The 111,947-nt window shown below is 39.3% G+C and overlaps 2 protein-coding genes across 8 annotated transcripts; one reads left to right on the forward strand and one right to left on the reverse strand.

Moving 5' to 3' along the window:
• Positions 1-35,795: 35,795 nt before the first annotated feature.
• NFYB (nuclear transcription factor Y subunit beta) lies at positions 35,796-60,251 on the forward strand. 7 transcript variants are annotated; one of them, XM_031940785.1, is made up of 8 exons: positions 35,796-35,925; positions 43,534-43,653; positions 46,432-46,525; positions 47,727-47,857; positions 51,783-51,980; positions 56,218-56,299; positions 58,757-58,836; positions 58,993-60,251. In XM_031940785.1, exons 2-8 carry the CDS (start codon positions 43,627-43,629, stop codon positions 59,023-59,025), a joined length of 645 nt encoding a protein of 214 aa, XP_031796645.1. In that variant the 5' UTR covers positions 35,796-35,925; positions 43,534-43,626; the 3' UTR covers positions 59,026-60,251. The 7 variants fall into 7 exon arrangements, with proteins under 7 accessions (XP_031796645.1, XP_031796650.1, XP_031796648.1 ...); XM_031940788.1 differs by lacking the exon at positions 35,796-35,925 and adding an exon at positions 36,371-36,475; XM_031940787.1 differs by lacking the exon at positions 35,796-35,925 and adding an exon at positions 36,583-37,045.
• A 15,446-nt stretch (positions 60,252-75,697) lies between these two features.
• Positions 75,698-105,895, reverse strand: HCFC2 (host cell factor C2). The gene is made up of 16 exons (XM_031940981.1): positions 105,631-105,895; positions 103,170-103,318; positions 102,053-102,213; positions 99,098-99,306; positions 96,121-96,205; positions 93,251-93,354; positions 92,968-93,156; positions 91,023-91,184; positions 90,517-90,569; positions 89,293-89,506; positions 83,317-83,517; positions 82,539-82,612; positions 81,060-81,197; positions 78,408-78,593; positions 77,536-77,821; positions 75,698-76,693 (listed from the first exon to the last, which is right to left on the reverse strand). Exons 1-16 carry the CDS (start codon positions 105,791-105,793, stop codon positions 76,668-76,670), a joined length of 2,400 nt encoding a protein of 799 aa, XP_031796841.1. The 5' UTR covers positions 105,794-105,895; the 3' UTR covers positions 75,698-76,667.
• Positions 105,896-111,947: the final 6,052 nt, after the last annotated feature.

The raw sequence follows: 111,947 nt of genomic DNA on the forward strand, positions 1-111,947 counted from the left end.
TCCCGACAGAATCCTGGCTCTGTCAATCTTCTAAACTGACTGATTCCACTGATTCAGCTCCTTTTTATGCTCTTTTAGAGGTGTGAACTCAAAGATTGACACCTCTTTGGAGAATGGGATTATGGGAGGTATAACTTGTGAATCTCCAGGACTTGTGAACTCTAATGTGTAAACTCTAAGCATTGTTTCTATCAACTCTAGTGAGTTAACACTAGGATTCTAACAACTTCCTTCCTCCCCAAGCAATCTGAAATAGGTTAAATATGTGCAATTCTTTAAAACCTATTTCCATATTTCTCACCTTGTGCAAGAAAAATCAGACCAAAAGGGAAAAATCCATGAGAAAGAACAAACAAACAAATAAAAAAGGTGAAAATACTAGGCTTTATCCATATTCAGTCTCCATAGTTCTCTCTCTGGATGCAGATAGCATTTTCCAAAACCATACCAATCAGTCATTTTAATAACTAGGCCAGGTCATTACCGCTCCAAAAAGGCTGAAAGAGAGATTCCATAGGAATCAACACTGGGGCTCAGAACTTTTTCAGTCTGCTAAAAGAGTGGGGATTGTCTGTCTTTGCCCAACTTGCTTCCCAAACACCCAAAACAGGATAAGCTCTTTGGAACTTCCCTTTCTCCCTTACATTTCTCCTTAGTATTCAATACCATTTTTGTTTCTTTCTTTCTTTCCATATCTCTCTCTTCTCCTCTTCCCTTTCTCTTTTTTCTTCCTCCCCCTCTCTCTCTGTCTCCTTTTGTCTATCTGTCTGTGTATCTCTCCTCTCTCTGCCTCTCCTTTTCTGTCTCTCTCTGTCTCTGTCTCTCTCCTTGTCTCTCTCTGTCTCTCCTTTTCTGTCTCTCTGTTTCTGTCTCTCTCTGTCTCTCTCCTTGTCTCTCTCTGTCTCTCCTTTTCTGTCTCCCTGTCTCTGTCTCTTTCTCTCTCTGCCAGACTCAGGTCTTCCCAATTACAAGTCCACTGTTCAATCTTCTGTAACACATAACTATTCAACAACTTCTGTAACAGCAAAAGGTGACAATAATTATTAAATGCAATCTGTTGCATACAATTGGTTGCTAGGTGACACAATGGATAGAGCACTGGGCTTGCAGGATGACTTGTCACTGTGAGTTTAAATTTGGTCTCAGTTCTTACTAGTTCTATGAGACTGGGCAAGTCACTTAATCCTGTCTCCCTCAGTCTCCTTGTCTGTAAAATGAGCTGGATAAGGGAACTGAAAATCAGTCCAGTTTCTTTGCCAAGAAAATCCCAAATGGGATCATGAAGATTCAGACACGACTGAAATAACTGAAAATTGTTTGATGATAATGACAATTATGTCATTTGAGCATCACAAAAGTCCTATGAAGTAATTATGATAGATATCCTTATCATTCCTGTTTTATAAATGAGGAGCCTAAGGCACAGAAAGGAGGACATAATGGGAATGTTCTCTTTCACAAGATCTTTGGGGTGCTAAAAGGGAGGATGGTTTAGTGGATAGAGAGCTAGCCTTGATTTCAGGACAATCTGGGTTTAAGTCCCACTTCTAACACTATTAACTGTGCTACAAGGCAATTAACTTCTCTTGGTTCTCTAGACAATTCTCTCTCTTTTTAAAATTTAGATTCTTTTTTATGTTAAATCCAATATATAATATATATGATCAACTATGATAGACTTATTCTTCTCAGCAATTCCAATAGATTTGTGATGGGAAATGCCATCTACAATCAGAGAAAGAACGATGCAAACTGAATACAGATCAAAGCATATTATTTTCACTTTTTTGTTTCTTTATTTGTTCTTTCTTGTGATTTTTCCCCTTTGTTCTGATTCTTCTTTCACAACGTGACTAATATGGAAATATGTTTTAAATGATTGTACACATATAACCTATATCCGATTGCTTTTTGTTTTGGGGAAGAGGAAGGGAAAAGAAGGAGGAATAAAAATCTAGAATTCACAATCTTACAAAAATGAATGTTGATATCTATCTTTATATGTAATTGGAAAAAATACTACTCAATGGAGAAAGTAAATAAATGAATAAAAATAAGCTGGGCTCTAGGCAGCTCTCTTAAGACTATTCGGTGAAGAGAGGGTGTGGTCCTCATCAGAAGGAGTTTCCCTATTCTGTTGTCTTCAGATAGAGTCCCTAATATAATCCTCATTGAATGTCTACTATAGATATGGCACTTCACTAGATCTTGAGGATTCGATAGGGTGTTGATCTCCATCCTAGAAGGATTTAGCTGAGTGTGAAGAAACCTGGATCAGACAAGTGGTTATGAACAACTTATTTAACTTCTCTGAGACTCAGGCACTTCATCCATCAAAACTACTTCATAGATCTATTATAAAGAACCAATTAGTACATCAACTGAGAGATGCCTGGACAAAATTTTAACATCCTAAAATAGAATTGTTCTGTAAGAAACGATGAAGAGCAATCTGAAAAGGTTTTATAAACTGATACAGAATGAAATAAGCAGGACCAGGAGAACAATTTTCTCGTTGACCATCATGACAATGCAAAGGAAAACAACTGTGAAATATTTCTCTGCCAGACAGGGGATGGTAGATGCTTTAAATTATGTTCATTATTCATTTTGGGAGTGGGGAAAATATGAACCACAGGGTCTCATTGGGAGTCCTGAAGGGACTGTGAGAATCCAGGAGAAGAGAAAGAGATTGCATTGTAAAGTCTAGCTTGGTTTTTGTTGTTGTTGTTCCTGAGAAGAGATTATGGCTCACTCTGAGAACCTTGTATATTTTCTGAGTTTTTTTTTTTTTAAATTATCTCCTCCTTTTGAGAGATTTTCCTCTTCTTTGGCATGAAATAAAGACTGTCTGAAAGAGAGAGAGAGAGAGAGAGAGAGAGAGAGAGAGAGAGAGACAGAGACAGAGACAGAGAGAGAGAGAGAAGACAAAGGACTTCAGAATTCTGAATGATGCAGTGTGCCCATCTCCACTCTGCATCTGTGGCCCAGTATTATTAAGACCAGGTTAAGTCTGGGAGGATAGGGACTAGACCTATGAATTCACAGGAAAAGGGAATTAATTCCCAGAAGACAGAAAACTCCCTCTTCTAATACAGATCTTGCATCTTCTCTTCAACTTAAGTCTTAGAAAGTTGTCTAAGCCCCTAAAAGATTTATTGTTTTGCCCAGGGTCATACAGACAAAAAATGTGAGAAGTCAGACTTGACTTCTCTCCTTACAATGCTAACTCTTTATCTATCAGGCCATGTTCATTTTGAGAGGCAACATCTGTGAGTAGTCACTTGGCCCAGAACCGTGAGTGTTGAGGGATGAGAGATACTCTAACAGCAATGGGGGGTCCCAGTCTGCAAGCGAGGTTTTTGGCAAAAATGGGTTTATTTCACTGAGAAACTATTTCTCTCAGTAGGTCACTTCCTGGTTAGGAGGATAGTTGGGTACAGAGTCTTATTTTTTATTTAGCCTTCTATGGTTCGGGGCTGGGGAGCAATTAGGGACTAATTTCCAAATCAATAAGAAATGGTGATTGTTTCTCAGACCAAAGCGATTGCCAGATCAATTGGAGATGGGAGTTTCCTGTGGGAACCTGGTAGGAGGTTGAAAGGAAGAAGTGCAAATTCATTTTATGGAATCTTGCAAGTCCCAGATTATACATCACTGGGAATAGTGAGTCACACACTGATCACAAGCACCAAGGTTTATTTATTTAAATGGTCTTGGATTACCCAAAGTGCTAGGCAAGGAAGAGAATTTGCAAACAGTATCATTAACTCTCACTTTTTCACTCTCTACAACTACTTTTCTTCACTTCATTGCTCTAGGCTCATTTAATTAATTTATGCAAATTAGCAGGTGTTCTTTATTGAAGGGCCCCAGAGAAAGTGAAGATAAGATCAGAGATCTAGCAGAATTAGAGGTCATGAGCTCAATTCCTAATTTTAATGAGAAGAAAATTGATTCTTGCAAAAATGTAAGGTCACAGAGCTAGGTAATACAATAGATAGAGTGCTATTCCCTAAATCAAGAAGTCTTGAGTTCAAACACTTATTAGTTGTGTGATCCTAAGCAAGTCACTTAATTTCTGTCTGCCTCAGTTTCCTCAAATGTAAAAAGGGCACACACTGTGCTATATTATTATTTCTTTTTGGTTTTTTAGAGAGAAGTTTTTGCCACTTACCTGCTATGATCCTCTGAATTAAGTTTAATTACCAGGACTTTACTCCCTTGATAGAAGACTCATTCTGGTAGCAAGGATGGAATCCCATTAAAACATTTTCTAAAAGTCAAATCAAATCAACAAGCATTTATTAAGCACCTACTATGTGCTAGGCATTGTATACTAGAGATACAAAGGCAAAAAAATTTTCTGCTCTCAAATTAGTTAGAATTTAATGATGGAGAAAATATTCCAAGAACTGTCTATAAACAACATATATGGGGGAGCCTGATATGGCTGATTTAGGGGATACTGAAGTAGTCAGTGTTATCTAGCCTTTTTCAGGGGAATTCTCATGCAGAAGTCTATTGCTGTTGTGATTTAATCATTTTCAAGCATGCCCAGCTTTTTGTGACCCCATTTGGAATTTTCTTGATAAACATACTTGAATGGTTTGTCATTTCTTCTCCATCTCATTTTACAAATGAGGAAACTGAGGTAAAAAGGATTAAGTGACTTGCCCAGGAGTACACAAGTAGTAAGTTTCTGAGATCAGATTTGAACTCAGGAAGGTGAGTTTTCCTGACTCCAAGCTCACTATTTTATTCACCAAGCCATCATATATCATTCTAGAAAGCATTAAATAAGACAGAGAGCTTGCATCCTTTGCTCTTTTAAACCAAAACATTTGACAAACATAAGATGATTGAAAACTTCATTTTCTCCTGCAATTTATTTCTGCCATGATATCTTGCTCATAAAAGGTACTTAAAATGTATTTGGATTCAATTTGACTGATCCATCCCATAATTCTAAGTCTAATTAGATAGCATTTGTGAATTTCTGGGGTGAATAACAAAAACCATCAATAGCTGGCCAACCTTCTGTTGATGTACTTTTACCTAATCTGATCCTGTGGTCTGATCTAATACTTAGTACCTTTCCTGACTGGTAGGACCTACTAGAGCTTGTATTCTGATGGAATAACAATTAAGAACCCAGGGTCACTTCCACAACAAAGAGACATAAAAGGCGGCTTTGTATAGCCAGTAATATCTGCCACTTTTCAAGATTTAAATTTTATTAAAGGAATCAACAACCTGAACAACAATGCCCTGGTAAAGAATAATTTCTATTGATGAGCTGAGCCAGGTATCTCATCACTGATACTTGGTAGAATTTTTAGGTATGTTGGGAATTCACTTTTTATATAGATTTTACAATAAATAATATTTAATATACATTTATTATTTGCCTGTTCACAAGAACAAAATCCAGTATTAGAAAAGATTATGTTAGCTAAGGGGAAAAGCAAGATATACACAAATACAGCCATATATGTGTGTGATGCAAATTGCTTCATCTTTGAGAGCTTGAAGGGATTTTTGTCTTTTTAATACTTTTTCTTGGTTTTCTTAAGATTGGATCAGACAGAAGATTTCCCTGGCAGTTTTTGGAGCAAAAACTCTCACAAAACAGATTGCTACCAACTTTGCAATTTAAAGTGTCACCTGTGGCACCAAGAAGCAATTAGTAAAAAATTGAGGGGTTAAGTTAATTGCTCACAGTCACACTGCCACCTCTGGGTGGGTCTGGAACCCATATCTTTATGGACAAATCTGTTTCTATTATGTCACACTATTCAAATGGCTTCCCATTTTAGATAAATTCTTCAATAGTAAATTTAGGTCATATGAGCATAAGCATCAAGATAAGCTGCAGGGAGATGGAATCAGAAAGACCTGGATTCAAATTCTACCAATAAAGCAGCTAGGTAGTGCGATGGATAGTGTCAAACATGGAGTCAGGAGGACCTGAGTTCAAATCCAGCCTCAGACATTTTATTAGTTGTGTCACCCGGGATAAGTCATTTGTTTACCTCAGTTTCCTTATCCATAAAATGGAAATAAGAAAAGCATCTATCTCCCAGGTTGTGGTGAAAATCAAATGCGATCATTGAAAAGCACTTGGTACAGTGCCTGAAAGATTGCTGTTGTTCAGTCATGTCTGCCTCTCCTTGATTCCATTTGGGGTTTTCTTGGCAAAGTTAGTGGAGTGATTGGCCATTTCCTTCTTCAGCCCATTTTACAGATGAGGAAACTGAGGCAAACAGGATTAAGTGATTTGCCCAGGATAACACAGCTAGTTAAGTGTCTGATGCTGGATTTCAACTCAGATGAAGGATATGAGTCTTCTTGCTCTATGCATTATGATGCCCCCAGTTGCCCAGAGTAAATACTATATAAAATATTGACTATTATCATTGTTCCTTTGACATTTTCTAGCCATGTGATCCTGGGTAAATCAATCAACCACCTTTTGGGTCATCATACCTATGCTTGAAGACCACCAGAGAGAGAAGGGGAACTCACCACTCTGACATAGATCCATTTTCAAATAGAAGATCATGGATGTGGAGGTTACAGAGATCTCAGAAGACATTTGGTCCAACCCCTTCATGTTATAAATGAGAGAATTGTGGCCTAGAGAGGTTGACAAAAGTCTGAGGCAGGTTTTGAACCCAGGTCTCTGGGCAGCTAATTATTACAGTGAATTGACCACTGGGCTTGAAATCAAGAAGATTCATCTTCATGAGTTCAAATCTGGCCTCAGACACTTAATAGCTTGTGATCTTGGGCAAGTTACTTAATCTCAGTTTTCTCTCCTATAAAATGCACTAGGGAAGGAAATGGCAAACCACTTCAATATCTCTGCCAAGAAAACCCCAAATGGGATCAAGAAGAATTGGACATGACTGAGCAGCAACAGTTCCCTGACTCCAAATACAGTAATCTATTCACCATGCTGACAGCTCTATTTTGTTTAACTTTAAAATGCTTTAGTGGAGCTTTCCCCCTCCCTTTTTAATATCAGTCTCTTCCAATTGACTCCCCTTGCCATTCCCTCTCCCTATACCAAAATAAGTCAGAAAGTTCCAGTAACTAAGATGTCTTTTTTTTTTTTTTTAATTTTATTGGGGCAGCGAGGTGGCACAGTAGATAGAGCACCACCCCTGAAGTCAGGAGGATCTGAGTTCAAATCTGGCCTCAGACACTTAGCACATCCTAGTTGTGGGACCCTGGGCAAGTCACTTAACCCCAATTGCATCAGCAAAAAAAATAATAATAATAATAACACTTTTTGTTTTCAAAACACATGTATGGATAATTTTCAACATTCACCCTTGCAAAAAAAACCTTGTGTTCCAAATTTTTTCCCTCTCTTCCCTTCATCCCCTCCTCTAGATGGCAAGTCATCCAATATATGTTAAACATATGCAATTCTTCTATATATATTTCCACAATTATTGTGTTGCACAAAAGATATAAGATGCCTTTTCTTACATGAAGCCTCTGCAGCCTCCACCCATTGATCCTAGTTCCATCTTCTGGCACAGAATAAAACAAGTATAAACCCTCTTCTAGATGACAGTCCTTCACATACTTGAAGTTAATTTTCACATTCATCCTTAAATCCTCTCTTTTCCTGAACTTTTCCTTTAGTATTTTATTGAAGCTTACTTTTATAACATTGTCATTCCCCAAAACCATTCTTCACTGGCAAAATGACACTTGTCTGATCTTATCTGAGACAATGTGCCTTATTTGACATCTGTAGTCTACCATCTCCCAGCCAGAAGAGAAAAGTAAATTTCATCAAGTCATCTGGAGTCAAAATTGGTCAACACATTGATCTGAGAAGCTACTGGATGGAAGGGACTGTTTCAATGCTGTATACTCACCCCTTATTAGCCTAGAATGATGATTGGCCCACAGTAAATGCTTAATGAAATTTTTTGATTGATGAATGTCTCTTCAGTGTTGTTTGCCTATACTATATTATGGTCACTGCATCTGTTGTTTTCTTGATCATGTTTTTTTTACCACCCAATTGGCAAACCCTGATCCTTCTCTTCCCAAATTGCCGTCAAATTTTACCCCTCTTCACTTTCCCTTGGGGCTCTGCTAATCCCTATGCAATCCTTCAATAATGAGCCCTAATTTCAAATGATGACATTATTTTAAAATGACTCATTGCAGCTACTTTATATGTCTTTATAGTGAAGAAATATTTATTAGCCCTCAATCTAATAAAAAAATTATTAACCCTTGTTCTCTGTTAATCACAGGCTTCCTTTCTTTTGAATCCTGAATGTAATTCAAATCTGTTACTGTGAATGAGAGAAAAAGACACTCTTCTGTCTTTCCCTTTCCTCTTTAAGAAGGAGCCTTTCTAAAGTATTGGGTCTGGCAGCATCACAAAAATAATCATCAGGTTGTTTCTGCAAAATCATTAATCAGTTCTGTATATTTAATCACCTATGCAGGCAACAAGGAGACATTTTAAAAGATTGCTTTGTTAATATTTCGACAATCTTTAATGAGCTTATTAATTGTGCATCTCTGTGGAGAAGGTGAAATTTCCATTTTTTGCCAAGAATTTCCTGAGCATTTATAATATCTATATGTGAGGAGCTCAAAATCTTGATTTTTTAAAAAAATTTCATCATTTGTGGGTTTGCATCTTGGCTCAGACACATTATCCTTAGTTTCTTGCCTTATAAAATTAAGAGGTTAGATTTATAATTTCTAAGATGTTCTTCAAGTCCAAGTCCTGTGATCCAGGATCCGTCTCTATATTTTTTCTCTCTGGTCTTACTCCCCCCCAAATTCAACTCATCTTGGCATGTTGAGTCTCCAGAAAAGCAACAATTTGCTGGTATTTTTTTCATTAATAATCAACCAATAGGTAATAGATTAGGGCACTAGATGACACAGCAGCAAGAGTGCCATGCCTGAAGTGAGGAGGATTCATCTTCATGAGTTCAAATCCGGACTCAGACATGTAGTAGCTATGTAATCCTGGACATGCACTTCACCCTGTTTGCCTCAGTTTCTTCATCTGTAAAACGAGTTGGGGAAGAAAACAAACTGCTCCAGATTCCTAAAGGCTTTATGCAAAATAAATTGCTGGAATCTATGGGAGGAAAATTCATTGTCTTTGACAATCTGGACCCTGATGTCTCAGAATGACTGCAAATAGCAATAGTTTCTGTTCTGGCTCCCTCCCAGACTGATTTAAAAAAATAATAATAATAAACTAGGTAAAAGAGGCCATTCTTTGCCTAATTTCTTATCTAGCTTTAATCACTGAATATGTGTTGCCTCAGTTAAGCTGAGAGCTGGGAAAGATCTTAATTTAAAAAGATCAAAGTCTCTCACTGCATCCAGAGCCCTCTCCAGTCATCCTTATCACCAAACCCAGGTGGCTCTGCAGGAAAAACAATTCAATTCATACTTTTAAGTCATAGCATCACCTCTCTGATGACATGGTCCTTTTTCAGAAGGAAGGGCAAACAACTCAAAGCCACATACTCTTTCCCAAGGTATGTAATGGTTCATTTATACCCGAATGACCTTTAGTTACTTTTGATTATCTCTGGTTTTGCTCCTTTTGACATCTGCCTTCGCTAAAGTCTAACTGGAGCACATCTTTTCACAGATAATAAAATCATAAAATTTAGATTCAGAGTTAGAAGGAAACAAATTCACACCTTGCATTTTATAGATAAGAAAACTGAGGCCCATTTTGGGAAGTGATTTACCAAGGTCACAGAGATAGTAAATGGAATTATAAAGCAAATCATTTGATTCCAAATATAGTACTCTTTCCAAACCACTTTACAATTTTATGAAGTATGTGGGGATATTAGTAGGCTTCATTAAGTAAACAAAACAGAATTCCATTATAAAATGCTTCCCAGTCACTTGTTATATCTTGTGCAGTAATGGGGTACAATGAACAGAACAATGGACTTTTGTTCAAGATTTCTATCCCATTTTCAGAAACTCAAGCTAGCAATAGTCAGAGCCTTCAGACCAATAGCCTTCAGCATTACAAAGTAACCTCAATCTAAGCAAAGAATTTCAATGTGTCTAACTCTTTTTTTGGAATTTAGCCTACCAGTCAATGGGGTGATAATAAAATCTTTGCCTCTAGATTTGAAAGAGAAAAAAAAAAAAAAAGAACTTCAGAGGGTTTTAATAAGAGGGAAACCTGAACAAATTCTTTAGTGAAGTTCTCTCTCTAGTCATTTAGATTCCTTCAGTTATGGAACCACAAATCAGAATAAAAACTCAAGTTATTATGTCAAGGGGGGAAGAAGAGGGAATAAGCATTTATATAGTACCTATGGGCTGGTTAATCAACATTTATTAATTGCCTACTATGTACCAGACACTATGTTAAGCACTGGGGATAAAAAAAGAAGCAAAAGATAATCATTGACTAGGGAACTCACAATTTAAAGAAATAGACAAGCAAACATATGTTTAAATAAGCTATATACAGGAAAAATAGGAAATAATTAAAAGAGGGATAATTGTTTTTCATTACCATTAGACTCTTTACCACCCCCATTTGGGGTTTTCTTGGCAAAGATACTGGAAGGATTTGCCATTTTCTTCTCTAGACAGCATGGTGGATGCCATTTCAAATTGTTGCAGGAGTGTAAGGATCCTGAGTTCAAGAGTGGAAAAGCACTAGATTTAAGAAGAGTTAGAGCAGGCTTTCTGAGAATTATGGGATTTCAAGTGCGATTTCAAGGAAGCCAGGGAAACAAGCAAGTGAAGACTAGAAGGGAGAACGTTATGGTTTGGGGGGAGGACCAGAGAAAATGCCTAGAGCAGAGAGGTGGAATGGCTTGTTCAAGAAATAAATAGAAGGCAAGTGTCTCTAGACTGAAGACTATTTGTCAGGTGTTAAGAAGACCGAAAAGGTAGGATGAGAACTACGTAAATGGGTTTTGAAGGCTAGAGGATTTTGTATTTGATCCTGAAGGCCATAATGAGTCATTGGAGTTCATTAAGTGGAGAAGGGTGGCCTGAGCTTTAGGAAAATTAATGTGGTGACTGAAGAGAGAGTGGGAATCCTAATGGGGGAAAGATTTGAGGCAGGCAGACCCATCAACAGCTCTTACAATAGTCCAGCTGTGAGGGAATGGATTAGACCAGAGCAGGGACAATGTCAGAGGAGAGAAGGGAGAATAGCATATTATGAAGATTATGGTTATGGAGGGAGTGAGAGAGAGAGAAACCTGAGATATAAGCCTGAGTGACTGGAATTCAGATTTTCAGATCTGCTCTATCCAGCTGCCTTGGGGTAGAAGTAGGAGAAAGGGGAAGTAGGGAATCCTTAGAACCAGATGTAAGAAAGAAACAACTTCTGGAAATGGAAAAGGAAACTCATGAGTGAAAGTAGACTACGTTAAAAAAAAAAAAAAAAGGAAAAAACCCCACAGATGTTAAAAGCAAATCACATAAGTGGTATGGACTAATAATGATCAGGATTTCTGAATGGCTGTAATGTTACCAACAGCCTATAACATGTTTAGCACAATCCATGGCACATAGTAGGTATTTAATAAGTATTTGCTTATTGACTTGACTAGATTTAACTGTTAATGCTCAATTGCTTAACTGACAGCTGCTATATTTGCTCAGGAGTAGCATGAAATTTTATCTACAGAATTCTTATCTTATGGTTGTTCAATCTGTTCATCATCCATAATTCCTGAATAACCTTTGTCTTCCTTCATAGCAGCTAGGTGATGCAGTGGATAGAGCACAGTATGTGGAATCAAAAGGACCTGAATTCAAATTCAGCCTCAGACATTTACTAGCAGTGTGACTCAGGGCAAGTCACTCAACCCTGTTTGTTTCAGTTTCCTCATCTGTTAAAAATGTGCTGGAATGATAAATATGGAAATATGTTTAGAAGAATTGTACATTTTTAACCTATATGGGGCTACTTGCTATCTAGGGAAGGGGAATGGGAGGAAGGGGAAAAGAAAAACTTGAAGCATAAAGTTTTGCAGGGCTAAATGCTGAAAACTATCTTTGCATGTATTTTGAAAATAAAAAGGCATTATTTTATTTTTTTCCATTTGAATCTCTTTTTTTTTTTAATTTTAAAGCTTTTTATTTAAAAAACATATCCATAGATAATTTTTCAACATTGACCCTTACAAAATCTTGTGTTCCAAATTTTCCCCTCCTTCCCCATACCCCCTCTCCAGATGGCAATAATCTAATATATGTTAAACATGTTAAAATATATGTTAACAGCTACGCCCAGAGAAAGAACTCTGGGAGATGACTAAAAACCATTACATTGAATTCCCAATCCCTATATTTATGCCCACCTGCATTTTTGATTTCCTTCACAAGCTAATTGTACAATATTTCAGAGTCTGATTCTTTTTGTACAGAAAAATAACGTTTTGGTCATGTATACTTATTGTGTATCTATATTTTAATGTATTTAACATCTACTGGTCATCCTGCCATTTAGGGGAGGGGTGGGGGGTAAGAGGTGAAAAATTGGAACAAGAGGTTTGGCAATTGTTAATGCTGTAAAGTTACCCATGCATATAACCTGTAAATAAAAGGCTATTAAATAAAAATACATATATATGTTAAATCCATATAATAATCTTGCTGCACAAGAGAAGTCAGATCAAAAAGAAAAAAATGAGAAAGAAAACAAAATGCAAGCAAACAACAAAAAGTGAAAATTCTATGTTGTGATCCATGCTCATTTCCCACAGTCCTCTCTCTGAGTGTAGTTAAAAGTCATTATTTTTAAAAAAATATATTTTTTTAATGTGCAAGAGAAGAAAATGGCAACCCATTCTAGTATCTTTACCTAGAAAACCCAAAATAGGATCATAAAGCGTTGGACATAACCAAACACAACAACTCTGCCTAACTAGTGTTTGACTATGAAAATCCCAACCCGTAAGAAAGGCAGAGAAAGTACACTAGGGTAATACTAAATGACAGTTTGTAAACTCATCAAAGAATATCTTCTATCTTTCCTTGTATCCCCAGTGCTTAGCACATAGTAGGTGCTTGATAACTATTGACTCAAAGCTCCAGCAGATGGTAGCAGATTGCAGCAGAAATAGTTAAGTCAGAGATCAACTTTCCAGGTGAGAATATCAAGGAGGCAGATAATGGTCTCACCCAAAAAACATGGATAATTCTAGCACATAAAGAATGCTAAAATACTCAGGTCATAGTATCATAGGACCACATACATAAAGTTGGAAGGGACCTTAGAAATCATCCAGTCTAATTAATTCACTTTACAGATGAGGAAACTAAGGCCCAGAGAAATTAAGAAATTTATCCTAGACCATCTAAAGAATAATTGGCAGAAATAGGATTTAAACTCAAATACCGAAACTAAATTCGGGCCTTTTCCCCCATTGCACAAAAATATTTCCCTGTGTACATGCCCTCTATGGATATGTCCTGGCCACATGAATTGATGGAATGTGCTCCTTCATACATATTATCTATGGGTATGTCTACACAAATGTTTCCTGTTTATATGTATTCTCTATATATGTGCTCTCTCTACTGAGTAATGTGGTAACCTGTGAGTAGATAGTCCATTTGGACATGGGTGGATCACTTCCTATCACTGAATTTGGTATGCTATTTAATTAAATGACTTTTAAAATGTGCCCTCCATCAGTAAAATAAAGTACTGGCTAATTTGATTTTAAAAAAGAAAACAGAAAACCAAATTACCAGTCTCAAAAATGAAAAGGGTAAATTCACCATCAATGAAAAAGAAATTAATGCAATTACTAGGAACAATTTTGCCCAATTATAGGCCAATAAATTTAACAATCTAAGTTAAATGGATGAATAGTTACAAAAATATAAATTGCCTAGATTAACAGAAGGGAAAATAGAATACTTAAATAACCCTATGTTAGAAAAAGAAATTAACTAAGGCATAAATGAGATCCCTAAGGAAAAAATCCCTAGCACTAGATGGATTCACAAGTGAATTCTACTAAATATTTAGAGAATAATTAATTCTAATACCATGTAAATTATATGGGGAAATAGGCCAAAAAAGGAGTCTTAGCAAATTTCTTTTATGATATAAATATGGTACTTATACCTAAAACAGGAAAAACAAAAACCAAAAGAAAACTATAGACTAATTTCCCTAATGAATGGGATTTATACAAGGAATGCTGTACTGATTCAATTATCAGGAAATTATCAATGATACAAAACCAATAAAAATCATACAATTATCTCAACATATAGAAAAAGCTTTTGACAAAATACAATACTCATTCCTATTAAAATGACTAGAAATCATAGTGATAAATGGAGCTTTCCTTAAAATGATAAATTGTATCTATCTAAAACCTCAGTAAGTATTATCTGTAAAAAGGATAAGCTAGAAGTTTTCCCATTAAGGTAAGGGGTAAAGCCGAAATGCCCCATATCATCACTATTATTCAATATTCTATTAGAAAAAGCATTAAGAGAGGAGATTTCTGGGAAGATGGCAGAGTAGCTTGGTAAATTTAAAGCTCTCTAGATTTCCCCACAAATAGAATAAATTTGTGCCTCAGGGCAAACATAGACTGGTGAAAAATCAAAACTTGGGATAGAACAGGGGTCCTCCAGATACCAGCCAAGATCAGAAGACCGGGACTGGGGATTAATTCATGTGAAGTGCAAACATCTCCAGGAAACATCAAGTGGGGATCCCTCAGGCTAGGAGTGTATGGCTGGAGCCTCAACAGGAACCACAGAGACTTTCACTTCCTGCTACTGTTTGTGAAGTTGAAGTTTGAGTCCAGAAAGAGTGAGGGAACCTGGCTGATTGGGAACTCCAGGCCCAGCTGTGCTGCTGAGAGAGGCCCCAGGCGAGAAGGACTCAGCACTGAGTGAGTGTAGAACCAGTGAGGCAAGAATTCTACTGGCTTCAGGCACTACTGTAGGTGGGAGGAACTCCTGGTTTGGGATTCTAGGTCAGAGTTGAAAGCTGAAGGGAAAGCACTATTCCCTCATCCCATGATTGAAGATGCTTACACTAATACCTCTCTCTCTCTCTTTTTAATCATTAGCACTTTTATTTTTATTTTTTTATAACTTTTTATTGACAGAGCCCATGCCTGGGTAATTTTTCTTACAACATTATCCCTTGCACTCACTTCTGTTCTGACTTTTCCCCTCCCTCCCTTCACCCCCTCCCCCAGATGGCAAGCAGTCCTATACATGTTAAATATGTCCCAGTATATCCTAGATACAGTATATGTGTGCAGAACCGAACAGTTCTCTTGTTGCACAGGGAGAACTGGATTTAGAAGGTAAAAATAACCCGGGAAGAAAAACGAAAATGCAAACAGTTTACAACTAATATCTCTTATTAAAGAAAACAAACAAACAAAACAGCAAAGAAGAAAGAACCTCACCATTGAAACCAACCATAGGAATAGGGAAGAGCAGGGTTCATTTTCTTTTCTTTTTTTTTTTTTTTTTTTTGAGATATTTATTTATTTATTTATTTTTTAATAGCCTTTTATTTACAGGATATATACATGGGTAACTTTACAGCATTAACAATTGTCAAACCTCTTGTTCCAATTTTTCACCTCTTACCCCCCCACCCCCTCCCCTAGATGGCAGGATGACCAGTAGATGTTAAATATATTAAAATATAAATTAGATACACAATAAGTATACATGACCAAAACGTTATTTTGCTGTACAAAAAGAATCAGACTCTGAAATATTGTACAATTAGCTTGTGAAGGAAATCAAAAATGCAGGTGTGCATAAATATAGGGATTGGGAATTCAATGTAATGGTTTTTAGTCATCTCCCAGAGTTCTTTTTCTGGGTATAGCTAGTTCAGTTCATTACTGCTCCATTAGAAATGATTTGGTTGATCTCGTTGCTGAGGATGGCCAGGTCCATCAGAACTGGTCATCATATAGTATTGTTGTTGAAGTATATAATGATCTCCTGGTCCTGCTCATTTCACTCAGCATCAGTTCGTGTAAGTCTCTCCAGGCCTTTCTGAAATCATCCTGTTGGTCATTTCTTACAGAACAGTAATATTCCATAATTTTCATATACCACAATTTATTCAGCCATTCTCCAACTGATGGACATCCATTCAGTTTCCAGTTTCTAGCCACTACAAAAAGGGCTGCCACAAACATTCGTGCACATACAGGTCCCTTTCCCTTCTTTATAATCTCTTTGGGATATAATCCCAGTAGTAACACTGCTGGATCAAAGGGTATGCACAGTTTGATAACTTTTTGAGCATAGTTCCAAACTACTCTCCAAAATGGTTGGATTCGTTCACAACTCCACCAACAATGCATCAATGTCCCAGTTTTCCCACATCCCCTCCAACAATCATCATTATTTTTTCCTGTCATCTTAGCCAATCTGACAGGTGTGTAGTGGTATCTTAGAGTTGTCTTAATTTGCATTTCTCTGATTAATAATGACTTGGAGCATCTTTTCATATGACTAGAAATAGTTTCAATTTCTTCATCTGAGAATTGTCTGTTCATATCCTTTGACCATTTTTCAATTGGAGAATGGCTTGATTTTTTATAAATTAGAGTTAATTCTCTATATATTTTGGAAATGAGGCCTTTATCAGAACCTTTGACTGTAAAAATATTTTCCCAGTTTATTGCTTCCCTTCTAATCTTGTCTGCATTAGTTTTGTTTGTACAAAAACTTTTCAGTTTGGTATAATCGAAATTTTCTATTTTGTGATCAGTAATGATCTCTAGTTCTGCTTTGGTCATAAAGACCTTCCCCTTCCACAGGTCTGAGAGGTAAACTATCCTATGTTCCTCTAATTTATTAATAATTTCATTCTTTATGCCTAGGTCATGAACCCATTTTGACCTTATCTTGGTGTACGGCGTTAAGTATGGATCAATGCCTAGTTTCTGCCATATTAGTTTCCAATTTTCCCAGCAATTTTTATCAAACAGTAAGTTCTTATCCCAAAAGCTGGGATCTTTGGGTTTGTCAAAGACTAGGTTGCTATATTTGTTGACTGTTTTATCCCTTGAACCTAATCTATTCCACTGATCAACTAATCTATTCCTTAGCCAATACCAAATAGTTTTGGTAACTGCTGCTCTATAATATAATTTTAGATCTGGTACAGCTAAGCCACCATCATTTGATTTTTTTTTCATTAATTCCCTTGAAATTCTTGACCTTTTGTTTTTCCATATGAACTTTGTTGTTATTTTTTCTAGGTCATTAAAATAGTTTTTTGGGAGTCTGATTGGTATAGCGCTAAATAAATAGATTAGTTTAGGTAATATTGTCATCTTTATTATATTTGCTCGCCCTATCCAAGAGCATTTAATATTTTTCCAATTGGTTAGATCAGACTTAATTTGTGTGAAAAGTGGTCTGTAATTTTGCTCATAAAGTTTCTGATTTTCCCTTGGCAGATAGATTCCTAAATATTTTATATTATCAGTAGTTACTTTAAATGGAATTTCTCTTTGTAACTCTGACTGTTGGATTTTGTTAGTGATATATAAGAATGCTGATGACTTATGTGGGTTTATTTTATAACCAGCAACTTTGCTAAAGTTGTGGATTATTTCTAATAACTTTTTAGCAGAATCTCTGGGGTTCTCTAAGTATACCATCATGTCATCGGCAAAGAGTGATAATTTGGCTTCCTCATTGCCTATTCTTATTCCTTTAATCTTTTTCTCAGCTCTTATTGCTATAGCTAGCGTTTCTAATACAATATTAAATAGTAACGGTGATAGTGGGCAACCTTGTTTCACTCCAGATCTTATTGGGAATGGTTGCAGTTTGTCTCCATTACATATGATGCTTACTGATGGTTTTAAATAGATGCTGCTGATTATTTTAAGGAAAAGTCCATTTATTCCTATACTCTCAAGTGTTTTTAATAGGAATGGGATGTTGGATTTTATCAAATGCTTTTTCTGCATCTATTGAGATGATCATATGGTTTTTGTTAATTTGGTTATTAACATGGCCAATTATATTGATAGTTTTCCTAATATTGAACCAGGCAGGGTTCATTTTCAGAGGACACTTTAGTTTAAAAAAAAAAAAAGCTTCTAGGGGCAGCTAGGTGGCGAAGTGGATAGAGCACCAGCCCTGAAGTCAGGAAGACCTGAATTTAAATCTAGCCTTAGACACTTAACACATCCTAGCTGTGTGACCCTAAGCAAGTCACTTAACCCCAATTGCCTCAGGGAAAAAAAAACAAAAAACAAACAAAAAAAGTAATGTGAAGTGGTTCCCTGCTCAGACAGAATTTACAGAATAACTCAAACAATAATTTAAAAATCAAATGAGTTGAGGAAAAACTAAAAAGAAAAAGAAAAACTATCCAAGAAAAACAAGATTATGAAAAAAAAGTTAACTAACTAGAAAAGGAGGTACAGAGTCTCAAAGATGAAAATAATTCTTTGAAAAAAAAAAGAAAAATATAACTCTTTAAATTAGAATTGGGCAAGGGGTAGTCAGCAAAGCTATGAGACACCAAGAAATAAAACAGATTATAAAAAATGAGAAAATAGAATAGTGTGAAATGTAAGAAAAACGACAAATCTGGAGAACAGATCAAGAATAGAAAATATAAGAATAATTGGACTGACAGAAAGTTGTGACCAAAACCAGAATCTTGACACGATATTGCAGGAAATAATCCAAGAAAATTGCCCTAGAGTGACAGAACATGACAGAAAAGGCAAAACAGAAAAAAAAAAAAAAATCCATTGATTACCACTTCAGAGAGATCCCTTGTGGAAAAAACAAAAGAATACTACTGCCAAATTTCAAAAACCTCAGATCAAAGAGAAAATTTAGCAAGAAACAAGAAAAAAACAATTTAAATATACTGGAGCTACAATTAGAATTGTATAAGACTTAATCAGCAGCTACAATAAAAGACCACAGGTCCTGGAATCATATCTACTGACAATCAAAAGAGCTAGGCCTGGGACCAGAAACATCACATCCAGCAAAATTATTTATAATTTTGAATAAGAAAAAAATGGATATTCAATGAACTTACAGATTTTCAGTACTTTCTATCAACCAAATCTGGACTCAACAGAAAATGTAACATATAGGAGCATACATGAAAGATCAATTTTAAGGAATTTAACATGGACAAACTGTTTAAACATGGACAAATTATTTGTTTTTTTGTTAATATACTATAAGTATATGTTATATGTTTAAGATTCACATCAACAATAAGATAATTCAAAAGAAAGAAATAGCAATAAGAGAAGAAAAACAAATTGAAGGAAATATGATACACAATAGGGAAACAAAACTATTGCTCTTTGTAGATATGATTTTAGATTTAGAGAATCCTAGAAAGTCAATTAAAAACTAGTTGAAATAACTTAAAACTTCAGCAAAGTTGCAGGATATGAAATAAACATAAATAAATAAATATAAAAAATAAATAAACATAAAAAAATAAAATAAATGTAAATAAACATAAATCATCAGCATTTCTACATATTACCAACAAAATCCAGCAGGAAGAGATTAAAAAAAGACATTTTATTTAAAATAATTGTAGATAATATAAAATTTTTGGTAGTCTACCTGATAGGACAAACCCAGGAACTACATGAACAAAGTTATAAAACAGTTTTCATACAAATAAAATCAGGTCTATGTAATTGGAGAAATATTAATTTCTCATGTGCAGGCCAAACAAACGTGATAAAAATGACCATTCTGCCTCAATTATTTTACTTATTCAGTGCCATGCCAGTTAAACTACCAAAAATTTATTCTATAGAATTAGAAAAAAATAACAAAATTTATCTGGAAGAACAAAAGGTTAAGAATATCAAGGAAATCAATTGGGGTTGGAGAGGAAATTTAAATCTCAAACTGTGTTACAAAGCAGTAATTATCAAAACAGTCTGGTGCTGGCTAAGATACAGAGTAGTAGATCAGTGGAATAAATTAGATATACAAGACATAGTAGTTAACGACATAGTAACTTAGTATTTGGCAAACCCAAAGTTCCAAATTTTTAGGACAAGAACTCAGTATTTGACAAAAACTGCTAGAAAAATTGAAAATCCGTTTGACAGAAATTAGGTAGAAACAAACATATCAAGATATGGTCAAAATGGGGATATGATTTGGATATAAAAAGTAATAGCATAAGTAATTTAGGGAAGTATGGAATATTTTACCTTTAAGATCTTTAGATCAGTGTAGAAAGAATTTATGACAAAAGAAGAGATAGGGAGCATTATGGGATGTAAAATGGATAATTCTGATTACATTAAATTGTCAAGTTTTTGCACAAACAAAATCAATGCAGTCAAAATTAAAAGAAAAGTTGAAAACTGTGAAAAAAAATTTTTACAGCAAGTTTCTCCAATAAAGGCCCCATTTCACAAATATGTGAAGATTTGAGAATCAGTCATTCCCCAATTGACAAATGGTCAAAGGAATGAACAATTTTCAGATGAAGAAATCAAAGACAACTTTAATCATATGGAAAAAATGTCCTAAATCACTATTGATTAAAGAAAAGCACGTTAAAACACCTCTCAGGGTGTCTTATACCTATTAGATTGTCCAATATGACAGAAAAGGAAAATGCCAAATATTGGAGGGGATCGGGGAAAACTAAGACATTAAGGCCCTAGTGGAGAAGTTGGGAACTGATTCAACCATTCTAGAGAGCAATTTGGAACTATACCTAAGGAATATAAAATTGTGCATACTCTTTGATCCAGCAATACTACTGAGGTTATGGGGTACGGTCAGACACTCCCCATACCAGGCCACCAATTGTTAAGAGTATGGGCAGTGACACCTCCCAAAGTATAATGGGATTATAGGCCCTGTTGTCATGAGTTGTCTCAGATTTAGACATCCTCCAAATCAAGGAGCAAAGATATTATTATTCTGCTGGGGCTAAATTCCCAGAGAAATTAGCTGACTAAACCCAAAAGGAGTTAGCTATAACCAGGAGAAAGACACTAAAGGGAAGTATTGGGACTAGCCCTAAAAGGAGTTAGTGAAAATCTACAATATGATCTTTTATAGAGGAAATATAACCTAGTGGGTTTGACATCATAACTTGGCTTTCTGATTGAATACATTCGAGATAGGAGTTACTCAAGACTCTCACTTGGAGTAGGACTGTAATTAAAAGCCCACTTGAACAAAAGGCCTGCTTAAGAACAAAAGGCCCATTAAAGGCTGAGATGATCCTAACAGTGTTCTTCCCTGTTTGCCTCAGGGTGTAGCTAGGCTTCCAAATTGTATATTAATTCAGAATATCCAACCTTTGTAGTTATCTAGGACCTTATCAATACTACTCCTAAGTCTGTATCCCAAAGAGACTTTAAAAAAAAAAAAAAAAAAAAAAAAAAAAAAAACGGAAACGGTCATTCATATATGTATAAAAATAATTATAGCAGCTCTTTTTTGTGGTGGCAAAGAATTGGACATTGAGGGGATGACCATCAATTGGGGAATGGCTGAACAAGTTGTAGTAAATGACAGAATACTATTGCACTAAAGAAATAAGCAAAATGATTTCAGAAAAACCTGAGGAGATGCCTATGAACTAAGATAAAATAAAATAAGCAGAATCAGGAGAACATTTTACCCAGTAACAGCAATATTGTAGAACGATCCACTTTGAATGGCTTAACTACATTTGGTAATGTAATAATCTAGACAATTTTGAAGGATTTATGATTTTTTAAAAATGCTATTCAAGAGAAAGAACTTTTAGAACCTGGATAGAGACTGAAGGATATATATATTTTAACCTTTGTTAATTTGGGGGGGGGGGGCGTGTTTATCTGTTTTCTTTAACAACATGGTTAATATGAAAATGCTTGCCTTCTTAATGACAGTGGCAGGGAGAAAGGGAGAGAACTTGAATTCAAAAATTTTCAAAAATGAATGTTAAAATTATTTTTACATGTAATTGGAAAAAATAAAATATAAAAATTTTAAAAAATAAAATAAAATGTCCTTCCAAACCGGCCACTAAGGATCAAGCTTGTCCAGTTATAATCCACTTACTTAGCTCTACACTCCCCAGGAATATGCAGCCTAATTTTAAACCTCTGGGTCCCATTATCTCCTTTCTCCACCTTCCCTCCACCTCTTATTCTGAGAACTCTAATCAAATCATCAAGAACAAAGCCACTGGAGAAAAAGTATTAATGGGTCGCCTTATTGTACTACTTACTATCTTTATGACTTTTCAGATCACTACTGACTTTCCTTGTTTTTAGAGCCAGCTGGTAAAGCAGCGTGGAGTCAGGAAGATTTGAATTCAAATGTCACTTTAGACACTTAGTACTTTTATGATTCTGGGTAACTCAATTACCATTGTTTGTTTCAGTTTCCTTAACTGTAAAATGAGGATAATAATAGAATCTGCCCTCTAGGTATTTTTACCTTTCTTGTTTGTTTTTCTTTCTCACATTTTCCCCCCTTTTGTTCTGATTTTTCTTGCACAACATGACAAATATGGAAACATGTCTAAAAGGATTGCACATATTTAACCTATATCAAATTATTTGCTGTCCTGGGGAGGCGAGAGGTAAGGGAGGAAGGGAGAAAAATTTAGAACACAAAGTCTTTTTTTTTTTTTTGAGGGACAGAAATCTTTTTATTTTTTATTTTTATTTATTTATTTATTTAATAGCCTTTTATTTACAGGTTATATGCATGGGTAACTTTACAGCATTAACAATTGCCAAACCTCTTGTTCCAATTTTTCACCTCTTACCCCCCACCCTCCCCCAGATGGCAGGATGACCAGTAGATGTTAAATATATTAAAATATAAATTAGATACACAATAAGTATACATGACCAAACCGTTATTTTGCTGTACAAAAAGAATCAGACTCTGAAATATTGTACAATTAGCTTGTGAAGGAAATCAAAAATGCAGGTGGGCAAAAATATAGGGATTGGGAATTCAATGTAATGGTTTTTAGTCATCTCCCAGAGTTCTTTCTCTGGGCGTAGCTGGTTCAGTTCATTACTGCTCCATTGGAAATGATTTGGTTGTAGAATACAAAGTCTTACAAAAATGAATATTGAAACTATATTTATATGTATTTGGAAAAATAAAATATTGAGAAAAAAATTGTAAGCTCCTTGAGTCAGGGCCTGTCCCTGTCCCCCTTTTTTGTATCCATAGCACTTAGCACAATGTGTGGCATATAATACTTCCTTAATAAATTATTTTAATTTATTCATTTTGATGGACTGGTAAAAGAAAATTCATGAGAAAGGACATACATTGATCTATAAGTATTTATTAAGTGTCTATTATTTTTTAGGCATTGTACTAGACATTGGACTTTCTTGCTTCAAGGGATGAAGGGTTTTTCTCTGATGAGGAAACTCATAACCAGGGCAAATCAGCACCTTCTCTGAAACCTAGAGTAGTTTTTGGTTTTTTTTTTTTTTTTTAATAGCTTTTTATATACAAAACATATGCATGGGTAATTTTTCAACATTGACTCTTGCAAAAACTTCTGTCTCAACTTTTCCCCTTCTTCCCTCCAACCCCTCCCCTAGATGGCAGGTAGTCCCATACATGTTAAAAACAATATATGTATACATATTTATAGTTATCTTGTTGCACAAGAAAGATTGGATTTAGAAAGAAGGTAAAAATAATCTAAGAAAAAACAAAAATACAAGCAAACAATAACAGAGTGGAAATGTTATGTTGTGGTCCATACTCATTTCCCAGTGTTCTTTCTCTGGGTATAGATGGTTCTGTTCATTACAGATCACTTGGAACTGATTTGGTTCCTGTCATTGTTGAAGATGGCCACTTCCATCAGATTACATCTTCATACAGTATCGTTGTTGAAGTATATAATAATCTCCTGGTTCTGCTCATTTCACTCAGCATCAGTTCATGTAAGTCTCTTCAGGCCTCTCTGTGTTCATCCTGCTGGTCATTTCTTATAAAACAATAATTTTCTATAACATTCATACACCACAATTTATTCAGCCATTCTCCAATGGATGGGCATCCACTCAGTTTCCAGTTTCTGGCCACTACAAACAAGGCTGCCACAAACATTTTGGCACATACAAATCCCTTTCCCTTCTTTAATATTTCTCTGGGATATAAGCCCAGTAGTAACACTGCTGGGTCAAAGGGTATGCCCAATTTGATAACTTCTTGAGCATAGTTCCAAACTGCTCTCCAGAATGGTTGGATCCATTCACAATTCCACCAACAATGCATCAGTGTCCCAGTTTTCCCACATCCCCTCCAACATTCATTATTATCTTTTCCTGTCATCTTAGGCAATCTGATAGGTCTGTCTGTAGTGGTATCTCAGAGTTGTCTTAATTTGCATTTCTCTGATCAACAATGATTTGGAGCACCTTTTCTTTTCTTTTTTTTTTTTTTTTTTTAAATTATAATAACTTTTTATTGACAGAATCCATGCCAGGGTAATTTTTTTTACAACATTATCCCTTGCACTCACTTCTGTTCCGATTTTTCCCTCCCACTCTCCACCCCCTCCCCTAGATGGCAAGCAATCCTATACATGTTAAGTAAATTACAGTATATCCTAGAAACAATATATGTGTGCAGATCCAAACAGTTTTCTTGTTGCACAGGGAGAATTGGATTCAGAAGTTAAAAATAACCCGGGAAGAAAAACAAAAATGGAAACAGGTTAGATTCATTTCCCAGTGTTTTTTCTTTGGGTGTAGCTGCTTCTGTCCATCATTGATCAATTGAAACTGAGTTAGGTCTCTTTTTCAAAGAAATCCACTTCCATCAGATTACATCTTCATACAGTATCATTGTTGAAGTGTATAATGATCTCCTGGTTCTGCTCATTTCACTCAGCATCAGTTCATGTAAGTCTCTCCAATCCTCTCTGTATTCATCCTGCTGGTCATTTCTTACAGAAAAATAATATTCCAGAACATTCATATACCACAATTCACCCAACCATTCTCCAATTGATGGGCATTCAAGGGCTGCCACAAACATTTTGGCACATCCAGGTCTCTTTCCCTTCTTCAGAATTTCTTTGGGATATAAGCCCAGTGGTAGCACTGCTGGATCAAAGGGTATGCACAGATTGCTTTCCAGAATGGTTGGATTTGTTCACAACTCCACCAACAATGCATCAGTGTCCCAGTTTTCCCACATCCCCTCCAACATTCATCATTATTTTTTCCTGTCATCTTAGCCATTCTGACAGGTGTGTAGTGGTATCTCAGAGTTGTCTTGATTTGCATGTCTCTGATCCATAGTGATTTGGAACACTCTTTCATATGAGTGGAAATAGTTTCAATTTCATCATCTGAAAATTGTCTGTTCATATCCTTTGACCATTTATCAATTGGAGAATGGTTTGATTTCTTATAAATTGAGTCAATTCTTTATATATTTGAGGCCTTTATCAGAATCTTTAACTGTAAAAATGTTTTCCCAGTTTGTTGCTTCCCTTCTAAACTTGTTTGTATTAGTTTTGTTTGTACAAAGGCTTTAAAATTTTATATAACCAAAATTTTCTCTTTTGTGAGAAAATTTCTGAAAAATCTTTTCTTTTCTTTTGTATAATATATAATGGTTCTCTCTGGGAGCAGGTTTCTTGGGGAGGTTTTCTGGAGGCAGCCTTAGTTTTAGTTCAGAGTAATAATCACTTCAAATGCAGCCAGCTGATTAAAATCCAAACGTTTATTTTCTCCTTCCAAGTCTTATCTCTTTCCTGGGGCCCGGTTAGCTTTCTTAGAAGCCTCTCTCCCTCTTTGGTTCCAAGAGCTCTTGCAGCTTGTCTTTTAGCTCTTCCAGCTTCTGCCTCTAGCTCAACTCTGACTCGTGGCTTCTCAATCTCCAACTGATGCTCCCCTCTCAATCTTTTCAACTGACTGACTGACTGACTGACTGAACCTCTAAGAGTTTCTTATATATGATCTCTTAAAGGTGTGAACTCAAAGGTTGACTCCTCCTCTGAGAGAGTGGGATAGTGGGTTTCTGACTTGTGAATCTCCCGAACTTGTGAACTCCAATGTGTAAGCTAATTGTGAACTCTTAAAGGTGTGAGCTCTAATGTGTGAATTCTTAAAGGGGCAAACCCAAGCACACAAGCATTGCTTCCATCAATTCCACTGAGTTATCACCTTGTTTCAAGTTCTGACCTATAACATTTCCTTGTATGATCAGATCAATCATACTGAACCATGCTAAATTAGATAATTATTGTCCCTATCAATTCTAATGACTTAACACTTTGTAAGGATTCCAACAAATAATGATCTCTAGTTCTTCTTTGGTCACAAATTCATTCCTCCTCCACAGGTCTGAGAGATAAACTATCCTATGTTCCTCTAATTTATTTATAATCTTGTTCTTTATGCCTAAATCATGGACCTATTTTGATTTTATCTTGGTGTACGGTGTTAAGTGTGGCTCAATGCCTAGTTTCTGCCATACTAATTTCCAATTTTCCCAGCAGTTTTTTCCAAATAATGAATTCTTATCCCAAAAGCTGGGGTCTGAAACCTAGTCTTAAAGAATTGTTTGGGGCATCAGAAAGCTAAATGATTTGTCTGGAGTCACTCAAGCCAAGATGAGCCCAGATTAACTTGAGCTGAGGTCTTCCTCAATTCAGAATCAACTTTCTATGAATTATATAACTACTGCTTATGTCTCAAGGAACACACATTCTATGACTTGGAAGCACTGCTTTTGCATGCCTCAAGTTTGGGGCAGCTTTCTGGGGCTTACATATGAGAGTTACAGAGAAATGGCTGATTGGACAAGATTACCTTTAAAGTTCTTCCCACTCTGATCTTCTGTTTCAAGGGTCTTGCCTGATTTCACCTCCAATATCTTACTCTTCCTGGTTAAACTATCTTTCTTTTCCTGGTTTTTAAATCTCCAGGTGTGCATCTATGACTCAATGATCCTGTGATCTCTCTAAGCCTCAGTTTCTTCATCTGTAAAATAAAATAGACTGGGTGATCTTTAGAGTTCCTTCTATCTGTATCCCAGTGATCTTATGAGCAGCAGTTGGATGGGGTGGCTAAAAATACAGGATTTGGAGCCAGGAAGATTTTGTTCAGTTGTTTTTCAACCCTGTCCAACTCTTTTGTGACCCCATTTGGTGTTTTCTTGGCAAAGATACTGGAGGGGTTTGCCATTTCCTTCTTGTAAGAAACAAAATCTTTCCCAAGAACTCTACTGATTCACTTATGAATCTAGGAAAAGATTTTATTTTATCTTCTTGCAAGAGCAGGTATCTAGTAGGCATGCCCTTGAAGAATAAAAGCACAGCCTTTCATTCCCTATTCTAAAATGAAAGTCCCTCCAATTTTCCCTATTGTATGATTACCACAGAGATTACAGTTTATCCAAAGTGAGTCTCCACCCCCAATTATACCTCTCCTTGGCATGCATTTTATTTGGACATAGTTCAGCCCTCCCCTAATTCCCACAGCCTGGGTACCACAAAGGTTATACATTTTATTAGGAGCACCTAATTTCCCTAAGTGAGTTCGAGTCCCCACCCTGATTACATCTCATAACCGGTTTCTTATTCTAATTTATGCCTTCCCTTCATAAGTTTTGTTTCCTTTGTTACACTTCAACCTAATCTTTAAATTCTCTTTCTTAAGTTTCACTTTCATTTTTCTGATTTGATGCATTTCTCTAAGTTTCGTAACTCTGTGGAAACTAACCCCTCATCCAATTCTCACATTTTCCAGGTCATTTTCCAGGTGAAGAAATTGAGGCACACAGGGTGAAGTAACTCGCCTAAGGTAACCACAGCCAGGACATATTGGAGCTTGGATTTGAACACAGTTCTTTCTGCTTCTAGGCCTGGCACACTATCCACTGTGCCACTTAGATATCCGTAGTCGGGATAATACTATATTTTAATCTTCTTTCAAATTTTTTTTAGTTATGTATGTAACTATGGGCAAAACACCTATAAGGGTGATAAAAGTATAAATAATAATAATAATAATAATAATAATAATAATAATACCAACTTCATATTTAAAAATTATAAGATTTTGGCCCCAAGAAGAGATATAAGAAGAAACTCTCTCTTGCTTCTTTGCATCGGTGTAGAGAACAGGTTCACAGGTGTAGAACATTAAATAAAATGTCATTAGGTATGGCTCTCTAGAAAGAGAAGAGGATGGAAACTAGGGGAAAGTCCTTCAGTGCTGAAGAAGGCCATGTCATGAAGGAAGTGATACCATGACATGCAAGTAAACTGAATTTAAGTGAAGGAGGGTCATACAAGATCACCAGCCTCACTTTTTCCTCCAAAACCATCTGAATCCAGTGGTCAGATAAAGGTCAGAAAGACTAGAGAAGGTCCTAGATGGAGTGGGAAACCTTGGCTTTTTTAAGCTAAAGTCTTTAACAGGTCTTTGTTGGACTGAGACAACGTCCAATCAGGGATTAACCTAGGTATGAACTGAGTCAAAGATTGGAGCCAATCCCAAACCCAATCAAAAACCCAGGAAAAAAAACAACCAATCTGGGAGAAGACCCTCAGGGTTTCTGGCCCAAACAGAAACAATTGCTATTTACATTCACTCTGAGCCAATCAGGGCCTAAACAATGACCAACTGGGGCTTGGCCTGGGATCTACTGTTGGCCAATCAATGAGGACCAGATTGATTTGGGATTAAGGCGTGGACTTTAAGTAAGAAATCTAATTGGTAAAACCCAAAATATCTTGGGAGGTTCCAGCATTTAAAAAAAAAAAAAATTACATTCATTTGGGCAGAGTACTTGAATACTCTATGTGGAGAGAGGGAGGCAAGGAAGGAAGGAAGGAAGGAATCTCCAAAGGAAGGCATGAGCATTAAGTGGGATGCAAAAGGCTCCTTGTAGAAAATGGGACATGAGCAGAGACTTGGAGGAGATCAGGAAAGCCTGGAGGCAGAGATGAAAAAATGTGATATTCCTTGCCATCAAAAAGATGAGAAATCAGGAGTTGGAGCATCCTATTCATGGAACAATAAGATCAGTACTTCTACACTATAGAGTTGGGGAACAGATGGAAAAGAAAAAAAAAGTATGACATAAGAGAACTAGAAAGATAGAAAAGGGTCAGATTGAGGACTTTCAAAGGCAAACAGACAAAGGTAAATGATTAACAACCACTAACATACTTTTAAGTTTAATCATCATTATTAACATCACTTAAGTCTAGACAATCAACAAAACAATCCATAAAACCATGATTTGTAACATTTGCCTCTTTTCCAAAGAAGAAATGCTCATGTTGAAAAAATAACAACCAGCTAAAATCCCTAGAACTGGCTGCAGCACATCCCTACAAACAGGAGGTGTTATATTTGATTTTGGAAATAATAGGGAGCCACTGGAGTTTATAGTGGAGGAGGGGTGACATGGTGAGCCCTGCTCATTAGGAAAATCACTTGGCAGCTGAGGGGAAGATAGTCTGGAGTAAGAAATTTGAAACAGAGAGAGCAACAAAAAGACTAATGTTTTTAACCAGGCCTGGGGTCAGGGCAGTGTCAGGGGAAAGAACGGGATGGACACGTGAGGGATGCTGGGAAGGTATAATCGATAGATTGGATATTGGAGGGAAAGGAGTTGGAAAGAATGAGGAATAGGCTGCCAGTCCAGGTGATTGAGATGGTAGTACCCTTGACAAAAATATGAAAGTTCAAAAAAGGGGAGAGTTTGGATGAGAGTGATTTAAGATGTTTGTGGGACATTTGATTCAAGACCTCCTCTACGCAATTAGAGATGTAAGACCAAAAGTAAGGAGAGAAGTTAGGGCTGGACAAATAGATCCAAGAATCATCTACTTTTTAAACTGTGGGTAGAGAGCCCATGGGGTCTTATAACTGAATGTGGAGGTCATGAAATTATTTATTATCAGTAACTGTTTGATTTGTATACCTATCTTATATACTTATATTCACAGGGTTGAGTAAAACTTTCTCAGATGAAAAGTTTAAGAAGCCCTGATTACATAATAATGATACTTGAATCCAGGGAAGGGCGATGAAATCACCAAAAGGGACAACAGAAGGGGATCCAGGATAGAGCCTTGGGAGAGAGCTATAGTTATGTGGCTTGACCTGGGTGAAGATGCAGCAATGACACAGAGGAGGAGGTCAAGTACATAGTAGGAGTTTCAAGGAAGAGAACTGCTGGGAAAAGAAAAAGAAAGAAAAAAACATAGAAGGAAGAGGGAAGTATCAAGAAAGGGGAGACCATGAGGTCAAAGGCTGCCAAAAGGTCAAGAAGATTTGGCAAATAATAAAGGAAGACAAGAATACTCAGAAGAACCAAGTTGCATCAATTGATACAGTGCATTTGCAACATATTAGAGATAGAATAAAATTATTTATTTCATAGTATTTCATGGATGGCAGAAATTATTGTAAATTATAGTAATGTTATTTTTAAAGTTATTTTAAAATACTTGTGCTGATAATCTGATTCTAGTGTTTTAAGAGATCATTGGTAACAATGTAGCTGGAGTAACTGATACTATAATAATGCTTATTGACTGTTTGCTATTGAGAGGAAATAAAATAAAAGCACAGTGATGGATCAAGGAAGCAAGCAAGCATTTTTCATTGTTCTTAGTATACTGTACTAATTGCCAGGGTTAAAAAGACAAAACAAAAACAAGAACCCAGTTCCTGTCCTTAAAGAGCTTATATTCTCTAAGGTTGGAAGAACATGAAATGTACACAATTAGGCATCTGGGGCACCTAGAAAAGAGATCCAATGTAACTTTGGATGGAAAGGTTGGGAAAAATCAGGAAAGGTCTTCAGAAGGAGGTAATCTTAGAGCTGAGTTTTTAAAAGAAAGTTGTAAAGAGCATAAAAGTCATTTCATGCTTGTTGAATTAAATTAAAATATTTATGAAGAGAACCTCCCCTCCACTCTAATAGTAGCTATGATTTTCACCAGTTGGTGAACAAGTGAACAGGGCAGCAAAGAACCAAGACTTAAATAATGGCGGAGTGTGAAGGTTTTCTGGAGCCTGGCTAGCTCTGTCAGTAGAGCATAGGACTCTTAATCTCAGGGTCGTGGCGTTGGGCGCCAAAATGTGAAGGTTTTCTGGAGGCAGCCTTAGTTTCAGTTACAATCAATAATTACTCCAAAATGCAGCCAGCTGATAAAAGTTCAGATCTTTTATTGCTTCCTCCAAAATAGCCAGGTTAGCTCAGGCCTATCTCTCTGCCTGGCTCCAAGAGATCTTGCAGCTTTGTCCTTTATCGCCTCCAGCTCAACTCCAACTCGTGGCTTCTCAATCTCCAACTGAGGCAAGTAGGCTTCTATATTTCCCAGAGTGCTCTGTCTCCGACCCCAGTCGAAGTTCCCCAGAAACTAGCTCGAGTGGCTCGCTGGAACTGTATTTATGCTACTTCTCTGAGAGTGGTATTGTGTGATATCTCCCAGCATGCTCTCTGAAATCTCCCAAACATGTGAACTCCATTGAGTATTTAGATACTTATGAGCTCTCTAAAGGTGTGAACACAAGCATTGTTTCCATCAGTTGTACTTAGTACCTAGTTTCAAGTTCTGGCCCAAAATATCTTCTTCTAAGATCAAATCAATCATATTGAACCATGCTAAATTAGATAATTGTTTCTATCAACTCTAATGGCTTAACACTTTGTAAAGATTCCAACAGCGGAGAGATCGGTATCCCGTAGTTCACTCCTAGTATTTGAAAATCTAGCTGTCAAATGGCCTCATGCAAGAAAAAAAAAAAGTCAGGAAATGAAAAGGCTGATCAAGGTTCCAAAAATAAAGTCAAAGGAAGTTTTTTTGATTTCAACTAGAGGAAAAATCTGGCCCAAAACCATTGTGTCCAGATGATCAGGATGTCCAGAGACATCCTGGACACTAAATGGGGACCTTCTTCTTTTCCTCATCTCTTCTTTATTTTATAATAAATTCTGTAAGATTTAAATGGATGGTGGTCAATGAAAAAATTTCCTCCATAGTATAAAGGAGTATAAGAAATCAGTATGCAAATTAAATATTTACTGATAATAAATCAAAATTTCATGTTCTTCACACAGTTACACAACATTACATGGGGTAGGCAATCCACAGTTTAGGAAGCTTTGATCTAAACTGAATTCCTCTTTTTATTGATATGGAAACTGAGGCTCTCAGATGAAGTGACCTATTTAAATTCACACAGGTAGTATGTGTCTGAGAATGAACTTGGAATTAGGTCCTCCACCTCAAAAGCCAATAAATATTTTCTCCACTTATAATTTTGTCTCCTAGTTGCTTAATATATGGTTGTAGAATAAAATTGAACAGAAATTAATCTGTGGGGATAAAGGTAGAATGGGAGGGGGAGTGTCTATTCTTGAATCAGTGGGGGAAGTGTGTCTATACTTAAGAGTTTCTCTGATGAGGAGGGGATAAGTTCACATTGAGGTTTGCAAAGTTCATCCTTATGGTAGCTCTGGAAGGGAAGTACTATTATTATTCCCATTTTACAGATGACAAAACAAAGGCACAATTAATTATCATCCTTTGTGGGTTACCACACAGCTAATAAAGTGTTAAACTTAAGAATTCAGCTTGAATCCTCCCAGCATTCCACAGCACTAAGTCCTTTCCACTCTGCCATGCTCTCAGCTAAGAACCTGGCTTCATTGGTCACCAAAAAAAAAATCAAAGCCACTCAAGGAGAGCTTCTTCTTTTCCCTCTTCTTCCTTTAATCATTTTGATATCTTCCATAAGTATCTTTTCTTTTGGCCCTGTCTCACATGAAGAGTTGGCCAAGGCAAACCTCTCTACATGCACAAGTGATCTCATTCTGTCCTCTCCTCCCTTTCTGTCATTCTCATTTTCTCATATCTTCAATTTCTCCCTTTTTGATGGGTTACTTCCCCACTGTCTACAAAGACATCTGTGTCTCCCTCATCCCTCCAAAACCTTCAATTCATCTATCTTTCCTTACCAGTTATGATCGATCTCTCTCTCTCTCTCTCCTTTCTTTTCTCTTATTTTCTTCTTAAATCTTTACAATCTGGCTTCTGAACCACACTGTTTAATCTTTCCAAAGTTACCAAATGAATCCCCAATTCTACTGGCCTTTTCTGAATCATTAGCTTTCTTTCTGCAGCCTTTGACACAGCTGACAGATTTCTTCTCTCTAGATTTTCCTGATATTGCTCTCTTGAACCAGAGGTTCTCATAGACATCTTAAACTTTTTTTTTGTTGTTGCTGAGGCAATTGGAATTAAGTGACTTGCCCAAAGTCACACAGCTAGGCAATGTTAAGTGTTTGAGGTCATATTTGTCCTCCTGACTTCAGGGCTGGTGCACTATCCACTGCACTACCTAGCTACCCCTGACATCTTAAACTTAACATATCCAAAATTGAGCTCATTATCTTCCCACTTTTCCTTTTGTCTCTATTACTGCTGAAGGTTCTATCTTCCCTGTCACCAAGGCCAGAAACCTAACTGGCATCCTCAACTCCTCGCTAGCATCTCCCCATAATAAATTAGCTCAAGTCCTGTTGATTTCACCTTTGTAACATCTCACAAATATACCCTTCTTCTCTCCTCTGACACTGTCACTCCCCTGGTGCAATCCTGGTCAACTCAGTCAGTAATTCAGGTACCACTGGCTTCCCAGACCCAGACATTCCCATTTCCCAACTGGGCATTTCTTTCCTTACTCATCTCTACTTATGGGTCTCCTTGGCTTCCCTCAAGTTGAAGCTAAAGTCCTACCTTCTACAGGAAGCCTTTCCTTATGCCCCTATTTAGTGACAGCGCTCTGTTAATTATCTTCAATTTATCTTTCATGCCCATATCTTGTTTGTACAATTGTTTACATATCATCTCCTCCATAAAACTCTGAGCTTCTGCAGAACACCATCTGGTTTTTGCTTTCTTTGTATCCCCAGTGCCTGGTACATAATAGATGCTTAATAAATATTTATTGACCGACAGATTAGTTGCTGGAGTTACTGAGACAAAGACAAAATCATTCCTTCCCTCATGGAGCTACCATTTCAAGGGAGGGAGAAGGTGTTTACATTTAGATTTACACAAGACTCATATAGGCTGCTGGGAGTGGAAGCAGAAAAATTTGGGCCTGGAAGCAACCAGACTCACCTTCATGAGTTCAAATCTGGCCTGAGACACTAACTAGCTGTGTGATCCCAGTCAAGTCATTTACCTTTCTTTGCCTGAGTTTCTTTATCTTTAAAAGGAGCTAAAGAAAGAAAAGGCAAAGCATTCCAGTATCTTTGCCGAGAAAATCCCAAATGCAGTCATAGAAGAGTCGTACACAACTGAACAAGAAGATGAATACTGGATTAAGGATAGTTAGGATCCTGCAGTGGCAAGTCCAATCCATTCAGAAGCAAGTGTGCAGGAGCGGAAAGGATGCCAAATGTGTAGTCACAGCAAAACGGCTTCACCTTTCTTCTCTAGTCCTTACTAGTGGATAAATCAGTTCTAGTCTCTACCCTCAACTGTAATAATAACTGACTCTGAAGCTTATGGAAAAAATTAACATTTTATTTGAGTCAACCTTCCAACAATAAGCCCATTTTGTAAAAATAACAACAATCAACAGACCCGAAGTCTCTTCTATGTGGTGGGCACTGAGAAAGGCTAATGGCTAGTGCAGCGACTTCGATAAATAAGTGTAAAATATAGTCCACATGTGGACGGAGAGCTATCCTTAGTCTGGCGCAAGATAGTCTCAGGTCCTGTAACAGGAGGTTACAGGTCACAGATTGCTTTGCAGAACGCATCTATCGGCTTATCCATACTCCCTAAACCGGTAGTTGCCTCAGAAATAAATGCCGAACAAGGGGGCCTCATGCAGGAAGTGGCCTGTTAGGGTGGGCTTTGGAGAAAGATTACAAGAAGCGGGCAGGAGCAGGACGGGGGATGCGGCTTGCACAACGCCTGGCAGGCGAGAGGCGGAGGTGCCCAGCACAAAGCATTCGTTACGTTTTAAAATGCAGTCTCCGCAGTCTTTCCCGGGGGGCTGGACGGGAGGAGAGAGGATGTGTAGGAGAGCCCGGGTTCAGACACTTACTAGTTGCGCGCGCTCGGACAAGTCGCTGTTTAGGGGGCACGCGCAGCAGGTGCCCCCAGACTTGTAGGGACAGCGCTCAGCCCGGCGCAGCGCGTGCGGGAGGCGCCGGGGGATGCTGGAGCCAGGGCTCTCATTACGGGGTAGCCGGGCGCCGCTCTAGTGAGCGAGCCCCGGCTTACGCCCGCACAGGCCGGGGCCCCCGCGGCGCCCGGCCTCCCGAGCTGCGTCCGGACCCCGGGCCCCGGCGGTTCCGGAGGGAGGGAGGCCGGGGCCCGCACAGGCCCCCGGGGACGCGGCCCCCTCTCCCGGGGACGCGGCCCCCCTTCCCGGGGACGCGGGCCCCCCCCCCTCCCGGGAACGCGACCCCCTCCCGGGAACGCGACCCTCCCGGGGACGCGGCCCCTCGGAGGATAAAGGGAGAAGAAGGGGCTCCGCCCGCCGCTGACGGGCTGGGGCTTTCGGCGTCCATCCCTCGCGCGCCGGCAGCCTGGCCTGGGCTGACTCGGGCTCAGGCGCGGCGCGCGCAGCCCGGGCCGGCGGGGGCGGGCTTGCGGCGGGGCCCGCGCGCGCCTCGTGGCCCGCGCCCGCGCGCGCGGAGGGCGGGTGACCGGGCCCCGGGAAGAGCGCGGGCGCGGCGCGGCGGAGGCGGCGGCGGCGGCGGCGGCGGCGCGGCGGCGGCGGGAGGGGAGGCCGGGCCCTGGAAGCGGGCCCGCGCTGGGACTGGTTCCTTCGCAGCCATTTTCCGTCCAACCAAACAGCCGATTGGAGACGGGAGCCAACCAGGGCTGCAGCGGAGGTTGGTGCCTGCCTTTCGGCCAATGATCGCGGCTCGAGCCACCCGCCGCCGCTCGAATGAGCTGTCCGCCCGCCGCGGGCCCCTCACAGCCCGGGGCCGCCCTTGTGCCGGCCGCCCATGGACGAGGCCCGGCGGCGGGGCCTGACGGCCGCGGCGGGGCCTGGCGCGGCCTGGGGAGGGGCGCGGGCCGCCGGGGAGAGGGCGCCCTCCCCGCCCAACGGGGCGCCGACCCCCCGCGGCGCGTCCCCCGCCACGCTGGCCCCGAGCCCGCGGGGGGAGGGGGCCCGGCCCCCGCTTTGTCTCCGCGGGGTTAAAGGGAAGAGCGCGGGGGCGGGCGCCCTCCTCTCCTGGGGGCTCGGGGTGAGCGGGGCCCCGAGGCCCCCCCGGTGGCTCAGCGGGGGGAGGGGGCGCCCCGGACTCTCGGTCCTCCGGAGGTAGGGGCCCCTCCCCCTGGATCCCCGGGGGACGTGGGAGCGGGGCCCCGGGCGGGGAGCCCCCGCGCAGCTTGCTTGCATTTGTGTTTCCAGCCCTGGCGCGGTGCCGGCGCATAGTAAGAGCTTGAGCGGCGCTTGCTCCCTGGGGGTCGCGGGCGTTGTAACTTCCTTCCCCTCCCGCCGAGGTTGGGGTAGGTCGGAGCACTGGGGTGGGGGAGAGACCCTCCCTCCCTCTCTGACCCCTCGTGCGGCGCCCACCGTTTGCACGCTTTGTCAGCTTTCGGGGGTGTTGGGATAAGTTTCCGGGTGTCGGGCTCAGGGTGCTCACCCCCAGGATGGGGGCCCTGGGCCCCGCCCCCAAATCTCACTAGCTCTGAGACTTTAGACGGGGGGAGAATGACATAATTGGTTGCTCTGTAACCCGGCGGGTTTCGTGCTGCCCTGGTTGTGGCGGTCCGAGGGGGGCTGCCCCAGCCTCTGCAGGAGGAAGGGGGGCCGCTCCCCCAGGATGGGGGGCGCGGGCTCTGGCTGCCCCGCCGCCTCCTGCTCGGAATCCCTCCTCCCCCCGGCTCAGCGGTTTGTTTCGGTGAGAGTTTGTAACCCGAGTCTGGAAATTGGTCTGCTTCGGTGTGACGGGTCTCCTTTGTGATCGGTGCGCTCCCGTTTAGGCCTCCCGCCCCGCTGCGGTGAGCCAGGGTCCAGGCGCCTCTGAGGAGAAGCTGGGGGGGGTAGAGGGAGTCCTTTCGGAGGAGGGGGCAGGGCCGGAGCTGCCTCTCTGCCTCCCACGACACCCCGATTATGTGCAAAGGACCCTCGTGCTTTGGGGTGGTCATGGAGGGCAGCTGGGGCCAGGGATGGGAGCCGGCTGGGAAAGACCGGAGGCAGGAGCTGGGGTTTGCAGAGAAGGAGCCGAGGCCAGAAAGTCTTCCTCGGCGGAGGTGCTTGTGATTAGAACTTGGATCTGGGGCAGCTAGGGGCCGCAGGAGCAGCCGAGACAGGTAGCACTTCCCGGCTGTGTGACCCTGGGCGAGTCACTTAAGCCCAGCTGCCTCAGGGAATGAAAAGCACTTGGATTTCTCCAAACCCTGTGCTCCTGGCATTGGAGAGCCTTGGCTCCAGAGCGGGAGCAGGATCTTCTCCCCAGACCTAGAACGCTAGATTGAGGCCTTGGATAGAGAGGAGCAGGAAATTAAAGCTTTCCTCTCCTTTTCCTAAGCCTCTAAGATGAATAGGAGTTTGGGAGAGAGGGGTTAAAAGGCTGAGCCCATTGGTTGGTGGTCTGTGCAATCAGGAGACTGTTTCCCTCTCTTCCTCCACATCTCTCCCCATCTTCTTTCAGTTACTTTGCTTTAGCTCTTACTCCCGATTGTCCAGCCCTCCAGGGGCTGGTCTGTATTTGGGCCTGGCAGGGGTTTCCTCCACCACACCTAAAATCCTTCCCCAGAACAGAATATGAGGGTATTCCATTTGTGGCCTTAAATATATTTGTGCAGTTAATTCTACATTAGTTGGACCCCATCTCTTTCTCCTCCCCCTTTTGGTATGGAGGAGAAATTTGGGATGTGGGTCCCTTGTCAACCTTCCCAAACTGTAAGGGTGACTTTGGCAAAGCAGACTTTTAATTGAGACACTCTGGGTGAGAGAAGCAGCATTTCTTAATATCTACAAAGGATATTTTCAAATAAAATGTTGTTGGGGGGAAAAAAATCTTGCTGGGAAAATGTTGAGTAGTATCTGATCCTTTAAAACAAAAATGGGGGTGGGGGAAGGCAGACCCAGAAGTCTCGTAGACAATAAGGATATTCCCAGAAATTTTCAAAATGTATATTAAATAGCGCTCAAAGTCTAGCCCAGTGACAGTGTGGTTTGATCAGCATTCTAATGTGGAAAGTAACAATCAGGCAGGAATCATGAGCTAGATTGTTACCTCTGCTTGGTGCTGAAACTTTGATCAGCTTGCTGTGAGAGGCACTTATGCCTTCCCTGTAGCCCCTGTACCTTAATTTAAGGATTATCTTGTTGCAAAATCCTGGTTGTTAGTGCCAAGCAAGGAAGACTGCTGGGCTAGTGCTTTTCTTAGATAAAAATTTGCATTTCTTCAGACATTAAACAGATGTGTGAATTCCTTTAAGCCTTTATATAGAACTCATAGCTTCCTTTTTTAAAAAGAACAAACTATAGTTGCACAAAAATATACATTGATTTTGTGTTCTTTTAAAAAACGAGGCCTGCTGCATGAGGCAGGAGAACTTGGTTTGGCCTTTTTTCTTCAAGTGTAGTGAGAAAGATTTCTGATGGTCATGTAAACCAACTCCACCCCTTCCTCCTTTTATAGTGGAGGAAATAGGTCCAGAAGAAGTAAGGTGACTTGCCCAAGATCACTAGTTAGCAAGTGGAACCAGCATAATTTGAACCCAAGTCTTGTGATTTTTAGATTTAAAATCCTTTCCATGAGTTTTTGAAGGTCTTTGTTCTGGGAAAGTTTTGGTAAGCAGATGAAACAGCATTGTGTTCTGGCTGGGGAAATTGGGATGGGGGGGGGATAAGGAGGACCTTGTTTCCTAGTTAGTCAATTAAGAATGAAAAGGGCATTATTCCATAAGCAATTAGGAAATTACCTTTGCATATGTAGCACATTTCAAAATGCAGCACATTGCTATTTAGCCCTTTTTTTTTTTTTGTTAAGAGAAAAAAATTGTTTCATTTTTGCTTCTTTGACAAATGCATACTAAAATAATGAAAGTCCTAAGAACTCCATATTCCAGTAAGAGAGGTTGGTTGGAGCTTTGTGTATTGGAGAGAGGGGACTTTGAAGTGGGAGTGAAAAATGGAGAAGATCCAGTTCTAACTAATCTTTCTGCTATTTGTTCTAAGACCAAGGAGCTGGTTAGTTAGATCACTTCTGTCATAGGACAGTAAAGTGTTACTTTTAAATCATAAGCTGAATTTCCTTTTCTAGTATTTTGTTTTAATTTTTGAGCAATATAAACATCTATAAGATTTAATAAAACTTCAAATCTTCATGTTCTGAGGTTTAAAATTTTTTTCCTTTTTAAGTTTTCTTGCACTCTCACCTGAAGGGGATTAAAAAAAAATTTCCAGACCTTCTGAATGATGAGGAATTGGTGTCTTCAGTGTTATTTGTAAACAGCTGAGGTCTAACTAGATTCTTAGAGATGGGAAGGGTCTTAGAGAAAGTTACACAACCCACCTCATTTTTCAGTGAGGAAAATGTAATAGGGTCTACCCTGTCCCTTGCCTCCCAGGCTGGCCTTCTTTCTGCTATTCCAGGTTCCCCTGTGATTTTGTGTCATCGCTGTTTCTGGCGGCTTTTGCCTCTGGTGGACACAAGACGAAAATCCAGGGGTTTGTTGGAACAGTTTTAGGGGTGTCATTTTTTCTAAAAGTGTCTTTATTCAGCAAATGTTTGAGTACTGATTTGGGCATTGATACCATTCTAGATATGCGGAGAAGTTGAGGAAGAACAGAAAGCAAAAATGAAGAGCTGTCCCTACCTTAGCATGGTTTCGTGCTTTTTGTTATTAAGAGATGCTGGAGAAACTTTGGTTTATATTTGGCTCAAAGCCCAACTGTTCTTGACAAGCTCACCATTTGGGGGCTCCTGTAGTTGTTTATGAAGATAAGATTAGTTTTAAAAGATTTTTTATTGTTCATGGAAATATCCATACAAGTATTTAATAACTAGCTGGGACCTCAGAGATGCAGCAGACAGGACAGAAAGATCTGGATTCCAATCCCTACTTCCACACATTGTCATCTCCCTGACTCCCTCATCTAGTACAAAGCTTAAATCACCTCTTTGGCTTATTGTGAGACAGTAAGCCTTAAAAATACTATGTAACTGAACTAATGAGGGTGGTTGGAGTCACATTGTTTTGAAAAAGTACTTGTTGAATGGCTTTTAGCTACCTATCACCAGTCTGGGCATGTGACATAATTCCTATGCTGGGAGAAGGAATTCCATCTAAGATCATGACCCAGAACTATTTCAATGCTAAACTCTTGTGTTTTGGGTTATAAATGAAGTAAAGAATGTAGAGAAAAGAGATGAGCCAGAATAGTCAATGGAAGAGGTGTCTAGAAGAATGGTTCCCATTTAGATAGATGGCAAACATCCCAGGAGCCTGAGACACTATGGGCAATGGGAGGGAAGGGGGCACTGTTTTATTAAGGGGAAAAGGGTGGGAAGTTAGTGAATAGATCTTCCTCATGAGAAAGCTCTGGATTGTAGAATGCTAATGATGGTTGGCTAGGATGCTGACAAATATTAGGGTGGGGGGAAGGGAGCAACAGAGGGCCTACAGGTTCTTGAGAACCAGGAAGTGACATGAAGAGTAGTTCTAGGAATGTGCCTTGCAACAGTTAGATGGGTTGGAGAAGGAAGTGACTAGAAGCATGAGACCAGTTAAAAGAACATTAAAATCATCTTGGCCACAAAGATGCAGCTCTGCATTAATGTGATTCAGAGGATTGAAGAGGAAAAACCATGGCTTTGGGATGCCTTTTTTTTGTATATCCCACTTGTTTGATCACTCTCGATTTTGAATCCTTCCTTGAAACCATAAGAAACTTAAAAAGAAAAAAAAAACAAATTGATATGAAGATTGTCAAAATTGGAGAAGGCTGGTGATACACTTCACAGAAATAGGACAGTGGAGTAAAAGAAGTTAGCTTTATTAAGAAAGGTGATTTGGGATTGTTAAGTTTTCAGTGATGATCATTTGTTGGACGGAGGGGAGGGAATTCTAGATTTGGAATTCCCGGGACCATGAAATTGGATGAGTTCACTAATGAAAGTGAACGTGAAAAGAGAAGGAGAGAGAGAATGGCTACATTGAGGAAAGGTGTTTAGCCAGGGAAACAGGAGAATGGGAGTGCAAGCAGGAAGAAACAGCCTTATGGTCAGCCAGGGAGATTTTGTAAAAGCCCAAGGATGAGCAGTGTGTTCACTATCATGCTGGATTGAGCTAGGATTGGATGGTGAACTGCCAGAACAGTTTTGTGTATGATGGAGGTCTGAAGTGGGGCCGGGAGCCCTTGTGTTCCAGGAGTTATTAGAAGAAAGAACTTAAAAAAGAAACAATTTTTATTCATCAAGTATTTCAAGTTTGTTTTGTTTTTTTTAACCCAAGTGTTGTCCTTCTAACAACCAAGTAAAGTATTCATATCCCCATTTCACTGATAAGGAATTTAATATTAATAAACTCAGCAGTGAAGTGACTTTCAGTGTTAGGTCTGATCTTCACATGAAGATTGTCTGCCTCTGAGACCATTGGGCTTTCCACCAGAATCACACATTTGAAGGAAGAAAGGATGGCGCTTTAGGAGAGAAAGAATCTTTAGTGATTTGCAGACTTTGAAGAGCTATAGAAATCTGAAGTATTTTTAAGGAAATAAAAACTAGACAGTACAGTGGATAGAGCATTGGCTGTGGAGGAGTTCAAATGTGACTTCAGACGCTTAACACTTACTGGCTTTGTGACCCTAGGCACATCACTTTATCCCAATTGCCTGGCCACAAAAAAAAAAAAAAAAAAAAAAAAAAGGAAGGAAAATAAAATAAAAAGTGTAGATTATTGTGGGCTTGAGGACCTGAAGGAGGAGAATAGGCAGTCTTTGTCCTGTAAGTAGGTTCAGATGGGCAGGATAAGAGAATTCTTTTTCCATGATTGGAGAGGATGGGAAGAGAAATGTAGGAGTAAATGATGGAAGAATGAGCTAAAATGGAACATGTAGTTCTCTATGCCATTTGAAGGAGAGAGAGCCAACTAAGCAAGGGATTATGCTACCAGACAGTTTAAGAATGACACTTAACTTCCCCAAAGAAGTCATTCTCTGATCAAATTCCCAGCCTCAACTTTTGATTTTTAAAAAAATTTATTTCAAGGAGTATTTTTGAACTTGAAAAAGATCTAGCCCGTTTTGTATTTTTAAGTCTTTGTAGATCTAACTTCAGATTTTTAAACAATCATTCCCTGAGTAATGGAATACATTTTAGTTAGGTGTTTACTGTGAGCAAAAGTAATTGTGATCCAGAGGAGGAGATGAGACAACTCTCAGAGCTTACCTTCTCACCTTCCTCACTTGGGGTCTATGCACTTTTTTATAATGTTGGTAGTTGTAATCAGTTTCCTCTATCTTCCCAGGAAGGTAAAAATTGTATTCTGAAAAGGGTCTGTGGGCTTTGCCGGCTACCAAAGGGATCCCTGACATAAAAAGGAGCTGGCTATAATCATCTACGTCCTTCCCAAAAAATATGGATTGCTTTGGCCTAGGAATCACAGTGAATGACAGTTAATCAGAATATATTTTCATGGAGACATAATGTTCCAGACCCAGTACAATCCCTAATGTTATTTCTCATATCAATGTTTTATTCTATTGCATGGAGCACCTATCTCCTATTATGTAGAAGGCTTTTATCTTTTAAAATGCTGGCCACATTTCAAACCTCTGATATCCATAAATTACATTTCTTAAAGACTTTTCGAGCTCTGATAAACAGAAAAAATAGCTAGATTGCACAATTAAAGGTTTTCTGATCCTAGGCTTGATTTTCCCTTTAAGTTATAAACGAGTACAAGCAGTAATCTTGACCTTTAACTTCACATTTGCTACTGGAAGGTGTAATGACACTTTTCAGTGTTGCCTTGAAGATTGCACTCAGCTTGTACTTCTCCAGTGCCTGCTGGATGCCAGGCATGGTGCTAGACTCTGGGGGTGCAGCAGTCCCGTCAGAAGTTGGCACATTCTAATGGCAGTTGCAGATAAACAACAAAACCGAGAAAGGGCACGGAGTCCCAAGCACGTGGCCCTTTGGGATGAGGTTTATCACCTAGAAATAGCCATGATTAAGGTGTGTTGTAATTCAAAGGAATAATTAATGATTTGTTAATGGTGTTTCCAATTTAAAATGCTAATTTCAAATCCTGGAAAAAAGTCCTGAGATGCTTGAGGAATTATAACTTTAATGTGCATGTGGATGGATTTATTGGAGATGAATAACTCAATTAGGGCGGCTGGAAGGCACCTAGTCTTATCATGCCCCATGGTGGCCTAAGGGAGATACTTAGGCACCTCCTAGGACTAGGAATGATTTTACTTTCTTGTTATACTGTACGAAGTAATTATTTGCTCTGCTGCACACCTGCAGGTTTGCCTTTTATTCCTCTAAGTGAGCTGCCAACTGCAGCATTTCCTGCTAGGAACACCTAGAAGATTGGTCCAGTCACTGGGTAGATCACAGATGAGCTCATTTATGCCAGTGTTAAAGGTCAGTTTGCTTTTGATTTTCTCTTCCATCAAGCACCTGGAATTATCAGGGTTACCTCATGTTTGGAGCTAATGAAGATCTTGTCAGCCTTGGGTTGTTGATATGGTTCTAGACCCAGGCCACATATTTAGCAGATAATTGAATTAATAAAATGATCACATTTGCATAATTCAAGCTTTTGATAAAAAGTTTCAGTGAAGTGCTATAGTCCCTGAAGTTTCTTTAAAGAATCTGCATGCAATAGAACGTGGGGAATATGCAAAAGGGACCGACTTGTTCCTTTGACTATTCCGACGACACCATTTTGGGGTTCTGATGCTCATAGATTTTAAATGTATGTTATTTTGTCTCCTCGTGTGTGTTGGTTACATATGTCCAAAGGCATGAATACTTTAGTCCCAAAGAGTTTTTTGGCTTTTGTGTCATTTCAACGTGGTGGTTTTTCTGATAAAGAAATTGGAAGCAGAATACAGAGACTGGAAAGAGGATTGGACCCAGATTCAAATCCTAGCCCTGTCACTTATCACTGGTATGACTTGGGGAAATCTCTTTTTCTCTCTGGACCTCAGTTTCCTCATTTATAAAAATGAAAGAATTAGACTCACAGAAGAACTCAGAGGTCCTTTTCCAGCTGTAAATCTGATTCTTTGATCCTTGAAAAATTAAGTGACATCACCAGTGATTTGCCTAACTTTTAAACACGTTTTAAAAGTGCCTTTTAATAAGGTTGAAAGTCTTTCCCAGACTTTTTCATTAATCATTATAGCAACCTAATATAGTCAATGTTATTATTTTAAACAGCTGAGCAAATCAAAGTACAAAGTTCTCGGTTCTTGCCATAATGTTGTGGCTATGGAAGATAATATGTGTTTGTCGACTTATGCTAAAGGTGTCCCTTGTCAGTAAATTTAGGGTGTTCTTTTCTTTGCACAAGACTGGGAAATCTTGTATCTTTCTTATTGAAGTTAACCTAAAGCCAAAATAAAGAGGCTTCTCTCTTTTTAGCAGATTTGTCTCTCTAGCAATTCATTTTTTCCTTCTAGACATGAGGCTTTTTTTCTCCCTATTTTTTGGGAGGAGTCTTGTTGGGGTTTTTTGAATTTTTTTTTAAACTACAAGCATTGCTATCTAGTAGAATGAGTAATGGGTTTAAATTCTTGCTCTGCACTGTATAACCTGAAGCAAAACACTTAACCCTTCTGGCACTCAGTTTCCTCATTTATATAATGATGGGTTTGAACTAGATAGATTTGAAAGATTTCTACCAGTTTTCTGGAGGGATTTCTTTCTGTGAAATTATACAATTCAACTGATTATCTGTTTGAGGGGTCTGTGGTAGGATTGAGAAGTATTTAAAGGTAGAGTGGAAATAGTTGAGTATATCAGTTTCCTGTAATCTCTACAAATAATCTACTTTGTGGTCCATAATTCTGTTAGCCTTTGCTTCCCAGGAGAAATTCACTTTTTGATCAGGAAATAGAAGGGAATAAAATACCCTGTGATCTTGAGCTAATATTGTCACTCAGATTTTTAGCCTTACCTCTGAACATTTTCCATAACTTTGTCCTTTTTCCAAGCACCTGGTCTAGTCTCTTGATTCCTTCAATAAACATTGGTTCTTAAAAGGTTCTGGAGAAAATACAAAGCCAGACATTATTTTTGCTCTCAAGAAACTTACAGTTAGGCTATGCAAAATGCAGAGATTTTAATGATTCATAAATATTTGTTTTTTAGAAATCCTTTATTTCTAAGAATTTCTTTAAAAATTCTTTATTTCTTAGATATTGCTATTCTGTTCTTCACTAAATTCCTACTTAGCTGCTGATCATATCAGGTGTCATGGAGAAAGGAAATCAAAAGTAGGTGTCAAACAGCAGCATTGGTTGGATCTGAGTGCCAGAAATCTGTTGAGAATATCTAGTAGCCCTTGTGAATCTACAAGGGCACGGGGGCCTGCCTGCACAAAGGGAATATTTTTTTTTTCCATTTTTGTTTTTTTTCTCGATGGTATTTTTCCAAATTACAAGTAAAGATAGTTTTCAACATTCATTTTTGTAAGACTTTGTGTTCCAAATTTTTCTCCTTTCCAACCCCCCTTCCTCAAGACAGAAACAATCTGATCTAGGTTAAATATGTGCAATAAGGGGCAATAATTTTGTCTTAAGTGTAAAGGTACTGGGGAGGGATGGTATAGGGAAGGGAGCAAGCATTTATTGTATGCCTCTTGTGTGCTAGACACTGTCTTAAGACTTTCTAGAGAGTTCATTTGATCCTTTCAACTACTATAATTATTCCTATTTTATGATTGAGGAAATTGAGACACATAATTCCTAAGTGTCTAAGGCTGGATTTGAACCCAGGTTGTCCTAACTCCAGGTATAGAACGCTTATTCAAGGTTACCACTCAGATGTGCCTGTTAGCACATCAGCTTAGTGCGGTATTCATGTTGAGGAGACTGAGGCAGGTGTGTCAGGGACACAGGTTATTCAGAAGAAAGAGGGTAGTTTTTCTTTTGCTTTCATTCCTATCACTTATTTTCCAGGATCAGGAAGTCTCTAGGAGTGAGGAAATAAATAAAAAGGTTCCCTGGGGAAAACCACTAATACTAATGCTTAATTAGGCTTAAATCTGCTAACAAGTCTAATTGACCTCTCCACTGACAGCTTAAAAGCACTGTTTTACTCCCATACTTTGTACTTTGTAATCTTTCTATATAAGTCCAGTATTGAAAAAGTTTTTTTTTTTTTTTTGTTGCTGTTTGTTTTTTTTCCAAATAGATGGATGGAGATAGTTCGACCACAGATGCATCACAATTAGGAATTTCAGCAGACTACATTGGTGGCAGCCACTATGTGATACAGCCTCATGATGGTAAGAAAACTGTTGCTTAAAAAGTGTGAACTCTGTTTCATTGACATGATATTGTCCCCTCCCTTCCTGCCTGCGTTTTCTTTATTTTTCCTAGCTATTTCATAAAATTCAGGAATATCTAGCAGCTAACAATGTGATTTTAACAGGTTCTTTAAAGCCAGAGTAGCATTCTATAAACAGTTTCCTCTATTCAGTTAAAAAGCACCTACTGTGGCCTAGGTACTGAGGATACAAAGATGATGAAGTAGTACCTGCCACTAAGAAATTTATATGTTACTAGGAAGAACTCGGGAATCCATTAGAATTACCTTCCCTTTTGACTTGTGTGTCTTCTTTAAAAAAGAGAAGTGTTGATGATCTCATTGTTTTAAAATTCATACTCTGCCCACGAATCAGGGTGGTACTTTGGAAAAAGATGGGAAACTGAATTGGCAACTTTGTGTCCTGCATCTTTACTGTTAAATCTTATATCTGGTTTAGGCAGATTCCTAATATATGCTCTTAGTCCCTTAGTTTTAATGTCTACTTCTTCTTGGGATGGAATCATTTGCGTGTGACATTAGCTAACCGATCTTTGCCCAAAATAGGAACTGAATGCACATATAAAGTCACAAAACAAAGTTCTATGGCATCTTTACAGTGAGAGAGGGTGATGCCTTTTGAAAACAAGTCTAGTCCAAGATAGCGATGATGATAGCCCTGCTTTAATACAGCACTTTGCAGTTCACAAAGCACTTCCCTCATAACAACCTAGTGAGGTAGACAATGCACGTATTATTCTGTCCACTCTATAAATGGTCCGGTCACTAGGTCCAATGACAGTTCAGAGTTGAGAGAGAGAGATTACTGTCAATTGGAATGAAGAGGGAATGTTTCATTAGGGAGCTTGGTGCTTGATCTGGGCTTGGAAGGGTGGCTAGACTTCAGGCAGAGATGGCAGTGGAGAAAAGCAGGGTAGGTTCTAGGTAAAGACAATGGCATGAACTTTTGTCAAATTTAGAAATGTAATGAGTGGTTATCTCTAGCTCTCTAGCCCAAGGGTCAAGAATAAACCATCAAAGTTCCTGACTTTACTATTGAAACCTTAAAAAGACTCTTCTGCTGCTGCAACAAACACCGAATTGCCTTTGGTTTTAAATTATCTTGGTTGGTTGGTTGTCCTTCATTCTCGAAAAGGACCAAAATTATCTTACTTCTTTAGATACAGAAGACAGCATGAATGATCACGAAGACACAAATGGTTCAAAAGAGAGTTTTCGAGAACAGGACATCTATCTTCCTATTGCCAATGTGGCGAGGATAATGAAGAATGCCATACCTCAGACGGGGAAGGTAAGTGAGGCAGGAGATCCAGCTGTGCCACAACAAATGCACCCTCCGTTTTCTTGTTAGAGCTTCGAACCAATTTTTAGTTACTCGGTCTTACATGGAACAAAAGAGTTTCTTAAAGCTAGAATTATTGTCTTGAAACAGCGTACTGTATATCCTTTTAGTTTTAATCTATTTTATATTCTGTTTTCCTTTAAATGTCTTTAGTTCAAGTATTGGGAAGAGATTTTTTTCCCCTGAAAACCCAGTAATTTAAAGTTCTTTTTTGAAATAAAAGTATTCTTAAAGAAAAATTAGGTAAGTTGCTGTGAAAACATGAAGGTTGATGGTTTCAATAGCTGGAGTTTGGCAGCGTTTGTGACAAGGTTCTAAGTCTGTCTGGTAGACTGTAGGGTGACCAGAGTTCTGATTCTAGTAGGGCTAATGAGACAGACCTTGTTCATCTACAGAGGGAAGTCTTTGAACTGGCTTTTCTTTTTAGAAAAGCTTACCCTCTGTGTGACCCTGGGCAAGATCCAGTTGCCTCCGAAAAAAAAGAAAAGAAAGAAAAGCTTACCTCCCTGAACCCAGTAATAGCTACCCATGATTCTGACTGTGTACATTTTTTTCAAGCAGTTGCCAAAGTATGGCTTGGTGATTTTGCTCTGTTGTTTGTATGTGAAATTAATGAGTTTCAAAAATCTCTGTCCTGATTAAAAATGAAAGATGAAGTCTAGTTGCAGGTCCTAATTGAAAGAAAATGTCTCTCTTCTGCTCTTAAAGAAAGCTAACTGGAGACCTGCTGGCTGACAGTTACAACCCATTTTATCTGAGTGCTCAGCTGCTATTGGGAGCCAGAGGATACCAGGCAGTTTTGAATAGGCTTGGGGGGAGGGAGGCGGACTCAGGTGGTTCTAGTCTTTGCTCTCCAAATAACCTATTTTTTCTGGGAATTTTCTCTTGTCGATTCTGTGTTTATGTACTGCTTATTTACTGAGAAAAAATCCTCAGTCATCTACAGAGGTGTACACTTGAAAAAGCTGTGTGTGGGCAAGAGTTATTACTGTCATTGGTGGTCAGCTCTCTAATAGTGTGGCCCACATGGCTGAGCCCAGGGCTTCCTGGGAGAATCTTATCTTGTTCAGCTATCTGTTCCCAGTGCCCTATGTGCCTCTTGTCATCCCTGATCTGCTCAGAATATTCTGTTCTCTTAATGTACATTCAGTCACTGGTTGAGCTCTGAAAGGAAAGAAAAGCACCTGTTTTAAATAGGTCATGAGAATGGCACTAACTCTTCCTCATGATGAAAGTGCTTTGGGTTTTGGATTTTTTTTAAACTAGTGTCTGTATATGTGTGGTAGGAGAAGCAGAGGGGCCCTGCTTTGTGCGGTTGTGCTTTATATTCCAAAACCCCACATCCAGCCCTGCCTCTATATTTGAACTTGGAGGCTGGGCAGCCACCAAAAGATCAGTTCAGGGGACTGAGAGTGCTGTACCAAAGTCAGGGACCAAAATTCACAACATCATCTGGTGCCTCTTGTGTGACATTGGGCAAAGTAGCTTAAGCTTTCTGGGACAGCTGCTCATCCATCAGATAAAGGGAATTGAACTCTTAAGTGACCTCTGATTCCCTGCTGGTTCCAAATCAAGGATTCTTGACCTCCTTCGTGTCCCAGACTCTTTGGCCAGTCAGACCTTACTCAGCATAACATTGGTGATCCTACAGCCTTATTAAAAATTTGTTTTAAATTTTTTTCCAATTACATGTAAAAACAATTTTAATATTTGTTTTTTTAAGATCTTGAGTTCCATATTCTCTCTCTCCCTTCCCTCACTCCTCATTGAGAAGGCAAGCAAGTTGGATATAAGTTGTACATGTGCAGTTATGCAAAACACATCACTATATTAGTCATGTTGTAAAAGAGAGTAGAAGCCAAAAAAAGAAAAAAAAATGTTTTAAGCATGCTTCTTGGGACAACTATAGATGGCACAGTGGATAGAACACCAGCCCTGGAGTCAGGAAGAATCGGAATTCAAATCTAGTCTCAGACACTTAACATTTCCTAGCTGTGTAACCCTAGGCAAGTCACTTAACCCCAGTTGCCTCTCCAGAATAAATAAAAAACTATGTTTCTGATTGTACACATATAAACTATATGAAAATACTAAACCATTTTAGGGAACTTAACATTTTTTAAAATGAATGTTTAAAATTGCCTTTTGCTAGTAACTGGAAAAAAATAAAGTACTGTTTTTAAAAAAGTGTACTTTGATTTGCACTGACTCCCTCAGTTCTCTCTCTGGACATAAGTAGCTTCAGCACGAGTTCTTTGGAATTCTCTTGGATCATTATATTACTAAGAATAGTTAAGCCATTCACAATTGATCATCCTACAGTATTGCTATTAATTGTGTTAACTTCTGATTCTGTTTACTTCACTTCTATTCATTCATGCAAGTCTTTTCAGGTTTTGCTGAAACTGTCCTGCTTATCATTTCTTATAACACATCAGCTTGTTTCCCCAAATGATGGGTATCCCGTCAATTTCTAATTCTTTGCCACCACAAAAAGAGCTGCTTTAGATATTTTTGTCCATATAAGTCTTTTTTTCCTTTTTGTTTTTTATCTCTTTGGGATATAGATTATATACTTTTTTTTTTTAATAGCTCTTTGGTCATAATTGTGATCTTAAAAGAAATAGTCACATTTCAGCCAGGGGTTAGTGAAAATAAAAGTCATTTTTTTTTCCCCACCTAAGTTCTAAGATGTCAAGTTAAAAAATTTCTCCCTAGATAGATCTGTCTACATAGATTATCATTAACATTGACCAAAATGTAAATTCATTATTTGCATAGGAGGTAACTTTACCATAAATTTCAATGAATTCACATTTCAGTCTGTATTTTTCATAGAACTGGTAAAAAAGACAGAAGAGATTAGATAAATTCCAGAGTCACAGGGTATGTGACAGAATGGTTCTGTTTCTTTTTTTTTTTTTTTTAATTATTTCTTGTATTATTGTTTCAAGATTTTTTTTTTTTAATAGCCTTCTATTTACAGGATATATGCATGGGTAACTTTACAGCATTAACAATTGCCAAACCTCTTGTTCCAATTTTTCCTCTCCTTCTCCCCACCCCCTCCCCTAGATGGCAGGATGACCAGTAGATGTTAAATATATTAAAATATAAATTAGATACACAATAAGTATACATGACCAAAACGTTATTTTGCTGTACAAAAAGAATCAGACTCTGAAATATTGTACAATTAGCCTGTGAAGGAAATCAAAAATGCAGGTGTGCATAAATTGGGAATTCAATGTAATGGTTTTTAGTCATCTCCCAGAGTTCTTTTTCTGGGCATAGCTGGTTCAGTTCATTACTGCTCCATTGGAAATGATTTAGTTGATCTCGTTGCTGAGGATGGCCTGGTCCATCAGAACTGGTCATCACATAGTATTGTTGTTGAAGTATATAATGATCTGGTCCTGCTCATTTCACTCAGCATCAGTTCGTGTAAGTCCCTCCAGGCCTTTCTGAAATTATCCTGTTGGTCATTTCTTACAGAACAGTAATAGAATGGTTCTGTTTCTAAGAAAAGTGGGACTCTTGCCTCTTTAGGAAACATGATTTGAACCCACCTCATAGAGAGGTGATATATAGTAATTGGTTTCTGAGAGTAAGTCTTTATTTTCACAGATGGTTTCTGTAAATAGGAGTGTTAAGACTGCCTGCCATTTGCATTCAGGTCTTATATATCCTTGGCCTTGAAAGTAGCAGGTACCACATATTGAGTTGTTCTTAATAAAATTTAATTCAAAGAGAATGGAAGCAGTAGCTATCGTTTGAATAATACGTTCTGTGTGCTACAGTCTTATTTTTATAGGGTGGGTGAGAAATGTGAGGGTTGTATACAGAGATTTACCTGGATTTCTTCTCTTGTCAGATTGCGAAGGATGCTAAGGAGTGTGTACAAGAGTGTGTGAGTGAATTCATCAGCTTTATCACATCTGAAGCCAGTGAAAGGTGTCATCAGGAAAAGCGGAAGACCATCAATGGAGAGGACATTCTTTTTGCAATGTCAACTTTGGGTTTTGACAGTTATGTGGAACCTTTGAAGCTTTACCTTCAGAAATTCAGAGAGGTGGGTAAAATGTTTCCTAAATTGTTGGCTTCAAAGAAAGTCAGTACAACCTTGATATTTCAGTTTATCATATGCATATCAAAAAGTCCAAGTTACATAATCAAAAAGTATACACAGAATTTTTTGGGGGGACATGATCTTTTCATTGATGATTTCCTCTTCACTTGTTCAAGCTTGAACTGAATTGAACAGGAAAATTACAGCTTCTACCTCTGGTCAGTCATTTCTTTCTGTGACAGAAGGAAAGAGAAGTTGTAAATTAAATATGGTCTCTCCCTTACAAATTGAGTTTTTGTGTTGCTTGTCCTTTGCTCGAGTAGTTTTTGTTACCGGTGCACACAATTGGACTAGTGAGAATAAGCTTCTCTCAGAGATCATGTACATTTCTCCAACTCCAGAAAGGGAGTGCGACACTTTGGGTTTTCCCTTGGGGATAGTCTCTTCTCTTGCAACATTGTCTTCTATGTGAAAATTTATTTGTGTGGTTCTGTGACAAGATGGCAGAGTGAGAATTGAAGAGAATATCAGACAGAAGAGATGACAGATTTCAGCCGATCCCAGAAATGAAGCTGGATTTAGCCTAAGACAACATCAGTCAGATTTTTTTTTAATGCTTTAAAAGAAATGAAAAAAAAATTAAATTTTTTTTCCCACAACTTGACTTTTATTTTGTATAACTTCACAAGTGGTTTCTTAATTATGGGTGGGGATAAGGGAGAGAGCCTAAAACTCAAAAACTTTAAAAACAAATGTAAAAAAAAATGTTGTTTTGAATATAACTGGGGAAAAATATTAAATAAATTTAAAAAAATACGAGAAACAAATTGGCCACCAAAAATATGAGGTTCAAAAGGGAGAACCCCAAGAGATGACAGACTGATGTCATAAAGTATCTTAAAAGAATTTGCAGACTTAAACCCATTTCCAAGTCAAGGGGCAAAGTTTATTGTAATAGTAACGTCATTTGAAATGGCCTAAGTTCCAAAAGGATTTAGTAAAGAACCAGAAGCAAGATAAATTTATAGGAAAAGACTGAGACATCCGGTTCTTCATGTCACTAATAATGCTCATTTTGTTGGCACAAAGGTATAAATGAGGAGTGGTCTATTCACTATTGTCTCAGGAACTTAGTTATCATTGAGCAGCAAATTATCTGACAGTCAGCTATGTTTGTAGGACTATCCTGAGACCGGAAGACCTTAGAATCATTAAGAGATTCCTGCTGTATTTCCCCTAGAAGTTGTATCCTATCAATGGAGAAAAGTGGGGATAAATGTAAATAGAAGTGTGGGATCAATGAAATGATGCTTAAAACAACTGAATATGCAACAGAGCAAAATGATCTGAAATAAGGTTTGAAAAGCTTTTTTACAGGTAAAGATCATATACTTTTAAAGAGGCTAAATATTCAGAGAGAAAATTTGAGATCTTTGGATTAAATGCCATAGAAGGAAAGAGAGAAACTTAGTATTTCTGTCTCACCAATAAAACCTTTTAAAAGATAGAGAAATACCATTTAAAATCACAACCATAAGTCATTGCAAATTAAATCTACTTAGTCTAAATACAGGGTTCATAAATAAAATTGATGTTAAAATAAGTACTACTAAAATAATTACCAGATTATTTGAGAGATTTGGCATAATATATACTATTGTAATATGACATCATCCTTCCCAAATTAATATATAAATTTATTGCTACATGATCAAAATGTTTCCTGGATATACTTTGTAGGATTAGATAAAATTACAAAACTGATACAAAAAAGAAGAACTTTTAAAAGATCGAGAATATAAAGTAGGAAAAAGAAAAAAGGACTTTGTATATAGTAGAATCTCAAATCATAATCTCAAGCAGTAATGATAAAAAGTGGAGATCAGTGAACTAGATTCATGAGGTAATACCAGATGCATATACAGCAACTGCCTAGTATAGAATAAATTTTGTCAGAAAACACTTGGATGTTATTTATTCAATAAAAATTGTTGAGAGAACTGAATGGTAGGATGTTGGAAAATGGGAATAGACTAGTAATGTCATACCATCATTTACCGTAGATTCCAAGTAACTTAAAAATTCTATCTCCCAGTCCCTTTAATACTCTTGTGCAACATACTGAAAAACTAGAGGACAAGGACAAATGGTTTAAATCACAGCTGTGAAGAGGGACGTGCATTCTTACCGAGTGGTAACTTTGTCCATTGGAAAGAACATGGGGCTCAGAAGACTTCAGTTCAGATTCCTCCTCTGCTGCTAATTCCTGTTTGGCCTGGCCTCCTGGGCCTGGTCCCTTCATCTATAGGATGAAAGGGAATAAGACTTACCCTTACTAAATGTAGGGTGTAGCTACATAGAGTACATTTGGTTATATGAAAATTTAGAAGTATTTGCTTCCATTTAAGACAAGGAGAGAAACAAATTAGGGGGAGAGGGGAAGAGAAGAAAGGCAAAAATCTTTGCATTTAACTTTCAGGAAAAGTCTTATGTGCACAGTTTATAAGGAATGAACATTTAAAACAGCCTTCATCAGAGGATGAGTGATAAAAAGAACATGAATGAACAAATCTCAAAGGAAAGAACCTTATTAAATCAGACAAGTGGAAATTAGAACTATTCTGAGATCTGTTTGGCATTCATCAAATTTGCAAAATTAATAGAAGAACAAAATTCAGTCAGTATGCATCCATGATCAAATAAATGTGCCCTTTAATGCTTCTATGGCATTGGGTTCAGTCCTCCCTTTCAGAAAGTTCCTTAGAAGGATTGTGCTTTCAGATCTCCAATGGTGTGCACCTGCCCTTTGGCCCAGAAAGTTATTAACAGTGTAGACTATGGTTGAGTGCTGGATTTGGAGCCCGAGGGCCAGAAGGTAAAGCCGAGGCTGTGGGATCTTGTATAAGTCACATGCCCTTCTCTGAGCCAGCCTCAGTGGGGTAAACGAGCTGAAATATTCAGCAAAGTTTCATGTTGTGACGGCGTGTCCAAGTGGGCACCGTATGGTTTGTGACGTTTGACTGCCTTGATCAGATGAAGCCAGGTCGAAAGTTCTCTGATGAGTGCCATGCACCATACATACTTCGTTACTTTTTCTTTTCTTTTTTTTTTTTTCGGTTATATTTTAAGTTCTGTGGTTTTTAAATAATAGGTACTTGCAAAAGTTTCCCAATTAATTAATCCTCAAAAAACAAGGAAAGATCTTTGGAGAGACCTGGAAGCTGCAAAATTGTTGTTGTTCCACACTGTGGTATAGGCATCTTGGAGTTTGAGAGAAGACAAATGATCATTAGCAATTTTTGTGCTTTAAATTTGTCTTAATTCCCTCATGCTTTTGTTTTGGTCATTGGTATTTATTTCTAGAAGTTAAAGTTAATCTTTAAAAATTAAAGGAGAAAAAAAAAAACCCAAACGTTTGGTGATATTCGAACATCCAGAGCAGTCCAAGGCAGCCAGGAGCCAGCAGGTGCTGGGGACAGCAATTGGGTCCTCCGAGGGGTGTGTTCCCCCAGGGCTGCTACTGCTGCTCACAGTAGAATTCCCGGCCCCCTCACTGTGTCTCATTCGGGCTCTGTGCACAACTCCCTTGACCATCTTTGGGTAGAAATCGCTGGTGACTTTTATGCTATTTCTTAGGCACAGTAGTAGGTCATTGTTACTACTTCTAACAAGAAGAAGGGATTCCACTCGTAACAGTTTTCCAGACCTTGAGGATCACCCGTCAGATCTGGAATGGTCCTGACGTAGCGGTCAGCTCACCATTTAGAATGTGGAATTGGGACTTTGAACTTGTTGCTGTGTTATGGGTTGGTTGAGAAATGAGACTCCCAAGAATTGCCTGAGCTGCTGTTTCTGTAGAGAAAATTGGGAACCACACGCTTGAATTTTTTCTTTATGATGTAGGTCATCATAGCATACGATCATAGGTAAAACATTCCAAGGCTGGGGAGTGGTAGGGCACACATTTAACCTGTAGGTGATAAGAGAATGAATTCGTGAGTTTCTTAATGATACAGTCTATTTGTGGCCTGGTCTGCAAGCAAAATTTTGTCATTTTCAAAAGTAACTGAAAAAAACCATAGTTTTGCCAAAATGATCTTGTAATGATTAAAATTGGTATTAGTCTCAGAATCAGTCAGTCTTTTAAGAAATGTTCACATGATCTATTTTGGTGAGGCTGCCAATTTATGCCTTTGGGAAAGGGTCTTTTCTTTCTGAATTACATTTGGCTTTTCTCCAGGCAATGAAAGGAGAGAAGGGGATTGGCGGAGCTGTCACGACCACAGATGGATTGAGTGAAGAGCTCACCGAAGAAGCTTTTAGTAAGTCCCCTCCAGCACTGGACCTCTTAGTCCAGGTCTTGAGAACTCTAGGAAGCATCAAAGGCTCTTAAGACAGAATTGGATGGAACCAAATCAGTTTGAATGCCTCAGTGCATCATGTGTGCCTGGGATTCTGGGGCAAATCTTGAGAAGGGCATTGATGGGGAACTTTCCTTTTTGAGCACAGGCTGTATACCTGGCCTTTCGCCTTCTGGCACTGGGGAAAAGAGTTCTGTCACAAGACCCCTAACCTGAGGCTAAGAACTTGTTTTTTCAACTTTATAAACAAAGACTTATTTAACTATCTCTGAATTGGTTTCCTTTGTAATCTTAATGTATTTTATAATAGGCATTTGATAACATGTTCTGAGGAGGATTTCTCAGACTTTGCCATTGTGGAGGTATGCCAGTCGCATATTTGGGGTTTCCTTGACAAAGGTCCTAAAGTGGGGCCAGATTCTCCAAATCTTTCTATAGATGAGGAAACTGAGGCAGACAAAATTAAGAGATTTGCCAAGTCGTTCAGTTCATGAGTGCCTGAGGCCAGATTTGAAACTTGGGGGGAGACAAATCCCCCCAAGTCCAAGTCCAGCTGCCACTCTGGTGCCGCCTGGCCGCTCAGAACTTCAGTGGATCGCCACTTCAGTGGATCGCCAATTCTGCTAATCTAATCTAATCTGCTCTTAATTTAGCTTTACTAGAGATTTAAGAATGGCTACATTATTCCATAAATTTTGAAAATAGTAAATTTGAGATATTTTAACATGCCCATCATGTTCTAATTTGAGAGTCTCTTAGAATGATTCTTAGACATGCTACATTGTTAATGCTTCCCGACCAGCCCTTGTGCTGTGTGCACGTGGCAGGGAGCAAAGCTCGAAGTCTGAATGCAGCACCTTTGAGCCGGACCTGCAGGAATGGGTGTGGAGACTTGAGTTTTGGGGTTTGTTTTATTTTTTCCCTAAAAGCAAAATTTGAGAAAAACTTCTCACTCAACAAATTAGGATCATTATTTCCTTAGAATGAAAGAGGGGGAAAAAAAACTAAAAAAAAAAAAAAAAAAAAACACCTTGATAACTAGTTATCAGATACTTTAATATTGGTTTTGATCCTTGCCCCTTGCCTTCTGCCTCATTAGTCAAATGAAACTTCTCTCCATAGAGGATGTGGTCTTTAAATTGCCACATTTGGTGACCTTTTGAGGCCCCATCCTTCTCGCTTGCATTATGTGGCCAAGTCCTCCTCTCTGCTCTCTCTTGGTAATCCTCCTTACCTCTGATGACTCCTCAGCCTCCTTTTCTGGGTCATCATATTCATGTATATATATTCTCTTAAGTGTTCACTGGACATGGGATGTACCTCAAGACTCCGTCCCGGGTCCCTCTTCTTTGTCTCTTCTCTACATATCTAGTCTTGATCCCTCTCCAGTCCCATTCTCCAGCCTCCAGTCCCATTCTCAGCAGCCCAGTGCAGACCAAACTGGACAGTTCAAACTCATCTTTTCCCCCAGCCCTAGCCCCTCCTCTCTTTGTTTCTAACTGCCTGGATCCAGCCATTCCTCTGCTGCTTTATGTTGGCAAATACGACCTGCTTGTTCTTCCTCCCTCTCGGGTCCAGTGGCTCACCACCACATCTGTTGGGTTCATCTCCACACCATCTCAGGCATCCGGCCCCTTCTCTGTCACCTGCCTGAGGTAGGTCCTCCTATTCTCTCACAGGTAGCCTCCTACTTGGTCTCTGTCTCAAGTCTTCCTTGCCAGTCATCTTAGCTTACTGCCAAAGTGTAGACTAGACTGTGAACACATCCCCCAGGCTCCCCCAAAAGTTGTCTAGTGCAGGGGTTCTCTTATGTTTTTTATCATGCTTTGTCATATGTCGTAGTATTGACCCCATTGGCATTTTAAACCTCTGGACCCCTTCCTCAAATTGTTTTTTATGTATAAAGTACATAAGGTTATACAGGAAACCATTTCTATTGAAATAGTTATCAAAGTACTTTAAAAAATAATTATAGACTTCAGAGTGTATCTTTAGAGGCATTTGTACTTGAGTCTAAGGGGGCTTACTGGTATACTCTTAGGAACAATTATGCCTATTTGGCACATAAAGTCCTTCATATGTGAAATATTCTCAGAGGATGAGGTGGGTGAACAGCACTTTGTATTTTCATTTCATTTTTGGCTTTTTCACAAGCTCCTTGCAAAGTGTCTGACATGTGGTATATCACAGGTTCTTAGTAAGTGTGTGTTGATGGAGTACCCTGATCTGCTATAGGAAAAAGGGAGGAGGTAGGTTAAGCATTTCAAAAGGGGGATTACTTGTTGAAAATCACATGGCTAACCATTGACAGGACTGGAAACAGAACCCAGGGCTTTTGAGTTTGAACCGTAGGATCTTGGAACTTGATTAGAAAAACACCGTTAATATCGTGCCTTAAAAATATGTTTTGTCTTTTAGCTAATCAATTACCAGCCGGTTTAATAACCCCAGATGGCCAGCAACAAAATGTTATGGTTTATACAACATCATATCAACAGGTATTGTATCTGTTTCTAAAAATTTTATATTTCATTGGTTCTTTTTGGGAAAATGAATAAATGAATAATTTTTTTTAAATGAATGAAATTATCTAGCAAAACAGAGGTCTTGATATAAAAAGTGATTTTTTAAAAAAAATTAATTCTCTTTTCTAGATTTCTGGTGTTCAACAGATTCAATTCTCATGATTTCAAGAAAGTTGAACTGAGAACATAAAAAGACGGGAGAGACACGGACAATTCTAAGCAGAGACGTTACATACGATACCATGGGGAAAAGAAATGTCTCTTTGTATATTAATAGCTGTAATGTAGCTTCCCTGATGCTTGACTAATTGAGGTGTGAATTCTGACTGGAGAATCTTTTTTCATGAATGATTTCAATGGAAAAAAAAAAATTTGGATTTTAAAGGTATTAAAATATTTTTGTTTTGTACAAGAGTTTGTTGCTCTGTATGACTCCTGTATGCATTGTATATTGCGATTTATTACTGTCAGAGATTTGTAGACAGTTTCTTATTTTCATATTGAATCATGTTACTTTTGTATAATTCAAGTAAACAGCTGGGTTAATTCATGATGTTTGCCCTTTTAATAAAATATGAGGGTAGAGTTCATTTTGAATGCAAGTTGCCTTTATTATAAAATTGAGTTGGTCTTGGTTATAAAATTGAGTACTGTCTTGCATGATAACCTTAGCTAGATTTTTAGCTGTTTGACATATTTATTGAAACTTAATTTTTAAAGGATTTTTTTTCTCCTCTTTTTTTGGTAAACCATTTACAACTTAAATGGCTACAAATGTTTGGGGGGAGGTTGGGAACCTTTTATGTAATTAAAAAAACTAAATGTCAATCCCTAACCAAGCATTGTCCAAACCTATTAAATTTAAAGATGCCCTCTGCCCATTAACAGTGTTCACAATTACCAACGCTGTTTATTGTGCCTGTTAATTAATAGGGTATGTTGTTTTGAGTTAGTTGTTGAAGGTCTTCTTTTGGACAGATCTCTCTCTCTCTTAACTTATGAACATTACTTTATTTCATTAATATGTTGAATTTAATTTGGTCATAGTGCTATTGAAGTGACAACTTTTTTCATTTTATGTATGGTTTTTTTTTTTAAACAAAATCTTAAAATACAACACTGTCCTCTTCTAGAAGAATTTTATATAATCTGGTGGCAAATGAGCTCTTTTTTACTTTTTAATTGAAATGTTCAAGTTTCCTGTTATACTAGGGGAACTGTAAGAACTGTTAATGGACACCCTGTGTACAGATATATTTGATGCATGAGTGAGTGAATGAGTGAATGAATGAATGACCTGGTAGCAAGTGAGTGCAAAGTGGGAAAGAGAGGGCTCAAACTTTGGGTTTGTTGTCTCTGTCTTTGCAATAAACTCTAATTAGATAATATAACTTGGTTTAACTTAGCAAACTGCTTGTTCTTAACTTTCTTTTCTTGGTTGGGGAGAGTGTTGGCATTTGGGGATATGACAAGGCTTTTCTAATGAGGATTTATATTTTCTGCCCTGTTTGATAGGGATTAATTGTAGCTCCTGTTTTAATTAATAGGGGCAGCAGAATTGCAGAACAGGGATTTATTTTGGCTAGTAGATGTTTCCACAAGTTAATAGATCTTTGAAGAAAGGTATTCTCCAATGGGAGAAGTGATTTTTACACCATTTGCCCTGCCCAAGAGCCTCCAGAGAGTAGTTTGCCTTCCTGTGGTTCCAGTGCCATTTGAGTCATTAATAGATAACTAATATTTCAGTCTATCTGTGGTCACCATCATTGTGTATGCTCTGAAAACATGCACCTGTTCTGTCCCATGACACTCCCAAAATGAAACCTGTGGGGCTTCTTGTCTTACTCTCCTTGATGTGATATGGATCGCTGACCCACATCAAGAGACTAGAATTTAGTCCCTGGTCAGAGCACTAACTTCTGGGCCTGGGTCCTCTAATAAGCTGGCCCATATGGTCATCGTTACCCATAGATAATTTTTTTTTTTTTACTTTATAAAATACATTTAATTTTATTTTTATTATTATTTTTTTAATAGCTTTCTATTTTCAAGGTACATGCAAAGATAGTCCTTAACATTCACTCCTGCAAAACCCTAAGTTCCACATCTCTCTCCCTCTCCTCCCTGCATCCTCCTCCCTTAGACATGCAATCTTAATAAACATATTTCCACATTTATCATGCTGCACAAGAAAAATCAGATCAAAAAGGGGGGAAAAAAAGAAAGAAAACAAAAAGTGAGCAAGCAACAAAATGGTGAAAATACGATGTGATCCACACTCATTCCCCACAGTCCTGTCTCTGGATGCAGATGGCTCTCTCCATCACAAGTCTATTCGATTTATTCAATTTTGATTTTTAGCGAATTATTTTCTTCAGTTAGCTTTTTTCTCTCCTTTTGCATTTGGCCAGTTGAACTTATTTTAAATGAGGTGTTTTGTTCGTTGCATTTTTTTCCCCATTTCACAAATTCTGTTTTTCAACAAATTGGTTTCTTTTTCATATCTCTTTTGTAAGAAGTTATATGCCTTTTCCATTTCATCAGATCTATTTTGTAAGGAGTTATTTGCCTTTCCATTTCATCAAATATATTTAATAAGATGTTTTCTTCAGATAATTTCTAGTTTTTCTTTTCCAAACTCTCTTGCCAAGCATCACAAGTCTATTAGAATTGGCCTGAATCACCTCATTGTTGAAAAGGAGACATGTCCATCAGAGTTGATCAGGTAGATTTATCTTTTTTTTTCTTTTTAAAGCTAACTACAGTGCCCCATTCTTTTCAGACAGGAATTTTCCCTGCTTTTTGTCCTCCTCAGCCACGCTGCCAGGAGAAAACCTGGGTCGGAGTGCTTGTGCCCTGGTTGCTGGTCAGTCTCCTCAGTGCGGAATGAGACCCTCCCTCTGCCTTCAGTCCCAGAGAGCTGACTGCCTCCTTAGTGCTGCTGCTAACTGGGGAATAGGAAGGGTGACATACGGAGGGTCACCCAGCCAGGAAGGGTTAGAGAGCAGTATCTATGTTGTCCAGTGGTGATCATCACCTTACCTGGGACAGTTGCATAATCTCCCCACAGCAGATTCTTCATGCAAAAGCAGCGCCATTACCTTGTTATTTGACCAAAGGTCACTTATCTGTGACTAGTGTCAGCCTTGTAATTGCCAACATCTAGGCCATCCAGCCCCACCTCGTTTTACAGATGCGGAAACAGACCCAGGGAAGGAAATGCCACGAAGATCACAAGGGCAGTGAGTGTCTTTCTGATATAACATTTGAACCCGCAGCTTCCTGCCTACAATCCAGCATTCTGGCTATACTACATTGTGTTGCTTGTTGACAAACATCATATTGATTCTTCCTAATCCCTGCCTTAGGAATTATTTTATTTTACTTTTTTTTTATTCTATCTCCAAACTTTATTAAGAACGGTAGAGTGAGCTTTTATATTCTTTTGGAGAATAGGCAAGCTCCCAACTATAAATATATCCATGTAAATAGCTCTTAAACACAAGATTTTACATATATATGTGTGTGTACATGCACATATTCACTATTTTATTTTTGTGTGAATCCATACACATGTAATATATGTGACAGAAGCCAGGATAAGTTTTTGGCTCAATGTCTAAACAAAACTAACATTATAACCAATATATAATTCTACTAGACCTGTGATTTCATAAGTATAGGGAGCTCGCTTAATAAAGAATATATATTATGTAAAATAAATGTGTATATGTACACATATATAATGAAATCTAGCAATAAAATAATTTTCCAAGGACTAAACTTTAGCAATACATTCCAGTGATGTGGCTGATTTTTTTATCATTATGATTTTATATACAGACTAAAATCACGGCATCATTATTATTTTATGCTAAATGCAGGATATTAAACTGGGGATAACATGACAACCACATCAGCTTGGATGTAGGGATTGCTCAGGATACAATTTTCTGTTCTTTGGGGAAACAAAAATGGCAGTATTATTGTACCATGGCAGCTGCAGATAATACTCAGAAATATAGATAGATGGATAGTCATATGGGTGACATTGATAGATGATGGGAATATTCGATGGATAGATGACAAAGTAATGGATAACAAATGAACAATGGTTGATAAGATTGGTGGATAGGTGATTAGGACTGTGGTCTTAATATAGATCATACGTATCTCAAGTACCACTTAAGCTCACATACATGAACAGTACAGTGGGTGAAGGGAAGATTTCAGTATTAACATTAAGGGATTATTAAAATAGTTTACATTTTAATTTTAGACCACACAATTTCTGCCTTTGTCCTAATAAACAATATCCTTACTTTTTCCTTCTGGGGCCAATTAGGAATCTGAATGAAATTGAGTTACCACTAGTAACCATGGCTTAGTAAATAAGAGCGTTGGTCCAAGTCAGGATTCAGATTCCACTCAGTCACAATCTGTGAGCCCCCTCAGCAGATCACCCCCACGTGCCTTAGCGTCAGCCAGGGCTGGGAATCCAAGACAGTTTATCAGGTTAGGTGTGGCAAGGAACACGCTTTGTTAGCCTTTGAAAGCCCTGGCTCAGCAGTCCAAGCCAGACGTCATTGACCTGAGAGGTAGATATAGCGTCTGGTGGTTCTGGCCTGTCTGTCCGACAGGCTGAAGTCGATAGAGAAGTCAGATTGATGATTAATCCTAGGATTAATGGAGTGGAATAACTCAGTAGCAGGGCCTGAAGGGCCTTCCTTCCCCTTTTCCCCACTTAGACCTTGCAGATGACACAAAGTAGAGGAAGTGGTGAGAGTGGGTTCCTTGCTTTGGCTACTCACCATCACCACCTTCCTGTCCGGAATCGGCACCCTTTCCAAGCTAATAATAATGACCAGCATCATCTAGGGCTTTAAAAGGTGGCAAAGCGCTTCCTATGTGTTGCTCCTGGGAGGTAAGCACTCCTATTAGTCCTGTTTTAAAACAGGTTGAGAAAAGCTCAAAGGTCAAACAGCTGGGCCTGAGGCAGGCTCCAGGTTTTCAGTGCTGTGTGTTAAACATTTGCCCATGCACGCCAGTAGATTGGTGCTGCCCTTGGGAGCTTATGGCCACGTACTTTTTGGGCAGGCGCTTGATTGCCAAGCAATCTCTCTCTGAATTCACTGACTCGTTGCTCAACAAGAGTTTGTACCCTGTAGAGTGAGCATGTTTTGACAATTTTTCAGACTTTCAAGTTCTGAATTTATTCTAAGTACATAGTGGTTGTTTAGTAAATGCTATGGAGAGGAATAGTGATTATGCTGTTTAGGAGCTTATAAATCATTTTATGTGGGTTATTTTGATGCTCAATAACCATGCCCACAAGTGATTCCCATTTTCCAGATGAGAAAACAGGCTGAGAGAGAGAATTTAGTCATTTTATTCAGTCCCATCTGACTCTGTGACACCATTTGGGTTTTCTTGGCAGAAATACTGGAGTGGTTTGTCATTTCTCATTTGACAGATGAGGCAACTGAGGCAAATAGGGTTAAATGACTTGCCCAAGTTCCATATCAGCTATACCTGAGGCTAGATTGGAACTTTGTTCTTCCTGTCTCCATCCTTAAACATTATCCAGCGCACCATCTAGCCGTCCTTAGGCAAGTGTTTCATATTTCTCACCCCTAGCCCACCACCATTTGGGTGAGAGGTGGAAAATACGCTTTGCTATCAGGACTATGAAATCATGATTAGTCATTTCATCAGTCAAAATCTTGACTGATGTTGTTTTCTCTTTAGGCTATTGTCATAATATAATCTGTTCTGTGATTTTTGATTAGCCAGAAAGATGACAAGACTTCTTTGCCCTAAGTCATTCAGCTAGGAAATGAAAAGATCCGGGATTGCTGGAACTCCAGCCTTCTAACTTCCAAGTACAGTGTTTTTTTCCTTGTACCACACCGACCTGTATGGATGATTGAAAAGCAGAGTTGGAAAGGGACCAAGCCTCTCATTTTACAGATGAGAAAATGGACCTACCGAGAGGAAAATACATCTTGCTCAACATCACACAAAAGAGGTAATCCAGCTGGGTTCGAACCCAGGTCTCCTTGATTTCAAATCCCATGTGAAGCAATGAAATATAGTAGAAGGAGTTCTGATCACATAGGTGAAACCGGAAGCAATACCTCTAATGCCGCATTTAATGGTAGTCAGGTTTTCTCTGACTCTGTCAACATCCAAGGAGCAGCATTGATGATTTTCCTTACAGTTTTCCACATCTTTTCTTTTAAAGGGCAGCTTTCTCCAAGAAACCAGGTGCTGAGTGAAAGATTTGCTTCTCCAGAATGTCCTGGTTGAGTAGCCAGACAGTAGGTCCCAAAGAGATAGATGATTAAGGTGACTTAGAGCTTTCTGGCTCAGGCAGGCAGACCAAGGGTGGGTCCACACTTAGAATTCTCGCATCCTTTTGGAAGAAACTGAATCCAAAAGATTTCAAAGACCCCAGTGATGTGAAAAAAAAAGCCAAAAAATAACTACAAAACAATAACAAAAAAACCCAACAAAATAACTACAAAAGAGTGTTTGGCCAATCTTATTTAAGGCAATAGTACAACTGTCATTCCCCACACCTAGACATTATGAAATTATCTATTCACACACACATTTAATTCATTTTTAAAATTTTCAATGAACAAAAATTTTCTCTCCCTCTCACCTCCATATCTCCAAATGAGAAAAGTAAAAAAGAGTGTAAATCATGCATAACCAAAGGGAAGAGAATATGGATTTGTAGTACCTGCTGTGTGCCAGTAAAGCAAAAGCTATTCCTACATCAGGCACATACAAGCAGCACATGTCTCATTCTACGTCCTGAGCCCATCACTCTTGCCAGCACTCTGGAATCTCTTTTGCTTGTTATGTTGATCAGAGTTCTTGAGCCTTACAAAATTGTCCGTAAAATGTTTTTACTATTTCACATTCAAGTTCCTAGCATTTACAACTATTCTCTAAGACTTGAAAGAGTTTTCCTTCAGGATAATTGAAGGTAAAATGAACAAATAACAATATATATGGACATAACGCTGTTGAGTTTGTAATGTACTTTATAAATGTCATCAGCTTTAAGCCTCCCAAACCTCCAAGGAAGGCAAAATATGGGTGCTGATTCCATTTGACAATTGAGAAAATAGGCTCAAAGGGGTTAAGTAATTTGTCCACAGTTTCTTAGCTAAGGAAGTATTAAGAGATCTTAAATCAGGGTCCTCAAATTTTTAAATAGGGGGCCAGTTCACTGTCCCTCAGACTGTTGGTGAGCAGGACTATAGTAAAAACAAAAACTTTGTTTTGTGGGCCTTTAAATAAAGAAACTTCACAGCCCTGGGTGAGGGGGATAAATGTCCTCAGCTGCTGCATCTGGCCCGTGGGCCGTAGTTTGAGGACCCCTGTCTTAAATAATCCAGGTCTTCACATGCACAGCTGTAACCTTACTATCCACTGTCTCTGAACAGAGCTAACCCTGTATTTGTTCCCTAGATCCTTTCAAAGGCAACCTTTCATATCAAATTAATTCGTTAACAGCCACTAACGTCTATTCCCCTCAAAAGGAAGGAGATCCTTTGCCAACACTTTCCATACGGTGCCATGCAAATGATTTAGCCCAGAAGGGGTGGCCACCCAAAACAAGCAAACATTTCAACTCCTCCAAGTCGGTTATAAATCTCCAAGGGCCTCATGCAAATGATACTTTCGGTAAAGCAAGAAATGAACAGGAAGCTGATAGAGACCTGCAGATTTGGGTTAGAAAGGCTTAGGAAGACATTGCTTTTACAGAAAGGAGTTTGGGTTGGAAGGTATTAACTTGTAGGGGTGGTGGAGGCGGGGAATAAAAGCCTGAATTCCCTTTGGAACAGTGGCCGCAAAGCTTTTATAAGTGGAGAATTCCGATGAGACTTTTTAGAAGTTTTCCATGGTACAATCCAACTGTTGCCCTCCTCAGTCTCGAAGACTGATAACAGAAGCCAGCAGCTGTAAGAGACCCCAGCCAGTGGGAGTCCCACTGCCAAGTTCAGCTGGGCAATGCCACTTTGAAGGGTGAAAGAGCACATTCAAAGTTAATCGGTTGCTCTCCAGGTTTCTTGTAGCTAACTGTTCACTCCACATTAAATCCCTACTGAGCCTACCTACTTAGCTCTTCACCAGCCCCCCCTCTAGCCTTAATTTGCACCCCATTGAGGCTGTTTTCCCCCACTTCCTCTAAAGATTTGGCCACCCCGCAGCCAGGCTTGGAGAACCACTCTAATATTCCCCTCAGCTGTCTGGAAGCTGTGAACAAATCTTTGATTTAGCTGTGAAAGGTTGTTCTCCCACCCCACCCCCCCAAAAAAAATTGCCCTAAGTTTAAAAAAAAAAAAAAAGAAAGAAATATAAACCTATAGAGTTCTGGAATCAGAAAGGCCAGCCAAGGCTTCAATCCCTCCCTCCTCCCCCCCTCCCCCCTTCCCTCCTCCCCCGACACAATGAGCTGTGTGACCACCAGCAGTTTGACTAACCTCTCTGAGCCTCAGTTGCCTTATCTGTAAATGAAGCTATACTACCAGGGCTAAGACCTACTAATGTCCTTTTTCCCCTCCCCAGCATGGGTGGAGCAGAGATAGCAGAGGAAATGTTGCTCAAGAATGTTATCCTTTTTTACTAAGCAAGAACTGCACGAGAGGAGAGGAATCCATTTTGGGAGATGCTGACAGCCGTCCAAGGGGAGAAGATGAACACTTGAGTTGGGGGGGGGGAGCTGGCAAACTGGGGAGGAAGCATATAAGCGGGAGAGGCCAGAGTACGTGGGTTTAAATATTGGCTCTGCCACTTAACCCCAGTTCGATTAAGACAAGTCATTTTACCTCCTCAAGACTAAAGGTGGGACTGTATTTGGTTCTCTGTTCTAAAACCTGCTTTACTGGACCCACTGCCCAAGGGAGCAAGGACCCGAGATGGGCCATGAGTTCCCATTACACCGGATGTCTCACATTTTTCTAGAAGTATGAAGTTCTAAGCATAAGCAAAATAAGCATTTCTGGAGTTCCAGAGGAATTTGTCTCCATGGGGACTTACCTCCCAACTGGTTTTCTTGACCCATCTCCCAGTGTTTGTCAACAGTATCTAACTAAGCACATTATACTCCCCAGAACTCAGAGGTGATGACATTGAACCTGACTTTCTTAGCGGGGGCTGTTAGTGCTGGTCATCCATTGTGTGATTTGTATCATGAAATCCTGTCTGCCCAGGATTAGAAAGCTGTGGAGATCTGAAAGCCCTGAATTTACACTGGCGAGGAGGACGTTTTAAACTCGTTTTCTTGACCACCCAGGGGTAGGAATTTCAATTCAGCAGCCTCCTCCCCCCCCTTTTTTTTTTTTTTACTGGTGACCACAACTTTCCACGTTCAAGTCTTTCCAACCCGAGACTGGAAGAGATTCCAGAAAAAGATTCTTGGTGCTGTCAAAAACCCTGCAGATCATCTGTGGTCATCCATCTTTGCTCTGATGAGATTAATGGGGAGAGGGACTCACTCTCTCCAGAGGCAGCCCAAGCCATAGCTAGATATTTAGAAAAACATGGGAAATGCCTAATAGCACATGGTTATTAGGATGTTTTTCCCTTCCCATTGCATCCTTTTGTTGAGTGGAGCCAACAGAATAAGTCAAACACAGCTAGCCCCAAACCATTCCAAGTCCCAACACTAAATATTCTCAGGCTGGGGAGCCCATTCTCAGCCTGGTTTTGAGGCTGACCTCCTTTGGATGTACTCTTAAGACTTGTCAAAATCCTCCCCAAACCATGTCAGGCGCTTGAAGCTCACACAGTCCTCTTAGATGTGGTCTGAACAAAACCCAGTATCGCCTCATTCAGAATGTGTGACGATTAGTTCTGCTTGAGATCATGGGGGAAAGTGGGGGGTGTGTGTGAGTGTGTGTGTGTGAATTGCTGGCTCAGACATGTCTTTACCTTAATAACTCTGAGAAGTACCTGGGTTTGGGGATTGGTCTTTCCACATCCTAGAAATCTGAAGTTCTCTGAGCAGAGTGAGAAAATGACAGCCATACTTCATTTTGACAGCTGTGTGAAGGATGGACTGGAATGAAGAAGGGAAAAAAAAAGGGAGGGGAGACTCTTAGGAGGCTTATTTATAAAACTCAGTCCAGAGGGGATGGTGGCAGCAGGTAGAGAAGAGAGGACAGATGTGAGATAACTAGGTAGAATTTACAACACTTGGCCATGGATTGGATAAGGAAGAAGGAAAAAGTCAAAGATGACTTGGTTTCCCATTCCAGGCCATTAGAAAGCTCATGCTGCCCTCAAGTGAAATAGGGAAGTTGGCTGAAGTAGATAAGGGTTTGGTGGAGGGAAGGACTTGGGGATTCAAAAAAGTGAGAGTTTAAGACAGATGCTTTTGCAGTGATATAGTTTCCAAGCTGCCCTTTCACCAGTATGTGTTCAATCTTTCCTATGAAACCTTGAGTCCAGCATAAGTCACTAGTGCCTTGGGACAGGCAAGGCTTTAACAAGTAGTCCTAATAACGTAATTCTCCTGGGAGCTTAAATGTCTTAGGATCATAAGAGCTGGAAAGGGACGTGAGGTCAGCTTATTACACATCAGGAAACTGAGGCCCAGAAAAGTGACTTTTTCTGAAGTCACAAGAATGATAAGGAGCCAAACTCCTTAGCCTGGTTTTTAAAGCTTTTCCTTCACACTCTTTCATCTACTCTCCTTCTCAGGCAAAATAACTTACTTGCTATTCTTCAAAGTCAGCATTTTCTCTCCCTTCTCTGTTCAGCTTTGCAGAAGCCATTCCCTGCCTGGAAAGCAATCTCTCCTCACTTCAAACTTCCAGACTCTTTAGCTTCCTTCAGGGTCAGGTCAGGGGCTAACTCCTATGAGCCTTTCTCCATCCTTCTAGTTGTTCATGCTGTTTAGGGAAAGAACACTAAAATTACCTTATGTATCTATATCTATATATCTACTTTACATAGTATGAATCATAATACAAGGTAAACTACTTAAAGGCAGGGAATGGAATTCATTTTGGTCTTTGTCCAGGGATTCCTTTTTACAGATCACACTTTGGGACACTGAAGAGCCTCCTAGAAGAGAGTTATAATCACTTCAAAAATCAAGAACTAACCATCCACACAGGAAAAGCCAAGTGGATGAAAATATTTCATTGTGCAGATCATGACTTGCTTTTCAATTTAATTTTTTTTTTCTGGTTTGAAAGATGCCTTGGTCATATGGCAAGAGTGACAGATTATCGATGGACAAGCTGTGTGCTCCATTGATCTACTCAACATTAGGTGAAAGCCAATAGAGAGGAGTCTTTCTCCTACCACCTCCCCCTATTATTATGAATGGCTCTAAACTTTCCTTCAGTATCTATTTTACATCTGGGTTCCAGGGTCGTATAATTTGTATCAGTGAACTATTTGTTGTTCCTCCTTCATTTTTCAAAGAGGACCAGTGATATAATAGGGTGATGTCTTGACTTGGACGTAAGTTGAATGTAAGTGAGGCTGAGGTGCACAAAGTGTCAGTCTCACTCTTCCAGAATTACCAGAGTCCTGTGACCAGACAAAAGTAAAACTGACTGGACATGGCTGCAGATGCATTGGAGGACCTTGGGAGTCTTCCATGTTTGACTAAGCTTTTAGCACTCCACAAGTTCCACTTCAGCCTCCTTCGTGGCCATTAGAATAAATTGTTCTCATCTACCCATTTTGCTGGGGGACATCTTTCAATGCCTGGGGTGGGCACCCACCCAAGTCACCAAAGAGTCTAAGGTCTGTTGGTTACTTTCCACATGGTTTAACCCAGTATAGTATTTCAATTTGTCATTGAACTACCTAGAAAAAGGCCATTACTGTGACTTCCTCATTGCCCACCAGGGCAATTCCAGTTCTTACTTTGGCTTAGGGAGACTTCTGGAAAGTCACCATAATTTTGAGAAATCTGCTTCTAGAGAAAATCCCAAAGCTCTAAATAAGCAACACAAAGTTTGGGGATGTCTTTGGCAGGGATTTAATCTGGGGTCCACAGGCAACCTGCAAAGCACGGATGCACTTCAAGGGTAGGTTGTGAAGCTGTGGGCAGGAAAACAATCATGTCTTTATTTCATGCATTTTTTTTTTTCAAATAATTTTTTTTTCTTTTTCTTTTTCTTTCTTTTTGGTAATGTATGTGACTCAGAGGGAGCAGAACTTCCAAAAGGATCTATGGCATAAAAAAAGTTAAGAACTCCTGGCTTACCTAAATCTCATTCGCTATGAGCAAAAGAGAATGGTAAAGGATATGTGACTGGCTTGAGAATTATTAAGACGAGACAATTTGGGAAAACTTGAGAGGAGAAGCGAAGGACTCGAGAAAGATTCAGAAAGCGAGCCAAGGGAGAACAAAGAGAGATGTGAAGAACTCACATGAGAGGAGGAAGGCTTGGAAGAGAAGGAAGTTGATAAGACCAGATGTGACAAGTTGATGCAGCAACGTTAAAGATAAGCCAAATCAAACTGTGCATACCCTTTGCCCCAGCAGTGTCTCTACTGGAGCCTGTATCCCCCAAAGAGATCATAAAAAGGGGAAAGGGGCCCACATGTGCAAAAATGTTTGTGGCAGCCCTTTTGTAGGGGCAAGGAAGTGGAAGCTGAATGGATGCCCATCAGTGGGAGAATGGCTGAATAAGTTATGGTACATGAATGTTATAGAATATTATGGTCTATAAGAAACAATCAGGATGATTTTAGAGAGGCCTGGAGAGATTTAAACGCTGAGCGAAGTGAGTAGAACCAAGAACATTGTACATGGCAACAAGATTACACAATGATCAACTGTGATGGACTTTTTTAAAAAATGACGTGATTCAAGGGAATTCCAATAGATGGGATGGAAAGAGTCCTCCACATCCAAAGAGAACTATGGAGACTGAATATGGATCAAAATATAGTACTTTCATCTTGTTGTTTCTCATTTTTCCTTTGACCTTTTGATCTGATTTTTCCTGCACAGCATGATGAATGTGGAAATACATTTAGAACAATTGTACACGTTTAACCTGTATTGGATTGCTTGCTTTCTGTGGGAGGTGGGAGAAAAATTTGGAATACAATGTTGCTGCAAAGATGAATGTTGAAAACTCTTTACATGTATTTGAAAAACTTTATTTTATTATTTATTGTTATTAAGAAAAAAAAATTGAGAAATTAAGAGAAAAAAAGGTAAGAAGCCAAGGGACAAGGAATTGGGCTTGGCTTTCAAACTGCTAATAAGGTGATAGCATACTAATAAAATGAGAAGGGCTTGGGATTAAGCATTCATATAGTACATTTGGGGTTTTAGTTTTTTACAAACATTTCTTTTGCTGAGAAATAAGTGCTATTATTATCTCCATTTTACACTTTTGCAAATGAGAGCTAAGTACCTTGGCCCAAGGTTACATAGCTAGTGTTTGAGGCTGAATTTGAATTCAGTTGTCTCTATGTTCCATCCACTGTACCATCAGTTGTATACAGTCTTCTAATAGAATTTTAATTACTCTGAAATCAGACATTAAAAAAAAAACCCAAATGGATAAGAAACAGCTATCCTCTGACAATGGTATGTAGTTGGAAATCCTATAGCGGTATTTAAACAGTTTTTTTTTGTTTTTTGTTTAAACACAGAATATCCCAAAAGTCTGAGATTTTGGTGTAGCTATTTTAGAAGTGTGTCTACCATTAGACCATAACCTCCTCAAGGGCAAAACCTTTTACCTTTCTTTTGTATCCCCAGCACTGAGTGTAGAGACTAATACATAGTAACAGATGAACAACGGGTTCGGCTCAGACTGAAGAGTAGACTGAGCTCTCCTTGGGGAAGTATACTGAGCTCTGAATTCCCCCAAGATTCTCCCTGAACAGCACATCTTGCTAACTTTAACATTCTTCTTCTGTGTTATCATTTCAGTTAAAGAATACCACAATCTCCACATAGTTATGCATCATCAAAAAGACAGCATAAGGATTCATGATGGGCAGAGATAAGCTGTAGCATATTATCAGTGAAGAGCTCTATGTGGGAAAAGTGTGATGAAGATCAGAGATGTATGAACAGAAAAGGAGGTAAGCTAATCAGAATGAAACAGACAACAGAAGAACAGTCATGGTGTCTATGCAATGGGAAGCAACTAAGGAACACACCAGATGGAGCTCTTGGGGAACAGAGGTGGATTGATAGATGGTGGTTTATATGAGGACATGGACAAGTCATTAAGGATGAAAAGACAGGAGTGGGTGGCAATGTATATCATTGGAAGGAATTCCCATGTTGAGATCATAGATTTACTGAGATTAAAAAAAAAAAAAAAAATGGTATAGTACACCGAAGTTAGCAAAGCATTTGACAAAGTTATCTCAAGCCAGTCTCATGCAAATTACAGAAAGACAAGAGCAGGCCCATAGTCAATAAACAAGCATTTTTTTTTTTTTTTAAAGCATTATGAAACTGTACCAGGAACTGAGATAAAATCAGGACATACAAATGAAGACAAAAAGATAGGTCCTGTCTTCAAGGACCTTACGTTCTAATAGATACCATAATATCATTAGGTGGAGCGGAAACTGATTCTTTGGGAATGTGTGTCAACCAATCATTCAACATTGCCTCAGAAAGTATGGAGTGGAATTTCTAAAATTTTTAAAAATGGTGGTTTTATAAAATTTGCAGAGATTATGAAGCTGAAAAGGGGATTAACTAATTTAAGTGAATGAGTCAGGATCCAGAGATTATGCCAGGGGAGAAGGTTAAGCTAAATATGATAAATATAAATTTTAGTCTAAAGGGAAATGATATCTAAACAGTCTGAGGGTAAACGGAGTTTTGATCGGACTGCACAGCTACCGAGACACTTATGGCAGCCCCAGAGGCTCTCAAAGAAAATGAAACTGCATAGAGAGAAGCAGAGGAAAATGATGGTGGTTCTTAGTCTTATTGCATCTGAAATAGTGGGGTTGGTTCCAAGTACCATATTTTAAGAAGGCTAGCATCTATGAGAAGACAAGTAGAATAGAGAGGGTCATACCATAAGTTTTATTGGTGAGACTGAGATCAATCATTCTCCTTCTACTAGTGTGTGAATGCCTGTCATGAAGGGAAAAAGGATTAGAATTGCTTTAAGGTCGTAGAGCCAGGGAGGTCTTCAAGCGGAATTGGATGATCACCTGAGGAAAGGTGGAAGAATCTTGTTTTATTGCACATGTTTTAAAAAAAATAATGATTGCAACTGTTTGTTTAAAAATATTTAATAGTTTAAAAAAGTGCTTTATTTTACAAATCAATGAGTACACATTACATGGGAATGGCCTAAAATAGTCTTGGAAATTCCACTAGTCAATTAAGTTACAGATTGAGACTATTAAAATAAAACTGTTTACGACTGAAGCATGAGCTATTCTCAATAGCAACAATGAGAATTTCTAATGGCATAATTTTTAATTTAAAAATTCTGCAATGATTAAAATTAACCTTGTCAATGTAGAGCCTATGACTTAATGAGAAGATTCTTAACAATAACCCCCAACACATTTCTAACTTTCCCCTTCTTTCAGGTGGGTTTAATGAGTGAATAATGGAGGCTTCCCTACATGCAGATAGGATTATGTTTTTTAAAAACGGAAACAGTTTCTATTTGCCCCCTTTACAACTACCAATAAAATTAATTGTACTAAAGTACTAAACATGAAGATAACAGTATTCTGAAAGCACGCTTTGAGAGCATGTAGCACCAGGAGATCACTACCTAATCCAGCAGGCCAAGATTACAAAGTAAAAAGATGGGAACATTGCTCTTCAAATCTAAATCTGCTTACAGAGCTAGGAAGAAGGGGAAAAGAAGCCACTGAAGTCACTGCAGATATGGTTATAGAACATTCTGCCTACAAGTTACCACACAAGGAGTACATGGGGATTCTGAAAACAACTGTTCCACTGGAGAGAAGCCACAGGTGCTTAGGAGGAAGAGGATAAATGTGTACATAGCACCTGCTTTGTGCCAGACCCTGTGCTAAGCTCTTTTACAAATATCTCATCTGATCCTCACAATAATACTGGGAGGTAGGGCTGTTGTTATCCTCATTTTACAGTTGAGGAAACTGAGGCATATAGAGGTTAAATGACTTGCCCAGAGTCACCCAGCTCGTTAAGTGTCCGAGGTTGAATTTAAATCCTGGTCTTCCTGACTCTAGGCCTAGGGCTCTTTCTACTCTTCTGCCTCTTCTCTGCTCACTGCTTACCAACAGAACCCTAAGATCAGTCATTAAAAAATTGGTAAAGCTGGAAGTTTCCCCCACCTCAGTTATCACATCACCAGAATAGCGTGCCTCTGAGGTCATCATAGAGAATGTATGAGTCTTGATTTTTTTTTTTTTTTAAATCTAAAAGGCTTAATTCTACTCATTGTGCTCTTGGCATAGAAGGCCTGCCTCTCACTCTCCAATCTTCAAGTCCCCTTTTTAGAATCGAGGTTCAAATTCACCACTAGGACTAAAACAGAGAAGCTAGCTACTAAATACATATACCTGTCAAACAAATACTTTAAGCTAAAGATCAGTTTATTCCTGTCAGTGAGAATACTATCCTAACAGCTAATTATGCAGGCTAAAAGGGTATTTTTTTTTTTTAAACAGTTGGTATTAACTGAGGATTACTGAAATAATGCAAGTAAGCCATTAAAGCTAGCCATGCCTGAAAAACACTTGCTTACGGCTTCATAACCAATCCCCCGACTTAAAAAATTAAAAAAAAAAAAAAAAAAAAAAAAAAAAAAAAAAAAAAAAAAAAAAAAAAAAAAAGCCACAAACACACACATACAGGATCCCTTGGCATTTTATATGTGCAAAATTGCTTACCATTTATTTCAAACTTTGGTTAAATATTTATTTAGTCTAAGTATTTCAGATACATTATGGAAGTCATACAAAAATGATTACAAACATAATAATGAGGTAAGTTAAAATTCTACCAGTGCAAAAAGCAAGCATATGCCCAAAGCAATGCATACAGGTTAAATAAATGTGGCTGCAGCTCTCTCCAGGAGAGGTAGAGCTGGCAAACCAGAGAAGCTCATTGTAAACATTGTTTTTAAGATACATATCTAAAAATTCATACATCTCACCTACCAAAAAAAAAAAAAAAAAAAAAAAAAAAAAGCCAAGGTAACCTAACACAAGAGTAGTGCATTTATTTTGCCTTTAGAGTTTAGAGTCTCTTGGTTTAAGAGTCTAAGATTTTGCATATTTCTTCAGGAAAACCTTGGTAAGACACATTCATTACAAATACTGCAATATAAAATTTCCAATTCTTTACAAAAGTTATATATTAAAATATTCTATACATCTTAAATTAGTTGTTGGAACATACATACATCAATTCATTCTATCTTTCCAATGGATACTGTGCATTAAGTTAAGACATACCCTACTCACCCTATGCGGTATAAAAAAAGAACGCAAACAGTCTTGTGCGGTTCTTCGTTCTGGATATTCGTACGTGATTATTGCTCAGTGTTGATTTCCGATGGGAACGGGAAGGGACTCTATGAAATCACTACCAACTGTTATAGACAAGCTCCCTGGAGCCAATTCATAACATCTCCCTACCGAAGGATGGAATCACACCTGAGTAAGGCTGTCCAATGCTTAGATTTAAGATGTAAAAAAAGTGTGTACAATTTCAAGGTTAAAAAACAATGCAAAAATAAAACATTTAGGACATTTACAAAATCTTACAAATGTGTAAAATACTTTGTCAAAATGTCTTTCCTGTTAAGGTGCTTCTTCTACTTGGAACTTGACTCCTTCCTTTCTGCAAAAGAATAACACACATACATACACACACTTCAATGCTGGCTTATAGAAGATGGTTTCAAATGTATTAGTAACATTCAAGTAGTGAAGAGAAAAGTGAAACTCTTCAGAGAGACATTGTTCCCTCCCTTCTTGCACAAGAAGAGTGGGCCGATTTCCAGAGAAGGGAAATGTTTAAATTAATCAGATTATCTGACCTTGAACAGCAGAGATGGGATTCAGACCCAAAGTTCTAGACTCCTAAATCCTGCATTCTCAAGAAGAGCATATCTTTGCCAATGCTAGCTAGGATGGACAAATAACAAGAAATCCATTCTCACTCATCTGATAACTGACCAAGTTGTTAAATGAACGTTTAGTTGGGAAATCAAGGATTCCAATATTTATCCTGTCTTAAGTCAGAAAAGGAACAAAAGGACACTAAGAAATCTGCATTACACATTTCAACCAAAGACAACTTTTAGAGAGCACTGCTCACATCCAGTGAGGTTAAGGAAACCCTTTTTCCATTTTTGGGAGAGAGGGATAGAACAGCCAATTAATAATACTTGAGATAAGAGGGAATTTTTTTCCCCCCCTCAAAAGCAAGCCTTTCAAAGAAAGTCTGACCTTCAGGGATGAACCCATGATGGTTTTTCAGAGGACATCTTTGCTTCTTTTCTGCCATTATGGGAATCTAGAATTAATTATATGTTTCTAAAACACTGAGCTTCAACGCAGTCTATTAGAAAAATGAATAGAGAATTCCAAATATAGACTGCTTGAAAACTGTTCCTTAGTAATTCAGTTGTGATAATCAAAGAAATAATGTTTAAGAAGAAGACCCTGCACCATCATTACCTTGAAGCCACCGAACCTGGGTAGCTGGTCCATATCCCTTTTCATTCTTGGCTGATATTCTGAACACAATGGCGGGCCTAGAGGTGTAATCGACATGCGCATTGGCGAGCTGCCCCGCAGTCACTACACAAGAAGTTTTCAGGCCGCAGTAAATCCTCATGAACATGGGCTGACTTGGATTATCTGGCACCTGTGCTGTACGAATAGCCAAGTAGGCTGAATATTCCAAAATATTTCCAGAAGGTGAAGCTGGAGGTTCCCAGGAAAGATGGATACAGTCAACATTCTTGAAGGAAAAGAACGAACAATTTGGGTTTTCCAGCCTCTGAGTAAGCATGGCTTGCTGTTTAGAAGCACTCTACTCAAATTGCAGATTTACTATGATTTTTTTAGTTAGTGGGAATATTTTTAAAGTTATATTTTTCATAAATCAGCCATAACTAGATCCACAATGCCTTGAATTCTACTTTGTTACATACAACTTGGTAACTAATGACCATGCCCTGGAAATCCACAAGATGGCACTTTCTTCCCTTTCATCATCACTTCACTATAGAGAAACAATCTCCGGAAGATAATGAACTTAAATTCAATTTAATACTTGTCTTGAAATTTTGGTTCAAACTCGAGATGATTATACTAAAAGAAAAATTAGATTTCCGGACCCTTCTGCCATTTGAGCCCTAAGTTCTCTATAATTTTTCCCCATACATTTCTCTAAGTAATCAATCAAATATTATATACTCTTTCAGAACCTACCCTTCCATATATTACTATTTCATTTGAAAAGTTATCCATAATCCTTCTCTAATTCTATGCATTAAAAATGTTTGCAGCTCTGTCCACACTTAAGTCTCCGGCTACCTTCTTACCTTTGAGATTCTGACAGCACAAGGAGCTCCAGGAAAACCAGGAATACATGTTTTGAATTCACTTATTTTGCTGAAAGGGCCTATCCCACAGCCATTGATGGCAGCAATCCTGAATCTGTACACTGTGCCTGGAACAAGATCTTGTTGTTTAAGTAAACTGTAGTCTGGGGCATCTGTATTTCCTACCTAAAAATGTAAACACAAGCATAAGTTCGAGGGGTTGGGAAAAGGATCTTTTTATAATATGCTATAACTTTTCCAATTAAGCGATTACATTTTAAAACAAACAAAGGGGGAGAAACACTTCATACCCATCACGCATTCATCCTGAGACTCGGTGTTAGTTATAGTCTGTCAAGAAAAAGTCTTTTCCAAAAGACATAATGACTAATAAAGAATGATACAAAAATGCAGTAATAATACAATTTACAATTGTTGCCTAAGGATAGATACTGCAGACTAAGCAGGTATTTGCATTACCAGGTAATACTGTGAGGTATGAATGAGTTCCTGGGGAAAATCTCAGTGGCTAAGAGCATTAAATTTGATTTATGAGAAAATTTTCTTTACTTGAATGAGATCCAACCACATACAGAGAGCTTATCTGGCAGAATACCACTGAATTATTATCCAATTCAAACTTGTTTTAAAAAGGGGAAGGAAAAAAAAAAAACAAGCAGAATATGAGCATCACAGCCAACATTTTAAAAACCACAAAATGGGAATAGTTTCTCCATCAAAGTGGTCCAGAGCTTTGGAACTAATTCTTATAACTGCATCATGACATAGCGGATAGAGAATTGGTTTGGGGGTTCATTTGAGTCCAAGCCTGCCTCAGGACACACATGAGTAAGCAAGTCACTTAATCTCAGTGCCCTAAACAATTCTAAAACTTCAAAAGTTATAAACCACTTGCAGATCTGCATTGGCAGAGATTTTTCTTACTAAGAGTTTCCCGTATCAAAGAAATCCCATATTTGAAGAAACATGTAAATAAAAAGCTATGGAAAAAAAAATTCAAATATGTACAAGTTATATATATGGGTAATTTTACAGCATTGACAATTGCTAAACCTTTTGTTCCAATTTTTCCCTCCTACCCCCCACACCCCCCTTCTCCTAGATGGTAGGATGACCAATAGATGTTATATATTAAAGTATAAATTAGATACACAATAAGTATACATGTCCAAACAGTTATTTTGCTGTACAAAGAATCAGACTCTGAAATAGTGTACAATTAGCTTGTGAAGGAAATCCAAAATGCAGGCAGACAAAAATATAGGGATTTGGAATTCAATGTAATGGTTCTTAGTCATCTCTCAGAGTTCTTTCACTGGATGTAGCTGGTTCAATTCATTACTGCTCTATTGGAACTGATTTGGTTTCTCATTGCTGAAGATGGCCAGGTTCATCAGAATTGATTATCATATTGTAGTGTTGCTGAAGTATATAATGATCTCCATATCTGAATTTTTCAAAAGCAAAATGGATTTTACCCTAAGCTAACAACAACAATGCCTGCACTTGCAATATCAATGTTACATTTTTAACACTTGGCAATAACAAATTTTTGCACTGTTTCTAACATTTTTGTTTATCAAGATTGCTTCTACTTAATATTTCCCACATAGTAAGTTTTTAATTCTATTCAATATATATATTTATATTTAAGGTCATGTATGTTTCATATATTTAGCAAGTTAAGGATTCTGGTTTCTTCATCATGATTATTTATTCCAACAGACTTGAACTTTTGTGTCTTGATAGTTTTTCTAATTTCTTGTGGCTAAGAAAAATTTATTACCTCAGTGGCTTTTCACTGAGGACGCTTTTGAAACTTAAGAGATTATGTTCATAGAGTAGAAGGACCTACACTCCAGGTCTTTCTACTTTTATAGGAACTATCAAAGCTTACCAGAACTTACATTGTTTTCAGGAACCCATAATTCCCTCCATATTATAATGGGATTTTAAAAAGATTTAAGTTATCATTATTTGAAAAAGTAGGGAATTGAAATATTTATCAGTATTTCAAAATTGGCATCCCATGGAAAACTGGTAGTTTGTACAATGAGAATTTTAAATAAGAGTGTGTTTTCTGTTAGTGATAGCTTCATATCCAATACTTAAGGAAGGAAATACAAAAATTAAGCATAATTTAAGTTTTTAAAATATACTTCACATTTCCTATGTTTTATTTTGACATTCCCCTGACCCATCTTTATCCCTAGGTTCATATCCCAAGGCCCACATTTATGGGTGCCATAAACGGTTTTACAAAACTCTTGAGTTCTTTCTATAAGTTAATTCGGAAAATGTTGATATATAGACAATTATTTGATTTGGCTAAGTAAATTGGGGAAGGGTATCTCGAGAAAATTTCCCAAATCTAACTACAATCATCTGTCTGTTGAGGTAGATATTAAGCCAGTTGTTTGTAAGCTAGAAAATATTATATAAATATGAGTTATGTCACCGTACAAATTTCAAAGGATAAAACTGTATAGCCTTAAACATTCCAATACTTAGCACAGTGTCATTTGTATAATGGGTATGTTTTTTCAATGTTGGTTGCATTTAAGCAATTTGTGAGTATACACCACATATATACATTTATACAAACAGGAAAAAAAATGCATCAATGGCTACCTTAGAAATATCCTGCTTTCCTTTTGGCAGCAAGTAGAACTGGTTAACCAAAGCGGTGTTACTTTTGAAGATCCCCACATCACACCACTGTCGTTCTCCTTTTCTTTCTAGGGTCATTGGCTTTGAAGTAGTATCTTTCTGGTGTTAGAGAAAGAAGCATTATATAGCTTTGCCATACTGTAATTTGACAACAAAAAAATAGATCTAATAAAGTCACTCAGCAACATAAGGAAACGGTACCATAAGAACAGGTCACAAGTAACAGTCTTGTTAGCTTAACAATGATCCAGCAATGCTCATTCAAAACCTAGGAGGTGGGAGGCTTTGCACTCAGCCAGGCAGCTTCTAAGTTACCAATTAATGGGAGTTCACATGTTTTTAGAGTCGTTTCTGTCAGCTTAGTAGTTTGCCATTTTCTTCTCCAGCTCATTTGACAAGATGAAGAACTGGGGCAAACAGGGTTAAGTGACTTGTCCAGGGTCACACAGTTAACAAATGGCTGAGGCTGGATTTAACCTCTAGACCTGGTATTCTATCCACTGTGCCATCTCGCTACCCATTTGGGCATCTACAGCTTTAAATTGACCACAACAGGAGAAATCTTTTTGATGTCACAGTTGGCTCCAAGAAGAACAAATCAGGAGTTCATCATTCTGAACTGGCTTATTTCTAGGCTCAGGGGCAAACTAAAAAGTTATCTCTAGGCTTGAAATAAATACCTGCGATTCTTCAAAACCTAGTAGCAGGGTCAAAACCAAAATACATTTTGAATGTAGCCTACCATGCAAGTGAAGTGCATATAGCAAAATCCAATAATTGAATATTTTCCTGCTAAAAACCAAACAAACAAACAAAAAAAAAGCCCACGTACTTTAAAGCCTCCTCTGATGACAAATGGAATTGTAATATCTACTCCTTGAATTGCTGCCAGTACATAAGCCAGCTCCATAATAAGATGTGACTTTATATGATCAAAATCCAACTGAATAATCCATTACTTTACTCTTAAATATATAATAGAGACGTTATTCTGAAGGCCATCATCTACCTTCTAAAAGAGGACTTTCCTCCTCCCCTTCCCCTGCCACAGTTTTCAGTAACTCCCCTACAGATGACCATCCATTTACACACACCCACAGGTGTACATGTTCTCTTCTGTGGCTTCAGTATAAGCTCCTTGAAAGCAGAACTTCCGTCTGCTCAGCACAGCAGGGCCGTGTCACATTTCACGCCTCTAGGTGGCGCAGTGAAAAAAGCACTAGCCTGGTGGACTTGCATTTAGAAGCTGTCTCTCACAAGCCCTTCTACTTTATATATTTGGTTATTCTCTCAATCATGTCTAAAATTAATGCAAGTGGCCACTAACGGAAAAGGTAGAAAATACTGTCAGTTTCAAAACATGATCAACGTCTGGAGAAGAGATCCTCGCGGACACCTAGTGTCCCAAAGCCCCAAGATGTCAAGAGGCCAAACACTTACTGATAACGGAGCAGCAGAGTCCTGGGTTTCGGCAGAGCTGCCTTTGGTTACTGGCTGCACAAATGCTTCGTCAGCTAAAAAGAGATTTTCAGACGAGACTTGCAAGATATCTTATTTTTTAAAAGGCATCAATCTCTCAAATGCTTGCAAACACTCTCCTACCTCATGTCAAAGGGTTCCTTCAAAAATGGCTAATATTAACCCTTATAGGAGAAACTTCAGAGAAACTAAATTCTCAACCGGTTTAGATGAATTATATGAATTGATATATTTAAAATCCCCACTAAAAATCGTTAATGATATTATCATACAACAATGTTGGTTGGTACATGACTATATCTAGCTATGCAGTAAGTATATTAACATAATGTGTATAGCAATAATAATAGTAATTATAACATGCATAGCACATTATGTTATCAGGTACAGAAATTCTAATAACCAAATGATATATATGCAATTTGACTAAAACTGATTCATAAGAAAGTAATTCTATTTAAAGTTAAAAGAAAATATGGAAAAATAGCAATCGGTTAAGCTGGGAAAACTTAATTTGTGGCCCAAAACGAAATATTGAGGGAATGATAGGCAACATGTATGCATGTATGGACATAGGTGAATGTCCCCCTCCCCCACATACATGATTTTAAATAAATGGGGAGCTAGAATAGCACAGGTCATAACTATTGGGTATTAACTACAGTGCTTTCTGTTTGATTCACTCCAGGATGAGTTTGATACACAAGATTCAAAATATAGCCCATGAAATCTCTCAAACCTTCTGATTTTCCGCTGAATGCCGTGAGTGATGTCTCATCTTTAACAACTGCCCCATTTGTATTGGTTGACTCAGTTTTAATGATCCGCTGGGGTACCATGGTATGTGTACCAGAAATGGCACTGGATACAGCAGCTTCAGGATGTACTGTCCTTAAATCCAGACCATATGACTCACTTACATTTTTTGAAGTTTGAGCACCTATAGTTAAAAAGAGGGGGAAAAAAAAAATAGGAGAATTAACTCTAATTTATAAAAAAATCAAGCCATTCTCCAATTGAAAAATGGTCAAAGGATATGAACAGACAATTCTCAGATGAAGAAATTGAAACTATTTCTAGTCATATGAAAAGATGCTCCAAGTCATTATTAATCAGAGAAATGCAAATTAAGACAACTCTAAGATACCACTACACACCTGTCAGATTGGCTAAGATGACAGGAAAAAATAATGATGGTTGTTGGAGGGGATGCGGGAAAACTGGGACATTGATGCATTGTTGGTGGAGTTGTGAACGAATCCAACCATTTTGGAGAGTAGCTTGGAACTATGCTCAAAAAGTTATCAAACTGTGCATACCCTTTGATCCAGCAGTGTTACTACTGGGATTATATCCCAAAGAGATTATAAAGAAGGGAAAGGGACCTGTATGTGCACGAATGTTTGTGGCAGCCCTTTTTGTAGTGGCTAAAAACTGGAAACTGAATGGATGTCCATCAGTTGGAGAATGGCTGAATAAATTGTGGTATATGAATATTATGGAATATTACTGTTCTGTAAGAAATGACCAACAGGATGATTTCAGAAAGGCCTGGAGAGACTTACACGAACTGATGCTGAGTGAAATGAGCAGGACCAGGAGATCATTATATACTTCAACAACAATACTATATGATGACCAGTTCTGGATGGACCAGGCCATCCTCAGCAATGACATGAACCAAATCATTTCCAATGGAGCAGTAATGAACTGAACCAGCTATGCCCAGAAAAAGAACTCTGGGAGATGACTAAAAACCATTACATTGAATTCCCAATCCCTATATTTTTGCACACCTGCATTTTTGATTTCCTTCACAAGCTAATTGTACAATATTTCAGAGTCTGATTCTTTTTGTACAGCAAAATAACGTTTTGGTCAGGTATACTTATTGTGTATCTAATTTATATTTTAATATATTTAACATCTACTGGTCATCCTGCCATCTGGGGGAGGGGGTGGGGGGGTAAGAGGTAAAAAATTGGAACAAGAGGTTTGGCAATTGTTAATGCTGTAAAGTTACCCATGCATATATCCTGTAAATAAAAGGCTATTAAATAAAAAAATAAAAAAAAAATAAAAAAAAAGGGGGGGGGAATTGAAAAATTTAACCAGCAGAGAATTTCAGGCCCATGATGGATTCATCAAGGTCCTGGGCCAAATGACTATTCCTTAGTCTGAGGTTTTAAGATATTTTTATATGAGGTGATTCAAAGACATTGCAATATACTTGTGATAGAAGGTACCATCCACATCCAGAGAGAACTATGGAGACTGAATATGAACCAAAGCATAATATTTTTAGCTTTTTTATTGTTTGCTTTTACTCTTTGCTCCCCCCCTTGTGTTTTTTCTCCCCCTTTGATCTGATTTTTTTTTTTCTTTTGGTACAGCACAACAAATGTGGAAATAGGCTAAGAAGAACTGCACGTGTTTAACCTATATCAGATTGCTTCCTGTCTTGGGAAAGGGGGAGGGGGAAAAGAGGGAGAAAAATTTGGAACAGTTTCACAACTGTGAACATTGAAAGCGAACTTTGCATTTATTTGGAAAAATAAAATGTTATTAAAATAAAAAGAATTATTAAAATATTTTATAATGAACTTGACATTCACAAATAAAAACAAAAAAATTCCTATTCCATAGAATTTTAAGTGTGTATTAATTTTTTTAAGCTCGTATTAACTTTAACATGATAGTAACACATAACCACTCTCTTTGGTTTTATGCCCTGAGGTTTTTTGTTCTGCATCTTTTTCTGTTTCAATGTTTTTCACGTGTCAATGTTTCATTGACCTTTATTTTCTTCCCTTTCTCGGGGTAGGAGTGGGCATTCCTATCCCAAACCATCAACTTACCCCTCCCTGACAAATACATATTTTGCAAGATTCATCTAAAATTAATAGTATTTAGAAAAAGCAGGGTTTCTTGAGACAAATGTAAAAGCCATGTTTGGCACAACATTCTAAAAGAAACCGCGAGTTCTCTGGGCAGGGTGTGGCTCACAGCATATGAAAACCAGATGGACTTTTTTTGAGAGCCACTGAGTTTTGTCTGTATTAGAGATTGAACATAATAGATTCCAGAATCTGGAAAAACTGCAAAATATTCATTATACAGCTCAAAGTACAGCACGGGTTAAACTTAAAGATACTTCAAAATAACTGATTTTAATTTTTGTGGGTACTTCTACCTGCACATGAGCCCTTTTGGATTCCTGTGGTTGAAATAAGCCACATGGTGGCCAACATTCTGGAAACCGAGCCCACTGAATTTGGCTAGGGTGGTTTTGAAATAATGGAGGTCCCTCAATGGGCCCAAACGTGAAGAATCTCTTGATTTCCACATCTAATAATAATAGCTAACACTTATATAATACCTATTATGTGCCAGACCTTGTGCCAATTATTATCTCATTTGTTCCTCACAACAACCCTGTTGTCTCTATTTTACAGAAGAGGAAACCAAGGCAAACAGGATCACACAACCAATTTATTAAGAAGCACCAGTTAGGAAGCTCTTACCATAGTCCAGGCCCCGAGATGAAGATCTACACTATGGGGGTGGTCGAGCAGAAAAGACAAGTACATCATCATGTTGTAAAGATAAAAATTAGGTCAGACAATAAACTGCGTATGGGGTAAGTGAGCTGGAAGAATGATGGTGTCCTTAGCAGGAAGGGAAAAAGGTATGGTCTTCCCAACTCTATCCCCAGTGCCCCCTTCCTTCATTCCTCATGGCTGAGTTTGACTCTGGGGCCCACAATCTCTCTGGAGTTTTCTTGCCATAGCCCTCATGCCTTTCTCCCTCTCCCTGACCACTTTCTCTTCCCTGCTGGCCCCCTTCCTCTGGGTCATTCTCCCCTCACTGAGCTCTGTCCCTCTTGAGGTTTACTTGGTGACCACTCCAGGTCCCAGAGGCAGCCAGGGCTAGCAGAGAGAGGGCTTGAGTTGGGGTAGGACCTTGAGCTCACATCCTGACCCAGGTATTTGGTAGCTGTGTGACCCAGAGGAAATCCTGTTCTAAAGCTACAATTCTGGAGATCCTCAAGAGCTCTCCTGAGCTCTGGGTTCACATCACCAGGGGGCCAACTAGGCCTCTAGGAGACACCTCCAACTTGGGACACCTCCAACACGTGATACTTTCCCTGCCCACTGAGGACACCACCATTCTTCCAGCTCACTCACCCCATATTCAGTTTGTCATCCAATGATGTTTTTACCTTCACAATTTAGTGTATTTGTCTCTTCCGCACAACTACTCCCTTAATTCAGGTCTTTGTTTCTGGCCTGGGCTATTTTAAGAGCTTCCTAACTGGTCCCTCACGTGGATGCCCAAGTCACTTCCCTAAAGTACGACTCCCTGCTCTCTACACTCACTAGCTCCTGTCCCCCTGGGATCAGATAGAAAAGTCCTTCTCGGCATGGAGGCTCTCCCCAGTCTGGCTCTTCCTGTCCCTCCACATGGTTGAGGCTCCAGCCCTCCTGGTTTCCTAGTTGTTCTATCTCCAAGCCTCAGTGACTATCCCTTCCATACCCCATATTTTCTTCCTCTCCCTCTCAAGCTCTTAGAACCTCTTTTTTCTCCAGATTCATCTCCAGCATCCCTTCCTGCAGAGGCCTCTTCCCCAGACCCTAGCTGCTAGTACGTGCATCCCCTTGGCAGATCATCACCTTGTGTGTCTCTAGAGACACACAGGTCTTCCTCATGCTTTCTGTATTTGTAATTTTTGGTGCTTATCACAAAGCTTAGCCTCTGGGGGCGGGGAGGCCTAAATAAATGCTTGATAAGGAACTGCTTGGACTTCCCAGAATTCATTTCTCACTGCCAGTGTTTTAGAACCCCAGGATCCCCTGCAAGCCTGCTGACACATTGGAATGGGACTTCCAAAGAGGTAAAAGTTACATGTCGCCCTTTACAACAGCATTATCATCTATGAAGCAGGACTTTCAAAAAGTGGTGACATGTGAACCTACTTGCCTCAAGTTAATATCAGGTTGGGGAACTGATTCTGTATGTATTCTGTTATGTCCTTTCCGATACAATCTACTAGAGAGTTACATACCCTTCTGAGATCAAGCATTGAGAAAGCTAGGAAGCCATTTCCTCTGGTATTTGTAGAGAATATATTCACAAAGGAAAATGAAAATATTCACCTCAGTACCAATCTCCTACAGGATGGATAAGGAGTGACCACATGCATGTACACGTGTACGTGTGTGTGTGTGTGAAATAATTTTAAAAGAATCTGACAAATCTTCCTTTATGATCAAAAATATTATGGCTATACTAATATGTATGCACAAATATTCACTTTATACTTCTTTTTAAAAGGTATCATATTCTTTGGACATGGCCAATAAGGAATTTTTTTTTTTTTGCTTGACTATGAATATTTGTTATAAGGTTTTGTTTTTCACTACTTTCCCCTCTTTCCCTCCCTTCCTCTCCACTGGGGTTAAGTGACTTGTCCAGGTGTCACACAGTCAATAAGTGTTAAGTGTCTGAGGTCAAATTTGAATTCAGGTATTCCTAATTTCAGGGCCAGTATTCTATCCACTGCCCCTTTTTCATTACTTTTCATGGAAAAGAATCAGGAGGGAGAGAAAACAGATTTTGGTAACTGGACAAAATAAAATTAAAATGTTTTTAAAAGTTCTAACAAAAGTGGCTTCTATAATGTTTGATGCGAAAAGCATTTATAACCCTTTTGAAGGCTTGCAGTAGCCAAGTGTATATTGAGAAGGCTTAAACTCATGGAATTTTTAAGCCTCCTGTGTCTGGACTGAACCCCTTACATATCCAAAACTTTCAGTGGATGGTTCCTCTAACACGAGTGATCCAATCTCATAACCAAACCAAAATATTACAGTGAAACCTGCTTCATTATTGAAATTCAGAACCAAGTGCAGTGAAGATTCAATGCAATGAGCACTAACAAAATCCACTATACACCAAGTTGCAAGATCTTCATCAATAAGCAGCAAGTAAGAATGATGTACCCCTCCTTTAGTTTCTTAAATTTGCATTTGATATAGTTACTTTCCCATAATGCCCCCAAACTATCTCCACACACACCTTATCGTGTAAATTCCTCGAGGGTGAAGACTGACTCTATTCTTTGTATCACCAGGGCTTAGCCAAGTGTCTGACAAACAACAGGGACATAATAAATAAATGCTTACAGACTGACACATTTCAGCTCCTTACCTTTTCAGACTTGACGCCTAACACATTTGAGTCTCCTGGCTTTTCCATGAATGAGATTTTCCACCTCTCACCCACTCCCCACCCCCACATTCTCTGGGTCATCCCCCATGCCTGGAATGTGCTCCTTCCTCCTTTTCTACTTGCTGCTGAACCTCTCTTCATTTCAGTGCTTTCCCTGTTAATTGTTTTCTCTCTTCTTTACAGAGCTTGCTTTGCATATATTTGTCTGCATGTTGTCTTCCTATTGTAAGGTCTAGTACTAACTGCAGTGTCTGACACATAGTAGATGCTTAATAAATGCTAAGACAGACACACACACACACACCTGCCCAAACGAAACAAAACTACCTTAAGAGTACAACCTGCGTTTTGTACTTTAACACTTATTAAGAAGTAATCTGCAACTAGCACTGTTTATTGGACCATGTGTATTTCCAAAAGCCCATATTGTTTTCAGCCAGCATTGAGGGTATTAATCATTCAACTGAAAGGTTGGCATCTGTACCTTCATTTTTCTTGCGCATATCCACTGAACAGCTGCCATCTGCCACATGAGTTGCCAGTGCAAAGGGTGGAATCGAAGGGACATGGCGCTCAAATTCCTTATGATCTGATTGACTTTTTATCGCAATTCCTTTTCTGACTTTATGGTCAGACTCTGTGCTATTTCCCGTATCTTCTAGCTTTAACAATTCTTGAGATAAGTGAGAAACTGGCATCTACAAAAAAAGATGATGACAACTCAAATCTGTGCCATTTTTTCAAAGTCAGAAAAACAAAAATTAGTCACCCCTCCTGTAGGTGTGCTTTAAGTTAAAAATTTAAATAATCTGAACTTTTTTTTTTTGATGTTGTTACTATTTCTTCCTTGTGCTTTTTGTATTTGTATTTTAGGTGCTTATCTCAAGGCTCAGCCTGGGGGGGGGGGGGGGGGGGAAGGTACTAAAAAATTCATGATAAGGAACTGCTTGGACCTCCCAGACTTCATTTTTCTCTAGAACCCCAGGGTTCTAAAACCAGCAGGGTTTGCTGTCAAAGTGCTGTGGATTATGTCCTTTTCCAATTGGTTATAAACTATAAAGCCAAATATTGGAACAGCCACCACCACAAATAGCAAAGAGACTCCAGGTGAGTGGCCTTTGCACAGCTGTATGGATCTCATCCTATTGCTTTCAGGTTCTCCTGTGGTTGAAGATGAAGGAGAATTGGGGAAGTAGGATCTGGAAGGGGCAGGGGAAAAGACCAGTTTTTTCCTAGTTCTAGATGGGTGAGCTAGCCATATTTCCATAAGATGATGAGACCTCACTTCCCCCAAATAAGACTTTATTTTCTGCAAAGTAGAAAAGTTCCCTCTTCCCAACCCAACTATTATTTACTCATTTCCAAAGACGTCTAGTCCCCAGTGCTAGGCTGTTTGTTTGTTTTTAATACACAATCTCAGGTGTCAACCACAACTCTTCCACAAGACATAATACATATATCTAACCTATAAAAAGAACTAAAGATATAATGGTGCACTATAGGTAATTAAAGTGTTTAGCTTTTGTGCATCTTAAAATTATTTTTGTGTAATTTGGATTTTGTGAATTTGGATTATTACAGATTCAGTTTTTGATATTAGGGGAATGAGAAAAAAGGTAGATGACTCAGCTGATCTGAACAAAAATCAAGTCACCAGGAATATCACCCTCTGGCTTAACAAGTTAAAAGTCTACAAAATTTTACTTACATTGTGGGGTAGAGTGTTATTACTGGCTTGTCTGGAAAGATCTGCTTGGACTCCTGCAAGAGAGAAAATCCAGTGATAAATGGCAGAAGTCATGATATCAGTGAAATAATCACTCACATATTAATTAAGTAGGAAAAGTAGAAGAAAAACAATGGTCAATGATCAGAAACCCATTAAAAAGCTCTTTGGGGTTGTTAGTTTATTTATGGTGCCTCCCCCTGTCTATTCCAGAGTAATACTCAGCACAGCCATTAGCATTCATCCAGAAGCATGGGATATAACAACAACTGCATAAAAATAATAAGTAAGGGGAAGGAAAACCCCATACTATGTGTTCCTGCTTACTTAATGGAAAACACAGAGACAATATATTTTCTACATAAAAGAGAGGTGGTATTCTGAAAGCTGTGCTTCTGATAAGCCAAATCTGGTTTAAAAACTATCGTAAAAGGGTAATAACTAATAACAGGAAAAGTGGAAAAGTTTGTCTGGTCACGTCACAGCACCTTGCAAGTTTGCGTGAGCATCTGGGGAGGCCGCTTGATATGGCAGATCTGTGTTCAGCTGAAGCAGATAACCTTCCACAGTAGGAACTTCATCCCATTTAACTTGGAAAGAGTTAGTAGTCGCTTTGATCACTTGGACTTGTGATGGTGCCGGTGGTTTCTCTAAAGAAAAATGCCCACGTTAAACTAGTGAGTGACTGGAAAGTGACTTTAAAGTGAATTTGCCAGCACAGCAGGCCAGACATCAGTAAGTAGCTTGAGGCTGCCTGCAGTCTCAGGATATTAAAAATGCTTTAAATTGGGCATCACGCCATTCTTTCGTTTCTTGGATCACAATATTTGAAGCCACAAAGGACAGGAGAAAGATGTTTTGTGACATAGACAAACAGTGAGCCCAAGTCCAAAACAAGCCTCATAACAAATCCATTTTCTTTAATATAATATGCATTATTAACAACTTCTAATATTAGGAATGATAGCTGGAGTTTATATCTTGCTGCAGGTTCATAAAGCACTTTATATATGTTAAGCCATTTGATGGCACAAAACATGATGCTGTGCAAAGAGTCCTATACTCCAGGTTCAAATTGTTAGGATTGAAGCATGGGCCAAACATACTACAATCTGTGGTGTGCTATAAATGTTTAACATGCAGCTCTTTGGAGGAAAAAAAATTGAACGCACAACACAATTTTACATTTAATCCATATAAATATTTTATACATAATTTGTTAACTCTAGACAACTGATGGAAAAGCAAATGGAACCTTAATTTGAAGTGTTTACTCATGTCTGAGATATAAACACTTATCTTTAAAATTTAACAACTAGCTCTCATGATGAGCCAGTGCAAGCTGGCTCCAGTCTCTCCTTGTCCAATCATAATAGCATAGTCATCGATTAAACTATGGACCTATGAAGTAAATCCAAAATAGCAATCCAAATGGAACCACACCACCTCCCAACTGACATGATTTTACGTAGCAAACATCTGAACAAGGGAGAAGTCTGTCCTTGACCACTGTCAAACAGTATAGCCTGCTTGCTCCATCTCCCATAGAACATAGAACTTGCAAGGTTCAAGTCAATGGTCACCTGGCTTTGAGCAGAAAAGTGTAATATTGATACTTAAAAGATGATTTGGGAGACAAAGAGGAGACTTTAGGTGTAATCAAATCTGGTGACAATCAACCAGCAAGTCTTTTTTAGGTGCCTCCTACATGTCTAGCACTGTGGTAGGCACTGAAGGGATGAGTAGGAGGAATGAAATGATCCCTATTTAGGACAACCTCAGAATTAAAACGAGCAACAGATAAGAAGCATCATTGAGCCAGTAGCCAATCAGTGACTGGATTTCCAACCTTTGACTCCTGGTATTCATACAGTAGTATCACAAAGAGCCAGGAGAACCATGCTTAGCTTGCCACAATCTAGAACTGGGAACTAGATACAAAAATATCTAAATTCTGACACTAGATGCCAAGCCCAAGGTTTCCAGCAAAGACATTCCTTCCATGGGCATTAGCATTCCTGTGACCAACACTAAAATGCAAACTAACAGTTACCCCTGCAATGAGTCACCTAGAAACCAGAATTGAGACCAGAAACTTGCCATTTTATTTTAATATCCGATTTTTTAAATGCCAAACCAGACCAAATGAAGAGTCATTATGGGATGCTTTCAGAGTTCCTTTTAAACTTGTGATTACATGCTTTATGCCAGAGCAAATCAGTTAGACTCAAATTTAGTTTCTATGTTTAAAAAGGAAAAGTAGACTTAGTGTCTCATCTGAGACTTAAGTTATTTACATTAAGGACTTTGCCTTTTTCAAAAAGTTACTGAACATAATTGGAATGATTTCGTTTGATGGTTCCCACTAGAGGGACTAAAGCGTGGGCTATATCAAGACACACGGAGCTACTTCTAGTGAACGCTCTTACCTACCAGTATCAAGGTACCAAAGGTCTTTGCAGCAAACTTGATTGTTCATGGACTTTTTGTAGCCATCCCTGCCACTCCAAAAATACAGGCGTGTCCCAATGGCAACAGCACAGTGCCCGGCTCTTGGTCTCGGCCGCGAGTTCTTTTTGTCCTCTTGAGAATCGGATACTAGACTAGTCCATTCTGCTGTATCTAAAAACAAAAACGAAATAATTTCAACAAGAATCTTCTTAATCCTTTCGTCAAAAAAAAAAAAAAAAAAAAAAATTCAAAGACAAATACTCACCCAAATTTAGGTAAGAAAACGAGCTGGTACACCGCCATTCAGAGTCCTGAGAAGCTTCAACGTTGTTCGTAGTTTGGGGAACCCATCCACCAAAAACATACATCCTGGAAAGGAGAGACAACAGCTCGAGGACTTTTACGTGTTCTTCTTTCATTTCTGAACTGAAATAGAATTTCTCATCCCACATATGCAAGACCTCACTGCACTATCCTTAATTCAACAAGGAGGTTCCACCTAGGTGTGCTTCAATTGTGCCCAAGAAAGAACTTTTAAGAATTAAAAACTTTCAAATAAGACACTTATTATGATAGCTTTCGAGTATAAAAAAAAAAAAAAAAAAAAAAATTGGTTAGCGTGTGATGTTAGGACAGCTAGGCACAGTGGATAGAGTGTTGGGCCTGGAGTCAGGAGGACCAGAGCTCAAATTCGGCCTCAGATACTTACTAGCTGTGTGACCCTGAGCAAGTCACTTAACCCTGTTTGCCTCAGTTTCCTCATCTGTAAAATGAGCTGGAGAAGGAAATGGCAAAACCACTCCAATATCTTTGCCAAGAAAGCTTCGATGGGGTCATGAAGAGTTGGATACAACTGAACAACAAACAAAAATATTGTATCTTATAGGAAATAGTCTATGGAAGCATAGCTTATACTTATAAATGTGTCTAACCCTCTCACCCTTCTATCTAGCAAAACTCCTGAGTGAGCCCAGAACAAGATTAAAATGTAATTAGGAAATGTTTGACAAAATAAACATCAACTACCAACACACATTATGTTGATATGTGATTTTCTGAGCAATATTTGGCCTGCAGGGATCTGAGGCCCCAAATTTATAGTACATAAATATATATATATATATATATATATATATAGTACAAGACAAAGTAAGTCATATATATATAGATCTTACATTTGACTAATAATAGATTAATAATAGCTACCATTCACTTAGCATGATAAAGTTTGCAAAGTACTTCACAAAACTCCTCAATTGTCAGTGCTCTTCCTCTCCATCCTCAACTAGCTTGCATATCATTTCATATTTATGTTACTTGTACTTCTATCTTGTTCTCATCTTTCCCATTAGAAGAGAAGCTTTTTGCAATAGGGATTATTTCATTTCTTCATACTTATATCTGCAGGGTATAGTGCCTGGCACATTGATTATTAAATCCATCTCTCTGTCCTTTCCCTCCCCCATCACCCTAATGTTTCTCAAAAGGCAAGAAAAGTTCAGATACAAGATTTTGCTTCACAGAACCTGAGCCTGTGAATTAGCTTTTGCCTTTCAAAGTTAAGTTACAAAAGAAACATCTATAAAAAGAGGAAGACATTCCCACATGTGCAAAAATACTATTGTGGCAAGGAATTGAAAATTGAGTGGATGTCCATCCACTTGGGAATGGCTGAAAGTCACGGTACATGAATGTGAGAATATTATTGTTCTAAGAAATAATGAATAAACTTCAGAAAAGTCTGGAAATTCTTACATAAAGTGATGCTGAGTGAAGTGAGCAGATTGCAGGCAAGTGCAATAGAGTTGGGATGGAAAATGAGAACTGCATCAAGAGAGAACTACGGAGACCGAATGTGAATATTTTGACCTTTTTTGTTTGCTTTTTCTTTCTGTTGGTCTTTTCCTTTTTGGTCTGAATTTTTCTTGCCCAACATCACAAATATGGAAATATGTTTTAAATGATTGTACATATGTAACCTATACTAGATTGCTTGCTATCTTGGGGAAGGGGGAAATGAAGGAGGCTGGAAAAAAAGGAAAAAACTTGGGACACAAAATCTTGCAAAAATGAATGTTGAAAACTATCTTTTCATGTTTTTTTGAAAAATAAAATACTACTGAAGGGGAAAAAAATGAATGAACTTTAAAAAACAAAAGTCTTTGTTAGTCTTAGCCTCCTCGTGAAGCAACTAAGACAGATACCGATCACATTTCTTATACAAGATAAAGCTCAGAAAATATAAATGACTTGTCCAGAGTCACAGAGTGACTGACAAAGAGGACCCGGACCCTTATCTCTCAGCTTCAAGAGAAGAGCTCTGTTCATCTTCATATCTGCCATATTTCAGCACGAAAAATCATTCTACACAAACTGAATATGTACATAGAAAGAAGGGGAAGGAGGGAAAGAAGAAAAGAAGGATGCATTTATATAGCTCTTACCATGTGTCAGGCACTGTTAAGTGCTTTACAAATTTAATCTCATTTGACCTCCTAACAATCCTGGGAGTTAGGTATATCTCTATTTTGGAGTGGAAGAAATTGAGGCACACAGAAATTAAATTACTACTCAGGATCACATTGCTATTAAATGCCTGAAGACAGATTTGGACTCAGGTTTTCCAGACTCCAGGCTTGTATCAAAGATCAGAATAAACAAATTATAGGAAGAAGCCTAATTCCCTCTATGATCTTTTAGATTTTTGGTAAAGGAATAAATCTATTTGGTTATAGCTAAATAAAAATGATAATTTTGCTAATGTATAAGAAGCCATTAAGTCCTAACCCTAGAAGTACACATTTAAAGAAAGTACATTCTGGACCCAGAAGACAGTGAAAGCAAATCCAATGCTGGAGCAGTAATGCTATTAATTGTCAATAATGCTATTTCTTAAGTACGGAAGTCAGCACAGCGGCAGCTCTGGATTTCAAGAAAAAGACTCCAGAGCCACAGCTACAGGATTCGGCATCCTGACTCTGGAGAAGCCCCACTGAAAACGGGGCACACTGAGGATTTCACGTTCAGACCGAACCAAAAGCGGTGAGGGCAGGCTGCTAAAGTCTTGGAGGCGAGACGGGATACTTAACCGAGTCACAGGTACCTGGCACGAGGCGGGCTCCTAGCAGAACTTACTTGTTTCCTATAACATTGGCCGTGTGAAGACTCCGCGGGAGTGGCACAGTTCCTTTGGTTTCTGGTTGTGACCATGACATGGTTTCTGAAAGCAAAAAGACCCAAACTTCTTTCAGCGACTTCCAACGACTGTGGTTCTTGCAGATTCTTTTGCAGACAAAATATTTCCTACCACTCTAACTTCCTGTGGAATGATGGACCAGGAGTCCAGAAAACTTGTATTCAAATCCTACCTTAGATGCTTACTAGCTGTGGGACCCTAGGTAAACCATTTAGTCTCAGTGCCTCAGTTTTCTCATCTGTAAAATAGGGATAATAACTGCACTTGTCTCCTAAGTTTGCTGTGAGAATTAAATAATATTTGCAATTTTTTTTTTTGGGGGGGGGGAGAAATCTTCAAGCACTACATATTCATGCTGCTATGATTTTACAGTCATTTATAAAACTACATAATAGTTTTCAACAGCTTAATAACAACAATAGCTAACACTTTATTGTTTAGTCGGTCGTGTCTGACTCCATGTGACCCATGGACTTTGTCCATGAGGTTTTCTTGCCATTTCCCTCTCCAATGTGTGTCCCCATTTTTACAGATGAGGAGCTGAGGTGAATAAAGGTTAAGTGACCTGCCCAGGGTCACACAGCTATTAACTGTCCAAGGATGAATTTGAACTTTGACTCCAACGCTGTTGTTCTATCCACTGTACCACCCAGCTGTCACTATTTAGTCACTTTCCAGTCATGTCTGATTCTTTTTGGCCCATTGTGGGGTTTTCTTGGCAGAAACACTTGCAGGAGTTTGCCATTTCCTTTTCTAGCTCATTTTACTGATGAGGAAACTGAGGCAAATGGTAAGGTGACTTGTCAGAGCTAATAAGAGTCTGAGATAAGATTTGAACTTGGGTTTTCCTGATGCTATGTCCAATGCTCTCTCCACTATGCCATCTTTCTGTTTCAATTAGTAGCGCTCATCCCAATATCACCGGCAGGAAGAGAGGCAAGAACAAGGCGAATAGTTCACCAGTCCCCCAGCCTGGGGTACTTCTGGACGACTTAGGGATCCCTCACAAACCCCTATAGCCTTGTACTAATTATGCTTACGTCTTCTGGCAGAAAAGCCTCTGGCTACTCCTCTGAATTTCACCCTACCCAAAGTGATCATCCAGTCCAGATCCAGGGGCCTCCCTATATCCAGAGTCTGTCCCACAGTCTCCCTTTTCCCTTGGGCCACAAAGACATTCCCCTGCAATACCCCAACCTCCTTGTTCCTCGACTTTCTCACCTCCCTTGACCCTACTCCTCCATTTCATCTCAGCTACCCCTGGACTGCCTCGGCCTTTGCCTCAGCATCACCCACAAGGCTCTGCTTCCACAATTAAGCACCCGAACAGTCCCTTCTTCCCTCTCACCAAACCTCTCTTTCATCCTCTGACCCATGGTCTGTCTACCTCCCAGTATTTTGCCAGGACATCCATGACCCCCTCTCTTGCTAATCTCACCACCTTATTGAACCCCAATTCATCTCTAAAGCTAGCCATACTCTCAAAACCTTTATATTATCCCGCTCTAGTCTTTGCAAACCTATGCTCCAAAGCCTGAGTTACTGCCCCCCCCCCCCCCCCACTCCATCTCAACCACTATTTCAGCTCTTACTTTCATGTTTTTGCAAGAACTGAAAGCAGACTTGCCACCCAGCTGACTGGGTCCACTACAAACATTTTATCTCATCTCAGCCCTTGTGGTTTCAAGACCATCTGTTTCTCCTTCCCAATTTATCCCACCCACCACAAAGGCTGTTTGAAATCTTCAATGCTTCCAACAGCATCCCACCCTGACCTCTGCATCCCCATCCCCATCAAAGATCTCCTTTAAAAAAAAAAAAAAAAAAAAAAACTCCCTACCAACAAAAGGAGATTCTCTGCCAAGTACCCTCATCTTCCCTGTTCTTCATCTAGACACCTCTTGTTTGTCACACTCCTCTCTCTTGTTTTTCTGATGAAAAGGTAGCCCTTGTGCTTGCCAAGGGCAGCCCTTCTCCCTGCACTTTGATCCTCTCTTTCTGGCTTGCTCCCAGCAGACTGCTCCATGTATTGCCAATTAAGTGGTCTCTTTCCCATCTTCAGGCCCCCTGCCCTCTCTTCTGCAGCAGACTAGGCTCTTTCCTCTACCTTCTTCCTGTTTCTCCTCCTCAGTCCACACTGTGGGCGCCCCAAGGCTCTGTCCTGGGCTTCATTTTCTCTGGGTCTCCCCTCAATAACTTCATGAGTTTCCATATGGGCCTCTATGCAGGTGACTCCCAGACCTCATCTCTCCCTTTGGGCTGGTCCTGCAGTATGAACTGCTTCTTGGCTACTTTCAATTTTTCAGCAGGCAGACACATGGACCTCAGCAGTGCTCATCACCTTTTCCCCACCTCAGTTCTTACCAAGGGCTGCATCCTCCTCATGACCCACCTCCCCAGCAGCCCCTCCCCCTCTGCTCACATTACTACCATCAGGGCAGCCTCTTATCACCTCAACTATTCCAACAAATCCCCAACCAGTGTCCCTGCCTCTCTCCTGTCCCATCACTGTCTCCACCAAGCTCTGGCCTCTCCTCCCATCCTCCTGCATATTGCTCCTCTCCTATGCCTTTGCATTGGCTGTGCCCCCAGGCCTGGCATCCTACCCCTTCCCCTTTGCTTCTTGTCATCTCTGATTTCTCAAGCTCAGCTCTAGACTTTTCTCACTCACATATACATACGTGTAACATGCCCCAGCTAGCGGGGGGAACTGCCTTCCACTCACCTGTTTCTGTGCTGTTCCCCCTGCCCATTTTTGCTCCTTGGGCCTGGCACATGAGCTCACAAGACGATGCTAATGTAAGTGGATCGGCTAAGAGCTACCCATGTCTGGGCCACTCCCAGGTGCCAGCATCAGAACCCAGAGGAGTCTCCTGAAACGCTGCTGAGTCTGGGTCAAAGGGGTCCCAAACTCACCTAGATCGAGTTGCCATAAGTCATCAAGCCGGGAACCACACATTCCTCCAAAAATGTACATTTTGGGGGTGCCCGAATCCTTCCTGCAATATATAACGGCCGTGTGGGACTCTCGCGGGGAAGGCACGACGCCTTTGGTCACTGGGATGCTCCACCCCACGACGCCAGAGCCATGCTGTAGCTCCAGTTCATAGAAGTCATTTAAATACCTAGAGGATAAAAAGCAAATTTTTCAAAAAAAAGTTTGAAAAAGTGTGATAGTCAGGGAACAGAGTTTGATATAAAAATCTAGCTATACACAAATACATGTATAATACGAGCATATATACATGTGCACTTGCAATAGCATGTACCCGTTGATATGCACACACAGTAGCATAGTTGCATACAGGCATATGAACACATGTCCATATACTGAGGTGTACATGTGGTTGCCTGTGTGTGCACACATGGACGTGTGCATATGAACACATATATGGGCTTGTATAGACAGGTGTTACATGCATATATACTGACCATGTCCTTGTGTTTGCATGTGTATGTAGAAAATGGAGCATCGGGGAGGATTCTAGGGAAAAGCCTCATGGCAAGAAAGTTACTGTCCAAATCGGAGAACTCTACCAATATTTGAAGATAGCAATCATAGAGATGAGCAAAAGCCAGCTAACTGACTAGCAAGAGCCGATTATTAAATTTTCAGTGTGCAATTTTTATGTTGGAAATCAGCAAATGCTACAAAATCAGGCCTTTATTGACCATTTTGTTCACTAGCTGGACTTTAAAAAGCAATGGAGAAAAATGTTAATAATCCAGATAAAGTTTAAAAGTTTAAATATGTACTTTTTCCTGGACAGCCACTTATTAAACATTTACCAGCACTATATCAGTTAACATCAATTTTACTTTAAATTTAAAACCTCTGGCCCCAGAAGGCCATAAGTTTGGCATTTACTCTCAGAGGCTGGCAGAGAGGACCTCCCAATAAGATGTGGCACTGAGGCGGGGAACACCTCACCCCCTCTTTCTTTATTTCTTTTTGTCTATTTGCTTTTTATTAACTGAACTTTTTTTTTTTTTTAAGTGTTCTTCATTTCCAAGAGGTAACATGAGGCCTCCTCACAGAAATTAAATAAAGATTTTGCAAACCTTAAAGCCTTTTATCCTACATAAAGGGTCTCTGTTTTCTGAGCAATTACAGAAATGCCTAAAAACTGGTGATTACTCCCTCTTATATTCTTATATCAGAAGGACAAGAGAACCAAATTCCTGGCAGAGGCACGGAATTACAGCATAGTATGTGGAGTCAAGAAGATCAGAGTTCCAATATTGCCTCAGGAACTTGCTAGCTGTATGACCTTGGGCAAGTCACTTAACCCCTTTGAGCCTCAGTTTCTTTTTTTGTAAAACTGGAACAAAAGCACCTACTTTACAGGTTTTTGTGAGGACCAACTGAGATAACAATGCACCTCGTTTATTCAATATTAAATGACACTTAAGCTCATTCTGCTATTTAAAACTTTTAAATAAAAATTAATAATAGAACTCAATTATAACAGCATCATTTATAACATTTAAGAACTTATTGTAAAAATTTCAATTAATAAAAGTGAAAAAAAGCCACTTGAAATTTGCATTTGAAACATTTTAAATGATTCCAACTTTTTGTTTATAACTCAAAGTGTTATGATTTAGGAAATTTCACCCCTTCCTCTACATTAGTTAAAACCTCCAAGTTGTCTCTCTGAAATGGCCAATAGAGCATTCTAAAGACAAACTTTGCTCTTTAAAAAGGAAAAAGTTTTCTGCTTACTGATTAGTTATTTCTTATTTTTGAAGACAAACGTATACAGGGTATCAGAGTATTCCCAGTCTTGGTAAGCTTCCCCCAGTTATTTGGAACACTGAATTCAAGTGCACAGATGTGAGATTTTGAAGGAAAGAATAAACTATAAAGGTTACATCACCAAATTTGTGATGAATCATTTCAAGGTCACCCGACCGTTACACTGGGTAATTTGCATTGGACCTATACAATAGGTTTCACTCACTATACACTCTCCCAGTAACTTCCTGTATCTTGAAGCTAAGAATATAAGCATCACCTACATTTGATATTCCATTCTTAAAAAAAAAAAAAAAAGAAAAAAAAAGAAAATCCTATAGGAATTTAACTAAAAAGCTGCAAACTGATCATCTTAGTCATTTAAAGAAGTCTACCAATATTTGAAAATAGATATCACAGAGGTGTGCAAGAGCCAACTGACTACCAAGAGCTGATTATTAAATTTTCAGTGTGAGATTTATATGCTGGAAATCAGCAAATGCTACAAATCAGGCCTTCCTTTACTGTTTTGTTCATTATCTGGACTTTAAAAAGCAATGGAGAAAACATTAATAATCCAGAGAAAGTTTAAAAGCATAATATGTATGTTTTTTTTTTTTTCCTGGAGAGCCAGTTGTTAAACATTTGCCAGCACCCCATCAGATAACATCAATTTAACTTAAAATTTAAAACCTCAAGAATATTACTCTCATAGACCTCATTTTGTTCCAGGCACCACTCTTAAGCATTTTTACAAATATTATCTCATTTGTTCCTTGAGACAACCTGGAAGTTAGAGTAAGTTTTATTATCATTCATGTCTTATAGTTGAGAAAAAGTGAAATAAACAGATTAAGTAGCTTGCCTATAGTAACACAATATCTAAAGTCAAATTTAAACTAAGGTCTTCTTGATTTGAAATTCAGAGCTCTATCTTCAATGGCACCTTTAAATTAACAACAGCAAAAAATAAATAAAACAAAAACAAGAGATTATCTCGTGAGGGTTCTATTAGTATAACTAGATTAGGTCAAGAGCCCTCTTAAAACAATTAAGTTGAATGACAGAAACCAAAGAGATTTCTAACTTTTTATTATAGCTTAAAGGATTTGGTCTGAAACTGGTCAGCATACCTGGGGACATTACTGTTTGAATCTTCACTCTCATTGGCCAGGCCACCAAATAAATAACATTTATTACCATATAAAGAAAAGCTATGTCCCAGTCGAGGACAAGGAGGTAAACCGGTAGCAGGAGGTCGAGGTTTTATTTTTTTCCAAAGCCAACGGCTTGCCTTTAAAAGAAAGAAAGAAAAGATGGCAAGAAGTGCTTATATCACCAAGAGCATAGAAGTCATTATAATAAACGGTCTCCAGAATATAAATTAAAGGCAAATCCAAAATAATTAGGGTTCCTTCTCCTTTACTTCTCCACGTTCTGAACTTTGAGAGGGGAAAAAACGAACACACAAGGAATTTTAAATGCTGACATACCTTTTCCAGGATACATATCCTAGAGCTTTTATAATTCAAACCCCATCTTATCCACAGAATATTAGTTATGACAAAATAACAATAAGCACTTTAAGGTTTACAAAACACTTTACGATATGTTAAAGTCATTTGATTGATAATGGCAATCCTGAGGACACCTGAATCCTGAAATACTTTCTAAATAGATGTAACATCTCTTAAACCAAGTTAAATATAACTTGTATCAAGTATTATTTTTGTTATCATTCTCTCCAAGTTGGAAGCAGTGAAATGTAAACTTATAATTAACCAGAGTGCTAGCTTCTCCAATTTCTTGGTCTCACATTTCTGTCCCACATTCCTAGTAAAATGGGACATCTGAAACCACTTTCAAAAGGATTGCCTATAAATGGGGGTATATTTTGCCCTTTTGTGACAATCTGCCGACTAGAGCTTAACCACCCTCACTTTACAGACATTGCCCCACGTTTCCAGGTAAGAATGAGACAAAAGAAGCTACTGCAGAGTGGTAGAGATGTCTTTTAACTGAGGCAAAACGAGCAAAAAAAAAAAAAAAAAAAAAAAAAAAAAAAAAAAAAAAAAAAAAAAAAAAAAGTTACCTAAAGTCCAAATGCAGAATTAACATTTATAACGTTTCTAACCATAGGATAAATAGCTACTTCATGAAATGGAAACACTTGCTATTTATAAAAAGAATTTGCAACGTTTTCACAATCTTGAAAATTGGAGACCCTCATGAGAAGCAGGCTGTGCTCACCTGTAATTCATAGAGCTCATTGCTGTATCTTCCATATTCAACCATTCCTCCAAAGACCAGAATTCTGGTGCCATCACAGACAAACCCATGGGCAGCACAGCCTGGAGGAATATCACCTCTAACTGCAGGAAGGAACCACTGGTTCGTGACTATCCCGTAAAAAAAAAAAAAAAAAAAAAAAAAAAATCTAATTAAAATCACACAGCACCAATTGAGTTGAAGTGAACTGGAAGTGGCTTGAACCTGTGATTTCATCACTGTGAGAACTCCTAGTGAGAAATCTCCCTCCACTTTAAGATGGGGAACAAGGCACACATTTCTGGACTGACTTCGACAATGAGGAACTTTAGCCTGACTCTGCATATTTGTCACAAGAGATGTGTTTTTTTTTTTCCTTTGAAACCGGAGTTGGAAAGGAGCGAGAGAACATGCTTTTTAACTTAGATTTTAACTTAAAATGAAAAGATAAAGTATATAAATAAGGAAGAAAGAAAGGAAGGGAAGAAAAAGAAAGGAGAGGAAAGAGGAGGAAGAGAGGGGGCAGGAGGGAAGGAGGGGAGGAGGAGAGGGGGCAGGAGGGAAGGAGGGGAGGTAGGGAGGGAGGGGGAGGGGGAACAGGGAGAGAGAGGGAGAGAAGCAAGGAGAGAGAAGGAAAACACTCCCATCTACTCAAAACTCTTGGCAACTGGTGTATAATATTCTTAGAGGGTCCCCCAGGGTACTGAGAATGTAGGTGATTTGCCCACATTCCCGGAGCTGGTAAGTATCACAGGACCACGGCTCTAGAGGGATATCAGAAATCACCGATTTCCATGCCTCCTTTCACAAAAGAGAAAACTGAGACCCTAGAGATGACAAATAGTAAAAGGCAGAGGCGGGACTTATCCCGAGATCTTTCTTGGGTTTTCCAGACTCTCAGGCCAGTCCTCAATCCACAAAGCAACGTTTCCCACCCCAACAATGCATAAGCACGGGTCTTTAAAATGCAGATTTCCTAACCAAACTCTTTGTAGTTTCCGGGGTAGGCTGGGTAGACCTCGGATTAGATGGGGATACTTAGAGCCCAGATCCATTTAAAGAGCCAGAAGCGAATCGATCCGGCTCGTCCCCGAGTTTAAGTGTCAGAAAACCTCAGACGGACTCGCAGACCGCCATTCCCTCCCCAGCTCCCCACAGCCTCTCCCATTAAAGCTAATTTCAGGGAGCCGGCCCCGGGTTTCTGATTCGCAGCCAAGCCCGAAGGCAGCCACGGGGGATGAAACAGGTGGCAGATAACACGAGCCTTCGGCCTCCCGCACAAACCGCCAGGGAGAAAGAAAGAGCTGCCCTCTCAATGCATCCAGCATTTGCAAGAGAGCACAAAAATTAAGAATTAAGAAGCCTCACTTCCTCTCCGGGGAGGGCCAGTCTCCCAGAGGCGGGGCCTTCGGCTGGGCCCCACGCGGGATGAGCCGGAGAGCTGGCCGGGGTCCCCGCGGCGGGCCCCCGGCTCCTCAGCCCAGCCCCCCCCCCCGCCCCCCTCCCCTCCCCCAGGTGTCAGGAATAACCCGAGAGTCCGCGGGATGCCCGCAAGGCACGCCGGCCCCGCAGCCCGGGACCGAGCTCAGCGCAGTGATGGGCGAATCGGGACAAACCGGGTGCAGCTGCCCGGGCCCCCGGGGGCTGTGAGGGGGTGGGAGCCCGGAGGGAGGAAGGGGAGGTAATTAGGAGCTCAGTCTCGGGGGCAGAGGAGAAAAGGGTCTTTCAATCAGGCCGACAGGCGCAGCCCCGAGGGTGACCTGGGTTTTCCCGGGCTCCGTCCGAGCTCGGTCCTCTACGATAGCTCCCGTCTCACCGAGAGCGACTCCGCTTTTGCAGATGGGGAAACTGAGGCGCACAGAGCAAGCGGGTTCTCAGAGCTCGCTTGCACAGGGGGAAACTGAGGCTCGGGGGGCTCCGGGGGCTCCCGGAGCTCGGCGCGCCCGGGCCCTCGCTTGCAAAGGGGGAAACTGAGGCTCGGGGGGCTCCCGGAGCTCGGCGAGCCCGGGCCCTCGCTTGCAAAGGGGGAAACTGAGGCTCGGGGGGCTCCCGGAGCTCGGCGAGCCCGGGCCCTCGCTTGCAAAGGGGGAAACTGAGGCTCGGGGGGCTCCCGGAGCTCGGCGAGCCCGGGCCCTCGCTTGCAAAGGGGGAAACTGAGGCTCGGGGGGCTCCCGGAGCTCGGCGAGCCCGGGCCCTCGCTCGCAGAGCCAGAAACCGTGGCTGGCAGGGGCAGCCGGCCCGGGTCTCGGGGCGCGGGGGCCCGGCCCGGCCTCGCTACCTCGGGGAAGCGGGACCGCGGCGCGGCCGGCCCCGCATCGCGACAGCCGGTCCCAGCCCGGGTCAAGGTCAAGGGCGGGTCAGCGGAGGGGTCAGCGCCCCGGCACCCGGGCCGCCGCCCGCGCCCGCGCCCCCGCCCGCCCGCGCGGGGCCAACCGCCGCCTACCCGTGTTGTAGACGTGCAGCTCGTCGGCGATGCCCTCGTTGCCTCCGCCGAAGATGATCATGAGCTCCCGGATGGCCACGGCCCGGTGCCCGTGCCGGGCGCGGGGAACCTGCCCCGTGAAGGAGGAAACCCGCCTCCAGTTCAGGAGGGAGGGAGCCGCCATCTTGCTCACCCCCGCCCCCTCGGCGGCCCCACAATGCACAGCGCCCCGGTCGCCGCCGCTCCACCTCTTTACCTCTCCTGGGGGCGGGGCTGCGGGCCGGAGAGGGGGCGCCCGAAGATAAGGGCCGAGGCCCCGCCCCCTGAGGGCTGCGGAGGGGCGGGGCCGTGGGAGGGAGCAGGAGGAGAGGAGGGGGGGGAGAAAAAAGGGGGGAAGGAAAAGGGGGGGAGAAAAAAGGGGGGAAGGAAAAGGGGGGAGAAAAAAGGGGGGGAGAAAAAAGGGGGGAGAAAAAAGGGGGGGAGAAAAAAGGGGGGAAGAGCCCCGCCCTGGGGTGAGAGCCAGAGTGGAAAAGATGATGATGGAGGGAGGAGGGAGAAGCACCCTTGGGGGTGCAGAAAGTAGGCAAGGTGACAGGGAGGAGGGCCCCACCCTGGGAGGGGCAGAGAGTAGGAAAGGTGATGGAGGGAGAAGGAAGGGAAAAAAGTACGGGGAGGGGGGGAATGAGGAAGCCACCTTGGGAGGGAGGCAGAGTGGGAAAGATGATGTGAGAGGAGAAGTGACGAGGAGCACCCCTGAAGGAGGTATAAAGTGGCTAAGGTGATAGGGAGGAGGGAGGAAGGAAGGACCTTGCCTTAAGGGGCAGGCATAGGAGAAGGAGAAGGGAAAAGCCCCCCGCAAGAAGGGGGGGTCAGAAAGTAAGAAAGATGTGGGCCCATCCTGAGAGCAATCATGTGACCAAGAGGAATTTTTATTTATTTAATATTTTCCCACAGCTACAAAATAAACTAAAAAAATTTACATTTGTTTTTAAATTTTTTCATCTCTAGCTTCACTCCTTTATTCCCACACACAATTAAGAAACCACATGTGAAGTTAAGCAAACCATTTCCATGAAAGTCAAGCCGTGAAAGAAAACATAAATCTCTCACCCTAATGAAAATAAGAACCTTCAAGAAAAATTGAGAGAGAGAATGCTTCAATCTGTATTCAGACATAATCAGTTCCTTCTCTGGGTATGGGTAGGATTTTTTTCATCATAAGGAGTAGTGGTGGAGGATTGTATTACTAAGAATAGCAAAGTCAGTTACAACTGGTCATCCCAGAACCTTGCTGTTAGTATACAGTACATTTCACTTTGCTTGAGTTCACATAGGACTTTCTGGGTTGTTGGCGGTGGTGGTAGTTTTTTTTCTTCTGAGAGCATCCTGCCCATTATTTCCCACAGAACAATACTATTCCTTCACAAATACATATCATAGTTTATTGAGCCATTCTGCAATTGATAGGCATCTCCTCAATTTTTTTTTGTCCTGAGAAGAAAGATGTTAATAAATATTTTTTGTACATATACGTCATTTTTCTTCCCACCCCAATCTCTTTTGATATTCATATCTAGTAGTGGTTTTTATGTCAAAGGATATGTATAAATTTATATCCCTTTGGGCACAGATTCATATCTTTTGATCATGTATCAGAGCATGTTTATTTTTTAAAATAAATTTGACTCAATTCCCTTTATGTTTGAAAAATGAGGCCTTATCAGAGAAACTTACTTTGATTTTTTTTTTACAATTACTATAGCTAACTGTATCCTCCCCCCCTCCCAATTTATTCTCTTTCTCTATTGACCTTGTCCCTCCTCAAAAGTGTTTTGGTACTGACCACTCCCCTCCCCCCCATATGTCCTCACTTTTTATTACCCTTCCCCCTTCCAAAAGTGTATTCCATACCTATTTTTCTGGGAGTAAATAGGATGAGATTTTTATAAAATAAGGTAAGATCGATTTCCATAGCTAGAGGGAACTTTTTGATGGAGGCCAAAGTGATGGTCAGGTTGTCTAAAGAAGAAAAATTGGAATCACCTGATAGAGGGGGAGCTTATAGCAATGGGGAAGAGAAAAGGAGACACCTGCCTCAATTTGTTTACAGCTGAAAACAGGGAGGTAATCATTGCAAGGAGAGTGGGAGGTCAGGGCAGTAGTAATAAGTCTTGGTGATGGAGCTTGAACCTTAGGAGAAGTTCAATACACCAAATCTATCTTCAGTCTCATTGATTTGGAGATTCCTTCAGTGGTTTTCTCTGCCTATCTTTGCTTTCTCTCACTTCCAACTCCCAGGGATGCTTGCCCATGTCTCCATTTCCAAAATAGGAGAAGTTGCCTTGTTTTATACCCAGGGACCTGGTTACAGGGTAGGAAAAGTTTAGTCAAGCAGCTGGTCACATGGCTTCTTTATGACTGCTTTTGGTCAGATCTGAGATTGCCCCACAGAAGCTCTTTTTGTTCTATAGGTATAAAGATCAAGGGAAGAACCCTTGGTTTAGTATTTCCATTGATTACACAGACTAGACTCAACCTCCCTGGAAAGACTGAAGGACCTTCCTGGTAACTAGTTACATCCCTTAAGAGTGAATGGGCCTTATTCTTTTGGAACAGGGAAATGAAATTTTCGAATCCAAATACTCATTGAAACTGGCTTGGTCTAATAATTAGCAAATGACATATTCAAGAAAGGAACTAGGCTCTTCCTCATAGGATAAAGATCATAGAATCAGAAGTGTAAGGATCTTCTAGTTCAAAGTACTTATTTTTACAAATGAGAAAACTCCAGTTTACACAGGTAGTAAGTGGTAGGGACAGGATGTGAACTTGGGTTCCATGCATTCCTTTTCTGTGGTCTTTGTAACCTTCCCCACTGAAGTTTTAAACTTTTAAGTCCTCCATAAAATAACCTCATTGGTTTTAACCCACTAGAGCACAGAACTTTTGAGCTCAAAGGATCTACCAGCCTTGGTTTCCCCTAGAGGCAAGGATTACAAATGTGAGTAATTATATTTAACTAAAGCATTAAAAAAAAAAAAAAAAAAACCCAGCTCTTTAACTTGTGCTCTTTTCAACAGTGAGGTAATTCAGGACAGTTCCAATGGTCTTGTGATAAAGAGAGCCATCTGCAGCCAGAGAAGGTCTATGGGGACTGAAAGTGGATCACAAAATATTTTCACCTTTGTTGTTGTTTGCTTGTTTTTTCTTTATCATTTTTTATCCTTTTGATTTGATTTTTCTTGTGCAGCATAATAAATGTGAAAATATATTTAGAAAAATTGTACCTGTTTAACCTACAATCTGTTTGCAGCCATTTTCTACCCCCTCACCCCCAACTTTCCATTGCAACAATGAAAAAATTAAGTAGCAACATTTGATACCTGACTACATCTGCCCTACAAATCTCCCCTCAGCTGCTTTTCCAGATACAATTTATCTTACTCCTAGTGATCTTTTCATTCACATTGTTGCAGACACTCTCTACTCTCTTGTCTCTCCTTATTTTGGTGTGAATCAGTCCCTATGCATATTTCCATTTTTTTTTCTGAATTCTACGTTTCAGCATTTCTTATGGTCCTTGATTCTGTTCCATTACATTCATATGCCTTAGTTTTTTCAGTCAAGCTCCAATCTAAAGGCACCGATTTTGCCTTTATTCTTTTTTTAGGTGCTATTTTGATTATTTCTATTTATAATGAGTGTTTCTTTTTTCTGAAATAACACATTTCCATTGTTCACTAGGTGTGAGGAAGCTGTACTTCTTGAATCAATGAAATATTTCTGAACCAGGTACTTCAAGAAAATTATTCAGATTAGCTGAAGGCCTACACAAAACCAGGAAGCCAATACAAGCAGTTTCCAGTAAAAATGGAAAATTCAAGCTAAACCTCTGATAAGTAATCGATGGGTAGAGAAACCTCAGCCCTCGATCCTGATCTTTTCCCTCCTCTTTTGACTAGAGAAGGATCCTGAAAGGTTGAGACTGTCCTAGGATTTTGGGTTTCCCATTCATGTTCTAACGGCATCTTTTGAAAAGCTGTCAACATTGTTTGCATTGAGTGCCAAGTATTAACATTCTATGTAAGGAGCCCAGAAAAAAAAGCCACATCATTATTTCAGAGAAACACTTTTTAATTAATATTTTCTTCAACAAGCAAAATTGTATTTTCTCTCCAAATAACAATAATAGCAACAGAACATCTTGGAGACTCTATAAACTGTGGGCTTAGTTCTGATAAAACAAAACTCTGAAAACCTCCCTAATAAATGAGATTGCAAATATATATTTTACTAGTTTTGTTGACTTTAGATGAGAGAAGCAAGGTAGTTTAATGGAGTAAACATAAGACACAGAGGAAAAGGCTTGGATCCAGGATCTTGGGGCCTTAGCTTCAGGGCAGGAAGGGACCTCAAAGTTGAAGGTCCCTTTTATTTATTTGTTTGTTATTCAGTCATTTTTAGTCATGTCCAACTCTTTGCCACCCCATTTGTTTTCTTGGCAGACACACTGGAGTGGTTTGCCATTTCTTTATCTCATTTTACAAATAAGGAAACTGAGACAAACAGGGTAAAGAGACTTGCCCAGGGTCATAAACTAATAAGTTATCTGAGGTCAGATTTTAACTCACAAAGATGAGTCTCCTTGACTCTAGGCCTGGCATTCTATCCACTGTCACCTAGTTCTCTACCACCACCACCATTCCCCGCCCCCCCCATCAACCACCAACAGCACTACCATTATATAGTTGAGGAAAATGAGGGCTAAGGAAGCTATGTACCTAATCCAAAGTAGCAGCAGTAGTAAAATCTAATCATTCTACTTATAAATTATTATCTAGTCTCTTCAAGCCTGAGTTTTACCATCTATAAAATTAAGAAAATAATACCCCATAAGACCATTATTTTCAAAGGAAAGCCATAGTTAAAATGCTACATTTAGCTCCATGCTAAAATATTATATGGAATTAAGATAAATTATTTAAATGCCACATAAATGTTTTTTTTTTTAAATAAGAGTTCCATATGAGTCATGTTGGTAAAAAAGAATCAGAAAAGGGAAAAATCACAAGAAATACAACAAAAAGGTGAATATTCTCATTTCATTTTCCTTCCAAAGTATTGGAATTTGTCTTGGGCCACCTCACTACTGAGAAGCTAAATCTATCATAACTGATCATCACACAATCTTCCTGTTGCTGTGTACAATGTTCTCCTGGTTCTGTTCACTTCACTCAGCTTCAGTTCATGTGTCTTTCCAGGCTTTTCTGAAATCAGCCTGCTCATCATTTCTTATAGAGCTAATAGTATGCCGTTACATTCATATACTGTAATTTATTCAGCCATTCTCTAATGGATGGGCATAATGTCATATAAATGTAAGCTACTTCCTCTTTGGGCTTCACTTATAATTCTCTGGACTTTGACACCATGTGTCAGCTGCTTTCTCATGAGTGAAGATCCCTTCACTGCTGCAATCTCCTTTCTTCCACTGGTTAGTTCCTCTTAAGACCTTCATTTTGAGGAAGTCATCTTTCATTCCTCTGGCAACTTTATATATGGTTCTCAGGTCTTTACCACTGTGTCCCATTTTTAGCTTCCTTTTTTAGTGTTTTCTGTTCTTATTAAACTGTAAGTTCCTTGAGGGCTTTAAAAAAATTATATTTATCTTCTAAGCACTCAGCATGATCTCTAGCACAACATCACCATTCATGCTTGCTAAATGATTCATGGTATAGTAAAGAAATTCTATTTAGGCGTTCATTAGTGAGCTTGTTTTCACCCAAGTTTGGGGTAGTCCTTTATGGAGAGAAAGCCCTGTGCTGCATACATGAAAGGAGATGAATCCTGATTGGATGCCGAGTATAGTACTTCCTATATATGGGACTAATTAAATTTGCTGCAGAGACTTTTAGAAAGGGATTTCAGAGGCAGTACAGGGAAATGGTCAAGAGACAAAGAAACTTTTACATAGTGGACTGACCTACAGAACTGTGGGCATATTTAAGAGGCAACTTCATCCTATTCCTTAAACTTTACTACTGGAAACTTTTGAGTACAGAGAGAGGACCTCCCCTGGCTGAGATTGGTCTTTCAGTTTGAGATAAATTCTTATCTGATTTCCCAAGTGAATACTCCATTTAGTTTTTTTTTTTTTTAATTCCTTGACTTGCTCTGATTTCCATTGGCTGTTTTGCTTAGATAAATGGGTTTGCTCACCAGTCACTAATTATGGTGATTTTAGAAGGAGGAGCTTAGATACACCTTGGACTGAAATATATTTGTAATCTTCAAAAAAAAAAAAAAAAAAAAACCACTGAAAAGTAAAATATATAAAT

The sequence above is a fragment of the Sarcophilus harrisii genome, chromosome 5 (genome assembly GCF_902635505.1).
Source record: "Sarcophilus harrisii chromosome 5, mSarHar1.11, whole genome shotgun sequence".
Classification (NCBI taxonomy): Eukaryota; Metazoa; Chordata; class Mammalia; order Dasyuromorphia; family Dasyuridae; genus Sarcophilus; species Sarcophilus harrisii.

What these genes read in the sequence shown, in the direction of transcription:
- NFYB (XM_031940785.1), top strand. Translation starts at nt 43,627, where the DNA reads ATGAGCTCATTTATGCCAGTGTTAAAG. An exon ending in TGTGATACAGCCTCATGATG is followed by an intron (nt 46,526 to 47,726) that starts GTAAGAAAACTG and finishes TTACTTCTTTAG; the next exon opens with ATACAGAAGACAGCATGAAT. An exon ending in CCATACCTCAGACGGGGAAG is followed by an intron (nt 47,858 to 51,782) that starts GTAAGTGAGGCA and finishes TTCTCTTGTCAG; the next exon opens with ATTGCGAAGGATGCTAAGGA.
- HCFC2 (XM_031940981.1), bottom strand. Translation starts at nt 105,793, where the DNA reads ATGGCGGCTCCCTCCCTCCTGAACTGGAGGCGGGTTTCCTCCTTCACG. An exon ending in TCAAACAGTAATGTCCCCAG is followed by an intron (nt 99,307 to 102,052) that starts GTATGCTGACCA and finishes TTTATCCTCTAG; the next exon opens with GTATTTAAATGACTTCTATG. An exon ending in CTTATGGCAACTCGATCTAG is followed by an intron (nt 96,206 to 99,097) that starts GTGAGTTTGGGA and finishes TTTTGCTTTCAG; the next exon opens with AAACCATGTCATGGTCACAA.